This window comes from Dendropsophus ebraccatus, chromosome 15 (genome assembly GCF_027789765.1).
Source record: "Dendropsophus ebraccatus isolate aDenEbr1 chromosome 15, aDenEbr1.pat, whole genome shotgun sequence".
NCBI classification, from domain to species: Eukaryota; Metazoa; Chordata; class Amphibia; order Anura; family Hylidae; genus Dendropsophus; species Dendropsophus ebraccatus.
The window spans coordinates 37651596-37757078 of NC_091468.1; the positions used below are offsets into that span (position 1 = coordinate 37651596).

The 105483-nt window shown below is 43.0% G+C and overlaps 2 protein-coding genes across 5 annotated transcripts; one reads left to right on the forward strand and one right to left on the reverse strand.

The window, feature by feature from the left end:
* Positions 1 to 3055: 3055 nt before the first annotated feature.
* EIF4A3 (eukaryotic translation initiation factor 4A3) lies at positions 3056 to 9799 on the reverse strand. Its single transcript, XM_069954597.1, has 12 exons — positions 9514 to 9799; positions 8113 to 8185; positions 6328 to 6394; positions 6095 to 6157; positions 5826 to 5958; positions 5656 to 5736; positions 5083 to 5224; positions 4787 to 4925; positions 4589 to 4704; positions 4299 to 4406; positions 4025 to 4152; positions 3056 to 3281 (listed from the first exon to the last, which is right to left on the reverse strand). Exons 1-12 carry the CDS (start codon positions 9692 to 9694, stop codon positions 3265 to 3267), a joined length of 1248 nt encoding a protein of 415 aa, XP_069810698.1. The 5' UTR covers positions 9695 to 9799; the 3' UTR covers positions 3056 to 3264.
* Positions 9800 to 18009: 8210 nt separating this feature from the next.
* NINL (ninein like) lies at positions 18010 to 98129 on the forward strand. 4 transcript variants are annotated; one of them, XM_069954397.1, is made up of 29 exons: positions 18010 to 18164; positions 43832 to 44025; positions 46951 to 47050; positions 47334 to 47500; positions 57783 to 57849; positions 59791 to 59981; positions 60305 to 60445; positions 61277 to 61441; positions 61683 to 61819; positions 62395 to 62535; positions 63097 to 63271; positions 63909 to 64019; positions 64112 to 64198; positions 66544 to 66694; positions 66777 to 66839; positions 67387 to 67490; positions 68792 to 69138; positions 73047 to 74411; positions 77857 to 77961; positions 79554 to 79623; positions 81906 to 82139; positions 82399 to 82683; positions 83973 to 84236; positions 85713 to 85787; positions 90227 to 90340; positions 90471 to 90584; positions 93343 to 93555; positions 93777 to 93890; positions 94946 to 98129. In XM_069954397.1, the coding sequence occupies exons 2-29, from the start codon at positions 43843 to 43845 to the stop codon at positions 95135 to 95137; spliced, it is 5475 nt and encodes a 1824-aa protein (XP_069810498.1). In that variant the 5' UTR covers positions 18010 to 18164; positions 43832 to 43842; the 3' UTR covers positions 95138 to 98129. The 4 variants fall into 4 exon arrangements, with proteins under 4 accessions (XP_069810498.1, XP_069810502.1, XP_069810499.1 ...); XM_069954398.1 differs by lacking the exon at positions 18010 to 18164 and adding an exon at positions 42701 to 42872; XM_069954401.1 differs by lacking the exon at positions 73047 to 74411.
* Positions 98130 to 105483: the final 7354 nt, after the last annotated feature.

Below are 105483 nucleotides of genomic sequence, written 5' to 3' on the forward strand. Positions count from 1 at the left end.
ATCTAAGCAGTTTGAGGCATCTTCATTAGTTGACAGTGTCCCTTTAAGAATGTTTACATTTTATCTGATTTACAGACAATAACTATTAAAATACACTATAAATATACTACACTGTATGTGAGAGAGATCTGGCTGCTTTACTTCCACCCAGTTATTAATATGGTGACAGATATTATTTTCCTTTACACATTTTCCACTTCTTAAGAAGGTGCACACTTGGTTATAGGGGCAGTCTAACGCTGACAACCCCTTTTTCACCTGCTAGAACCTCCAGATTACATCAAGAGTAGAGGAGTAAAGTAGACAAGCTAAAGGTCCTCTGGCTAATCCAAGATGGCAGTGATCCAGGCAGCAGGCCTTTATTTTATGGAACCTTTTTTTATGTATTTAGCGATTGTCCTTACAGCTCATGGTTGTCATAGTTACTACGGGTACCACAGTGATCTAAATGCTTTAGACTTTTACCTGTAGTAACCATGGCAACCGTGAACAGTGAGGACAATTGCCTATGTCATAAAGAATGTTCTATAAAGCGATGCACTGTGCCCTGATCAGTGCCATCTTGGATGCGCCAGAGGACCTTGAGATTGACTACTTTACTCTTCCTTTCTCTTGACGTAATTTAGAGGTTATAGCAGGGGAAAAGAGGTGGTCTGATTTAGACCTCCCCTTCAGTCGAGACAGATATTGCAGCCAGATTTCTCTCACATCCAGTTTATTATATTTATAGTATGGTATTACTCTCTAAGCCCAGGGAAGGGGCAACTCTCCAGCCATGGCTCCCTCGAGGTTTCCCCCACAGGGGTTTTTTCCTCGCCTGAATGCTGGAGGGTGACTCTTCCTGAGTCGGGGGTCTGCCATTTTCGGTGTCATGTTATTGTAAATAAAATTGTCAGTATTTTCGGAGCATAAAATAATGATTCCTTTGCAACCCATTAATTTCTATGGTGCTATTCATACATCCGGTAAATGTGGTGCGGACACTCCAACAGAAGTCTATGAGAAAGTGCAAAATTTGCAGAGAGCACATTGCAATCAGCAAAACCATCCTGAATTGTGGATCCGCATTTTTGTGACATCACCAAGATCATTTTTTGCCTTCCCATGTTTGTTTGTTTTTTAAGAACCTTTACACCTTTAATTTGCAGATCCGCACACAACGGAAGCACTACGGATGATTTTTTGCGGGTCACAAATTTCATCCCTAAAGATATACTGACGTGTGAATGTGGCCTTACTGTAAAGGTAATAAAGTTAATATATATTGGAAAGGTGTAGTTTATATTGTGGTTACAATTTTGCATATATACAGTATTAAAAGGTGTTACTCAGGCTTAGAAAAGTATTGCTGCTTTCTGCCAGGAACAGCACTGCTCTTCCTCAGTTCCATTTTAGTGAATGAAGGTCAATTGTATACCACACAAAGTCCGAGGACAGGAGTGGTGCTGTTTTTTTTTCCCCAAGTAAGTAGCTGTTTTCCCAATCCTGGATAACTCCTTTAATTCCTTGCCAAGTATGCAATCTTTGCCATAGGCTTTGAGGTACTAAGACTTACATCCTTATATTATTCATGATCAGAACAACAAAGTGCTGATATAGTTGTGCCATCTTGTTTATAGATGTTATGATATGGTAATATACACAGCAGCCTGTATACTTGTGATAACGGTTCTCTATATGTGGATAGGTACTATGTCTTGGCACTGTGGGTTCTAATTAATGACGAACAGCAAGCTTGTTCTATGGTAATATGGTAGTTATAAATGATGAACTACAAGCTGTTTGTTCTATGGTAATTGTTTATTTTTGGAGGGGGATATATAAACATATATGTACATGCTCATATTACTGCTAAAGATGAGCGAATTTACAGTACAAATGAAGCAAAGAGCTTTGTTAGCTCAGCAATCTGCTGACTTTGACGTCCGTGCCGCTTCACCCCGGGTGCGTGGAAAAGGAGGATCCAGTCCTGGAAAGCATCTTCCAGGACAGGATCCAGCTTTTCCAAACACTCAGAGCAGAGAGGCATGGACTTCAAAGGCAGCCAGCTAATGAAGCGCTTTGCTTCAATTGTACTGTAAATTCGCTCATCTGTAATTACTGCCATCACTCTTGAGTAAGCTGCTTTCAGGTGATAATACATGTAGAGTATTTTCCCCCTCAGTGGGATATTTTAACTCCTGACAGTGTTATTGTATAGCTGTGTAATATCCTTGACCTATAGCTATACCTTATTTGATTGAGGATTTAGAAGAAGCTACCAGTGAGTAGGGGTCCAGGAGCCATACCAGAGACTGGATAGCACCCATTTTGATCCTCGGGGGAATTTTTTAATTGATTATGAGTGGGCAGGATTTGAGAGGGGGGCTTAGCATGACAAGCATGTTTAAGAGTCTATTCTAGGTGTAACCTCCTGATTTGGTGTCCCTCCTTCTATTAAACCAAACTTACAGCATCATAGCGAGTGAGGTACAGCATACACCTAGATTTTGCTGCAGTACATCTAAACTCCTGGATGAATGTGTCAGGTTCGGTCCCCTGATTATTTCAATAGAAATGTTCAGGGGTGGGGGGAAAAATCATATGCAGACTAAATTTTATATAATATATAAATATATATATATTAGTCTACCTAAGCTGAGATTAAACAGTACCTCCCAACCCCTTGTAGATCAGGGGTAAACCTTCACCACCACCAAACATTTCATAAAACAGAGCAATGTATATTTCTCATACATAGTTTAAAGAAAAATCACCTCCCTTTAATCAGGCTTCGTTCCTGCTGCCCATAAAAGTCTATTAAAAGAACAGGGAAGTAATAGGAGAGCAAGAGGCAGGCAGATACACTGCAAATAGACCACAGGTTTGGGGACACATTTAAAAAGTGTAATTACATGAATGAAGAGAAATCAACTCAAGTTGATGTTATCTGCTCTGCCCCATACGGTTTTATTACTGAATGGTAACAGTCTGCCACAAAACACCACTCTCCCCTCTCACTAATACCTTTATCAAAGAGTATTGGCAAGACGTTGCTTACAATCATTTCTCCATGGAAGGGGGTTTGTATTTTTTTTTATTGAAAAGTCACCAAATGTATTTACAGTGGTTTACAGTGGGGTGCATGGTTCATTGTACTGAAGCATTAAATAAAAAGGTAAAAAGATGACAACGGTAAAATCTGCTCTACAATGAAATACAGCCAAAAATATAACATATTGGTCAATCGATCCATATAATCCTTCTATACAGAAAATTCACTCTTCAAATCAGGTCAGCAACTGTGGAAGGAAGGAAAAAAAAGACACTGTTACTGAAAAGAAAAACATTCAGAATCTCAACTTGTGGGTCATCTGTGAAATGTTCTTCCATCCCATAAAGGAGACACAAATAATTACTAGTTAATAGACTACACCAAGTATTGCTGAGTTCCAGAAAACAGATGCCTTTGCAGGTGAATCTACATTTTAAAGAAATACATTCTATTACCAGATCACCACTTTTATAAGTGGGGGAACTAGTAGCAAACAAGACTCCAAGGGAATCTGCCAGCTGCAATTCACATTCAAAACTGCTCATACTGTTACTTTTTCATACAACGGTCATTGCAGGATGTATAAAATGCTTCTATTACATAGTATAAAGAGTCAAATGGCTTTCCCAAGCTGCAGCAAGCTGTAATAACCCCTCCCTCTCGCTCCCAGACTCTGCATGGAAGCCAGCTTCCAGGTGTCAATCAAGCTGGAAAGGTGAGAGAGGGCATACAAGCTTGCAGCTATTCAGGAGCTTAGAAAAGCCTCTGACACCTTGTACCAGAGAATAAAAAGCATGTCTCTGAATGCTGGAAGCCCAGACAGATATATGAAAGGTGCCATGTGTCTGCTTGTTCTAACACCTATCTAACAGTCAACAGTTTGAAACAAGAATTACAGCTGACAGATTCACTTTAAATGCCATACCATAAGCCAGCACTAAAAGAACATGAGTAATGTGAGATTATTACTTTGCCTAGGAGGAAACATACCGTTCATGGGCATTTCATCAATCTGAGTAGAGTAGTACTGCTCAATGTCTCGTAAAATACGGATGTCATCATTCTTTACAAAGTTAATAGCAACACCTTTCCTTCCATAACGTCCTGAACGACCAATTCTGTGTTAAAGTAAAAAAAGAAAATGTTATGGCTTGTATGATTTTTTATGATAGATAGATAGATGTGGAATACCAGGGAGCAGGAAAGGGAATAACATTTCCGCTACCTAGAAAACCCCTTTAATGTAATAAAATGGCCAACATACCTGTGGATATACAATTCTCTGTTGTTAGGAAGATCGTAGTTAATGATCAGGGAGACCTGTGGGACATCCAAGCCTCTTGCCCAGACATCAGTGGAAATTAGTACTCGACTATAAAGAAAACAAAAAAATTGGCACAAGATTAATGGTTTATACTGTAGAACATCTATTCTGCAAGTTAAACTGCACAGATCATAATAAAGTTCTTCTAAAGTCATACAGCATGGACACAGCCTTGCCGTCTTATAGTAAACATCTGCAGCGACAATAAAGAAAGATATAGCCATACATACCTAGCACCAGATCGGAATTCCTTCATGATGGACTCTCGCTCTTTTTGGGGCATGTCACCATGCATTGAAGACACTGTAAAGTTAGCCTCCCTCATTTTCTCTGTCAACCAATCAACCTAAATAGAAGATGTACAGATATAGCCTAAAGTAGGAAAACGGAGTGAAATCTGAGCTATGTCATACTTTCATTAATGTTACCTTTCTTTTTGTGTTGCAGAAAATCACAGCTTGTGTAATGGTGAGTGTGTCATACAGATCACATAAAGTGTCAAACTTCCATTCTTCCCGCTCCACTGCTACAAAGAACTGCTTAATGCCTTCCAGCGTCAACTCATCACTGTGAGAATAGATATAACAATGAAACTGTAGATTATGCGGTAATAATGCACAGTTATAAGTGACCAGATACTAAACAGAAGCAAGCCAAATACACCAAGCTGATCAGAAATCAAAGCCCCTAAATATCAGGAGGAAAGGTTTAGCTGAACAATTACCGTTTCACCAGGATACGGATGGGATCGGTCATGAACTTATTGGTCATCTCCAGGATTTCATGGGGAAGTGTGGCACTGATGAGGCACACCTGTGTAGCAGGTGGTAGATACCTATATACATCATAAATCTGTTCTTTGAAACCTAAAATTAAAATGAATTACAAACTGTAATGAAACAGTATGAAAAGCCTTAAATGTACAAAGTATGCAAAGCTGTTACCCAGATCATATATAGTAATAGTAAGTCATCTGACATCTCTCTTATGACTCCAAAACAAGCTGTACAGGCCCTAATATACTGATGTGCCTGAGGCAGTCCATAAAATGTAATTTAGGCCGGAACACACAGCTGAAACTATATCCACATGCCTTGACCAAGGGCGCATAAAGTTGCTTATAATCTCAGCAACGTTGCAAGGCCACTGCCTATTGCATATGATAGGCACAACATGTGAGCCCATTAACGGAAAGATAGTGTAGGTGAGGGCAGCTGCCAGCCTGAGCCCATATGCAAATATTTTTCAGGGTTAGACAACCCTGTTATAGAGCTAAATTGTTCATTGGGAAACAAACCTTTATTAAGCATCTCATCAGCTTCATCCAGAACAAGCATTTTAATAGCCCGTGTTCTTAAGCTTCTGCGGCGGATCATATCTGTGTGTGGTAAAACAATTAGATGATGCTAAGTAAATTAAGCCAAGCAAATGGTGAAAACATACAGCATGTTACAAATATATACTTACCAAAGACTCTGCCTGGTGTCCCAGCAACAACATGCTGTCCATAATCCAGTTTTCTGATATCTTCTCCAACATTGGTTCCGCCAATACATGCATGACACTGCACATTCATGTAGTCCCCCAAAGCAAGAAGAACCTATAAATGCAGCCATTACAATAAGATTACTTAAAGTTCACCCACTGAGGAAAACAAAAAAAAAAAAAAAAAGTGCATCTCTAGCAGTGAAATGATTTTTTTTTTCTCAGAGATAAGAAACCAATTAGTTTTTTACCTTTTGAATCTGTCCTGCCAATTCTCTGGTTGGTGCTAAAATCAGCGCCTGTGTCTCCCGGACCTAAAAAAACAATAAAGTCATTTTTACAACTCACACCGTCTACACGTCACAAGCTACCCCTTAACAGTTACTAAATAACTGCAAAGTCACAGATCAGAATTCACTTAATCACCTAATGTTATTATATCATTACCAAAGTAAATATGTAAGACCAGATGGGAATACATTACCTGAATATCCAGACACTGAAGGACAGACACACAAAACGTAGCTGTTTTTCCTGTACCAGACTGCGATCTGCAAGGTAATAGAAAATACTTCAAGTCAAAAACAGCAATAATAACTCTAAATCAAACACAAACTACAAAAAGTGAAATGCACTAATGTGTTTCTCTCCTGACAGGCTCCCCTGTTCGGGAAGGGGGGTTCAGCAGTGACATCACTCTGCCAATCATCACTGCAGACCCGAATTAATATTAATTACAAGAGGCGGGCAGATCACTGTAGTAGTCCAAGCCGGAATGTACCAAACTGCCTAATTTTCCTAGTGAATAAAGTAAAGATTTCCCGAAAACAGCACTGAGGATCAACGTAAGGAGCACTATGGGAACATTACTGCAGGTCACAGACTTCTACACTGCTGTAAGTTTCCCTTTAAGATTCTCGAAACCAAGAGATGTTCAGGCAGGCTGCAGACAGCAATAAATCCTTTTCTAAATGTGAACAATAAATGGCCCTTCCACAAAGCGCAGGATTGGTAATGTTTCATACACAGGTCAGAAACATTGTCAAAGACAAAAGTGTATCTGATTTTTTGTCAGACTGTTAAATCTGAGCCAATGTCTTCAGGCCTGGTATAGTCTCACTTTACTAGGATTGTCAGCGGACTACTGGACAAAAGTAAATTCAGCACCCCCAGCGACCACATTAGTGTAGTATTGATGTCCACATGTTTTTATAAGATGCATGGACGTCATCTGTCTACTTTAGACAAACCCTTTAAGGTCTCTGGCATCAGCCCCGGCTAGTATTACTCAGTTTATCAAATGTGCAGTATAATGATTACCAGGCATAGTGTACATCCATCTGTCTTAAAGGGAACCAATCACGCCGAAAATGCCCCTAATGATAAGGAAACGTGCTGGTACATCACCCAACACGCTTCCCAAACATGCCCCTGTACCCTCCCCGTCCCCTCCTTGATTAGACCGTAATCTTACATTTATGAAGCCCCGCGCTGTATGGTAATTCCTGGCAAGTAGTCATGGTGGGCGTATGTAGTCACGGTGGGCAGCTGTACTCATGGTCCTGGGCTGTCGCGATCACTGTAATCACGCCCAGAGGGGCGTGATTGAAAGAGCTGCCCTCTGCTGACGTCACCTGGGGCCTGCGTTCAATGTGGGCAGAAGACACTGACATACGGCGCATGCGCTGCGTGCTAAAAACGTCAGCACGCCTCCGACGTTGAACGCAGGCCCCGGGTGACGTCAGCAGAGGGCAGCTCTTTCAATCACGCCCCTCTGAACGTGATTACAGTGATCGCGACAGCCCAGGACCATGACTACAGCTGCCCACCGTGACTACATACGCCCACCATGACTACTTGCCAAGAATTACCATACAGCGCGGGGCTTCATAAATGTAAGATTACGGTCTAATCAAGGAGGGGACGGAGGGTACAGGGGCATGTTTGGGAAGCGTGTTGGGTGATGTACCAGCACGTTTCCTTATCATTAGGGGCATTTTCGGCGTGATTGGTTCCCTTTAAAGTGACTGTACCACCAGGCCCAGGCTGAAGCACTGGAGGCGGGCCGACCCACCCTTAGTGGGAAGAAACCCGAGCCCCTCCATGACGTGACTCCATTAGAATCAATGGGACCCTATCATAGAGGAGCAGGGGTTTCCTCCCACTAAGGGTGGGTCGGCCCGCCTCCAGTGCTTCAGCCTGGGCCTGGTGGTACAGTCACTTTAAACACAGGACAGGGAAACAGTGTGCCCATGGCAGGATAACTTACTGTGCGATTACATCTCTTCCTTTAATGATCTGTTTGATCGCCCTCTGTTGGATAGCTGATGGCTTCTCAAACCCTAAAATCAAGGAAACACATTTACTGTAAGATCCAGGACATACAAAGCCTAATATACAAACTTCAACATTACTAATAATAGCAAATAATGTGCATGGCTGGACCACATCCCCGTTATATGAATATGGCAGGGTACTGAAAGCAGTGTAGCACCCCTGAGATGGTGACCGGGTATTCTTCCTTCTTTACATGGCTGATGCACACAGGTCTCCAGGCACCATGTATTATAGGCGGTCATGTATCAGAAAGTTACGTTTGAATAAAATCATGTGAAAATGTATAACTTACGGAAACAGTGTTTTTATAAATTGTGTTGTCTTCATTGTGTTTTTGTTGATGTAATTCTTAAAAACAAATATTAGGCCCGAAAAAAATCACGTTTGTCATCATCTTTTCAAAGAGCTACTAAAAGGTATCAACCAATGGTAACAGCAGTCAGATGGCCCAAAATCACTTATTCTCTAGTCAGAGGATGGGACATAACTTGTATTTACAGGAGTCAACTGGTAAAATAATCTACTAAAGACTGTGCTGGAAACACAGGGGGGATTTATCAAACATGGTGTAAAGTGAACCTGATCAGATTCCACCTATCATTTTCCAAAGAACCTGTGAGGCATGAAAGTTGGAATCTGATTGGTTGCTAGGGTGGAATCTTTACACCATGTTTGATAAATCTCCCCCAATGTATTTGGTCTTTCCTATGATAACTGCCGCTTTCTCCTTATGCTGATGGACAAATCTGCTGCTTAAAGTCTAAGGTGCGTGAGGCTCTCCCGAACAACCACCGACAGATTACATTGGTGGAAATAGGGGTTGGGCATTATGGATATTTACAGCAGAACCCTTTGTTCTGGGAGAGACAAGCCACAGTTGCAGCTTACTTCTCCCCATAGAGAACACAAGAAACACTCAGCTGTGCGAAACCTTCCTGTGTGTAGGCGGGGGAGAATAAGAGGTAGAACTTTTGTCTCTATACATTAAAGCAAATGTGAGGTTACAACAGACAGGGCGGCACAGGCTGGGGAATACTGCTCTATGGTATATGGAATGGCAAGAATACCAAGCATCAGGTGACCTGAGGCTAACACCTGTCGGCCAATCAGGTGGCAGCTTACATTTTCCATAACGGAAGTAGAATATGAAGTGAAATCTGATTGGTTAGAACAGAGCTCTCTTCCCCAACTGTAGGGACATGTTTACCCGTTAAGTGCCGGGCTGTAGGAGACTCTCTATCCCCTGTTTCTATAGGCAGCATGCTCAGCCTCCGCCCCCATTACCCGGCAGCAGCGTCCAGTATGGCGGGACCGATACGTCGCTCATACTCACCATACGCGTAGATGCCTCTCAGCAGATCCTCCCGCAGTCCCATGGTGTCGAACGTGGGGGTCACGTCCACCTCCTCGCTGGTCTCAAACTCCACTTTCGTCATGTCTTCCTCCCTCAGGAGCCGCTTACGGCTGGACTGACTGGTCACCCCACCGGCCGCCACGGTTGCTGCGCTCGCCATGATCCCGATAGACTGGAAACCGGAGCCGAGGAGATAGTAACACGCCGCGCCGCACACACTACAGCAGGCCTCCCAGAAAGCACCGCGCGAGAGCAGGCGGTTACTGCGCAGGAGTCGTCAGCACGCAGCGTGCGTAACGTAATTACGTCAGAGAAGAAAAAACTGGAAACCGCGAGAATTGTGTGAAGCGGTCGAGTAAATCCTGAGACTTGTGAAGTGTTATTCTATGCTGAGAGAAAGCCGCCATTTTGTCGAAGCCCTCTGCCCTATAAATAACGCAGTCTGTGATAGGGGATTAAAAACCATGTAAAGGATAACTGTGTTTTGTTGCCCATATCAACCAATGAGGCCCCAACTTTCATTTTACCACAGCACTATGGGATATAAAAGCTGAGGTCTGCGTGTTATGAGCCTCAGTAAGGATGTAAAATTTAAAGGGGTTATCCAGCGCTACAAAAACATGGCCACTTTCCCCCTACTGTTTTCTCCAGTTTGGGTGGGGTTTTGAAACTCAGTTCCATTGAAGTAAATGGAGCTTAATTGCAAACCACACCTGAACTGGAGACAACAGTAGGGGGAAAGTGGCCATGTTTTTAAAGCGCTGGATAACCCCTTTAAGGGTGTTTGACACCTGTAACTTAGGATATGATGGGAGTTGTAGTTCTTCAAAAGCTGGAGAACACCGAAGACATAAGACCCCCATCTAGTAATGTCTCCGCAGCATATAGTTATCGACTTCCGCAAAACGTTCCTTGTTTTATGCAGTATACTTGGAGTATGTACAATATGTCCATCTTACCCAGTGACTTGCATTGTATTCCTCCGCTTGATATGTAGTCCAAAGGTGAAAGGTTTAGATTGTACTGGGTCTCAGTCCTGAGGCTCACTCAAATGATAAGGCTGGGCCTACACGGCGACTCATTGTAGCTTGACCAGCAATCGCCATGTTGCACAGCCTGTCACCAGTGTTGAGTGAACTTGCAGAACTGTTTGGGTTCTGCAACATTCTCTGAACCTGAATACTCTGCCATAGGCTGTATCCAAGTTTTCCTGGCAGCCCTAGGGCGACATCCAACTTCTTCAGCCGCTAAGAGTGAAATGATGAGAATTCTTGTCCGGAGAACATTGCCAAAACCTGAACAGTTCAGCAAGTTTGCTCAAAACTATGTGGTCCTCTAGTCCAGTGATTTTCAACCTTTTTTGAGCCACGGCACACTTTTTATACTTAAAAAATCCCGGGGCACACCACCAACCAAAATGGCAATAAAAACAGTACATATTATACATATAGTTAATAATATAGATTCTAAATGTATTTATACTCACTCAGTGTGAAACCTGGGCCTGTTTTCTTCTCCCCCCTGTGCTTCTCGCCACCATACTTCTCCCCCCTACTTCTCCCCCTTGCTTCTCTCCTGTGCTTCTCCCCCCCATGCTTCTCCCCGGTGCTTCTCTCCCCCATCCCCAAGTTTCTCTCCCCCATTGTTTTCTCCTGTTTCACAGGGGCACCATAGTTTAGGGAACTTTCCCCGCGGCACACCCGACCATGTGTCGCGGCACACTAGTGTGCCCTGGCACACTGGTTGAAAATCACTGCTCTAGTCAACCAGAGAGCGACGTTTGCCGCAGTGTGCTTCACCTGGCTATAACCCCTTTAACTTGTCCTGAGTCTTACACCTTTTAGTGGAAGGCTACATTCACACTTCTGCACCTAGAACCCTTTAGATTAGAACTTCTTGGAGATTTCTACTTAAAGGGGAACCCCGGATAAGGGAAACTTGTTTTCTATTAAAAGTACATTAAAATTTATATAGATGTGTCTATATAATGTATTACTGTATCTGTACGGTTCTGCCACACTGGTAGCTGATAGAAATCCAGGAAGTGAAGAAAAATGGCCTCTGTGCCAATTCACATTGTCTCCTGCTCCCTCTGCTCTCCCCTCTTAGGAGACAAATCTTCCATGCCTCTGTCTCACATTGTGTGTGTTTGCTGAGATCAGGCTGATAATGCAGACAGGGGGCAGGGCGTGATTCACCATCTCTGACCAGCCAGAAGCAGTTGCTGCACTAATTTCCCTGAGTGTGCAGTGAAGTTAGGGCTGTGTTTACACATGGTGGAGTGTTATTGCAGTACTGTAGCGTATTCACAAAAATGATGCAGTAACACAAGTAAATGATGCTAAAAGGCAGAGAGGATTAGAGCCTTATTGTGGGGCTCAACTTCAAAGATAAAAGGTGCTTGATCATAATATGTGCGTAAAAATGAAAAGAAAAAATTATAGGTAGAGAATACAGTGTGCTGTGTGGTGTTACAGGTAGAGAATACAGCGTGCTGTGTGGTGTTACAGGTAAAGAATACAGTGTGGTGTGTGGTACAGGTAGAGAATACAGCGGGCTGTGTGGTGTTACAGGTAGAGAATACAGCGCTGTGTGGTGTTACAGGTAGAGAATACAGCGTGCTGTGTGGTGTTACATGTAGAGAATACAGCGTGTTGTGTGGTGTTACAGGTAGAGAATACAGCGTGCTGTGTGGTGTCACAGGTAGAGAATACAGTGTGCTGTGTGGTGTCACAGGTAGAGAATACAGCACGCTGTATTCTCTACCTGTAACAGCACACTGTATTCTCTACCTGTAACACCACACAGCACACTGTATTCTCTACCTGTGACACCACACAGCGTGCTGTGTGGGGTTACAGGTAGAGAATACCGCGTGCTGTGTGGTGTCACAGGTAGAGAATACAGTGCGCTGTGTGGTGTTACAGGTAGAGAATACAGCGTGCTGTGTGGTGTTACAGGTAGAGAATACAGCGTGCTGTGTGGTGTTACAGGTAGAGAATACAGCGTGCTGTGTGGTGTTACAGGTAGAGAATACAGCGTGCTGTGTGGTGTTACAGGTAGAGAATACAGCGTGCTGTGTGGTGTTACAGGTAGAGAATACAGCGTGCTGTGTGGTGTTACAGGTAGAGAATACAGCGTGCTGTGTGGTGTTACAGGTAGAGAATACAGCGTGCTGTGTGGTGTTACAGGTAGAGAATACAGCGGGCTGTGTGGGTGGGACAAAAATGAAATGATAAAGTAATGCAAATAATTCAGTAATGTGAACACAGCCTAGATGTTCTGTAATAGATTTGGTTGGGAAATGTGCAGGGTGGGGGACTGTGATGAACAGCTGAGGAAAAGTTGGTAGTTTCAAAACTGGATTAGATAGGTAAGCAATGCTTTATGCTTCTGCAGAAGTTTCATTTTTTTTTAACCTCTACCTGGAGTTCCCCTTTAATCAGTGATTCTCAACTCTAGCCCTCAAGTACCCCCAATAGGTTATGTATCGAGAATTTCCTTAGAGCCCTATTACACAGAGTAATAATCTGCCAAATCAGGCAGATTCAGTAGATATAGCACAGTGATCATCGGCTGATCGTGTTTTTTGGTCCTGACCTAAAATCATTGGCCACTGTTGGCTGATGACTGTAAAAAAAATAATAAAGTATATACATACCACTCCACACTCCCTGGTGTCTTCCTGGCTTCTCCCTGCAGCCACTGCAGCTTCAGAGACGGTCTTCGAAGTGACAGGCAGCTGAGCCTCTATGGGACCACTGCTGGCAGTGATTGGCTGAGCGGACTGTCAACTTAGAGACCGGCTCTGAATTAGCATTGGTGGCTGCGAGGAGAAGCCAAGAAGACATCAGGCAGCGTGGAGAAATAACGTATATACTTAACTATTTCCCACTCTTAAGGCAAGGGCTGCACGGACATATATACACAGCCCCTGCTGCACGATTATGTATTATGTAATAGGCTCAGGCAACGAGGGCCGATCTAGTAGAACAGCGCTTGTTTACATTACTTTGTATGGGATATCATCAATTATTGTCCTGATGGGGTTACTTGAGGACTGGAGTTAGGAAACACTGAGATCATTAGACTGGGACTGGAAAAATAGGTTTAAGCGCTATTTGTATACTGTACGTCTCATCAGGGAGCATACAGTGACTAAATGCCCATGGCAATGGGTGATTGCAAAAGGTGAGTTTAGAGGTTACAAAGACTGTATGGGTACATTTTTACCCACTACCATGTTTATCTGAAAAAAAACACCCCAAAAATGAGACCTAGCTTTTTTATACAGCCTATTTGGAGGCTTTAAATATAAGCTCTATTCAGTAGTGGATTATAACAGGGGCGTTTTGGGCGGCAGCCCGGGGCCCTGAGCTCCTGGGGGGCTCATGACCACCCAAAAAGACTTATACTTTCAATGGTGTACTGTCTCCTGGCTACACTTCCGCCATGATTTGCAAAAATCACAGGTTTTTTTGTAACAATTTTGCACAAATCAGGACATCATGACATTATCTGTCCTGTACTATGAACGCCAGGCTAGTGCTGCCATAGTTACAGTGGGGTGAACAGCTTGGTGAACAGCCTGGGGCCTATGGTAAAGTTAATCCGCCCCTGGCTCTATTCCAAATATAATCCCTAGTTAAAAGTTAGCTGATCAGATCCCTGACACTGGGTGGTTGAGCATCAGCCAATCAGTGCCAGACTTATTATGCTCCACCTCCACCTGCTCAACACAAGCTGCAGAGGAGGCAAGAGTGGTAAGAAGATGCGCAGTATGGGACATTGAATATGGTAGGACGGGGGTACGTGGGCCAACTACAGGGGGGGAGAGATATAAAGTATGGGGACTACCTGCAGAGAGGGATGTGTACAGTATAAAAGAACAACTACAGATAGGGAGGTAAACAGTATGGGTTGCTTACTGCAGAGAGGGATGTATATAATATAGGGGTAAAACTACAGGGGAGGTATTTAGTATGGAGGCCTTACTACAGGGGGTATAGGAACTTAACAACAGTGGGACATATAATATGGCAGCAAACTACCGTATAGAGTGGGGCTACATTGTAGGATCATACTGTGTTTCTCCGAAATAAGACATACCCTGAAAATCAGACCTAGCCTTTTTTTTTAGCCCAAAAGAAAAATAAATAAATTAAAAAAAATATATATATATATACACTCACCGACCACTTTATTAAGTACACCTGTCCAACTGCACGTTACCACTTAATTTCTAATCAGCCAATCACATGGCATTTAGGCATGTAGACATGGTCAAGACAATCTCCTGCAGTTCAAACCGAGCATCAGTATGGGGAAGAAAGGTGATTTGAGTGCCTTTGAACGTGGCATGGTTGTTGGTGCCAGAAGGGCTGGTCTGAGTATTTCAGAAACTGCTGATCTACTGGGATTTTCACGCACAACCATCTCTAGGGTTTACAGAGAATGGTCCGAAAAAGAAAAAACATCCAGTGAGTGGCAGTGCTGTGGGCGGAAATGCCATGTTGATGCCAGAGGTCAGAGGAGAATGGGCAGACTGGTTCGAGCTGATAGAAAGGCAACAGTGACTCAAATAGCCAACCGTTACAACCACGGTAGGCAGAAGAGCATCTCTGAACGCACAGTACCTCCAACTTTGAGGCAGATGGGCTACAGCAGCAGAAGACCACACCGGGTGCCACTCCTTTCAGCTAAGAACAGGAAACTGAGGCTACAATTTGCACAAGCTCATCGAAATTGGACAGTAGAAGATTGGAAAAACGTTGCCTGGTCTGATGAGTCTCGATTTCTGCTTGAACATGACAATGAGTTCACTGTATTCAAATAGCCTCCACAGTCACCAGATCTCAATCCAATAGAGCATCTTTGGGATGTGGTGGAACGGGAGATTCGCATCATGGATGTGCAGCCGACAAATCTGCGGCAACTGTGTGATGCCATCATGTCAATATGGACCAAAATCTCTGAGGAAGCTTCCAGCACCTTGTTGTATCTATGCCACGAAGAATTGAGGCAGTTCTGAAGGCAAAAGGGGGTCCAACCCGTTACTAGCATGGTGTACCTAATAAAGTGGCCGGTGAGTGTATATATATATATATATATATATATATATATATATATATATATATATATATTTATTTAATGATATATATACAATGCCCTATCTTATTTTTGTAGAAATATGGTAGTTCCTCTGCCCCAAAATCTGTCTGTAAGTGTGCAAACTATACATCATCATCAATTTTCACGGCTAAGGAGCCTAGAGTCTTTTTGTACCCCCTCCTTCTTGTGGAGACAGAAAGCTAGACATCTATTGGCAAGTATATAGACACCTATAACAGGACCTTTTCCCTACACATTGACATAAATACAACTACAGTGGTGACTTGTATTGCGAGCATAATTTGCTCCGGGACTGTGCTTGTAATTCAAATCCACTCTTAAACCAAAGCAAATTTTCCCATAAGAAATCATAGAAATGCAGACAATTGGTTCCAGGGTGCAGGGAGCATGAAGGAATGAGCAGGACAGATGTGAGCACAGTATAGCAGCTCTTTCTCTGGGGGGAGAGGGGTTATAGCTATAATGAGATTACCTCCACAGTCCTGTCCCCTGATGCAAGCCCCAGCCTGAAGTGGATCTGCTATGATTTGAAAGGTGAGGGAGACTTCCTGGGTCAGAATACAGTACTGTAGACCCCGCTATGCAGACCATGCCCCTCCTCCACTCCCCCTCATACCCAGTACAGGGAGCTCTCAAACCAAAGCAATGCTCTTAAACAAAGTCACAATTTTGAAAAACTCTGAGCTCTTAAACCAAGGTACCACTGCATCTGCTGACTTCTCAAGACCTCTGAAGGTGTCCTGTGGTATCCAGCTCCAAGATGGGAAGAGGAGATCCTTTAGGCACCTTGCATTTTGAGGTGGGGCCTCCAAGGATTGGACTCTCACAGATGCTCAATTTGATTCTGATCTGAGAGATTTGAAGGCCAAGTCAGCACCTTGAACTTATTTTTGTTTTTCTCAAATAATTTCTGGACAATTTTGCAGTGTGTCAGGGCTTATTAATACCAGCCACCGGTTTGTATTCTTCCCATAGTCCAAAGATACATAAATAAGAGGGTGGCCCCTCATGTAATATAAGCAGATAAAATAGCTGTTCAGATATAAGCAAGTAGATGCACTAATACTAATACTCTACTTCACCACCTGGCATTGCTCCTATAAGCTTTATATCAAGTATGGAAAAAAACTTGCTTCAAAAATGGCCAGGACAGCAGCCGTGTTGAAGATCCTCAGGATTGTGGTTCAGGTAGATCATGGGTTGCACCAAATGGATGTGGGTACTACAACCTTTAGTTCCTATCAGTACTCCACATACCGCTGAAGGTCTTATAACCAGGTCAATTGGCAACACCATGAAGCTCAAAGGTACCTGGCTGATAAGACACTGCTGAGCTAACAAAGCACTTCACTTTGTTATTACTGTAAATTCGCTTATTATTATTATTATTATTATTATTAATAATAATAATAATAATTTCAATTTAAAGTCCTTTTGTAGGACTAATAAAAAGTAAAGATTAACATTACGGAAAATATAATTTTATTATAATATTAAAAATATCCTAAAAATATCCCCAAAAAATACAACTACACAATTTTCCCTTACAAAATATTTTTTTAATAAAACAAAAAAAAATTGCTATAACTGCATCTGTAAGGACCTGAACTATAATTATTATATAATTCCCTCACATAGTGAATGCTATAAAAATAAATTATATCTATATAAATAATATATAAAAATAAATACAGACTTACTGTATTTTGTTAATTTGCTTCCAAAAAAAAGAAAAATAAAGCAATCAAAAAGTCTCGTGTACATAAAGAAGGTACCAATAAAATGTACAACTTGTCCCACAAAAAACAAGCCTTTATAATGATATGTGAACTAAAAAAATGAAAAAAGTAGTGGCACTTGGAAAGTGACAATGAAAAAGAATAAGAAAATTGCTCGGTTATTAAGGGGTTAATCACTAGTCGCATACATTTTATTAGCTGGGTTCTATTAAAAGCAGATGTAGTATTGCGTGCTTTTATGTGGAACTGAATGTGATTTTATGCAATGGCAAATGGTTGCAGCATACTTATCACATGTGATTGAAGTGTTATCTCCTAAGAGGAGTGCTCTCCAAGACATCATATTTAGGCAAATCAGGTTGTAAGGCAGGGACAGGTCAGTTGTCAGTGTTGTACCCTGAGCTAACAGCAGGGGGCAGGCTGGCTGTATGCAGAGCAGCAGGGGATGCAGCAGGAGGAGGAGGAGAAGGTGTCATATAACCCTTGTGTCCAGGCTCCTCTGCTAGGTGGGCTGGGGATGCTGGAGGAGGATGAGAAGGAGGAGGAGGGGAGGAGGAGTGTTCCTGCCTCCTCATTGCCTCCCCCTTCTCCTCTCCAGCGATCATCTGGAACTGTTGCTGCCTCTGGGAGGAGGAGGAGGAGGACAAACTGCAATAGAGCCTCTCAAGTCCCAACATAAAGTCCTATAGCAACTGTGCACCAAGTCTGCGGGATGAGGAGCTGCTCCAGGCTGAGCCCTGCACTATGAGAAGGAGCCAGGTACTGTACATCTCCCCCTGTGCTGTGCCCATCTCCTCTACAAGGCTGCCCTGATGGCAGGATGTAGAGACAGTGCCACCTGCACAATAGTTACTCATCTGATATGGGGGAGGAGGGGGCACTTACTTTTGAACAGGAAACCTTTTAAAGTGCATGTAACTTTTCATCAATGTATATATATATTTTCATTATTAACCCCTTATTTCTTCTGCAGTATAATAACAGTAATTAGACATGTGTGATAGACATAGGAGTAATATTTGGTAAATGGATACATAGGAGTAGAGTGGTAGCCAGCCATGACCTCCACTGTGATGGTTATATGCCATGGGGTCACTGGGGCAAAAGATCTGATCTCAAAGGATAGGAATTATGGTACTTTTACATGGAGCGATAATTCGCCCGATCGCACGATTAACGATTTTGAATGAACGATGTTTTTTTTTTATAACGATCAGTGTTTAGACGCAACGATACATCGTACGGAATAATCTTTTTGCGATCGCTTAAGCCTATCTCACGCATAGGGGAAATAGTTGAAAGACTGTTTACACTGAACGATCTGCGAATTTTTGGCGAACGATCAACGATGATTTAAGAACATGTTGAAAGATCAAAATGAACGATTTGTCGCTTGATCGTTCGCAGCGTTTACAAGGAACGATTATCGCTCAAATGCGATCGTTATCGTGCAAAAACGAAAGATAATCGTTCCGTGTAAAAGGACCATTATGTGACCTGACCCATGCAACAAGATTGTAGTACAGGACATCAGCCCAGAGGCGTGCTATGTGCCAGTGTATGGAGGCTCCAGAAGGCTTTGTTCCAGTTAGGTTTTCCTTGTACTCTCATGGTATATGTTGCTAACCTCAAATGGGGCTGATGTAAACTGCAGCTTACTTCTATTGGGCCCATGGGGTTAAGTGGACCAATGTAGTAGACTATGTTTCTTCCATTTTTCTGAACCTATAAGTTAGTTTTGCAGGACTCCAGATCATATTATAGCAGGTTAACAGTATTGAGCTCGGCAGAATTGTTGTATATGTTCATACTCACTAGTCCATTATGGTCCATTTAATGTACTCTGACGTATGTTTTGACAGGTTAAGACACGCAATGCAATGCTTTTAGGAGAGAATAACACCGTAATGGAATACATATTTTTTTTAATACTTCTCTCTGTGTGCCCCTGTACACACTTGGAGGTACTGTATGGACTGACTGCAGACTATAGGTACAATATGGATCCATAATAAAACTGTACATTGCTGCAGCATATGTACCACTATTTCTGGATGTATTACCACCTGCAGGCAGCAGCTTTCATGTTTTTTTTATTCACCGGTTTTCTCTTAGATTCTTAGAGTGCTCCATTTAGTAGTAAGAAGATGGAGACTTTACTGCGTCTGGAACTGTAAACATAAGCCCCGTTCTTCAGGCGTTTGAGCCATGTGTCATTGTTTCCACTGAGAAAAAGCACTGCCTTCTTGTCTGCAAGGCGGAGGATATGGTGCCTCGGAAATGAATGAGTTAAATGATAAATGCCAAAATGTCTCTCTCTACCCTAACAATAGCATGGTAAAAATAAATAAAAATAAATAAAAGGCTAGATCTACATGTAGGCTTCCTTTGTTGCATATTCTGTTTAGTCTGTTCAGAAGATGCACATATATGGTTAATAGTAGTAGTTTGGCCCTCGAGCCGTATACCCAGAATGTACATAAACGATTGGGAATGAGATGCAGAGCAGTTGTTCATAGCTAACACTCCCATCACTTCTTTTAAGTGCGCCTTAGGGTGTCTTGGCACCACTGTATTTTTTGTACTGGGTGTTGTCTGCATATTAGTTGCCAAAAACGGGTTATGGCACCGTATTATACAGAGCCATAATAAGGTTATTATAGAAGTTCATAGGGCCACGGTGCCCTTCAATGTGGCTGTCTTTTCAGCATTCATACTTACCTGCATACAGGTGGAGCCTATAGAGCAGTGCACACAGGCCAGACTGCCCCGTACACTGCTATACTAGCTCTATATAATTCTGTTTTTTTGTGGATGTGCTTGCGGTTTAGAATGCAGCATCAACCGACATAAACAGCCCACCGCACTTTGCATTAACCCTTTGAGGACCAGGCCCAAAATGACCCAGTGGATCGCGCAAATTTTGATCTTAGTGTTTTCGTTTTTCCCTCCTCCCCTTCTAAGAGCTCTAGCACTCTCAGTTTTCTATCTACAGGCCATGTAAGTGCTTGTTTTTTACAGGAATAGTTGTACTTTGTAATGGCGTCATTCATTTTACCATAACATGTACGATGGAATTCCAAATATATTATTTATGAAGATATAAATTGGTGAAATCGCAAAAAAGAATGCAATATGGTAACGTTTGGGGGGTTCCTGTGTCTACGTAATGCACTATATGGTAAAAGCGACATGATACCATTACTCTATAGGTCAGTACGAACACAACCATATGCAGGTTTACGCAGATTCTCTAATGTTATATATTTTTTTTAAATGAAATCCTTTTTTTTGGCAATTAATTATAAATAAAATGGGACTATTGTGACGCTTATAACGGTTTTATTTTTTCACCTACGGGGCTGTATGGGGTGTAATTTTTTCCGCCATGATCTCTAGTTTTTATTAATACCATATTTGTGAAGATCGGACGTTTTGATCACTTTTTATTAATTTTTTTATATATATAATGTAACATAAAATCGGTAATCCGCGCACTTTTTTCCCTCTTTTCGTGTACGCCGTTTACCGTTCGCAATGACGCTTGTTATATTTTAATAGATCGGACAATTACGCACGCTACGGTATATTATATGTTTATCTATTTATTTATTTTTATATGTTTTATTTATATAATGGGAAAGGGGGGTGATTTCAACTTTTATTGGGGGAGGGGTTTTGGGGTAGTGTGTTAGTGTTTTTAACTTTTTTTTTTTTTACACATTTGAAGTCCCTTTGGGGGGACTACTACTGTCACTTACACTTAAACGCGATCGCGATCGCGGCGTTTAAGGAGTTAATGACACGCGGCAGCGCGATCGCTGCAGCGTGTCATTGCCGGTGAGGTCCCGGCTGCTGATTGCAGCCGGCCCCCACCTGCTATGAAGCGCGCTCCGCTCCGGAGCGCGCTTCATAGCGGGAGAAACACCCAGGGCGTACAGTTACGCCCTAGGTCGTCTGGGGACAGACTTCCATGGCGTAACTATACGCCCTGGGTCGTCTAAGGGTTAAACAATCCAATTGTAGTCACACTAGTAGCCTAAGGCCACGTGACATGTACCTATGACATACTGACAAGATATCAATAGTCGCACAAGTTGTTTTAGAGATTTCTTAGCTTAAAGCCCTATTACACTGAACGATTATCAGCCGTATTTGGCCAATATCGTCCGTCATGGGCGATAATCTTTCTGTGTAATAGAAGGCAACAATCAGCCAACATGAACGATGTCGGCTGATCATTGCAGTCGTTTGTCTTTCAACATTTTTGAACGACAAATGACTCATACAGCAACAATCTGCTCCCGTCACTACATGGAATAGGAGCGGTGGCAGCAGACCGCTGCTATATGTTATGGGCTGCCCAGACCATCAAGTGATCACCCGGACAGCCACCCCCACCGCAGCTCCCCGCGGCGTCCCAGCTTGTAAAAGCGGCGGCAGCAAGCGGGGAACAAGAAACAAATGAGCGCCGACAGCGCTCGTTTCCTCCTGACAGTCTCCCCTTGTAGGAGGGGCTTTACTGTTTCTCATTTGATAAGATGTCTGACATGTAATAGAGTGATGGAGCATTTTGCTGGCTTTACAGTGTCTGTATGGTTTGATCCCTCTTGTGGAGCATTCTTGTTTAAAGGGGTTCTTCGGAGAAAAAATAGTTTTTAAATCAACTGATGTCAGAAAGTTATACGGATTAAAAAAAAAATCTCAAGTCTTCCAGTACTTATCAGCTCCTGTTTGTCCTGCAGGAAGTGGTGTATTCTATCCAGTCTGAAAAAGTGCTCTCTGCTGCCACCTCTGCCCATGACATGAACTTACCAGAAAAGGAACAAATCCCCATAGAAAACTTCTCCTGCTTTGGACAGTTCCTGTCACGGACAGAGGTGGCAGCAGAGAGCACTGTCTCAGACTGGAAAGAGTACACTACTTCCTGCAGGGCATACATAAGCTGATAAGTACCAGAAGGCCTGAGATTTTTTTAATAGAAGTAATTTACAAATCTCTATAACTTTCTGACACCAGTTGATTTAAGAAAAAAAAATTCTGGAGCGCTCCTTTAATGTAGAAATTGAGGCTGATAACTGTGACGGCCATGAGCAGGTATTCATATACGATGCCACCAACTGTATAATGTGTATGGCCGGACTTTCCATGTCCTACATCTCATGAGGACTGAGTGTACCAATGTGTTACATGCATATTCTTCTTCCTCCCAGGCAGGACCTTTGCTTTGTATTCCCGTTGATTTGGCCTACAGATCATCAGTCACCTATTGGGACATGTGTTCATGAATGTTCTTTTTTACTATTTATCTCAGTGTTATAAATTCTGTAAGGGTACTATTACACGGAACGATAATCGGCCCGATTCGGCTGATTATCGCTCCATGTAATAAATACAATGATCAGCCGATGACAACGATCATCGGCTGATCATTGATATAGGTTTGGATCTATTTTCGTCGACTGACGATATACATTACCTATCCACGTACCAGGGCTGCTGCTGCCGTCTTCTTCTCCCCGGGTCCCGCGCGCTCTAGCTTCAGAGTGGCCTGTCAGCTGACAGGCTGCCCGACGAATCACAGGCCGCGGCGGTCCCAGCCTGTGATTGGCTGAGCAACCACTCTGAAGCTAGAGCGCGCGGGACCCGGGGAGAAGAAGACGGCAGCAGCAGCCCTGGTACGTGGATAGGTAATGTATATGGTTAAGCAAGGGCTGCAAGGACATCGGTAACGATGTCCCTGCAGCCCTTGTTTAGCGATTATTGGGCCGTGTAATAGGCCCAGTAAACGAGCGACGATCTAGCTCGTTTACAGGTATTATCGGGCCCCCATCGGCCCGTGTAATACCACCCTATGAGTCATAATCTATTCTGTTGTTTATTTGTTATGTCACTGCAGTTTTGGCAAAAGTAAAGGGGAGATTTAAGAGCCCAGACAGTCTGGAGTGGATATCCTTTGTAATCCAATGCCATCTGGTCACCTGCCGTGACTCTGTATTACATCAACCAGCTGCTTATTAAAAGTGTAAGCAGCTAAGCTACTGTATGTGTCACTAAAAATTCTTAGTGAAGGATGTTGACTGTATTTTCCAGAACCTTTATACTGATTGCCTATCCTTATGCTGCGTTTACACAGAACGATTATCGTTCGAATTTTCGCATAAACGATCTCATTTGAGCGATAAATACCGTGTAAACACAGCAAACGATCAAACGACAAGCGAGAAATCGTTCATTTTGATCTTTCAACATGTTCTTAAATCGCCGTTCGTCATTCGCTGAAAATTCGCAGATCGTTCCGTGTAAACAGTCTTTCACCAATTTACCCTATGTAAAAGATGGGCTTAAGCGATCTTAAAAACGTTCGCAATAACGATTTTCCTTACGAATGTTCAAACGATTTTTCGAACGATTTATTCGTGTAAACGCTGATCGTTATAAAAAAAACTAATCGTTGCTTCAAAATCGTTAAACGAACGATTGGGCGAATTATCGCTCCGTGTAAACGTAGCATTAGAATTAGATGGGCCGACAGGTGCCTAATACAGTATCTTGTTGATTGGTGCTCATTTAATGAGCTTTTTGTGTAAATGGACCCTAATGCTACGTTTACACGGAATGATTATCGGGCGAATTTTCGCGATAAATTGAGCGATAATTGTTCCGTGTAAACGCAGCGAACGATCAAGCGATTAGCTAAAAATCGTTCATTTTGATCTTTGAACATGTTAATAAATCGTCGTTGATCGTTCACAAAAAATTCGCAGATCGTTCCGTGTAAACAGTCGTTCACTGATTTTACCTATGTGCGAGATAGGCTTAAGTGATCGCAAAACAAATTTTCTGTACGATATATCATTCCATCTAAACGCTGATCGTAATAAAAAAAAACAATTGTTACTTCTAAATCGTTAATCGTACGATCGGGCGAATTATCTTTCCGTGTAAGTGTAGCATTACACGGCTCAATCAATAATGTAAATGATTGATGATCTGCTAGATTGGCATTCATTTACTGACCCTACTACACAGCCCTATAATCGTGGAGCAAGGGCTGTATACAGTATATTGTTAGTGTTGTTCGTGCAGCCCTTTCCCTAGTGTAAAATGCCCACTCATCGGCTGATCATATCTTTTGTGCAGATGGTAAAATTCATCCCTATCGGCCGCAGGGGATGTGCGGCTGATAGCAATACATTTAAATGGCTGTACAAACAATACATAGGACCATGTAAAAAGACCCTAAGGCTAGGTTCACACTTACTCCAGGGCTCCATTCTCCTTTGTAAGTTCCAATTATTTTGCAGGATCTGAACGGACAAAAAAATACTGCAAGCTGTATTTTTTTTCTTTTTTTTGTCAACTCAAATCCTGTTGAATGGATTGACACTAGACTGAAACCTGACAGACCCCATTTAGTGGGATCTTTCATGTATCCCTCTTCCGTTAATGTAGCAGAAGTGTGAACCTGGCACCTATACTGTGACTTCCTCTTCTCATTACATTTTACCAGAAAAATATACATAACATAATTCTCCATTCTTCTATTATTTACCATCTGCGAGAGTTAATACTTCACCAGCTTGTTAACTTGCCTGTTGCTGCCAAATAGGAAAGTAACAATATGCTGGCGATTCGTGAGGAAGGTTTCTATGGTTCAGTAGTCTGGCAATGATAAAGTCTGCTCTCTATTGAATTTTAAATGTTATTACCTTTTGCGTAATATGAGTTGCCATGTACCCATGTCATTGTGCCAAGAAGGAGAAATTCAATATTTTGTAGCCACTTCTCTCCGAGTCATGGTATTCAGGCAAGCAAAATACTAGATATTGGTAACTTAAAGGGATGTTCCATCTTTTAAACTTATATCAGGTCATATCAGGTGTTTTATAAGCAGTTCTCTTGTGTCTATATTGCTAGGATTGTCATTTTTACTGATTCAAGCTTCTGGCTGCCAACAGATGGCAATTGCCACTTTTCTGGGGCATGGCAGCAGTAGGAGGTCAGTTGCAATGTGTTAATATTCCTTCTGCTCAAGCCAGAGAATTATGGCTGCCGTAAATGGGGCCTGTTCTGGGAATTTTTATTATTTCTGTAAATTCCCCTAACTACTGCTGCTCATAAGACTAGGCAACAAGGCAACATGATGGAACGGGCAAATGGCCGTAACATGGTGCGACACACCCTCAGTTAATTCCCTATGGGAATAAGTGTGACATGTGACCTTGTATCCATAAAGCCTTCTTGACCTATGCTTAGCATATACAAAAAAACTTCCAATGTATATGTTAAACATACCTATAGGGCTCTTTAAGCCCAATAGAGGCAAAGTTTTCACAAGAAATGTATTTACTACTGTATGTAACCATTCCATACATTAGTATATGATGGATATTGAGGCTCAGAATGTAAGGATGCTAACCAATTCTAGTAGTGGATGCTTATAATGCAGTCCCCTAACATATGGCTTTGAAGTGAAGAAACCACTGTTTTTATGGATCCATCTCCTGACACTGTAAGCAGCTTGTAATAAATCCTCATTATGCATTCATTCAGACATGGCCATTGTTGATGACATTTGCCGTGGCATATGGCTATGGTAAAGAACTAGGGCACTTGAGTTTTCTGCACCTGAACGATTTCGTTCCATAGATTATAAAATAATTCCTCATTTTTGAACACCTATTTTATGCCTCCATCCTTTGTAGGTGACATTACATAGGGCACCATATACCCGTGTTTCCCCGAAAATAAGACAGTGTCTTATATAAATTTTTGCTTTCAAATATGCGCTATCACTTATTTTCAGGGGATGTCTTATTTTTCCTTGAAGAAGAATCAACACTTGTTGAACAAGAATTGAGAACATTTATTATTTACTGTAGAGTAGCTGTCATCACAAACCAGCATAACTAGACATAACCAACCACCTCCGCCCTACCTGCCTCCCACTCCCCTTCCCTTTGCGGCATGGTGGCCGGGGTCTTACTTTTAGGGGATGCTTTATCTTAAAGTATGGCTGTCGTTATAACTTTCTAAATCTAAATCAGTAGATGTGATAGAAAGCAAGTTAGCACTATACATTCATTAATTTTTTGTTGTTATCATGCTGTAAAACAAAGCTGAACTTACCAGAAATCCAGGTCCAGTCTCCTGAAGGCAGATTTTCTGACGTGTGCTGGTGGAAAAAAAAACAGACTAAACACAGGAACACAGACTAAACACAGGCCAGTACAGAGTGTCATGGCCCAATGTGTCCATCAATCACATGACTACCTTCTCTGTGAGCGCTCAGATGACCTGAGAAACACGGGACTTCCTGTTTTCTGACTCTTTGAGAAAAAAAAAAACAGTCAGAAAACAGGAAATGCTGTGTTTTCAATGATAACTAAAAAAAAAATGTAAATTGCAAACTTGCTTTATATCACATCTACAGTTGATTTCCACTATGCCTTATTTTAGAGGATGTCTTATCTTTGGGGAAACAGGGTATTACCACTTGTTAAGTTTTGTTAACTGCGGGCATTGTGTATTTGAGGCGGCCCTGAGACATTTCCTCCATTCCCCATCGCCTTGTACCATTGTGATATAATTAGCTTTAATGTGATGTGACGGAGGTGTAGAGAAGTTGGTCTTGGATGACAGGCTGAAACCAGAAACCCTCCATACAATAGGAAGCCTAGTACTATTCAGTGTTCAGACTATGAAGGCAAAGGGCTTATGTATTAACAGCCGGGAAAGACAATGGCATCGACCTCCAGTCAACATCTTTTTGACTTGAAATTCCATGGCAACCACATGGGATAAAGGGTTATACAATGGGCTGAGTGAATGCAGAGTTTCTGGGGACCTTTTCTTAATTTACAATGACACATGCCTGGATGGTAAAATGTTATTCTCAAAGCCTCTTTCCTGGATTATCACGTGTCTATCTGATCACTATGGATCCTCAAAGGACTTGGACCTGAGCGTGCAACAGTAGTCACCGAAATGTGACTGGAGCTCTATGACCGGGGTCTGACACTTACGGAGTTCTTCTACTAGATATTGTTATCTGTATATTTCTGTACACTATCACGCCTTTATCTAGACCCTGAGGGCAGCGATTATCTCCCCCCCATCTCCTCCCATACTCTTGTCAGGAGATGCACCTGGCTCTCATTGTGAAACACACGCAAGAGCTCAGGAATTACCTTGAGAATGTCTCGCGAAAGCCATGAAGTCATATATTGTTTTGTTTGTGCCACTACGTGGACCTGAGAACAGCATAAATACTGTATAAGGCTGCGTTCACACTACGTATATTTCAGTCAGTATATGTATATTTCAGTCAGTATATTTCAGTCAGTATTGCAACCAAAACCAGAAGTGGATTAAAAACACAGAAAGGATCTGTTCACACAATGTTGAAATTGAGTGGATGGCCGCCATTTAATGGCAAATTTTGCTGTTATTTTAAAACAACGGCTGTTATATTGAAATAATGGCCGTTATTTACTGTTATATGGCGGCCATCCACTCGATTTCAACATTGTGTGAACAGATCCTTTCTGTGTTTTTAATCCACTCCTGGTTTTGGTTGCAATACTAACTGAAATATACTGACTGAAATATACATATACTGACTGAAATATACGTAGTGTGAACGCAGCCTTAAAGGAGTAAAATACGGACTTGTGGATGAGATAATAAAATGCATGGTGCCTATGGGCGACCTGACCTGGTATTACAAAGGGTTATAAACACTGGAGTGGCAGTGCATAATTGTGGTGGTGGCATGAAGTGGGATTAAAGGTATATATAGAGAGAGAGAGAGGGCACAGAAACACACAAAGAAACACAGGGAAAAAATGCAATGTGTAAATACAGCCACACGCTAAAACAAGAGGGGGGGAGCAGAGCCCCATCTGATGGAGTTTGTCTCTCTCTGGGGGATGGCCAGATGAATTACTCGCATGGACTTAATAGCAGCAAAATAGTATATTTTAATTAAGTTCCTTAATTTTAAATGAGGTCTATTGAGAATTTTTTTTTTCATTTTGCATTTTTCAAATTTACAATGTCTGTCTGGGCACATAAAATATTGGATTCACGGGTTATTAAGGTCAGTGCTTATCTGGAAGCTTGGTGAGAGAAGATTGCAGGATGTTGTGTTTTGCAGGGCTGCCTTTTCTCCTCTCTGTGCTTACTCACCCCCTCGATCCCTCCCCTCTCCATAGAGCATAATGGTCACATTTGAGGGGGGAGGTAGGAAAACAGCATTTTGAGTATAGAAAGAGTCTCTTTTGCTTAATAAAACCTATTGCAGAGTTTCTTAAAATCACTTGTACTATTGATATTTATTGATTTCTGAAAAATGACATTTAAATGACAGTTACACTTTAACTCTTGTATCTCTTGGTCAGTACTGACCTTGGCATAAAGGGAGTAAGAACCCTTTTACACAGCATGATCAATCAAGTGACCAGGCCGCACAAATCTCTATTTATCTTCCATAAATTATTTTTTTCTTCTTTTTTAACATATACATGATTTTTTATGGGTGCAACATGTATGCGTTTTCTCCCATTGACAGAGCAGGGGATTCATTGGTACCAAGGGCATGTGGCTGCTGTTGGAGTATGCGGTCTAGAGTTTTATGCTGCATACATTTTGTCTTTCTAATTGTATGTATCCACAAAGAATACAAACCCTGGCTGTGAGATGAGGGATTTCATAAGCCGACCAAAGGAATGTCACTGTTTACCCAAGTCTGTCCTAGGCCTTTGTCTGGCTGTCAGCTTCTTTAGATGATGACTCTAGTGGAGGCGGCGTGTAGGGATGTTGTGTTACTGTAACCGCAGGTATTCCACAGATTGTTCCCAGTCACTGTTTATGTCCCTATCAGCCTTTCATGATATCACAGGCTTGTACATGGATATACATGATGTTACACAACCTATACTATCATTGTGCTATAAAGAAGGAACATATTTGTGGTATCAGCAGGAACAGGGTGGTGGTGATTTTATCAGAGTATTGCTTAGGTTACATTCACACATACAGTCTTCTCAGCTGCTTGTCGTTCATGTTTCTGTCATAATAATAATCACAATGAGAGCCAGGTGCATCTCCTGACAAGAGCAAGGGAGGAGATGGAGGGAGATAATCGCTGCCCTCAGGGCCGAGATTAAGGGCCCTATTACACGGAGCAATAACCGGCCCGATTGAAACGCTCATCGGCTGATCGTTGCTTTAGGCCCAAACCTAAAATCATCGTCCGCCGACCACGCATCGCTTTGTGTTATAGTGATACATGGTCGGCAGCTAACGATTCTGCAAACAGTAGATATTACCTATCCATGCCCCAGGGTTCCTCTTGCTGTCTGCTTCTTCCTGGGTCCCACGTGCTGCAGCTTCAGAATGGCCTGTCTTAGAAGGCCGCTCAGCCAATCACTTGCCATGGCGGAAGCCAAAGCCAAGAATGGATTTAAGAAGAGGAGTAATCTCAGTTTTTCCTTTTTTATGACCTGTTCTCTGGTTAGTCTGTTCCTGGTTTTGGCTTCAAAAAGCTGTCCAATAAATCTGTCAGATAAAGGCTGTGATTTAAATTGCTTTAAAAATGTGATTTAAAATGCTTTAAACAGATCTGTGAAAAACACAGACACGAATGCAAACATAGATGGTTTTTCACGCATCACGGTAGCTAGCAGACTACATTCACGGACCAGGAAAAACACTGAACATGTGAATGCAGTCTTAGGCATTGTTTATACATCCTGACGACATCCTGACGTCCCGCTCAGATAATAAGTGGTTGCGGCGGGACAGCGCACTGATTGGCTGAGTGGGACGTCAGGGAGCCAGGAGCCCTAGGACTGTCATGTCAAACTCTGGCCTGTGGTGCCATTTTTTTGTAGCCTGCCATGCCTTTCCATTGCTGTGTTAAATCTGGCCCTCCTGACGTTGCAGCTGATTAAAATATGGGTGGTCCGGATGGCCTCTCAGACTGCCCATATTATAATCTCGTAGGCCACAGGCTACTATATAAGAGACTATTTTAGGGACTGGCTTCTATATAAGTCACTATTGGGGAGGGCTGGCTACTTTATAAGACTATTGGAGAGCGCTGGCCGCTATATAAAACTATTGGGGAGGGCTGGCTACTATATAAGAGACTATTTTAGGGACTGGCTTCTACATAAGAGACTATTGGGAGGGCTGGCTACTATATAAGAGACTATGGGAGAGGGCTGGCTACTATATAAGAGACTATAAGATATGGCTGGCTACTATATACAAGAGACTATGGGAGAGGGCTGGCTACTATATAAGACATTATTGGGAGGGCTGGCTACTATATTGGGCACTATTGGAAGTGCTGGATACTATATAAGACACTATTGGGAGGGCTGGCTACTATATGGGACACTATTGGGGGGGCTGGCTACAATATTGGGCACTATTAGGTGTGCTGGCTACTATATGGGTCACTATTGGGAGGGCTGTCTACTATGTGGGACACTATAGGGGGGGCTGGCTACAATATAGGGCACTATTAGGTGTGCTGGCTACTATATGGGTCACTATTGGGAGGGCTGGCTACTATGTGGGGCTCTAATAGTAGGCCTGGCTAGTATGTGGGGCACTATTGGGGGGGGGCTACTACATGGGGCACAATTATGGGATGACCTACTGCTTGAGGGATATAATGGGTAACTACCATGTGGGGACATTTACTTTAGGATAGGAAGTACCAGAAACGTCACATGTACTTTTCATTAAATATAAATATTGGCCCGCGACTTTGTCCAGTTTTTTTAATTTTGGCCCACTTGTATTTGAGTTTGACACCCCTGCCCTAGATACAAGCCACAGCACGGACTGGGTAATGTATGCACTGGGCCGCTGCTGTCAGTACGGGAAAAGCAGCGGATTTCGCTGTGAACTCGCAGCAGAAAATCTGCTGCCATTCCATTATGTGTGAAACCACCCTTCGATTGTATTCATATGTAATGATCATGTAACGTAACAGTTTATGCAATTTCACATAAACTGCTACCAAATTGGTGGAGGCAATAAAGTATAACTTTGTGTATCATGTAACGATTAGACAGGGCAGGTGACATGCAGTTGTATTAGCTCTCGCTCTAGCATTTTCCCCTCGTAGAATCTCTGTCAGCATCAATGACAGAATGTTCTACGGATTTCACCAGAGCAGCATATTCAGGGATTATAGATGATGAAACTTTCAGAAGTACCATTCCCTGTAGGCCAGAACATGTAATGAGGCACCAGTCATGCTGCCTTCTGTATCCTTGGATACAACCAACATCTGCTATCATGTACATTATGTGACAACATAATCTCAAGTTCTTATGGAACTGTATCAGACTGTGTGATCTTGGTGACAGCTATGATACAGCTGTGGCGATACTGATGCTATATTATGGTAGGCTTTTCAGTCCCAGTTTGTTTGTGCTATTGATTTCTGGAAAGTACACTTTAAAGGGGAACTCCGGCGAAAAAAATCTATTCAACTGGTTGCAGAAAGATATACAGATTTGAAAATTACTTCTAGTTAAAAATCTCAGACCTACCAGTACTGATCGGTTGCTGTATGTCCTGAAGGGAGTGGGGGTCTAACAAAGTGCTCTCTGCTGCCACTTCTGTCTGTGTTAGGAAGTGTCCAGAGCAGAGCATCCCCTAGAAAACCTCTCTTGCTCTGGACAATTCTTAAAGGGGAACTCCAGGTAGAGGTTAAAAAAAATGAAACTTCTGCAGAAGCATAAAGCATTACTTACCTATCTATTCCATTTTTGAAACTACCAAAAATCCATTTGTTTTGGGGTTTTTTGTTCTGTTTTGTGTTTCTGCACTTCCTGGTTTATCAGTTGTACACAGTACTACAGGTTCCAGAATGCAATGCTTTCCTTCAGCTGTTCATCACAGTCCTCCAGCCTGCCCATTCCCCGCCCAAATCTGTTGCAGAACATCTAGGCTGTGTTCACACATTTCAGTTTTTTTATTGTGTTACTGAATTATTTGCAGTAATTTATGATTTCATTGTGGTCCCATCCCCCACAGCACGCTGTATTCTCTACCTGTAACACCACACAGCACACTGTATTCTCTACCTGTAACAGCACGCTGTATTATTTACCTGTAACACCACACAGCCCGCTGTATTCTCTACCTGTAACACCACACAGCACGCTGTATTCTCTACCTGTAACACCACACAGCGCACTATATTCTCTACCTGTAACACCACACAGCACGCTATATTCTCTACCTGTAACACCACACAGCACACTGTATTCTCTACCTGTAACACCACACAGCACACTGTATTCTCTACCTGTAACACCACACAGCACGCTGTATTCTCTACCTGTAACACCACACAGCACGCTGTATTCTCTACCTGTAACACCACACAGCACGCTGTATTCTCTACCTGTAACACCACACAGCACGCTGTATTCTCTACCTGTAACACCACACAGCACACTGTATTCTCTACCTGTAACACCACACAGCATGCTGTATTCTCTACCTGTAACACCACACCACAGCACACTGTATTCTCTACCTGTAACACCACACAGCATGCTGTATTCTCTACCTGTAACACCACACCACAGCACGCTGTATTCTCTACCTGTAAAACCACACAGCACGCTGTATTCTCTACCTGTAACACCACACAGCACGCTGTATTCTCTACCTGTAACACCACACAGCACGCTGTATTCTCTACCTGTAACACCACACAGCACGCTGTATTCTCTACCTGTAACACCACACAGCACGCTATATTCTCTACCTGTAACACCACACAGCACACTGTATTCTCTACCTGTAACACCACACAGCACGCTGTATTCTCTACCTGTAACACCACACAGCACGCTGTATTCTCTACCTGTAACACCACACAGCACACTGTATTCTCTACCTGTAACACCACACAGCACACTGTATTCTCTACCTGTAACACCACACAGCACGCTGTATTCTCTACCTGTAACACCACACAGCACACTGTATTCTCTACCTGTAACACCACACAGCACGCTGTATTCTCTACCTGTAACACCACACCACAGCACGCTGTATTCTCTACCTGTAACACCACACAGCATGCTATATTCTCTACCTGTAACACCACACAGCACGCTGTATTCTCTACCTGTAACACCACACAGCGCTGTATTCTCTACCTGTAACACCACACAGCACGCTGTATTCTCTACCTGTAACACCACAAAGCACACTGTATTCCCTACCTGTAACACCACACAGCACGCTGTATCCTCTACCTGTAACACCGCACAGCACGCTGTATTTTCTACCTGTAACACCACACAGCACTCTGTATTCTCTACCTGTAACACCACACAGTACACTGTATTCTCTACCTGTAACACCACACAGCCCGCTGTATTCTGTACCTGTAACACCACACAGCCCGCTGTATTCTCTACCTGTAACACCACACAGCCCGCTGTATTCTGTACCTGTAACACCACACAGCACACTGTATTCTCTACCTGTAACACCACACAGCACACTGTATTCTCTACCTGTAACACAGCACGCTGTATTCTGTACCTGTAACACCACACAGCCCGCTGTATTCTCTACCTGTAACACCACACAGCGCTGTATTCTCTACCTGTAACACCACACAGCGCTGTATTCTCTACCTGTAACACCACACAGCACGCTGTATTCTCTACCTGTAACACCACACAGCACGCTGTATTCTCTACCTGTAACACCACACAGCACGCTGTATTCTCTACCTGTAACACTACACAGCACCCTGTATCCTCTACCTGTAACACCGCACAGCACGCTGTATTTTCTACCTGTAACACCACACAGCACGCTGTATTCTGTACCTGTAACACCACACAGCACGCTGTATTCTCTACCTGTAACACCACACAGCACGCTGTATTCTCTACCTGTAACACCACACAGCCTGCTGTATTCTGTACCTGTAACACCACACAGCACTCTGTATTCTCTACCTGTAACGCTGATATTGGAATAAAGTAAAGAACTTTTTTTTTTCTTTTCATTTCCACGCACATATTATGATCAAGCATCTGTTATCTTTGAAGTTGAGCCCCACAATAATGCTCTGATCCTCTCTGCCGTTTAGCATCATCTACTTGTGTTACTGCATCATTTTTGTAAATACGCTGCAGTACTGCAATGACACTCCAACATGTGTGAACACAGCCCTAATTTCACTTCACACTTCTGCACAATTAGAGAAATCAGTGCAACACCTGCTTCTGGCCAGTCAGAGATGGTGAATCACTCAGGGGATTGCGGGATCCAGCCACGCCTCCTGTGACATCACGCCCTGCCCCATGTCTGCATCATCAGCCTGATCTCAGCAAACAGAGACAGAGGCATGGAAGATTTGTCTCCTAAGGGGGGAGAGCAGAAGGAGCAGGAGGCAATGTGGATTGGCACAGAGGCCATTTTTCTTCACTTCCTGGATTTCTATCAGCTACCAGTGTGGCAGAACTGTACAGATATAGTAATACATTGTATAGACACATATATTTAACTTTTAATGTACTTTTAATAGAAAACAAGTTTTTCTTATCCGGAGTTCCCCTTTAACACAGACAGAGGTGGCAGCAGAGAGCAGCTTGTTAGACCCCACTTCCTGCAGGACATACAAAAGATCATAAGTACTGATAGGTTTCAGTTTTGTTTTTAATTGAAGTCATTTATAAATCTGCATAACTTTATGATACCAGTTAATAAAAAGAAAATCTCCAGAGTACCCGTTTTTAAAGGCATTATTATTTTTATTATTTATTTATAAAGCGCCCTTAATTCCAGAGCACTATAAAATATAAGAAAGGCTCCTCTCCCTTCTCATTGACCCCCCCCCCCACCATCACCACCACACACACACACACTCACACTTGATCATTCTCTCAAATTGTACAGATACTATACACTATACACGTGAGGAAGAGAAGATAGATTTTACTGAGAGATCAGTTACAGCTGCTGCACATAGTGTTCTATAGAGAGAGGGGAGGAGAACTAGTTTGGGAGAATGTAGCTTTTAACCCTTTTGTTGCCAGCAGAATGACTGCACAGTGAGCAACTAAACCCCCAATCTGTGGTTTCCAATAGAAAAATCTGCATGTCAGCCTTTTTACGGGAAGCGCTGGGCTTTGTTAAAACAGATAAGGCAGAAGCTGACAGATGTGTTGGTGGAAAGGAGTTTCTCTCTATACACTACATGAGATTCCGAGCTCAGTTGTCTCATTTATACACTGGGGAATGTTCCTTGAGTATGTGTAGTGCTAAGCCTGAGTAATAATGTAGATACAAGAGGACACCATGTTGCCATATATTTGGTTTTGAAAGTTAATGGACAGATATGTGGATACATTTGGAAATGTTACCATTTTATATGAATGGTGCGCCGCATATGTTGTGTAAACTTGCTGGAGGCGGATAGGTGCACTTGGGTTGGTTGTCCCATCCCCCAGTTCACCAACCCCCTATTAGCATAAAGATGAAACTCCTAATAGCACGGAAACTGCGCCGAGGATGAAGGTAAGAAACATACCTTCATCCTCCGTGCCTCAAATCCTAGCCCGAAATATTGTGTGTGAACGTAGCCTGATACCGTCTGCGCTGATTGGACAATGTAGGGACAACATAGTCAACCTGTTCATAAAATTCTAAAAGGAACAGTAATGGGAATGGTACAACACAGGATTCTAAAGTGTGTGTTTGTACCCTTAGGGTGCATTCACACATATCGTATCCCAGCGGATTTGATGGTGTGGATCCACAGCAGATCTGCAGCAGATTTAATCTAAATAACTGAGCACATCATTAAATCTGCATCTTAAAATCTGCTGTGGATCCTTTACGTGTAAACGCACCCTAAGGGTAAATGCACACTAGACTTAGGGTACTATTACACTGATCGATAATCGGCCGAATCGGCCTATTATTGCTACATGTAATAAATACAACGATCAGCCGATGACAACGATCATCGGCTGATCGTTGACATAGGTTCTGACCTATTTTCGTCAGGCGCCAACCGCGCATCGCTATGTGTAATAGTGGTGTGCGGCCGGCGACTGACGATATACATTACCTATCCACGTTCCAGGGCTGCTCCTGCGGTCTTCTCCCCGGGTCCCGCTCGCTCTAGCTTCAGAGCGGCCTGTCAGCTGACAGGCCACTCTGAAGCTAGAACGCACGGGACCTGTGAAGTAGCGGACCGCAGAAGCAGCCCTGGAGCGTGGATAGGTAATGTATGTAGTTTAAACAAGGGCTACAAGGACATCGGTAACGATGTCCTTGCAGCCCTTGTTAAACGATTATCGGGCCGTGTAATAGGCCAAGTAAACGAGCAAAGATCTAGCAGATCGCTGCTCATTTACAGGTATTATCGGCCCGTGTAATACCACCCTTAAAAGATGAGTCACTAATATGTGACTACACTAAAGGCCTTTTTACACCAAGTGATCGGCTGTATTTGGCCGATTATCAGCCGTTACAGCTTATAGTTGCTTGGTCTGCTGGCCAACACTCTGTGTAATAGGAGTGGTGACAGCAGACCGCCACTATTTCTTATGGGCTTCACAGCTGATCTAAAGATTGTCCATATAGCCTTTCCTGCAGTTTCCCATGCCCTGCTCCTCCTGATCAGCCCATGTAATAGGGCCTTAAGGGTGTCTTTACACAGAGAGATTTTTGAAAGATTTTTGAAGCCAAAGCCAGGAATGGATTTGAAAAGAGGAGAAATCTCAATCTTTCCTTTATGACCTGTTCCCTGTTTATAGTCTGTTCCTGGCTTAAAAAATCTGTCAGATAATCTGTCTGTGTAAAGGCACCCTAATATAGTGTGTGAGAATGAGACTTTATTGCTGGGACTTTGTTCTCACGTAGAGGTGATATTGCCACCCTTATATCAATACGGTTGGGTGAACACAGCCTCACTGTTGTCATATAACGTTCTTACATAATTTACCTTTATTTTTGGATGGAGTTTTTTGTGATTTGTTCTTACCGCAGGAGGGGAGCGGTTGGTTATATATAACAATGGTGGTTAAGAAAAAAAACACACACACTGAATTTTTGCATCCAAGCTAATATGCTTTTTAATATATCCTTCACAAACTGCAAAGTGACAGGGGGGAGGAACCATATGGAAGTTTAACAATAATATGAATAATATGAAGATTTTCTTTCCAAACAAATGGCTGGACATGTTGTAACCTGCTCCGTGCTCGGGCTGGAGGCCAACGTGATTGTTGTTTGATGAGCTGAATATTGACGAACATTACACTCATATATCCTGATAACCTTTCCTTGTGTTTGCATAACTGCGGCTGCATTCATCTGACCGTGTCACTGCTCAGCTATGAAATATTTCCCTTCAGTATACATGGTCAGGTGGTGTACTGGCTGCCGCTCACCGTCCTGGAAACTCTGGTGTTACTGGGCAAACATAATCTGTGTGCACCGATGCTTAAAGGGGTTGTTCAGCGAAAATCTGGGAAAACTTGAGATTTTTTCAAAAGAAGTAAATTACATATCTATATAACTTCTGACACCAGTTGAATTGAAAGAAAAAGATTTTCGCTGGACAACCCCTTTAATATCTCATATGGTCATGAGATCAGGCTAGGATTGATTTATAAAGAAAACACCTCTTCCCATGGAAGTCATAGTCTGAAGGTCTCCAGCTCAGAGCCACAGCTATAAGCTTGAACAGAGATCTACAGAGAAGGAGCTGTTCTTATGCTGACTAAGAGCCCTATTACATGTTCTGGCCAATAGTCATTTATTGTGATAGTTTATGTTCATGTGGGCAGCTCCCAGCACCCCATTGCCCACCCTGCGCTCAATGTCTGTGCGTGTAATAGCACTGACAGCGAGCGAGGAATGAGGAGGAAGCAATCGCTGACCTTACAGGTTGATGACGCTTCCTCCTCAATATTGGGCTGTGTAATAGGGCCTTAAGTTGAGCCGTCCATGTATTTCATGGACAACCATCTGAATGGGTTCCTGTTGACAGACCAAATCAGCAGTTTGCAGAAAGTGTCTTTTTTTTTTTTTTTTTTTTTTTTTTTTTAAAATGCCCACAGGCAGATGTTATCTGGAAGTCAATGGAATTTTATGATCTCCCTTACACACATGGCGTTTTACTCTCCTCTCTGGCTTTTTTGAGGCTCTTGGGCAGTTTTTCCAAAAGGCAGCATGTAAACTGTCTCCCATAGACTTCTACTCATCTCAAAAACACCATTGTTGTTTGGCAGTTTATGGCAGTATTTGTTTTTGTACCCTTTTTGTTCAGCAACTATGTCATGTGATAGCAGAGGAAAAGAAAGTTCAGCCATATTGGTGCATACAAAAATGTCTAAACACAAAAAAAAAAGATTGTTCACACAAAGCCAAAAATGTCAGAAAAAAACGCAATACACTCCGTTTCCGTGCCACCCACTAAATTAGTGTCTTAGGGGTGCCTTCACACGTACTGTATTGCAGCGGATTTCATGCTGCGAGTTTATCGCAGTGCAATCCGCTGCGATGATTACTATGTAACTCAATGGCAATGTATTTCCGCAGCAGCATATTATGTGCGTTTAGGTGTACCATGCGGGTTTTGTGCGGGAAATCCGCTGCGATACAGTACGTGTGAAGGCACCCTTAAAGTGTTTCCTGTTCAGTGGATGCTATAATGTCTCCAGTATAATATATAGTATATATTCTGCTATGTGCACTGTTCATCATGTGCATATCATAAAATACCATAGCAGAGAATAATCTGAATAAAATGTATATGAACTATGTATGAAAAACTTGTTTCCAGACTTCGAATAAAATCTTACAATTCCTACACAGCATTATGAACATTTATCTTTAAAAATTCCTATTTGAAGTTTTGGAATGTCCCGTTTTGTATGTGTAGTGGTAGAGAATATTTTTAAGCCTCCCTTAACCCCGACCTCTTTTCTGTAGAGTAAAATTCCATTAGGTTTGCGGTTTTTCTGCCACTTTGCCGTATTAATTATGGGTATTGCACTGCACAGAAATGTGCTGACACGGCACACAGAATGTGAAAATTCACTTGAAATAGAAGTTGAATCCTAATGAAAACATTCCCATTGCTTCATGCCACAGCCCCTGCTGCTTGTAAATCTCTACAACCTGACTAGCATTAGGTCACATGGTGGGTGGAAAATAATCCATATATATATATATATATATATATATATATATACTGTATTTAGCATGTGAAAAATCCACACAAATTTTAGTGCCTGCTTCCTTCTTACATAGAAAATGCCCCACCTGGCCTTAGGTTGTGTCTGCTATTGCTGCTCAGAGCCAGTTCAATGAATGAGATGCAATACCATAAACACCCTGGGGACAAGTGTGGTGCTGTTTTTGAAAGGAACCTCCATATCTTCCTCAGAAATCTAGTAAGTATTACCATCTCTAGTGTTTACAACTATATTGCCATAGTTTTCACATTTTAGATGACACTAGTCCGAATCTGCGCCTTCTCCCTGGCGTACACCCCAGCTGTAAGCTTCATAAATGTCCCCCATAGTTCATAAGGCTTAAAAAAGACAAGACACCCCCCCTTACTCTCTCTTCATTTAATTGGTTAACAGTGTCACCTAGGAGGGGCTTCATAGCAGTTGGGCCCCATCTCCTGGCTGGGAAAAGAGCCTAATTGCTGTGAAGCTCCGCCTAGGTGACACTGTCCACAGATCAAGTGAAGAGAGTAGAAAAAAGACATAGACAAGTTATATATAGGTACAGTATATATAGAATGTGCAGCATCCCTAGCTTGTGGATAGTGCGGATAACCACTCATAGAGTAAAGAGGCGACAATATCACTTTAATTGTAAGGTATAATAAGTTTTCTCTGTATTACATTTTCATCTTTTTAGACAGTTAAAATATTCGCAAATCGGCACTTTCCGCCGAGTACGCCAGGGGGCGGAAAGGGGGCGGAAAAGGGGCGGAGAGTGGGCGGAACGGAGGGCGCGGACTCAGAGTCCGCGCCATTTATCATCCGTTCCGCCAAAAAGTACGCCGAAAACCTACTCCAGTCCTCAGCTGGCGTAGGTTTTCGGCGGTGCGCAACGGCGCGCACGGGATTTATGTAGAGGCAGTCCGCCTCTACATAAATCTCCGTAGCGCCGGAGCTGCGGGGGCACTTTTACGTCCGGCGTAAAAAACGCCGGACTTAATAAATGCCTCCCTTAGTGTTTTGTGAACCATAAGAGAATTGTAAGTCAATAGGCGCAAGGGCCACCATAATGTCTGTTGTTGGCACAGGTTTTATGTCAGGATGAAGGCTGCTTATGGACACTACGGGGGACATTTATTAAAGAGTCAGTGTCGTATATTTTTTTTTTGCAGAAATCAATAGTCCAGGCGATTTTAAGAAACTTTGTAATTGGGTTTATTAGCCAAATCTGCCATTATCTGCATGTAAAAAGCCTTTTCCCAGGTCCCCCCCCTCCTTCCTCTTTTTCATCCACTCTGAAAAATCTGAAAATTGTGACTTGTTGCAGGAGACGTACCCAGTCTGCTCTAGGGAGAGGGGAGGGGGGAGGAGGAAGGAGGGAGTTAGCCGGCAGCAGAAAGCAGATAACAGAGGATTACAGGCACCGAGCTGGGTGACAGCTGTAATCTGAGGTCAGACAGGTCACTGGTGATGGTCCCAAGAGATATCAGGTGAGGGATTTGTAGATTAACTCTTTGTTGTCCTGTTTTGGTCTTTTCTTTAGCTCTCTCCATAGGAGAACAATGAAGACAGGGGGGAGAGCTTCAAACTGATTTTTCATGATAAAAATGCATTTTTCGGATAATAAACCCAATTACAAAGTTTCTTAAAATCGCCTGGACTATTGATTTCTGCAAAAAAAAATTTCACGACAGTGACACTTCAAGTCCGGCGTTTTTTAAGCCGGACTTATAAATGTCCCTGCATCTCCGGCGCTACAGAGATTTATGTAGAGGCGGACTGCCTCTACATAAATCCCATGCGCGTCAGTGCGCACAGCCGAAAACCTACGCCACCTGAAAGGTGTAGTAGGTTTTTCGGCGTATCTTTGCGCTGAAAAAATGATAAATTGCGCGGACTCTGAGTCCGCGCCCCCTGTAAACGCCCCCTCCCCGCCCCCGGTGTACTCGGCGTGAAGTGTCGATATGCGAATATTTTATTCGCAAATCGGCCATTTGCGAATAAAATCATTTGCATATCGGCACTTTACGCCGAAAATCATCAGTACGCTGGATGATGCATGTCCCCCTACATGTTTAGTCGTTGATCTTATTCATTATCCCTTGGTCAGCCTATTGATTCTAAGAATAAGTTATTTGGCACATATTTTGGTATATATTTCGTGCCTAAGAACGTGGACATTTCAGATATGTCAAAAATGCAGGCCATGGATTAGCCCCATTGAATAGGTCTAATCTGCATCCAAAACATGACAGAAACGCAGTCAAAACAGTCAAACTACACAGCAGAACTCCAATACTACACTCAGAATATCTCCAGAGAATTGTATGCCATCAGAAAAACACACCATGAGAATTGCTACCAGGACTAGTCATCCACCCATTGCATGTGGGTTTGGCATACACCCACCAGTTATACCATTGTAACTATTGACAGATAGAATAACATTGACTATATCATGACATGGAAAGATGGCCAAGAGTAAGTATGTAAGTGACTATGACAAGACGCAAATTGTGATGGCCAGATGACTGGGACAGAACACCCCCCAGAATGTAAGGTCTTATGGCGTGATCTCCTTATACAATGATTACTACCGTGTTAGGATAACTAAGGAACTATGGAAGAGAACTACTACATTGCTCTGCTGGGAAACCTTTGGGGCCTAACATTCATGTGGATGTTACTATGACATGTACTTCCTACCTGGAACAGACCAAGTAAATACTTTCATGATAATAGTATTCAGCAGGACAATGTGTCCTCTGTCATTGCAAATGGTTCATGAACAGTTTGAGGAACATGGAGTTCAAGGTGTTTACTTGGCCTCCAAGTGGCTTCTCAGTCTAAGTATCTGATCCATGGAGGCCATACCTCAGTACTTAAAGGTTTTCTGGAGAAAACAGAAATTTTGTCTATGGGTGGAGCATGGTGGAAAAATAATAAACATGCTATACTCACCCCCTCTGTTCTCCCATAGCTGCTGCTGCGCTAATGCTCCCAGTTCTCCACTGGTCTCGGTTTGTCCTGTGATCTGTGTCATCTCGACCCCACAGAAGCTGTCCATTCAGCTCACCTCAGCCATGGTGAAACACCTCTGCGGCTACTGATCGGTTGAGTAGACAGGCCCTGTAAGGACTGGCCAACGCAGGACCTGAAGGATGTGAGACTAGGAGCATCAGCGCAGCAGCTATGGGGGCCAGATGAGGTGAGTATAGCATGTTTAATATTTTTACATTATGCTGCGTTTACACGGATCGATAATTCGCCCGATCGTACGATTAACCAATCGTGAAAGAACAATGTTTTTCTTATAACGATCAGTGTTTAGACGGAACGATATATCGCACGGAAAAATCGTTTTGCGATCTCGCACATAGGTAAGATCGGTGAACAACTGTTTACACGGAACGATGTGCGAATTTTTTGCAAACGATGAACGACGATTTTAGAACATGTTGTAAGATCAAAATGAGCGATTTCTCGCTCATCGCTTGATCGTTCGCTGCGTTTACATGTACGATTATTGTTCGAATTCGATTGTTATCGAGCAAATTTGCACGATAATCGTTCCGTGTAAACGCAGCATTACCTTGGAGCAAACATTTCTTATCCCATTAAAGGATCTGCTGCTAACATCTTGATGCTGGATACTAGAGTTTTTTTGGGGGGGTCAATACTTAACGTGTCAAAGCTGTTTTGGTAGCACAATGAGGGCCTACACTACACTATATTAGGCAGGTGTACGCTTTGTTGTGGCCGATCAGTGTGAATAGTACACTAGGTAACTACATACTTCTACTTACTGGTGGATTATTTTACCCCACCTTTTTTCTTGCCTCATTTATTATTTTCAAAAGTATTTCCTTATCAAAGCCTAGGTTATATGGATGACTATAGGCCAGGATTAGCTCTCCTTACAGGTGCAAGAAGCTTGCCCGTACAAGTGAGCGACTGAGAGCATGAAAAGCGAACGCTTCTAAGCTATAGCCTGTGGTCTATAGAACAATGTGTAAATCTTAGGAAATAACTGGTGTTATATTGCACACACTGTTTGTAAGACTTAAAGATATTTAAATCACCCCCTTTTGTTACATTGTACTCACATAGGATATTACGTTTCTGCCGGAGAACATTGTAATCATTACAAATGGCGGTCTTTTACAGTTTGCTATGGGATGGACAAGGAAGAGGAGAACAAATATGTTTCCCAGCTTCAAGAAGTTTTCAACAGCTGCGACACAACCGGCACAGGATACCTGGACAAAGATGAGCTGACAGATCTGTGTCACAAGCTCCATCTAGACACACAACTCCCTCTACTTCTGCAAACCCTTTTAGGAAATGATCTGCTAGCCAGGGTAGGCTTCTTTCCAGAAATACACTTGTTATTCAAAAAAATAATAATAATAAAAAAAAAAAACTATATTTCTTTGCAGGGCCAACATTAGGGTGGTACTGACCTCAGCGGACCTGGTGCCAGAAAGTGCCAGAAATTAGTAATTGACGTTTATTAAAAAATGTAAAGTCTTCCAGTACTTATCAGCTGCTGTATGTACTGCAGGAAGTGGTGTATTCTTTCCAATCTAGAGACCAGAAGAGGGTTTTCTATAGGGATTTGCTCCTGCTTTGGACAGTTCCTGAGTTGGACAGAGGGGGCAGCAGAGAGAAAGTGTCAGACCGGAAAATATACACCACTTCCTGTAGCACATACAGCACCTGATGAGTATTGGAAGACAAGATTTTTTTTTTTTTAATAGAACTAAATTACAAATCTCTGCACTTTCTGGCATCAAATGTTTTGAAAGAAAAAAAGAAATTGCTGAACTACCCCTGTAAGTCTGTGTAACTTGTGGTGGCAGTTTGGTGGCATATTGAAGATTATTTTTTTCCAGAATGCCCAGTTAAATAACCATGCTGTTTCTTTTCTTGCTGTGTGGCTTTATTTCCCCCGTAAGGTCTAATTCTGGTCCTGATGCTTGGCCACATGACTGACGCGGTGTCTGTGTACTTCCTATAGGGACCTTGCGTGGACAGGAAGCACTTGACCTTTGCAATAATGACAATGTTTATTTAGCTATATTACCTAACAATATGTATACATTAGTGTCTGTGTGTTCATGTCAAATGTAACTATTTAGAAATATGCCTTGTATTGTGTATTGTTGTAGGTTCCTGTTTGATGTTACTGAGCGACTCTATTCTTTGGGAAAGCTTTTCTTTAAAGAGTTTGCCGAGCCAACATACAGTTACATTCCTCTATCTGATGTGGTCAATGCCGGCATGTCCAACACTTGTTTTTCTTTTTATTATTTCTTTACACACGTTGTATGTTCTTAAGATCAAATATTATGACGCCTTCAAACAGCCTTTAAAACACATGTGGATACAGGCGACCAGCATTCATAGGAGTATAAGGGTATAGCATTCATAGCAAGACTACTGTTAACAGTACATTGACCTTGCAAGGGGTGCTTTAAGGGGTTATCCAGCGCTACAAAAACATGCTTGCTTCCAGAGACAGCATCACTCTTGTCTCCAGTTTAGGTGCAGGTTTTGTAACTCAGTTCTGTTGAAATGAATGGAAGTTAAAGGGGTTATCCAGCGCTACAAAAACATGGCCACTTTTCCCCCTACTGTTGTCTCCAGGTCAGGTGCGGTTTGCAATTAGGCTCCATTTACTTCAATGGAACTGAGTTTCAAAACCCCACCCAAACTGGAGACAACAGTAGGGGGAAAGTGGCCATGTTTTTGTAGTGCTGGATAACCCCTTTAATTGCAAACCACACCTGAACTGGAGAAAAGAGTGGTGCTGTCTCTGGAAGCAAGCAGCCATGTTTTTGTAGTGCTGGATAACCTCTTTAAGCCTAAGGGGGACCCCACCTGGAAAATTCTATTTTGTTAGAGGTGTTCCTTGCAGATAGGTTTAGGGTATGTGCACACTGAGTAAATATGACGGAAAGTCTGTCGCGTAATCCGACGCTCGCAACCGCTTGTGGACAGCGGCGGGCGTGCGCTTCTCCGCCCGTGCCATAGACTCCTTTCTATGCACGGGCGGATTCCTACCCCCGCCTAAAGAATGACTGAGTTAATTCTTTGGGCGAAGAAAGGAAACCACCCGTGCATAGAATGAAGTCTATGGCACGGGCGGAGACGCGCGCGCTCGCCGCTGTCCTCGAATGGGTGCGAGCATCGGATTACGCGACGGACTTTCCGTCCTATTTACTCAGTGTGCACATACCCTTACTGCTGATGTTTTAAAGGGGTAGTGCGGCGCTAAACAATTATTCACTAAATAACACACATTACAAAGTTATACAACTTTGTAATGTATGTTATGTTAGTGAATGGCCCCCTTCCCCGTGCTTCCCCCCACCCACACCAGACCCAGAAGTGTAGTGTTGTATACATATACATACCTGCCTCTAGCCGACCCCCGTCCGCCATCTTGTGCCATGATGTCATGTTCGGCCGGCCAAACCGCTCCGACAGTCCCTAGTGCCGGCCACCCTCTGCCGCGTCATCATCTGCTCAGCCGCGATTGGCTGAGCATAACTGTGCTCAGCCGTGATTGGCTGAGCATAACTGTGCTCAGCCAATCGCGGCTGAGCAGCTGTTGACACGGCAGAGGGCGGCCGGTACTAGGGACAGTCGGAGCGGCTCGGCCGGCGGCCGAAGATGACATCATGGCACAAGATGGCGGACGGGGGTCGGCTAGAGGCAGGTATGTATAGAACACTACACTTCCGGGTCTGGTGTGGGTGGGGGAAGCACGGGGAAGGAGGCGATTCACTAACATAACATACATTACAAAGTTGTATAACTTTGTAATGTGTGTTGTTTAGTGAATAATTGTTTGGTGCCGCACTACCCCTTTAAGCACCCTTTCCATTTCCCTGTTTGCACAATTTCTATTGGAATTAATAGCTGTTCATTTAAAGATGAAACAGGGGCATTGCCTGGCAGCTTCTACCCATCCCTCCATCCTTAATAGAGCTCTCCATTTGGGTATAGTAAGAGATTTATCAATCAAGGCCGACAGTGCAGACGGGAGCCACCAAGAACCACTCCGATAAGGGGCTCAGTCAGCATGAAAATGATAGCTGGTTTTCTTTCATGCACAGACATGCTGGGTTCTTTAGAATGGGAGATGGTCTTTGTATCAGATATTCATTGGCTCATAGATGAGGTTCTATAAAAAAAGATGAGGTTCTCCTTTGATGCTCCAGTTTGAGGATTGGAAACCATAAGTAGCTTTAGAGATTATGTATACTTTTTTGTTCTAGGTCAATTTTGAGGAGTTTAAAGAGGGGTTTGTGGCTGTCCTGTCATCAACTATCGACATCACTATCTCTGATGATGATGAAAGTAGCTATCTAGAACCTGGTAAGACAAGGATTATGTTTTATTTCATTCTGCTGTATTATATAATGGGCCATTGTCTTCTGCTGTTTATAATGATGCAAAGTGCTTCCAGTTTCCCAGGACTGGATCCAGCTTCTCCAGGCACCTGGGGAGGAGCGGCAAGGCTGATAAGCTGACAAAGCGCTTTGCTTCGTTATTACTGTAAATTCGCTCACCTCTAGTTACAATGACTTTTGACTTGGAAAATTTTACATAAGCTGCAAAAAAAAGTTTCATTTTGATTTGGTTGTCTTAATTTCCTTAGTGATCCCCGAGGAGGTACAGCCTAAATTTGTGAAAGGGAACAAGAGATATGGCCGACGCACACATCCTGAGCTTGAAGCTGTTGAGAATGAAACCAACAAATACTTACATGACAAGGACCAGAGGAAAAGTCAGCTGAGACGGTCATCTTCATTGGAGAGCGTAGAGGTAGGAATGACTTATTGTAAAAAAAAAATAAAAAATCACCAACTCAAAATGCAGTTCTTATTTCAAGTTGCTGGCGACCTGACTGTGATTAAAGGGGCGGTGTCATGAAGAAAACTAGGTCTATACTGTTGCATTATGTTAAATAATAAATTTCAAATATACAAGCATTTTTTAAAATGTATAATTTCAGAGTAGGGATGGTCCGAACCCTCTGAGGTTCGGGTTCGTATGAACCCGAACGCTCCGCATCAGATTCCCGCTGTCTGCCTGCTCCGTGGAGGGGGCGGATCCAGCGGGAGGAACTCGGTTCGGACCATCCCTATTTCAGAGATATAGCCTCACTATCCCCCAATTTGCTGCTTTGTTTCATAACCTGTTGCCCTTGGTTAAGATCCGCCAGGCATCCACTATCTTAGGTCACTCATGCTAAATTCAATCCGAGTCACATGATCTGCCTGATTAGTACTGGCAGTTGGTTTTCATTTCACATGCAAGCAAAGGGAATTGTGGGAAAGTGTCTGTACTGTTGCATGGCAACAGCAGGGTCACAGTTTTTAGAGGAAACCAGGAAATAATCAGATGGGAAGAGAAATGGTACAGGGATGTAAGCTTCTTTACTAAAAACAGCACATTTGTACTTCTTTACATATATATATGTGATACACATCTGATCATACCTTCTTTGCTTCGTGACACTTCCCCTTTAACACACAGTCGGCCAGAGAAGCTGTTTACATGAACGTCCCTGAAGGGAGGTGGGAAGAGGTAGTTCAGAGCGGGATGGAGAGAACAGCTCAGACACAGTTTTCTGTGTCTTGAGCCAAAGGCAGTAGATTTACAACTGGGGAAGGAGACTGACAGTGTGATGGCCAGATGATAGAACAAAACCTGTTGGGATAAAGGCATCTTGTTGTTTCAAGTTTCTAATCTAGAAATTAAAAAATTAGCAGGTGTTGAGACAGATGGGTAGATTGATAAACAAACATCATAGATTGTGATTGTTTAAAAACTTGAATATCTTACCTAAATGGCGAATTCTAATCTTATCTGTGTGTGTGTGGGTAGAGGAAACTTGTAAACTACTAAAGCCCTGTGATCACAGCAGCCTGGCCCGGATGCACACAGGCAGCCACACTTTCTGCACTTCGAGAGAAGAAGTGTGATATCATCCTATCACTTCACAATCATAACCTGTATCATTTTCTTACACCAGTTGATTGGAAAATGTTTTTTTCCCTCCAGAATAACCCTTTACATTTTGAAGGGATTTTTTCTTTAAATATCTAAACAATTATTGTTGTAATTGTTGTGTGGCTAACCGGGATGAGGATCTAAAAAATGTTGAATTGTCTAAACTTGTAGTACATTCTTGGCCTCAGTTGACTGAATTCACAAGGGCCAGTTCACATTGAGTAAAACTGGTGGAATTCTGGCATTATGACATGGAGGCTGGCGGGAGAGTTCTGCCGTGGAATCCTGCCAGCCTTCGTGTCATACTGGCAGAATTGACATATTAATTCTTCCGTACGGAGAGAGGAGGCCCGGGTCCTCCCATAGACTGCCAGTATGACACTGAGGCTGGCGGGATTCCGTGGCGGAGAGTTCCGCAGTGGAATTCTGCCAGTTTTACTTCGTGTGAACTGGCCCTAATGGAGGTCTTGAGATTTTGCGTTTTTCTTGTACTGCATGGGCTTTCAGGCATATAGCAGGTTCCATTAAACAGATAACCCCCTTTTGTCATGTGTAAAGTTTAAGTGAAAGCAGATGCTCTGGATGATATTAATAACAGAAGCCTATAACTATTTTGTTATTTAGGAAAAAAAAAACAACTTGTAAAGGTGTCAGAAAACTCAGACCCTGACCCTTTTGACAAAACAAAAGTTGTTTTTTTTTTACTGGCAGGTTTGCTTTAAAGGTATGGCCACATGCAGCATTATAGTAGCAGCTTTTGAGTTAAAACGTAGAATAGGTAAAGAATTATAAAAGAAAGACTGATGATACTTCTTCCCTCTTTTGTATCCAATCATGTGTTTGGCTTAAAAAAAAAAAGTGCATAAAAAATCCCCTAAAAACTGCATGCGTGATTCCGGCCCAATGAGTCATTCTAAAGGCATGGTGCGTGCTAGGCAGTGGACCACATATGTGCTGGCAGCTGACCCCATAAAGGCCCTCTTGTTAGGGCCGCACATGGCTGCCGAGCCTGTATATTGCTTCATTTTTTTTCCCTTTAATACAATTGTGTTCCAAACCTATTGTCAAAAAACTTTGTAAGTTTTACAATCCTACCATAAGGTGGCAGCATAAGGTTTTCTGTCACCATAGAACTTCCTAAAGGGTGATGAGTATTTTAACTCCATGTTAACAAACTGAGGATTCTTAACAGAATCTGAAGCAGTTCTGCCAGCAATGCATGTTTAGGGTTAATGATCTATTCACATTGATGTCACTCAGACTAAAAACAGCGTGAAGAAGGAAAAAAATCTTAACCGATCCAATAGGTATAAGCTCTGTATACATGATTTTATAATATATAAGAAATTATTAAGGAGATGCAAGATGTCAGGGAGCGAAGTAACGTGGCTCTGGTAACGTGGCTGAAATGTATAAAGGGTTAATAGTCCATGACTCATCTTCATACTAAAAAAAAAAAAAAAAATCAAGAAAAGCCATAAATAGCTGCGAAAGAAATTTGCTGTGTTTCTACAACACAAAAATGTTTTCAATTTTTCTGTTTCCATCTGAGCCTGTTGGTGCTGCTGCTAATCTGTGCTTCTGGATGCAGGCAGAATTTGTCTCCTTCCCCCTCTGGCAGCTGACAGTATGGTCCCTTCTGACTTCCCCTGATGGGTCTTCTCAGCAATACCGCCATGTTACTGCAGTGGGACTAAAGAAATCTATTTCTCTTACTGCACTTCAGTATGCAGAGGCCAGACTGTGGGGAGAGTGGTTGATCATGTGTGTCCACCACCACTCAGCTCAGTAGGTGGACGTACACAATGCTATACACTCTGAACATCAGGTAGTGCAATACTGTGCAAGGCCGGGTTCACACTCTGTATGACACCGGCCGTTCTGTGTTAGTGAAGTTCATTCTGGCTGGTACAGCAGTATTGGCCAGATGAACTTCATTTCTTTTGAATTAGGATGCGGGCACATTCGGGTGTGCCTGCATTCCAATTACCCATAGCCGACAATGTAAAGTATATTGTCTGCTCTGTCAGTTTTGTGCGGCTGTTCAATGAAATATGTCAGTTTTTTGTGCGGCCACAAGGAATTCCGTCTGGAGTGTATACTCCGGCCGGGATTGGATTACAAACAATGCAATGTATTTTTTTTTATTAAATAACGGCTGGTGTTACAACGGCCGTTATGAAATGAAAAATGTGCTGTGTGAACTTAGCCTAATTACTTTTTATTGGATTACTTCACAAAGGTCAATACATTTATATGGAAAAATCACTTATTCCAATGAGACGTGTAATATGTTGATAGTCAGAATCAGAGATGAATCAGTCGCCCGTCTAAATGAAGTGAAGTGCTTCGTTTGATCGCCAAGTGGCTTATCAGCCTGCTGCCTTTCAACTCTGTTCCGCTCCCTGCTGCTCCTCCCCAGGTGCCGGGAAAAGCTGGATCCAGTCCTGGGAAAATGAATTGACAGCTGATTTATCAGGTTCAGGTTGGACAACTCTTACTGCAGATTCAGTCATCTCCATTGTACTTCTCTGGGTCATAGAGCCTGTCAGTGTTGGACTGGCCCACCAGAGGACAAGAGTATCATCTGGAGGGCCCCCAGCTTCAGAACCTATACTAACACTGATTAACATGTCATATCTCACTGGTCCTTCATTGATGGGCCCCAAGGGTGATTTCCTCTGGTGGGCCCCAAATACCCCAGTCCGACACTGGAACCTGTCACCACTTATACATTTTAGGATCACTCAGATCTGCTAAGATATCATCCTCCAAACAGTAATCCATGTTGTGTTTGTGTGTACATTTACCCTAAGGGTACTATAAGACGGGGCAATGAAGGCCTGACTAATATTGTAAACGAACACCGATCTGCTAGATCGGCACTCATTTACTGGGCCTATTACACAGCCGGACAATCGTTTAGCTAGGGCTGCACGGACATCATTAATACAACAGTTAATACATTATCTCTCCACGCTCCCGGTCTTCTCCTGCCCTCTGCATGCTTCCTGGTCCCATGGTTGCAGTTTCAGAGTGGCCTCTGAGCTGACAGGCCATTTAGCTAATCACAGGCCAGGGCCGCAGGAGCATGTGATTGGCCGAGAGGACTGTCAGCTCAAAGACTGGCTCTGAAGCTGTGGCCACGCTGCTGGAACCATGCAGGGTGCAGGAGAAGACTGGGAGCACAAAGAAGTAATGTATTAAAGGGGTAGTGCGGCGGTAAAGAATTATTCACAGAATAACACACATTACAAAAGTTATACAACTTTGTAATGTATGTTATGTCTGTGAATGTCCCCCTTCCCCGTGTCCCACCACCCCCACCCATTTACCCGGAAGTGTGGTGCGCTATACTCACCTGTCACGTGCCGACCCCCGTCTCCGATCTTCATTCAGTGACGTCTTCTTCGGCCGGCCGGCGAACAGCTCCGACTGTTCCGAATGCCGGCCGCCCTCTGCAGCGTCATCCGATGCTCAGCCGCGATTGGCTGAGTATAACTGTGCTTAGCCAGTCGCGGCTGAGCACAGTTGTGACGCGGCGGAGGGGGGACGGGCGGCAGCGACTCGGCCGTCCGTCCGAAGATGACGTTTTGCACAAAATGGCGGACGGCCCTCGACACGGATCAGGTAATGTATAATGCACCACACTTCCGGGTACACGGGTGGGGGTGGTGGGACACGGGGAAGGGGGCCATTCACAGACATAACATACATTACAAAGTTGTATAACTTTGTAATTTGTGTTATTCTGTGAATAATTTTTTAGCGCCGCACTACTCCTTTAATTGTTTTTTCAATGGTAAGCTGTCGGCCTCGCATCACTATTACACGTAGCTGTGCGCCTGATGATTTTAGGTCAGGGCCTAAAGAAACGATCAGCCAATGATCGTTTTATTGGCTGATTGTCGTCTCCGTCCGATTATGGCTCCGTGTAATTGGGCCCTAACCAAATACACACAAGTCTCTTTGGTTGTTACTTGTTACAGGTACTGTGAACAACAAGACACAAGCTTTAGCGCTTCCAATGCATTGTATGCAGCCTATCTTGTACACAGTTTATCTTGCCTGGGGAAGGAGCTTGTCCAACTCCAAAATGTGTTGTATTTGAATAAAAGTTTACTTTCCCTTCTCACCTGGATCTTTCTTGCCGCCCCGAACACATTACCAGAAAGGTGTGAGGCTTCAGCTACCACCACACAACTATACTGGGGTTGGATAAAATAACTAGAATGCCAAGTACAAATGAGACTTCTTATTGATAAGTAGTAGGACCCCCTTTGCACATAGTACAGCTGAACGGAAAGCATTACGCTTTTGTTTCACCCTTCATCTTGCTCCACACAGGTTCCATAATACCCAGTTCTTGCGACTAGGCGGCCAGAGTAGATGCTAAACTTCATTTTCATGTGGATAGAAACATTTCCATGCTGGAAGATTTTTCCAAAAAACTGCTGTGTATGATTTCAGCCTTCATTTTGGTGATCTCCAGATACACACGTGACCAAAAGCAGGAAAAACAGTGAAGCTGGGACTCAGGCCATATCACACGTTTCCATGCCTCCAATATCCATTGTGTCTGGTCTTTACTCCACTAAACAAGCTATTTGATGCTTTCTTGTGTCAACAAAGGTCTGGCTTTTGTTGCTCTGCCATGAATATCATTTATGCCGTGCACATCTGGGGGTCATCATGATACTGGTGCCCTTAAAGCGACTCTGTACCCACAATCTGCCCCCCCCCCAACCGCTTGTACCATCGTATAGCTGCTTTTAATCCAAGATCTTTCCTGGGGTCTGTTCAGCAGGTGATGCAAACTTGCCAAATTGACATGGCCTGGAGTGTCTATGCCCTAGGCCTGCACCGCCTCTCCGTCCTCTTCACCATTAGGAATGCCCCAGGTAGGGTTTCCCCGATTCACCACTTGTCTGAACACTGCACATGTGCTGGATCGAGCAATCATGGGAGGAGGGACGGAGAGGCGGTGCAACCCTAAAGCACAGACACTCTAGGCCACACCAATTTGACACAGGGCTGCAAGTTTAAAAGTTGTTTTTTAGGACAATAACTGCATCACCTGCTGAACGGACCCCAGGACAGATCTTGGATTAAAGGCAGCTGACAGTACAGGTGGTTTGGGGGGGGCAGATTATGGGTGCATAAGTCGCTTTAAACTTGCATTCAGTAATTTGAGAAACTGTTTAGAATTTAACAAAGTCCTCTTCTATGCCTAGCACAGGGATGGGGAACCTTCGGCCTCCAGCTGTCGAAAAACTACAATTCCCATCATGCCTGAACAGCCGAAGCTAAGGCTTTGGCTGTCCCGGCATGATGGGAATTGTAATTTTGCAACAGCTGGAGGACCAAAGGTTCCCCATCCCTTTGCTAGCAGCTAGCATCAAGCTCTGACTTTCAACCACATCTACTTCTGTCTGCAGATGTTGCAGGTGTTTACTGAATCATGAGCAAGGCAATGTAGCCATGTTTTCCTGGACTCTTTAGGGCTGCATCTAACTTCTTCAGCCACCCGTAATCAAATACAGAGCGAGCGGACTCAAGCACGCTAGAGTGACACTCATCTCTAGCACACATCAACGTATATCCATCAGCTCAGGTCATAGACGCCCCTACTAGAGTACCCCCAAAAATTCCCATTCAGCTATCTTGGTCAATAGGTTTCTCGTACATAAACTCATCACTTAATCACATTCTTCTTTCATTTATAATAATATATGCTTGGAAGACTTCACAATAGCACAGTTAACACAATAAACACATTGGCAGCTCATTTTTGGCAGTACCGGCCATCCATCTAATGTATATAGAGAGTCCAAAGTCTTTCCCTGGTGGCGATTGTTGGGAGAAAGACAGATTGCTATAGAATGGCTGTTAAATGAGTGGGTGGCCACCTTTTAACAAAGAATTTGACAAAAGGGTGGGGTGCATGAATGAGGACTAGTATACCCATCCAAATATGTATTCTGTTATTGTTCCTGTACAGAAGTTATGCTTTCAATTATCATTTTTTTTGTATGAAACCAGACAGTTTACTGAAAAAAATTAATCTAATCCAGCTTTTTTTTCTCCTAAGAAAGTGTTTTTTTGTAAGCCAAGGTTCTAATACATTGTTACATGATGCACTCACTTTAGAGAAACTGTGTGTGTCCCAGCTGCTTATATTAAAGGGGTACTCTAGAGAAAAAAAAAGTGTTTTAAATAACTGGTGTCAGAAAGTAAGATGTACATTGATTTAAGAATCTAGAGTCTAGTACTTAACTAGACTAGCTGTTTGTCGCTGAAATGTGGCAGCCAATGTCCACACAAGTTTTCTGGCATACTTCCAGTACTTATCAACTGCTATATGTCCTGCAGGAAGTGGGTTATTCTTTCCAGTATGACACAGTGCTCTCTGCTGCCACCCATGTCCATCTCAGGAACTGTCCAGAGCAGGAGAGGGTTCTTCTCTGGACAGTTCCTGACAAGGACAGAGGTGGCAGCAGAGAGCACTGTGTCAGACTGGAAAGAATAAATCACTTCCTGCAGGATATACAGCAACTGATAAGTACTGGAAGTATGCCAGCAAACTTGTTTGGTTATTGGCTGCCACATTTCAGTGACAAACACTCAGCTGTCAGCTTATCAGTCGCCTGCCTTTGAAGTCTGTGCCGCTCAACTTCGGGTGCTGGAAAACGCTGGATACAATCCTGGGAAACTGGGAGAAGTTTCCCAGGACTGGATCCAGTTTTCCAGGGACCTGGAGAGGAGCGGTACAGAGCAGCAAGGGCTTCAAAGGCAGACGACTGATAAGCTGACAGCTGAGCTAACGTAGTGATTCGCTTTGTTTTTACTGTAAATTTGCTCATCTCTACTCATGTGCTTTTTCCTTTACACATATGCTGTGAAGCCAAGGCCTTATAGGGCCTTATCTTGTGCCACTTTAAAGTGACTGTATCACCAGGCCCAGGCTGAAGCCGACCCAACCTTAGTGGGAGGAAACCCCAGCCCCTCTATGACGTGACTCCATTAGAATCAGTGGAACCCCATCATGGAGGGCGGTGGTTTCCTCCCACTAAGGGTGGGTCGGCCAGTGCGTCAGCCTGGGCCGGGTGGTACAGTCCCTTTAAAGGTAGCTTCACACGTACCGGATTCACACTGGATTTCACAGTGGATTTTGATTTCCTGGTACTGTGATCTTCAATTGAGTTGCGTATGTAACGCCAGCCCCTTTAACGTTACCTGCTCGGCGCTACGGCTGCATGTGAGGCTCCCGACTCCCGTAGGTCCCGCTCAGCCGATCAGTGCACAGCCCCACTGGGAACCTCAGATGCAGCCGCGGCGCCGAGCAGGTAACGTATGCTGCGAGCGGTGGGGGGTTAAAGGGGCCAGCGCTACATACTCGCAGCAGAATAAAAATTCAGCTGCGGGTATGTAACCCCATTGAAGATCATAGTACCACAATTCGCAGCGGATTTCGCTGCAAACTCGCAGCGTGCAATCCACTGCAAATTTGGTACGTGTGAAGCTACCCTAAGGCTATGTTCACACACACACACACCATGAAATAAAACAAAAAATACAGCCGTAATTTTGAGGTTAAAATATGGCTGTATTTTCAATATAATAATTTTCTCCACTGAAGTCTATGGGAAATCATCTATCAGTGCACACACAGTACAGAATCACTGCCGAACTGATTTTTTTTTTTAATCTTTCATTTACACGTTCAGGGATTCTTCAGACCTGCATATAGGTCCACTATTTTTATTCTGTGATCTGTGAAAAATAGTCATCCTTGGTGTATCCTCAAAAATGTTGAACTGGTAAAAAAAAAATCTAACCAGTTTCCTTGGATTTGATCGGTGTTTTTTTACAGAAGTCACAGGTGTGATATCTGTGAAGAACACGGATCCCATAGCTGTCTATTGGCTAATCCGTACAGCAACAACAATCTGCACTTGGACATATCCTATTTTTTTGCAGATCCGTAAAAAGTGCTATGTGTAAATAGCACAATAGAAATCAAAAGGCAATGTGTTAATCCATGATCACAGATCTGAAAGCATGAAGTGTGAATGCCCCCTTACTTTGCGTAAACCGGGCCTAGGAAAATAAGCGGCCACAATTTTTGATACATGTCTTGCTGCAGTTTATAGAGTCAAACCCATCCAGTCTACAGGAAAAGTGTTTTTTGTCATGTCCAGTGGAGGTTTTCCCGCATAGATACTTACACAGTTACTGAATCCTGCCCTATGGAATAGTGCAAAGGTTTGTGCTATTCCATCCAATGAAGGACAAGACTTTTCTGGCCTTGGTCGATTTCCTGACACATACAGTGAACTAACACCAGTGAGGTGTGAATAGTCCTTCCCTTATATATCTTATTTTTTAATCCTTTTGGCCCAAAAAATTGCAGTGGCATTTTTCCAGAAACTATTATACGTCTGCCCCCCACAATAAGTGAGGATCTGCAAACGGAAAAACTGTTTAGTTGCCATGTAACTAGAAATTCCATCCTCGCTACTTCATTCAAAAAATCTTTTTGGCAGGAAAAGCTCTTCAGATTATTTACACACGTGCAGACAATGGCTTAAGGAGATAGGCAGTGACATATTGGCGCATTCAGTACCTTATCCACTCTTTTTTAGTAATGTATGACTATTGACTATACTCAAACACTCACCTATAGCAGTGTCCTATGGATTGTAGTCAGATGAGGACGTCCAATGCTGTGAGCAGTGCGGAGACTGGCAGCCGGTCAGTGAATGTGTTAATGTGAACATAGCCAGCCCTGGAGCCGGTTTAATGTTTCACTTGGGCTGGTTGCAGAGGAAGCCTTTCTGGTTAATAGCAAGTTGGGGTTTAAGGATCCAGTTGAGATGAAACAGAGTGAAGTGAGCGAGTTGTAAGGTTTCATTTGTTTGCTTTGGCCTCGGGTTTAACTGGGAGGTTAATGCACATTCTTAAACCCGGTGAAGGATTATTTTTTTTCTCCCTCAGCCTTCCTGCTTAGTATAGTCTCTTGTCCCCCCCTCCTTCTATGCGTATTTCCATTTTATGCTGAAATCTGTCTCACATGTGCTCTTTTCTGCAGAGCCTCAAGTCAGATGAAGAAGCAGACATCGCCAAGGAGCCTCAGATTGAAAACTTTGAAGCTCAAGGTAAAGCAAGTAATTTTATTAAATCAAGTGAAATTTAGAGGACATTTGGTTTGCTGCTGCTGCTGACTTGGCGATTGTATATCAATCCTAAAAAGGATTATTTTTTAGGCTGTGTTCTCACATGTTGCAGTATCTTCACAGAAATGATACTGCTATGTCTGAACACAACCTTAGACTTGTCACTAGCTTTAATTGACTACATCTGCATATCAGTGTTCTGCGATCTGCAGCGCAGAGTTTGCAGTACTACATGTCCCATCATGTCATGACATTCAATCATTTTCAACCTGACGTGAGAGGGTGCTGGAAGTGTTTGCAGGTGGTGCGCACCATGTTTATCAAACAGCTGCAATAGTTTGAGTGTGTGGACAAATGTGGAAGTATAGCCAGCAGGGTGGAGACGTTTAATTTCTTCCTTTAGATTTCCCATTCCTATAGGCTATATTTCCACTTTAGGGTTTGTCTTAAACTGTATCAAAAAGTCCAGTGACATTTATTTTCCAAATGTTTTTCTCAAATGTTATTGTGATCCAATATTATGGATCTGCTGTGTTTCTGCACCAGTTGCATGATCATTGCAGATTCTCAACTTGCCATCAAAATCAATAGGGAAATTCTTGATTCACTTCTGGTTTTGGCTCAAAACCTGCAAATCCTTCCTTTAGCCATTTCTTGACCTTTCAAATTTTTACTTGCTTTTTTCTCAAGGGCATTTTTTTTACCATTTGATCTATTACAAAAAAAAAAAAAAAATTGGAAAAAAAAATGCAAACTTGTTAAGAAACTATATTTTCTGAGTGCACTACACTGTCAAAATGACATTAATTTTACTCTGTGGGTCAGTTGATTATTTGTTTTGACAGTTTTTTTTTTAAATGAAGGGGTTATCCAGGATTGGAAAATACACATCAACTTTCTTGCACCACCCCTGTACTCAGGTTGTGTGTGGTATTACAATTCAGCTCCATTCATTTCAATGGAACTGCGCTTTAGAACCACAACTACACCAAGAACAAGATGAGTGCTGCTTCTGGAAGAAAATGGCCATGTTTTTCGAAGCCTGGATTACCCTTTTAAATTAAAAGACAAACTTTGCATTGCCATGTTCTGACCTTTTATAACTTTATTTTTTCACCTGTGTAGGTGTCTGAGGGCTTATTTTTTGTGTATTATTTATTGGTACTATACTGGCATAGATTAGGGCTTTCTGATAACAGTCTTTATCAGTAGCTTAGTCAAGGAAGCCACTGAGGCCCAATAAAGCCTTTAGATTGTCATGACTAGAGATGAGCGAACCTGGAGCATGCTCGAATCGATCTGAACCCGAACTTTCGGCATTTGATTAGCGGTGGCTGCTGAACTTGGATAAAGCCCTAAGGCTATGTGGAAAACATGGATATAGTCATTGGCTGTATCCATGTTTTCCAGACAACCTTAGAGCTTTATCCAAGTTCAGCAGCCCCAGCTTATCAAATACCGAACGTTCGGGTTCAGATCGACTCGAACCCGAACCCGGTTCGCTCATCTCTAGTCATGACAACTTGAGGGCACCGAGTGATTACATTGTGGGGTGCTGATACGGCCTACTGAACACTAATGACAGGCCTCAAAACTGTTTAAAGTGACTGTACCACCAGGCCCAGGCTGAAGCACTGGAGGCGGGCTGACCCACCCTTAGTGGGAAGAAACCCCAGCCCCTCCATGACTTGACTCTATTAGAATCAATGGAACCCTATCATAGAGAGGCGGGGGTTTCCTCCCACTAAGGGTGGGTTGGCCCCCCTCCAGTGCTTCAGCCTGGGCCTGGTGGTACAGTCACTTTAAATGTGGCAATAGCTAAAGTTACAAAAAGTGGGCTCAACATTAATGGAAATATTTCACTTATGCTGTTTTCATGCAAAAAATTATACCAATGCTGTTACATGTCTAATCCTTTGTTAGGACAACTGAGGACATGGAATCCAGGAATATTTGAAAGTCCCCGAAGAATTTCCAATGCTCATAGTGATATGACTGAAAACCAGGTGCGGGACATCTGGGAGGAGTTGGGTGTAGGACACAATGGATACCTCAACAGGCAGGAGCTTACCACTGTGTGTAAGAACATTGGACTTGAAGATCTTTGCGAGGAGGTAAGTTCCATTTAAAAATACAATTTTCCTATTATGATTTGTTGTTACTTAGGCCACGTTCTCAAATACCTAGGAATGCAGGCCTATCAATCCTGGAAACATCACATGACTATTGGTGAATGCATGGGGGTGGTTTTGTATCTGCATGTGTTCCCAAGAGTGTAAACTCCTCCTACGGACTGGTCACATGGAGACGACAATCAGTGTGTATAATATACAATAAGATTTCGGCATACTATAGATTAAACCATGATCATTTTGTTAAGTAAATTAATAATTTTTGTTTTGTTACTGATGTTGGTTTGCTATTTTTGTTTTGTTAGGAACTTGAAGACTTATTCAATAAATTGGACAGAGATGGAGATGGCAGAGTGAGCTTCCAGGAGTTTCAGGTGGGGTTGTTCAGCCACGCGCCTCTGCCTTCTGCCTCCACCCCACTCAAGAAGAGACATGCATTTTACCAGGTGGGTGGCTACCTGCATTCTACTGAGCTGACAATGGTGCCCACTCAGTGACACTTCAGTGGAAAATGATTTCAACCTTCCAGTATAAACCTGGTGAGGGTAAAGTGCTGCCCTTCTCTCCCCTTTTACCATCTTATTCACACTGGGGTTTGTTTGTGAACTGGAGGTTACCTTTAGGTTCTGTTCACACTGAGACAGGCGGGATTCCGCCTTATTTACTTAGTGCCTAGTAAGAGATGCTTCTTCTGCTCTCTATGCTACCATTCTGCACCAAGAGTGGATTAAAAAGAAAGAGTGGAAGCAGCTTCTGTTATATTATCACATTTATCCACACCTTGTTCTGCTACTTCACATGCACGAAGATTTCACTGCCGCCTCTAGCTGAAGTCACCACTAAGGGGTGCCTTCTTATTCTTGAACAGAGGTGGTGAGAGGAGGAGAGGGGTCCGGGCAACCATAGCGGTACCTCCAATGCTTGAGAACCACCCACAGTGCGATGTGTTATTATAGCCCATTCTCATTTATTTCAATGAAGATGAAATACAAAGGAGACATGCAAACTGAGGACAAGTGTGGTGCTGTTTCTGTATAAGTTATGCTTTCTAATCCTGGATATCCCCTTTAAGTCATTTGTTGAGAATGATACCATAAGTAGTACATACATACATCAGGGGCAATTGCTGGTACACAGCTCAGTAAACCAGCCTACAACTGTAAAGGCGCATATGTAACATGAATTAGATTGAAGTAATAAGAAATGTTGAACCATGATAAGGTGTAAAGGAGTGTATTTCCAGCTACTGACCTTCCCTCCATATCTGTGCCATGCAGGTAGAAGAGAATAGCCATAACACTGCCTCCCAGTCTCTGCTGTCTGGGTATGGAGGCTTCCATCTTTTCTCCAGCATTGATGATGGGTCCGGCTTTGGAAACCCTGATCAGATCATGATCATATGGGAGGAGGAAGGGATTCAAGACAGCAAAGATATATTAATGGTAAGAAGCAAACTATTGGCTGTGGAACGCCGTTTGCACCTTTGTTGCATTTGGCATATGTTGTTTGTAGAAGCCTGAGATGTAGTTTGTATCATTATAGATCAGCTTGTGCCTTTTCTCTCTATTTGATGTTTTCTGTTGCTAAAGGATAGCTATTCTGCTATCCTTTATTTTGTCCTGTAGATATCCCTTTAATCTCATCTCAACCTCTCATGTAAGTGATATATTGTGTTCTCTGTAGAGCCTGGATTTTAATGTAGAAGAACATGTGAACCTGTTGGAGCTCACCACTGCTTTAGATAATGAGTTAATTGCAACCAAGAACAAAATCTATCTGGCTGCATTGGCTTCTTACAAGCATGAGCTACATCATCAGCAGTAAGTACCATCCTGTTGTCTGTGCTAGAAACCTGGACCCTGCTACTAACATGGTGCTCTTACACAATGCAGTACTGAATCAAAAATGCTTGCTGTTTTTAGTTACATAGTACAGCTAACAGGATTCAACCTGAAACTTTACTAACCAAAAGAGAGAAAGAAGAGTAGATTAAAGAGGCTATCTGTGGTTACAAAAACATGGCCTTCAAAACTGCACTGTGTAAGAGCACCTTTATGCCTGGTTTCCACATGTGTGTTCAGAATGTGATCCAGTTTCCTCCCAAATAGCTGGTGGATTTTGGAAATCATTCCAGCAACATTGCATAGCTATTGGGGAAGAACAGGTTGTGCGTTTTCCACCATGTTTCGAAGAACCTTGCCCTTAATGTGGTTTATTAAGGCAACCCTAGACTGTAGTCGGTTGACTGTGCAATATGAACCTTGTAGAGGTGGTTCCTCATTTAAGACTTTTATAAGCCAGAGCAAACAGACACTAGATCTTAAAGTTAGAAAATATAGAAGTCTATTCCTGCTGTACCTGGAAAGTTTGTCAATGTTAACCATGTCGTCTGCAGTAGCCAAATTGAACAGATCACTAAGGAGAGAGATAAAGTTAAACATGACCTGGACAGAGCGGAGAAGAGGAATCTACAGCTGGCCGATGAGGTGGATGACCACAACTCTGTGATGGAGAGTCTCAATGAGAGCAAGATCAAGTGAGTTCCACTGAGGAATTATCATTCCCTTCTATTTGCATGGATTAATTGGGCATGAATATGGTTGCAGCGTTTTTTTCCCTTTTTGCATATTTGCAGGGGAGCCTTGCTTTTACCCCTTATACATTTTGCCAGGGGAGGATTAAGGGTACAAACACACACAGCGTATACGCAGCAGATGTGCAGCAGATTTGATGGTGCAGATTTGATGCTCTGTTCAGTTATTTAGATCTAATCTGCTGCGTATCTGCTGCGTATTGCAGCAGTAAATACGCAGCGTATATGCCGTGTGTGTTTGTACTCTAAGGGTACGTGCGCCCTGGGCTGTTCAGAAATTGTGGGCCCCCTGGTAACCACACCCCCTTAGCCCTGCCCCCACCCATTTAACCCCACCCCAACTAACCCTGCCCACTAACTGCCTCCAGCTACACATGTGACAGCCCACAGGGCTTCTGAGTCCTTGCATTTGTTCATAGCCTGGACCACAAAAAATAAGACATGCATTTATATGGTGCAGATTGCAGTCCGGGCTTATAAACCTTACCTTCTGATGTTCTACAGAGATTTGGAGCAGGAGTACAAGCAGCGCCTTTCCGTAATGCGCACCGAGCTGGAAACCGAGAAAGATCTTTTTCTGCAACAGACCGAACAACAGAAGAAAAAGCTGGAGACAGATCTTGCTAATTTCCAGATGGAAGAAGCTTACCTGAGAGAAAAACTTAACTTATCAATAAAGGTGAGGAATACTTTACCCTTCTAAGCACCCAGGTAGCACCATTCAGTTTCTTTCTCTGTTCTGAGCAGTGGCTACAACGGCAGTTGTTTGATCTCAAAACAATGGCCATTGTTTAAGGTGCCAAATAACAGCTATTGTTTATACAGCGTGTGCATCAGGATCATGGTGGCAGGACAGCCTAAAGATGATAGTTACACTTTAAATATTGAGTGACAGCTGCTGTAGACTTCAGCTGTAGCTCCATACCTTTAAAAAACAGCAAATAATGTCTCTCTCCACATGGACATGTGACCACTACAGCAAACTACATCCTGAAATGTTTCTAGAAAAACAGTTTAAGGGGTTGGACAATCCCTTTAAATTAGCTGCTTTGTTTAGTAAATTCTCTTTACTATGTGGGTAATGGTGTGTGTATGTGTATGTGTGTGTGTGTGTGGGGGGCTTAGGCGGGGTTGGTTGGCGGACTATTGAATATTTTGTGACTAACATCGTATTTTCTACGTGTATATTTATATTATTGTCTTGCTATGAGATGATATATAGAGCTACAATATTTGTAATTTTCCATGTGGTTGATGAATGGAAAATTTTAATAAAACAAGATTAAAAAAAATCTCTTTACTATATTGTTTTACAGGAGAACAGCAGATTACAAAAGGAAATGGTCGAGATTGTTGGCAAACTTTCAGAATCTGAACAACAGGTGTTAACACTACAAACAAGCATAGATAATATACTGAAGGAAAAGGTAAGATGCAAAAGTAACCATCTTAGGAAACCACTGAGAATAGATGAGATGTATAATGATCTACCTAATATATAAATGTGTCTGTGTAACAGAAGCTGACTGATCCTCATGGTGCTGAGTTATTTACTCAGGAGGAGAAATTTGCAGAGATCATCAGGCAGTATGAAATCCAGTGCCGGGTGAGTACGGTTTAATTCTTCATGTTTTTTTTTATAATAATTTCCATATTATTTAAATGGAATTTCCAGTGTTAGCATTTCAATCAAGACAATTTTTTTACTGGCTGATCATCTATTCGCTGGTTTGAGCTCCATGTTTCATTACGTTACTACGGCATGCCATCACATTGTGACAAGAAAAAGTGATTGTCATTTTTTTTTTAAGTGTTCAGTAAGCCTTTGTCATTTTGCTTAAAAAAGTTTGTCTCTTCTTTTATTTATACACTCTCTAGTTTCCAGTCTCACCCAGTGCTCTCTGCTGCCACCTCTGTCTGTGACAGGAACTTTCCAGAGCAGCAGCGAATGCCTATTGAAAATCTTTTCTGCTCTGGACAGTTCCTGACATGGACAGAGGTGGCAGCAGAGAGCACTGTACCAGACTGGAAAAATACACCACTTCCTGCAGGACATACAGCAGCTGATAAATACTAGAAGGATTGAGATGTTTTAATAGAAGTAATTTACAAATCTGTAGAACTTTCTGACACCAGTTGATTTGAAAATATTTTTTCCTGCCGGAGTACCCCTAAATATAAAACCAACTGAATATAAAACTGCTGCAAGTAATGTATTATAAGATGTAAATGGTAGAAGCTATAACTAGATTATCTAGAACAGGTGTGTCAAACTCAAATACACAGTGGGCCAAAATTAAAAAATTGGACAAAGTTGCGGGCCAACCATGATAATTATTGAAGCGCAAATGCGGTGTTCCTGGCGCTGTCAGTGGTGTGCGTTTGTGCATAGTGCTGTGCACTATGATAAATGACATGATAAATTGCTATGATATGATTAAACCCAAACCTATGTAATAGCCAACCCCCCAATATTACCCCATGTAGTAGCCAACCCAACCAAAATTGCCCCACATATTAGCCAGCCCTCCCAATAGTGCCTAAATAGCAGCCAGCCCCCTCAAGTGTCCTATATAGTAGCGAGCCCCCTCAAGTGCTCTATATAGTAGCCAGCCCGCCTCAATAGTTTCATATAGTAGCCAGCCCTCCTCAATAGTTTCATATAGTAGCCAGCCCTCCCCCATAGTCTCATGTAGTAGGCAGCCCTCCCCCCATAGTCTCTTATATAGAAGCCAGCCCTCCCCATAGTCTCATGTAGTAGCCAGCCCTCCCTCATAGTCTCATGTAGTAGCCAGCCCTCCCAGTAGTCTCATATAGTAGCCAGGCCTCCCCCATAGTCTCATATATAGTAGCCAGCCCTCCCTCATAGTCTCTTATATAGTAGCCAGCCCTCCCCCATAGTCTCTTATATAGTAGGCAGCCCTCCCCCATAGTCTCTTATATAGTAGCCATGGCGGACCAGATGTAATTCAAACTCTGAACTGCCTGGCGGGCCAAAAATAATGGAGTTTGACATGACTGATCTAGATGGTAACTATTTATTACAATGGTAGTGCACAATAGTCCAAAAATTATGTATTTATGTTTTTTTTTTATATTTCTTTAACTCAAAATACCTGACCTGTGGACACCTAGCGGGTAAAGGTGAGCATGGGTCTGTGAGGACTGCTAAAGTTTAGTGATTATGCATGCTGAATTGCAGCAAAAGAAGTCTGCTGTGCTTGATGAAATACTGACATAATGCATGCCTTCAATTTTCATTTAGATCTATTCTCTGTGTTTTTACCAGTTTACCGAATTAAGGGCATAGAAACTTCCTAGCAAGAATCGGCAGATCCTTAAAGTGTCACTGTTGTTACAAAAAAAGTCTTTTGACATGTCTTAGAGACATATAAAAAGTTTTGATCGCAGTGTTCAGACCCTGACCGATAGTGAGAACAAGAGGACTGCTCTGTGTCAGTGAGAAAAGATGGCCTCATAGACTTTCATATTGATGTGACACAGAGTCGGGAAAGGACCATGCAGAGCGCGGCTTCTCCCGTCTTGTTCCCATGATCGTTCTCAGACACTGACTGATCCAAACCTTTAACATGTCTCTCGGACATGTCAAAAATTTTTGTAAGGACAATGACACCTTAAAAATGTCTTCATTCTATACACATCAGTTGCTTGTTATAGAGGTTCTGCTTGTAGGCATGTTCTGGGCACAAGATGGTGCGGGACATAACCACAGCACATGACCTTCCATCGTCAGCTGTGACTGTATGCCAATCTGCACAGGGATTCATCATGGCTGGTAACCCTTATTCTATTGACCACCAATCAGCCTATCGTAAACATAGAAAATAAATGTATATTTGCCAGTAGACGCTGGATTCTACTTACAGCCACTTTGTAGATTTTGTAATATACAGTCTTGACAATTTATTAAATGATATTTGTTTCCTGTAGGAATTACGGGATCGGAACGACGAGCTTCAGATTCAGTTGGAGACGCTCAGATCCCAGCTCAGTGAGAGCAGATATTCTCGCTTATTGGCCAAGATGCGAGACAACAAACTGTTACACCATAAGGCGAAGGATAAGATTGATGATGGCCATAGTAAGTCTGTGATACATATCCCTCTATACCTCTCTCCTCTCTCTGCCGCCATACAGTTACTTATTAAAATAATGTCCAACAGAAACTACAAAGAAGGGAATATCTTTGAAGCCCAGAAGAAGCGCCTCAGCTGTAGGGTCCTGTGGTAAGTGACAGCCATATTTTTTTCTAACTGGAATAGTGGAAGCTTTCCATAGGTAATATGTATTAGCTGGAGGTACCATGGATCAGACCATCACTCATTACAAGAGATGAGCAACTTCCCTGTTTTCTAGAACAAGAACGAAAGCAGAGGAAGGAAACAAAAGCAATACAGTCTTTATTGCCCTTCATTGGTTGCTTTTCGACTTTTGAGGCCCAATGTTTCCCTGTCTTACTTCCAGGACTCTTCTAGGAATGCTCAAACTATTCCTAAATCCTGGCACACCAGTAACTCTACTTTAAGGACTTTAGTATTATTGACAGTTCTCATTGGGTTTTGTTTGCTCATGTTTTTCAGAATTTTGTCATATTGTCCTCATACCTACGCAGAGCATTTACTTATTGACACACACACACTAAACACATGAAAACTACCATGTGCACTGAACTGTTCAAACCTGCTAAAATGGTTGATGTTTAGTTTTGAGGTAGTTGGTCAATTAAAACAATTTCTCTAAAGCATTTATACAGCTTTGTATGTTATATTTTAGTTCTTCCAGCTTCCACCATGAATATGGAAGTTGAGCTAACAAAGCATCAAGTAAAAGAACTGCAACAAGAAATCCAGGACCTCAAGATCCAGCTTGAGACAAAGGTGAGTGCAGAAGAGAGAACCATTTTAGACACTATGGGTAAAGTTTCCCTTTTCTCATTGAGTAAAGCATCAATTTGGATGAGATTTAAATAAGAAAGACTGGAGACACTCACCAATATCGTGAATGGTCATTCATTGCAACATAGCCAACAACGATGAACTGTGGCAAGTTAGGACAGCGGGTGGTATTGCAAAAAGCTGTTTGACATAGATACGCTTCTTCCGGCCTAGTGGTAGGAGTACCACAAAGCCGGAAGAAGTATATCTACTCGAAACTGCTTTTGCTTTAGTGGAACGCCACCTGCTGTCCTAACTTACCTCAGTTCATTTGTGTTGGCTATGTTGCAATAAAAGACCATTCACGATGTCTGTGAGTGTCTCTTGTCTTTCTTATCCACATCTCATCTATACATCCTACACCACTGGAAGCTGAACACCACCAGGGCCGCCTGTGATATTGTCCAGTGAAGCTGCTATACCCTGCCACAACTTCATCCAATATTACAGCCAGGACACTATTGTGAGTAGTGACGGTGTATATTTCTTTTAATTGTGCAAATGCATCAAAATTAGTTTTCAGGCAAAGTTTAAGACTTGCTCTACATCCCTCTCTTATTTAAGGTGTCACTGTCTCTTTTGACATGTCACACAGATATGCGAAAAGTTTTGATCAAGTTGACATGTCAAAAGTCTGCTGTAGACTGAGCCTTCATGGGAATAGGGACACAAGCTGCTGCCAGACACCTCTCCCTGAGAACAATAAGATTTCCCGTTATGGTACGTGCACACTACGGAATTACAACGGAAAACTGTTGCGGATTCCGCAGCTAGCACCCGCTCGCGGACTCTGGCAACCGCGCGCATTTCTTCCTGTACCATAGACTCCATTCTATGCTCAGACGGATTCTGCCGTGAGTCCAAAGAATCAACAGGTGGTGTGCACGTACCCTTATATATCGCACCAGGTCTCACTCCTGAGACTCACTGTGATTCTAAGATACAGCCGGTGGAGTGCATGACAGTGGGATATCCAGCTTGTTTGCACCTCTAATGCAACGAACAAGTCGGATTTGATTGATAGCTGGGGAGAGAAACACACTGCCTTGCACTTCCTCAGCTGTATCTTGGGATTGCAGCAGGTCTCAAGAGTGAGACCTGGTACAATCAGTAACTTTTTTGACTTGCCATTACTCCAAATGACAGCAAAGTATTAACCATACTTGCCATGTAAAGAATAACATGATATAAGATGATGTTTTTTTTGTTGTCTCTAGTTATTTAACGTGATCATATTCTTTTAGGTGAACTATTATGAGCGGGAGCTTGAACTCATGAAAGAAAACTTTGAAAAAGAAAGAAAAGACACTGAACAGAACTTCAAGTTAGAAATCAGTGAGTTGGAGGAGCAGAAGGCAGACCTCGAGGAACTCAATGCCAAATATCAAGAGGTCATAGACAGCCTGAGAGAACAACTCCCCAAATCTGGCCACATCCAAGAAATGGAGAAAAAGTTTGAAAGAGAGAGAGCTGAAATGGAAGAGTATTACGCCAAAGAAATTTCGGCACTGGCCCAGAGGCTGACCAAGGAGAAGGAACAGCTGGAGGAGGATCTAAAGAGGACACACCAGCATGAACTGCGTTCAGTGAGGTCTGATATCACCTATTTACTCTATGGTATTCTAGAATAGACACAGTACTCCAGGGTAGTCTGATTGCAGTGGTCCAGTGACTTCTCCCCTGGCCTTTTTTCTGCTGCTTGCTGGGGCCATCTTGTTTTCTGCTTCTGTATTGTATGCAGCTGGACTGCTATATAACAATGCATGCCGCCCTCAATGCATGGCTTTACTTTTCTTTTGTCTTTTTTTGTATTTGTTTTCTTGTTTTGTATATATGTTTATGTACATTGCAGGACTGTATGTAAATAACCACTTAAACTGCACTTAATGTATGAGAGGTTTTCATATATACCGCCTTTTGTATAATATGCATAGCTGTTCTACTGTCGGGGGAGGCAGTCCATACCACTATGTCTGCTTTCCTCGGTAAGGAGAATTTTGCTGTGCCTTACACTGGAGCTGGTCACTTGTCACAGGTTTTACTGAGATACTATCTATACTGACAAAGAACACCCTAATTTTGGCTGAGTATGTCATATATTTTATGCAGAAGAGCCATATAAATATTAAACATTTTTTTTACATTTGCTAACATCTTTGCTTCAGCTTCTTTTCATTCCCTTCAGTTTATTTACTCCCTTTTTACGCCCATAATTATAAAAACGTTTATTTTTTTATCTTGTGAACATCGCTGCAGAATATGTTGGTGATGAAGATGCGACCGGAAAATAATTGTTTACTGGCCACTATCCTAAACACCTTTCTGGAGCACTGTTTGGTGCACTGCCGCCTCATCCCTTCCAATGATAGTCAATTGAGGAGATGGGCTGGATGATGCGGCAGTACTTCTAATACTGCTCTGGAGCGGAGTTTACCCCGACTAGCAACACAGGACCGGTGCTGAGGAGGAAGGTAAGATGCATACCTTCCTCCTCAGCATCCCCGCTGCTATAGGGGGCTGTTAGCAGGTTAGATTTGTTTAAGCTGCTGATAGTTCCCCTTTAAGGGCTGGTAAATAAAACTCTGATTGTGGCCATGCGATGGAACCCCTTTATGGGATTGTATCAGCCACATCTTTTACTTTTCGAGCCAGGTACTAAACACTTACTTTTTTTTATCTGTTTCTACTCTCAGATTCTACATTTTTATTATTTTATTTTAGCAAATTATAATGGAGACAGCCATCTTTTCTGAGCTGCTTTTCATAGCATTTAAAGAGATTCTTTACAGCAAGCCCTCTGGATATTCCCTTTTACCTTCTGTGAGTGTATTTTCTTGGCATAGAGGTCAGTGTAGGAGGAGGCGGGAGGAGATGAGCTTTGACAGTTACCTATTGTAAACTTCCTGATCCCATCTTTTCTAAAAACTGGTGTTACCTTTTATCGTCACTGTGCCTGTGATAATAGTGAGCAGACTGCTGAAAAGCTTTCTCTACAGTAAACAAAAGTATAATAGTAAAGTGGAGAATAAGAAAAAAAATTCTAATTGGATATAAAATATAATATAATAATATAAATGACACATTCCCCTTTTTTTCCCTGTGGGGATAATGTGGTTATTGAGACCCCTTTGTTCAGAAAGAGATAAGCAACAGCAAGAGTGTTTTTACCATGACTTTCCCCGACCCACAGGAAACACAAGAATGCTTGGCCACACGGAATGCTCCTGTGTATAGGGTGGACAGGCAGCGGGTGGGAGAGATAACTGGTGGCGGAACGATTGTTTGGCAGGTGTATGGGGGCCTTTTAGAGATGCTGGTACATTTTACAGGGATAATCATGTAGATATGAAATTACATTCTGTTCAAAATAAATAGGGAAAAGTAAGGGTCTGTTCACACTATGGATTTTTGGAGAATTTCAAGCTGAATTCTTTGGGTGTATGGCGGAAAGCGCATGAGAGGTCCTATTGAATGAATGGGTCAGGCGGAACTTCAAGCAGGGTCCCTGCCCCAGACTCTGCTTGAAATTCTGTGAAAATTGTGTAGTGTGAATGGCACTCATTCACATGAGAAATTGAAGAGAAAAGATTTCTTCTTGAAATTTCTCGCCTATTCAGCTCTGGCAGAATTTAAGCACAATTCCAGCCCCATTGACTTCTATAGGATTCCTCTAGGAAAATTCTGCACAGAAATTCCGTCGTGTGAACAGCAGAGCGGAAATCCTACTGAACACAATAGGATAGTGCTCTGTTCAAATTTTATGGGCAAAATTTAGACAGGGATTCTGCCTGAAATGCCTTGCCTATTCCTCTGTGTGAACGGGCCCTAAGAGTAATCCATAACACAGCAGTCTCTCAGCAGCATATTAGAAAAAAATGGATAATGTGGGTGCACATAGTAAACAAACAGAAAAAATCCAAAAAACAAAATGGATACAGCAGTTTCAACAGCAATGCTTAGGGTTTATTACACACCTGTGCAACGCTTAGCCATTATAGCCTTTTTCAAGCTTGAAAAAGGCTACAATGCCAAAACGTTGCATGGGTTTGTAATAAACCCTAAGGGTCCGTTTACACAGACAGATTTATCTGACAGATTTTTGAAGCCAAAGCCAGGAACAGACTATAAACAGGGAACAGGTCATAAATAAAAGGCTGAGATTTCAAATCCGTTACTGGCTTTGGCTTCAAAAATCTGTCAGATACATCTGTGTAAACACACCATAAGGATTGCTGTTAGAAGTGCTGTAGTGTAGCCAGTAGATCTGGCCGTCCAATCACTGGTAGCCAGACACAAGCCTGGCATTCCTGTACAGGTGGACCAGGGTAAATGTTGTATAAGGTTCAGGGAGGATTGGCTATGCTTCTGCATGGACGTTATGCTAATGCCTCTTTAATGCTAAATGCTTAACCTGAATTACTAAAATCTGAGGCTTTGACTATACTGACTATACCTGAATGTTGTGCTTTTGCTACGTTCTGCACTTTTTTTTTTTTGGATGTTTCATCTGTCCCTATCTGATCTGGTTTTATTGCCACAGGATTGAAGTCAAAATAGCTGGAGGTACACTAGTGAGATTCACCTAGGAAATATACTAATAACATAAAAAAAAAACATTTATCCTTCTAGTTTTTGGCCCCATAGTAACTCTGTTAGGTGTTAATGCAAATGCTCCCCTAGATTGTCAGAACTTTAGACTTACAACTGTTAAAGGTCCCCCTTTGTCATTGTGAGCTATTGTCATTTGCCTTCAAACCTACAACAATCACAAGTGAGCACTTCTAGACCTCTACAGGCTATGAGAGAAATGGGGACACAACTTATTGTTGAGCCAAGAAGCCCACTTTACAGACTCCTTAAGTATCCACTTTAAAGCAACTTAATCTCCATTAGGAGTCCAGATGCTGAAACTCTTTGGATACAGTGGTTCTACGATAGCCACTCATTGTAGTGTCTCTTTATTTTGGGGAAAAGAAGTAAACCTTCCATCTATTGCCACTAAATTGCCCTTAGTAAAATATATATGTGTGGATGCTAAAAGTACTAGAAACAAGAATTGATGAAGTTATAATAGGAAAGTTGTGTGATACTGGATCCTTGTTCCTTACCACTAATTCTATGTTCCAGTAAGTAATGACATAGGGTAATAGTTAGAGATGAGCGAACCTGAGCATGCGACATTTGATTACCGGTGGCCGAAGATGTTGAATGCAGCCCTAAGGTTGCCTGGAAAACACGGCTACAGCTGTAGGTCTATGGCTGTATCCATGTTTTCCAGGACTCCCTAGAACTGCATCCAACGGTAATCAAATGTTGCACGCTCGGGTTCACTCATCTCCTGTAATAGTGCACAAATACTGACAACCTAGGCGATTGATTTTTCTGATGTGGTCAGTGCAAATCTGTAACTGCGTACATTGGAAACTTTCTTATAGGCAGGTTTCTATGAAATGCATGTATAACTCTGTTTAATTCAGGTGAACGTCCATTTATCTATAGGGAGGAGACAGAAGATGAGATTCTTGAGAAACTGGCACAAATTGAAGCGAAATACACACAACATTGCCAGGGCTTAATGCAGCAGCACCTCAATGAAAAAAATGAGCTGGTGAGAAAGCACGACATGGAGAAGAACACCTTAATCCAAGATCATATCCGTCAGATCAACCAGTGGGAAGACAGGGAGAAGACCTTGACCGCACAATGGAAAAAAGATCAACTAAGACTGGTGGAAAAACAAAATGAAGACCAAGTTGGTATCTGCAAGTTATTTGCTATTGAAAAAGAAAGGCTAGAAACCCACTATAGAGATCACATCAATGGACTCAACCAGGAGATTGAAGGCTTAAATGCCCTTTTGATAAAAGCAAAAAATTCTTGTGTCATCACAAGAAAGCAGCAGCAACAGCAGTCGTCGGTAGAGAAAGGAGATGGCGATCCTGGTGTCAAGGTGACTGTAGCCGAACTAAACCAGCAGGTGCATCCTCTGTTGTCTACGGATGATAAAGCGCATGAAGGACAAGTCATATGTGACGTACACCACCTTCAGGAAAATACGCCATTGATGCATGGCATGGATGAGGAACCTTCCCGTGAATGTGTCGTAGAAAGGCACAAGGGGTGTATCAATAGCCATAATGCTCAGGACTTGGTTGAAGGACCATCGACAAATAAAGCAGAGGAAAGCACATTGATAAAGCTGCAGGAGATGGAGGGCTTGGTAGCCTCTCGGAGAGCCCAGCTGCAAGAGCAGACAAAGACTCAACAGAACCCTATGAAAGAGCAAGAAAGATTTGACGAAGAAAAAGAACATCTAAGCAGCTTGTTGGAATCTAGGGCAGACACATGCCTGCTTTCTGAGGACATGGCAAAAGAATTAGTTTCTCAGTTGCAGGAAAGCCGAGGACGTGTGCAGAAGCTGGAATCAATGCTTGAAATGCTTGGTAGGGAGAAGGCCGATCTGGAGACACGAGTGGCAGTGTTATCTGGCAATGGGGACTTGGATCACACGATAAAAGGAGAGAAAGGAGTTATGGCGACCCAGCAAGATTTGGCTGGGGATGACATGCCTAAAAATTTGCATGAGTCCATGACTGGAGAGATCACCGTAGAGGATCTTGTGGCCAAAAATGCTATGTTATTCCAACAGCTGAGGAGCAATGAAGAGGAAATAAGCATCCTGCAGAGGCAGATAGGGGAAGCTACGAGTAAGTGCCAACTGATGGAAGAATGGGCAACCAAACAAGTGCAAGATGCCAGGGAAGAGCTGGACAGTGAGAAGGACTATGTGAAGGGCAGGCTGTTCGAGCTTGAAGACTTGGTACGAAGACTTGAACAACAGACTTCTGCTTGTCAGGATGACAGGTTAGATCAATGAAATGCTGAGGGAGCGCTTTACACTTACACTGTTACTAACTACAGCACTGACCCCATGATATCTGGAGACTTATTGCTTTGAGGCTGATTATGCTTGCTGAATAGTAACCCTATTGTAAGCGGGGGAGGGGATTCTGAATGCTGAATAACCAACTAGATGGAAAAACAAAGAGGCTTCAAAAGTCAAAATCTTTTGCCTCTTTATGTGTCGCAATTGAAAAAAAAATTCTTTTAGCTCAATTTGCAATGCAGTTCAATGTTTATTTTTTTATATGGCATTTTTCTTTGTGCATCCAACTTTTAATCTTACTAACAAACCGAATTTAATCAACCTTTAAAAAAATATATATTTTTTTTCATTAATACTTTATTTATTACAGTAATTTATGTGTAGATTATATACAGTAATTAACTGCCCTTTTCTTTCATGTAAATCTTTCTGTGCTTGCATCTATCAGACATCTATAGGTATACCCCATTAATGTTTATGGCAGGTTATCTATCTAAACTATTGGTAATTTATATGCAGTTAAAGGGATTCTTGGAGTTGTAAAAAATTCATGAGCTCAGTTCAAACAAGTTGTATCTGCTATATTAATTTGCTCTTCTTACATGTAGAGAATCTATGGATGGGGTATATGTACAAATAACATCTGTTCTAGGAATACATTTCTTACGAATTGGTGTTTTTTTGAAAAGCTATATCTATATTTCAGGTTCTCGTTATACTTTCAGGGTTTAGCATAAAGATGTTGCAAAAAAAAAAGAAAAGCACAATAAGGCTGTGTTCACACACTGTCAAAATGACGGCCATTTTAACGGACAGCTGTCATTTAACAGGAGATAACAGCCGTTATTTGTTGTGTTAAATGACAGCCCGTCCATCATTGTGACACTGAGTGAACATAGCCTAAAGTACTATCAAAGTACTAGTAGAGTACTATTCCTCTTCATCAGGTCTTGCCATACACATAACATAGCTGTCATTCAAACACTTGTTACTCCTACATCTGTCTCTCCTAGTGACCCCATGCATATAATTTCTTGGCTAAGAATGCATAGATCTGAGGCCCCTATACACATTAGATTGGAAAAAAACTGCTCTAAAATGTATTTATTTTTAAATTAGGTTCTTAGTAAACCATTTGATCAAATAGAGTGTACCATCTCATCACATTAAGGTGAACTTAAGAGGGATGGTTCCTAGCAAAGCCCTCAAAACTGGACATGCAGGACCCAAGTAATCTCTATTTAAAACACCCATGGGTGAAGTGCAAGCCACAAGGAGGTAGCTACACCTCTCACAAATAACACAATAAAAAAAATCTCCAGCACTCCAGTCCCAAGCTCCTGATTTTGAAGGCTGTAATACCTCCTCACTCCCCCTCCCATCCCTGACTCTGCTTTCTTGATTGACAGTTAGTAGCAATCTGAGCTCTAAGCGAGGTTAGGTATGGAGTAAGGAGGCATTACAGCACTGAGAAGATTAGGAGCTCGGGAAAGCCTCTCTGACACTTTGCACTGGAGAATAACATAGCATTACACAGAGCGATTATCTTCCAAATCGGACAGATATCTCGCTGTGTAATAGAGCCAGCGATAAACAGATGAAAAAGCAGCTTGTTGGCTGATCGCTCACTTAAAGGCTATGTTCACATCTTGTATTTTGGTCAGCATTTCTGTTGGTATTTGTAACCAAAATCAGGAGTGGCACTGACCGGACCAAATTATAATGGATAGGTTTGCACAGCTTCTGTGTTTTCTACCCACCCCTGGTTTTGGTTGAAAAAAATACTGACCAAAAGACTGACAGAAATGCTACGTGTGAACATAAACTTGCCCAAAAATACTCAGCAACCGCATCACCCACTGTACAATCATCAAAACTTTGTAAGTAAGGGCCCTATTCCACCGGACGATTATCGTTTGCATAATCGTAAACGATTAACGATCTCAAACGACCGCTTTTGCGAAAGACCTGAAAACGTTCACTCATTTCCATGGAACGATAATCGTTACTTATGATCGTAATTGCGATAGTTTTTCTTCACTATTTATTCGCTATTGCGTTCGTATCTATTGCGAACAACCGACCGATGTCTTATTCAATGCGAACGATTTGCAAACGTTTTGCGAACGAGCAACGATAAAAATAGGTCCAGGTCTTATAAAGCGATCAACAATTTCTCGTTCGGTCGTTAATCGTTAACTGCATTTCAACCAAACGATTATCGTTTAGATTCGAACGATTTAACGATAATCTGAAAGATAATCGTTCGGTGGAATAGGGCCCTAAGCGCCACTTGTATGTGACAGCCCCCTTAACCCCATGCCCCAAAGCATACTGCATAGCTGCTCCGGCTTGCTTGGGAGGTCGCTGCATCTGGACGTCCCGCTCAGCCAATCAGTGGCTGCGGTGGAGCAGGGAACGTATGGTCCAGCTGGCGGGGGGGTTAAAGGGGCTGTCGCATACATACTCGCAGTGGGATGTCCATCCCACTGCGAGTATGTATTCTCATTGAAAAAGACACTGGTTCCTATCCGCAGCGGATTTTGCTGCAAACTCGCAGAGTGAAATCCACTGCACATACGGTACATGTGAACCCACCCTTAAAGTACCGATCTGGGGTAAAACTGGGTTTGGAAGGTGATTCAAGGACTACCAGAGAAAAGGCAACAATCATGAAAATAGCAACTCCTTATGTCTGCACTAGACATAACCATAGTACATGTTTTGCCTGGACGGCCCTTCACGTTACATAGAGTAGAACTTGTAATGGCTTGTATACATGGTAAATTAAACAGACTAAATATCCGTGTGGAAATCTGAATCTGCAATCTGTGTGGATTTTGAAGCAGATCGGCAACAACGGCCAAGATTAATACAAAAATATACATGATGTTGCCGCCTATGGAAACCTGGCCGCAATGTATGCACATAGTATACACTCCGGCCAGGTTCCCTAGCGGCACCATGAGAAACTGACATGTCCGTTTTCTGCGGCCGCTATTCATTAAATAGCAGACGCAGAAAACCCTGTCAGTGCACACTGTGGAGCGAGCGGCTCCGGCCACACACTCCATAGCATGCAGCGGGGAGTTCTGATGCGGACGCGCACGGATGCGCCCGCATCAGAATTCAGCGGCGCTAAAGATCAACTGCAGAACCGGCCGGTATGATCTTTTCTGAGACCGGCCGTTCCGGGGCCCAGTCAGGTCACGGAACGTCCGATCTCTTACAAGGTCTGAACATGGCCTAAGCCAGGGATCGGGAACCGTCGGCCCTCCAGTTGTTGCAAAACTACAATTCCCATCAAGCATCTGTTAATACATACTATTTATGCCTTCTTTATTTTATAAAGTAAGAAATCCTTTGTTTTCATTACTTGATGTTAGGGTTATTGTTGGTCTTTCTTTCTTCCCTCTTATATAGGTTGGAGCTTGACAGATTGTCCGATGATAACATCTTCCTCAGGAGTAAAGTAGAGCGACTCCAGCAAGAAATCCTAAATCTGGACGACCTGAATAAGAAGTACAGGTAGTGATCTAAAGTGCACATAAGAGCTCTCCACAGTATAAATGTGATGGTGTAGTATACATCAGCTTCACTAGTGATTTTTTTTTATTCACAGGCATTTTAAACTAATTGGTTATTATGCAGAGAACAGTCACAATATTGAAGAGACAACATATGAGCGTGTCTTTTTTTTACGCTATAGTTTCCTTCTGTGTACTACAGTAGTATTAGGTGAAATATCATAGGGGGCTGCATTATATGTATTATGTAATTGTCTCCAGTTAGGCCTTTTGGAGCACTGCCCCCCCCCCCCTCAGGACGCCAGCCTGTCCCTTCTAATGATTATCGGTGGAGTGGGCCAATTATCGGTGTTCTGGGGACACTAGCCTAGCCCCAGTGCTCCTAACAGCCTTCTGGTCCGTTCACGCGAAGCGATAATTCGCCCAATTGATCGTTTAAAGAGTCACTGTCATATTTTTTTTTTTTGCAGAAATCAATAGTCCAGGCGATTTTAAGAAACTTTGTAATTGGGTTTATTAGCCAAATCTGCCATTATCTGCATGTAAAAAGCCTTTTCCCAGGTCCCCCCCTCCTTCCTCTTTTTCATCCACTCTGAAAAATTTGAAAATTGTGACTTGTTGCAGGAGACGTACCCTGTCTGTTCTAGGGAGAGGGGAGGGGGAGGAGGAAGGAGGGAGTTAGCCGGCAGCAGAAAGCAGATAACAGAGGATTACAGGCACGGAGCTGGGTGACAGCTGTAATCTGAGCTCAGACAGGTCACTGGTGATGGTCAGAAGAGATAACGGGTGAGGGATTTGTAGATTAACTCTTTGTTGTCCTGTTTTGGTCTTTTCTTTAGCTCTCTCCATAGGAGAACAATGAAGACAGGGGGGAGAGCTTCAAACTGCTTTTTCATGATAAAAATGCATTTTTCGGATAATAAACCCAATTACAAAGTTTCTTAAAATCGCCTGGACTATTGATTTCTGCAAAAAAAAAAATTCACGACAGTGACACTTTAACTATTTTGAAGCAACGGTTTGGTTTTTATAACAATCAGCATTTAGACAAATAAATCGTTAAAAAATTTGTTACAAAAAACTTTATTGCGATCGTTTTTAAGATCGCTTAAGCCCATCTCACACACAGAGTGAATCTTTGAAAGACTGATTACAGAAAGCGATCTGCGAATTTTTAGCCAACGACCAACAACTATTTGAGAACATGTTGAAAGATCGCAATGAACGATTTCTCGCTCGTCGCTTGATCGTTCCCTGTGTTAACATGAGCAGATTATCACTCAAATGATAAAATTCGAACGATAATCATTCAGTGTAAACGCCGCCTTACTAGAGACACAATTACATGTGATATGTCACTTCTTTGAGCGGAGAGCGGGGACAGCAGAGGAGCGCTCGCTCCCCCATAGATAGGCTATGGCACACTGAGACAGGCGGGATACTGTAGCAGAATTCCACCTGATTTACCTTATACACGAGATTAGTGTAACCTGCTGATAGTTTCTCTTTAACACAAGGACTGACCAGAAACAGCATGACCTCAGAATAGGTCACATAAAGTGATAATTTCCATATTTGTTTTCTATTCTACAGAATCCAGATTGAGGATTTCAATAAAGAAACCGATGAAGCCCATGGGAAACTGGAAGACCTAAACAAGCTGGTGAGAAATTTCTAATGGTTTTCAGTTTGATAACATTCATCTCTATTTCTCTCTCCTTTTATCCTTCCCGTTTCTTTGTATATGAGTATGTTCACACAGGACTGAAATGCAGCAGATTTATCCATTGTTCTGGATTCAAGTCATAACCTGCAGCAGATCTGTAGCATTTTATTCCTCTTTGAACATGCCTTATATGTATTCTATATTGATATTAATAATATCAAGTTGTTGAATTTATAGAATTGTTTTAAAATAATGTTTTTAGATATTTATTATAATTTTCACGTTTTTGCCATTTCAGTCTATGGGGGTTAAAGAAAGCATAGCGCCAAGATACTTCTGTCTCATCTGTTTTCCCTTAGGTAGAGTCCCAGAGGTGGATTTGTCATAAATATTTCAGGTAGAAATAACCCTTTAAAAGGGGTACTCCAGGGGCAAAAATTTTTGCTTTCAATATAATATATGGCTCTGCTTCCAGCATAGTGACTGGTGATAGCAATCACTGCTTACTGTACAGAGGCTGCCGGACTAAAACCATCATATCAGGCAGATTCTCCTTGTATACTGTATACAAGGATATACAGAAGAATGGGGCCCTGCTCTATACAGTACCAGATCATGGCAGGGGTTCGGGAACTGCAGGGCTTACAAACAACACAAACATGTGTTAGTGAACTTGTATGTAAAAAAAAAAAAGTATATATTACAAAGTAATATACAAACCTAATTATTTGTACCACATTGGGCATAAGTAATATGAACATGTGACATCAAGACCCCATAGAGCTGTCCGCCCAGCATTTTCTTTTTAATTTTACCCAGACATCCCCTCCTTGGTTGAACTTGATGGACGTGTGTCTTTTTTCAACCGTATTAACTATGTAACTATGTAACCCATATAACGTGTCCCTGTCATTAAAAAAGAGAAAAAAAAAACAACTTCCCATGTCACAGAGACATATGGAAAAAGTGTGAAGCTAAGCGTTTTACCCCACCGCTCGCTACAATCTTGGGGTTCTATTAGACAAAGCGATTTTTACGATTAACGATAAATGATCGCAAAATAGATTGCTTATCGTTAGCCTGAAATCGTTTGCCATATTACACAGAACGATAGTCGTTAGTTACAATCGATTACTATGATCATTTACTCCAGCAAAAGATTGAACAATGTGCAATTACACTGAACGATTAGTGAATGAATGTGGAATTACAGCGAACGATTAACTATGATTTTAGGGTCAGATCCAACTCAACAATCAACGATAAATTAACAATTTTTCAATCGTTACCTGCAATTACACAGGACGATTATCGTTTGAATACGAATGAAATAACGATTTTCCGTACAATAATTGTCCCGTGTATTGGTGCGTTTACACAGGCAGATTTATCTGACAGATTTTTGAAGCCAAAGCCAGGAACAGACTATAAACAGGGAAAAGGTCATAAAGGAAAGACTGAGATTTCTCCTCTTTTCCAATCCATTCCTGGCTTTGACTTCAAAAATCTGTCAGATAAATCTGCCTGTGTAAACACACTATTATGCTGGGTTTACACGGAACGATTATCGTGCGAATTTGCACGATCGTACGTGTAAACGCAGCGAGCGATCGCACGACGAGCGAGAAATCGTTCATTTTGATCTTTTGACATGGTCTTAAATCATCATTCGTCGCTCGCAAAAAATTCGCCAATCGTTCCGTGTAAACAGTCGTTCACTGATTTTACCTATGTGCGAGATAGGCTTAAGCGATCGCAAAACGATCGGAAAACGAATTTTCTGTACGATATATCGTTCCATCTAAACGCTGATCGTTATAAAAGAAAAATCGTTACTTAGAAATCGTTAATCGTACGATTGGGCGAATTATCGCTCCGAGTAAACCCAGCATTAGTCTATGAAGCTCATCTCCTGTAGCAAGATGGAAAAGACCAGGAAATGAGGTGCTAAACACCAAGACGCCAAGTGATCAAGTACCTGTGACGTGTTTTTTCTGTTCTTTGGAGCGACTGGGACACTGTAAAAAATCTATACAGCAGTCTCTCTGGATGTTCCACCTAGTCTTTAGTGTATGCCATCCATCCATATACAGGGCTGCGTAGACACGCGTAATTACACATGGAATGTCTGTATATAAAAACCAGATGGAGCCCCAGTTTTAGCACAGTCATATTATTGGGATGAGGGGAGGATGGGGGCAGGTTTATGGATAATCCACATCCCGGTGTAACACCAACTGTAATGGATATACTTCACTATGGAAACTTTCCTCTTCCAGAACCAGGAATACCAGGATGAGCTGTCCCGGATAAATACACAGCACCAGGAGGCAATCCATAAAATGAACATCAAGCTGCAAGAGATCACGGCACAAAAGGAAGAAGCAAACTCTGCTCTGGTTAAGCTGCAAGAAGCCATTAATGCCCTGGAGGAGGAAAAACTTCAACAAGAACTATCATGGCAAAAAGAAAGAGAACGCTTGGAACATGAACTGCAGATATCAAAGCAGGAGGTAATGGGGTATGGGGTTACACTACAACCAGGGGTGCAGCTATAGTACAGGTGGGGAAGCTATAGGGGTCTCTGTTCTTACCATCACATCGCCCCATTCTGGGACAGGAGGGCTGGACCATGTAAAGATGTTAGAAGAAAGTAAGATCCACATATCTGGGAATAAAGGGATGTTATAAGAACCATGTTATAAGAATGACTCGAGAAATGACAAGACACAATATGGTGCGGTGTGTGATTTTGAGTGACTTTTTATTTAGAATGAAAAGTACTGGGATGAGCTGTGCCAGCTGAATACTCAGAGCCTCCAGTTGACAAGCACTGTGTCCGACCTGAGCTGTCAGAGAGAGGTGACTTATGAGACCATCCAAGAACTCAACGCCAGACTGAGGGAGCTCACGGATGAAAAGCATGAGTCGGCCGCGCTCATAGAACAACTACAGGCAAAGCTTGGGGACCTGGAGAGAGAAAGCCATCATAGCCAGTCTGAATGGCAGAGAGAAAAGGGAAAGCTTGAGCAGGAGCTGCAGATATCCCAACGGGAGGTACGTACGGTGTATTTTTTATTTGATATTGTTTGTTGCCTGTTGTTTGATATTTGACTTTGAGTAAATCAACATTTAGGAAGAAAAAAAATGTCAGCGCCGTTTAACAAGGAGTTAAATGTTTATGCTATTAAGGTGTTTTGGTGTGCTGGGGGGAGGGACTACTGCCTCTAGTGCACCGATCCGGCCTCCTGGCTCTCCTGATATTCATTTAAAGGGTCGGATTGGTGCTCTAGGGTAGTCCTGCCCCCAGTGCACCAAAACATCTAATTAGCATAAAGAATAAAGTCCTAATAGCATGAAAATGGCGCTGAGGATGAAGGCAAAAAGCTTACCTTTATCTTCAGAGCCCTGTGTTCAGTTGGAATATATCAGCAGGTTAGATTCTTCTAACCTGCTGATAGTTTCCCCTTTAAACACCCTGTTAGTTAAGTTAGTTGCCTGTTTTTTTGAACTTTTCTCAGAGAAGCTTAGAATCATGTAAAATAATAAAATAATTCATACACACCTTACAAACACTTCTGTTTGGATGCTTCGCGTCCTCCTAAAGTATCTGGCTCATTTAGGTTGTGTTCATATTGCGTTTTTGCTGTCCGTTTTATGCACACAAAAAAAAAAGAAAAAAAAGTGCATTTATTTTGATCTGTTTTTCCATTGACTTCCATTATAAAAAAAATAAATCAAAAAATGGACCAAAACGCGTCCTTTTTGTTAACGTACACAAAAACATGGTTGACTATTTTTTTGTGTACACTAAGAAAGCCAATGTGTTTTGTTCATTTTTTTTAAAAAAGGAAGCCAATGGAAAAACGGATCAAAATAAATGCACACAAATGCACTGTTGTTTTGCATAAAACGGATGAAAAAAAAACGCACTGCAAAAATGCAGTGTGAACCCAGCCTTACCTGGTCCCTTTTGATATGGATGTGTAACTGCTGCAGCCAGTCACTTGCTGTAGTGTGTCACCATTGCACCCACTTGTTGGCTGTAGCAGTCACATAACTATATCGGGGGACCAGAAAGCAGAGCCTGGAGGGGGACCTGGGAAGCAAAGAATAAGGACGTCTTTATGGGCCGAGTCTGATATTGCAGACAGGTCACCTCCACAGAAGCCCAGACTATTTTACCTTCTGTGACCTGTGTACCACTTATGCCTTGAACATCCTGTAACCTGGAAAAGAACATGTCTGACAAAAGGAACTTTCCATTCTTTATAATAACAGTCTTATAATGTCACATTTATACTGCCCTATCTATTCAACTTGATTTGTGTTTTTATTCTTTCTAGACTGACAATACCCAAAATGAATTATTACAGCTGAATTGTACAGTATCCAGTGTAAAGGCGCAGAATGACGCTCACCAGAAGGCTCTCCAGCAGATGGATGGCAGGCTGAGAGAAATGACCCAGCAGAAGGAAGAGCTTACAGGAACTATAGAGAAGCTGCGGGACCAGCTGAGCTCTGTAGAGAGAGAGAAGCTCCAGCAGGAAGAGAACTGGCAACAGGTCCGAGAGAGACTGGAACATGACCTGCAAATATCTAAAAGCCAGGTAGGAGACTTAAAGGGTACCTGTTATGACCCCCCCCAGCAATTATATACTTAATGCCTGCCTTAGATACGCTGTTAGTTTTGATTTAAAGGAGAAGTCCAGCGGATTATAAAATCCGGCAGCTGGCAGGGGCAGGGGGGAAATTGATTACAAGTACTGTGCTAACTTACCTCTCCCTGAGACTGCAATGAATGGCAGGACTGACCATGGGACCCTTACCGGAAGGCATTTTCCCCTGATTGTGATGATGTCACGACTCGGGGGGGAGGGGGGCAGTCCATCAGCCAGGTCGTGACGGGTCAGCTCTGGAGCATGATGGGAGTCCTGAGGCCGGTCCTGCCACTCACCACGGACAAGGGGAGAGTTAAGTTAGCACTTATAATAAATTTCCCCCCTGCCTGCTGTAGGTTTTTATAATTTGCCGGTCTTCTCCTTTAATAGCGCAGCTCCTACGGTCCATTTAGTGGCCCATTATGCTGCTCATGCTTCTGCATTTCACGGTGGGCCCCATATTATAAATAATATTTGCCTTTGATCAGTGTGTACGGACACCAGCCAATCAGCAGTCATCTTCACGGGGCCAATCTGTGCAGAGCAGAGGGGCAACAGACATCACTACCTGCATTTGGTCTCTTTTTTAGCTTTTACCAAATGGCCTTAGGGTCCATTCACACTACCAAATTTGGCATCGAAATCCTGTGTTAAACCCCTGCGAATGGACTCGGCGCCGAATCCTGCCTGCTATCTGTTTGAATGGGAGGGCTTGCGTGCCTCTCCGTTCAAAGAATTGACACGTGACAATGCATGGAATTTTGGCAACGATTCTGTAGTGTGCACGAGCTCTTAGTGATGAAACCTTGACCGTAGTTTTCCAGTAAGAGAGACACCTAGTGGCCAATTTTATAACAATGTATTTCATATAGAAAACAGGCAAAAAAATAAAGTAAATTGAAAAAATTGCTGCTCATCTCACATTATTTAGTGCCCATTTCCAGTCATTTTGTTGCTCTAGCTGAAAAGTGAAATGGTGCCCTCTAATTTCCCAAAATGGAAATAGGAAAGTGCAGACATGGACTGGATGACTGCAAAAACACCACCTCCTACTGTCAAAAAAGCCTGTCAAAGAAGCCAAGACGCTGAGGATGAAGGTAAGTCTCTTACCTTCATCTTCAGCGCAGTTACCATGCACTTTGCAGTTAAATCCCACATTTGGTAAGGTAGTTTGGAGCACCGGGGGTGGAGTTACCATCCCCAGAGGACTCATCCACACCTGGCTGGCCCGTCCCTTCTAATGATTATTAGTGGAGCCCCGCCCCCAGTGCTCTAAATGGCCTTATTAGACACAGGATTAAACTGCAAAGTGCATAGAAGGTAACAAACTATCCTTCCTCAGTCTGCCTTGGTCTCCTGCGTGACGGGTTCCCTTTAAGATGCATATTGAATGTAAGAGCTATATTTTTTTCCCCACAAAAATAGATCGAAAATCTGATTTTCAAGCACAAGCTAGAAAAACAAGATCTTCTAAATGGGCTGGATGAAACAAACAAGCAGGTTAGTGTGTTTTTTTATTACCAGTCCTCATAGCTAAACTGAATTTCAGATTTGTAAGCTAGTAATAGCATTAAAGCGACTCCACAATTGTATCCACAATCTGAACCCCCCCAAACCGATTGTACCTTCAGATAGCTGCTTTTAATCCAAGATCTGTCCTGGGATCCATTTGGTAGGTGATGCAGTTATTGTCCTATAAAACAACTTTTTAACTTGCATCCCTGTGTCAAATTGGCGTGGCCTAGAGTGTGTGTGCCCAAACCTTGCACCGCCCCTCCTCCCCACCCTCCTCATCATTAGGAATGCCCCTGGGCAGGATTTCTCCTATTCATCACCTGTGTGAACTCATGGACAATAACTGCATTACCTGCCAAACGGACCCCAGGACAGATCTTGGATTAAAAGCAGCTATCTGACGGTACAAGCGGTTTGGGGGAGGGGGGGGGGGCAGATTGTGGGTACAGTCGCTTTGAAGGGGTTATCCAGCGTTAGAAAAACATGGCCACTTTTTGCAGAGACAGCACTGCTCTTGTCACCAGTTTGGGTGCAGGTTTTGCAGATCCGCTCAATTAAAGTGAATGGAGCTTAATTGCAGACGAACATATTTCCCACTGAAGAGATTCCCTTAATAAGCAAAGTCCATATATAATCAATCAAACCTATAACATAATAGCCTATCTCAGCCTCCAAATCCCTAATATGCAAAGTGCAAGTGTAGAATATATATATATATATATATATATATATATATATATATATATATATACATACACTCACCGGCCGCTTTATTAGGTACACCATGCTAGTAACGGGTTGGACCCCCTTTTGCCTTCAGAACTGCCTCAATTCTTGGTGGCATAGATACAACAAGGTGCTGGAAGCTTCCTCAGAGATTTTGGTCCATATTGACATGATGGCATCACACAGTTGCCGCAGATTTGTCGGCTGCACATCTATGATGCGAATCTCCCGTTCCACCACATCCCAAAAATGCTCTATTGGATTGAGATCTGGTGACTGTGGAGGCCATTTGAGTACAGTGAACTCATTGTCATGTTCAAGAAACCAGTCTGAGATGATTCTAGCTTTATGAAATGGCGCATTATCCTTTCAGTAGCCATCAGATGTTGGGTACATTGTGGTCATAAAGGGATGGACATGGTCAGCAACAATACTCAGGTAGGCTGTGGCGTTGCAACGATGCTCAATTGGTACCAAGGGGCCCAAAGAGTGCCAAGAAAATATTCCCCACACCATGACACCACCACCACCAGCCTGAACCGTTGATACAAGGCAGGATGGATCCATGCTTTCATGTTGTTGACGCCAAATTCTGACCCTACCATCCGAATGTCGCAGCAGAAATCGAGACTTATCAGACCAGGCAACGTTTTTCCAATCTTCTACTGTCCAATTTCGATGAGCTTGTGCAAATTGTAGCCTCAGTTTCCTGTTCTTAGCTGAAAGGAGTGGCACCCGGTGTGGTCTTCTGCTGCTGTAGCCCATCTGCCTCAAAGTTGGAGGTACTGTGCGTTCAGAGATGCTCTTCTGCCTACCTTGGTTGTAACGGTTGGCTATTTGAGTCACTGTTGCCTTTCTATCAGCTCGAACCAGTCTGCCCATTCTTCTCTGACCTCTGGCATCAACAAGGCATTTCCGCCCACAGAACTGCCGCTCACTGGATGTTTTTTCTTTTTTGGACCATTCTCTGTAAACCCTAGAGATGGTTGTGCGTGAAAATCCCAGTAGATCAGCAGTTTCTGAAATACTCAGACCAGCCCTTCTGGCACCAACAACCATGCCACGTTCAAAGGCACTCAAATCACCTTTCTTCCCCATACTGATGCTCGGTTTGAACTGCAGGAGATTGTCTTGACCATGTCTATATGCCTAAATGCCGCCATGTGATTGGCTGATTAGAAATTAAGTGGTAACGTGCAGTTGGACAGGTGTACCTAATAAAGTGGCCGGTGAGTGTATATATATATATATATATATATATATATATATACATACATACATACATACATATACATCTTGCGATCTTTACTGTAACATCTTCCAGGAATCTTGCACTGGGGCAGGGAGAGACAGGATGCTGTGCACATGGCTACAGACTGTTTCACGGTTGAAACTTCCCGCTTCCTCTGGCCAGCGTCCTATCTGTCTCTTCCTGCCCCAGTGCAATATTCCTGGAAGATATTACAATAAAGATCGCAAGATATTAATTTTGGTGAGTGCTACTTCTACATTTTTTTTTGTTTTTTCCAAATGGCTTGTGCGATTATCTGAAAAGACTGTATTCCTAATGCTGAGCACCACAATTTATTTAGCTACATCAGATAACATACTCAATGCTCCCTGTTACTGGCTGCACAGATAAGGCTCATACACATTAAGGCTGGGTTCACACTACGTATATTTAAGTCAATATTGTGGTCCTCATATTGCAACCAAAACCAGGAGTGGATTAAAAACACAGAAAGGCTCTGATCACACAATGGTGAAATTGAGTGGATGGCCGCCATTTAATGGCAAATATTTGCTGTTATTTTAGAACAACGGCTGTTATATTGAAATAATGGCAGTTATTTACTGTTATATGGCGGCCATCCACTCAATTTCACCATTGTGTGAACAGATCCTTTCTGTGTTTTTAATCCACTCCTGGTTTTGCTTGCAATATGAGCACCACAATACTGACTGAAATATTCGTAGTGTGAACCCAGCCTAAGGCTATGTTCACACTTCGTATGAGACCGGCCGTTCCGTGACCCCGGCCGGGTCACGGAACGGCCGGTCTCTGGCCGGGTGATCTCGGCCGGTACTTAAGTACTGGCCGCGTGATCTTTTTGGCCGCAGAGCTCTGATGCGGGGGCATCAGCATGCGCCCGCATCAGAGCTTACCATAGCACACAGTGAAGCGAGCGGCCGAAGCCGCGCGCCTCACTGTGTGAACTGACAGGTCTTTTATTTGCGGGGCCGCACAGATCCCAGCCGGAGCGTATACGGTGTGTGTATGCTCCGGCCGGGATCCCATTGTTTAATAGGCTGTGTTCCGCTGCACAAAATCTACGTCCGTTGTTGCTATCGGCAACAATGGCCGTGGTTTTACGTAGTGTGAACATAGCCTAAAACTTGCTTGATACTGATGAGAAGATTGTGCCGACTGATTGTTTCTCTGTTGCTTGTGAGTGAAATAATTGTTGTATTGTTGTAATTGTACTGATATGAGGAACATAGATGTCACTTTTACCATAAGGAGAATGAAAAACACCAGTTTCCAGTTTCACAGCATATTTTATGGAAAAATTTGTTCTGTCTTTGCAAAATACAACTGATGTCACAAAAAAGTAAGGGCCCGTGGGTCTGTAGGTGAAAAAATGCAAGTGCTATGGCTTTTTAAATACGAAGAGGAAAAAGCAAGAGCCCAAAACCAGAAATGTGCCTGGTCCTTGGTGCATACTGTATTTTTGTTCCTACAAAACCAGCAGCATAAAAGATATGAGGAATTTTTCATAACGCTTTGCATATTTCTAGTACAGAACATCTCTCCTTTGTTACCTTATATACTTTAAGTAAATTCTTGCAACCTCCTGCCACAACCATTGTGCAAATCTATACAGAGCCTCATGCTGCCAATAGCTTTGAGCTGTCCAGGCATGGATTCCTCAAGACCTCTGAAGGTGTCCTGTGGTATCCATACATTGGCAGCAGATCTCTTCAGTCCTGTAAGTTCTGCATTGCAGCCTCTATGGATTGGCCTTTTTTTATGCTCCCTCTACAGTTGCTCAGTTAGACTGAGAGTCCTGAAGACCTGCTGTTTTGGAGAACAAGTATAATGTAGACATGTCAAAAACTTTTATTGGTCAGGGTCAGGTTCAGACTCCTGACAATTTCTAGATAGAGCAGGGAGAAGTGCACAGCTGTACGCTCCTCATCTTGGCTCACTACCCTCACAATCTTGTTGTTTAAGACTCCATACACCTACAACTGAGCCCATTGTAAGAAGGCATCAGCGAACCGGCTGAGGTTTGGGTCCGTATGAACCTCAACTCTCTGCGTCGCATTCCCGCTGTCTGCCCGCTTCGTGGAGAGGGTGGATACAACCTTGAGGACTGCCTGGAAAACTGGGATAGAGCCATAGCCATAGGCTGTATCCCAGTTTTCTAGGCGGTCCTCAGGCTGTATCCACCCTCTTCACGGAGCAGGCAGACAGCGGGAATCAGAAGCCGAGAGTTCAGGTTCATACGAACCCAAACCTCAGCTGGTTCGCTCATCTCTAATTGTAAGCAGTGAGATGGAGAGAAGAGGAAGTGCTTAACCATGATTAATGTGCATTATTTGTCTATGTTGATTGAGTTGATGTAATATTTTCTATATCACTGTTTGACTATATCTGTAAAATATATTTAAAAAAATATCTGATCAATTTCCAGCTTTTGGTTATGGTGACCCTTCAAGATGAAATCTCATCATTAAAGCAAGTAAAGGAATCTTTGGAGGATCAGTGCCAGACTGTTTCCAAACTACTTAAAGAAACCACTGAGCAGGTGATACTGGATGCTTATACAGTTACATGCGCTCTTCTTGATAAAGCCATTAATAGCACGCCTATATATTACATTACCATGGTGCCTTCCAGATCTAGTTTGTATTAAATATTTTGTATGACTCTTTCAGGTGAGTCAAATAGAAGAGCTTAAGTGTGAACTAAAACAAGCCCAAGGGGAGTGCCACATGTGGAAGAGACGCCATGATGAGCTGAGATCGGAGCTGGATGATTCCCATGATGAGGTACTGGACTAATGAATAAAGCTTCATAAAAATGGAAGAAAGGGCAGAAGGAGGGATGGGCTACAATGGTGTGACACCCTGCCATAAGGGATGCCTGCAAGAGTTACCCACATAGCATGGAACCCGGCGGGCTTTGGGGTTGTAGATGAGGGTGAGAATGCAATAAATTCCTGTAACTTTCTATAAAACATGTAGCTTAATATATGGTAGAGTACCTGTCATTGAAAACAACTTATAACTGAATCTGCCTAGATCGGGAAGTAAATGAATTACCACATTCAGCCAGTGAGATTCTATTCTGCTTGATGTATTTAAAGGGGTTATCCAGTTTTAGAAAAACATAGCCACTTTCTTCCACAGACAGCACCACTCTTGTCTCCAGTTTGGGTGGGATTTTGACGCTCCGTTCCACTGAAGGAAATGGATCTTAATTGCAATCCACATCTGATGTGGAGACAAGAGTAGTGTTGTCTCTGGAAAAAAGTGGCCATGTTTTTCTAATGCGAAACCCACTTCACCTCTTCTATGTGTTATAAGGGGAATACGCAGTCTTTCAAATTCTGTCTTTTAGATGCGTTGAACCTGTGGTTTCATTGGTGATCACATCAGTTCCCACTCTCATTACCAGTCAGTGGTAATGACCACCACTCACCTACATCATTGGTTGGGTGGTCGGCATGTCTCAGCAGCATCTCTTGGAGGTGGTGGACTTTGGGTAGTGTAGCTAGAGAAGAAGGGATCTCCAGAGACCTGTTCACTTCAATGGCCTGGCACAGAGTGACATGGTCACATTATCGCTGCAGAAAATGCCAGTACAAATGTTTCTTTTATAAAAACCTTTTAGGCTTTAGCCACCAGTATTCCAATATGCTCCAACAATCTGGGTGTGTTATAACCCTTAGAATGATGACACTGTCTGCACACATCCCCCTATCAGACCTATACATGCGATTAGGAATAATCCCTAATGACATTACTATGTTCTTCAGTATCTGTGCATAGAAAGATTTATTATTTTACATAAAAAAAATAACACTTGGCACAATAATGTCCAGTTAATCAAATTATACGGAGAGATTGGCTATGGAATCTGTCGTGTGCTGAATAGACTAATTGGAAGAGCAAGTCACCGGCATGGTTCAGCTGGAAATGTCAATGTTCTGATCTTTAAAGGGAACCCTTCATTATGAGCATATTGTTTAATCTATTGGCATCATTCTATAAAGAAGCTGTTTAAATAGATATACATTTTAGTAAGAAAAGACTTAGTACAACTTGTACCTTTTTTTAATTGACATTCCAGCCATTTCTATCGTTAGGAGTCTGGTGGGCGGTCCCAAGCATTATTTCAACATGCATTCAGAGATAGCATTGCCCACTGGAATCTTATTCCCAAAAGTTACAGAGACTTTAGTGAATAAAACTTATACTGAATGTTTTCCCACAATGTATATATCGGTCTCCTTAATTCTTCTTCCTATATAACATAGTTACATAGCTAATACGGTTGAAAAAAGACACATGTCCATCAAGTTCAACCAAGGAGGGGATGGATACAGGGAAGGGGGAGGGATGATAAGTTCTAAACACATGCATTTATATTATTTTGGTCTAAGAACTTGTCTAGCCCTGTTTTGAAGCCCTCTACTGTTGTTGCTGTGACCAGATCCTGTGGTAGACTGTTCCACAGATTCACAGTTCTCATAGTAAAGAAGACTTGTCGGCTCCGGAGATTGAACCTTTTTTTCTCCAGGCGGAGGCAGTGCCCCCTTGTCCTTTGAGGGGGTTTTACCTGGAACATCTTTTCCCCATATTTCTTGTAGGGGCCATTTATATATTTAAATAAATTAATCATATCTCCCCTTAAACGTCTCTTCTCCAGACTAAAATTTAATTATTTCAGTCTTTCCTCATAACTAAGATGCTCCATTCCCCTTATTAGTTTAGTTGCCCGCCTTTGTACCCTCTCCAGCTCTAGGACATCCTTTTTATGCTGCTGGTAGATCAAAATTGCATATTCAACGTGGCCGATTCCCCAGACTTTAGATCAATATGTGACATTTGACATACACCTGTTCTCCTTACCTCTTTCACATTTATTTAGTTACAGTAGGAGGTTAAGGCTGTACTGCAATGTTGCACACACTGTTAGTGAATGGTGTTGGGTTGAGGTGTCTTTGATGGATATTTAGTCACAGGTCGCATAGTGGTCGTGCAATGTGTTGCAGCATTGTCCTTTTCAAGTGAACGGAACTATACAACCACTATGAAAAATATGGAGTAAAAACCAGCCTGAAGCTGATATACATTAAATAAGCTGCAGCTCTAACATAGCTGCTATGGCTTGAACAGCCGATTAGTGGGGGTGCAGGGTGCTAGGCCCTTACCAAGCAAACATTGAGATGCTTTACTTCTTAGGACTTTCATTTCTACACTTAAATTCTTCAATTTTATGTACATATTGAGATATTCCTTTAAATTTACTTAAAATCCATTTTCAGGTGAAAAAAAATAATTTTGTGAGTGGTCTTGACAAAACAATGATCTGCATATAAAAAACACTTAGTGCTGTCTACCTGCTCCAAAGCACCTGCTCTATAATAATAAATGTGACAAATGACCAATAGAGGAAACTGCAATAAGCAACCTAGGCTCTATATGTTCTTGGGTTATGATCGTTGTAATTTGTAATAATTGTATAATGCAGCTTTCCATGTAACACTCCACTTTACTATCTTATTGGATTTTCACACTACAGCTATTAGATACCAACAGCAAGCTGACTCTTGTGCAGTCTCAGCATATGCGAGAGGTCCAACAACTGAAGGAGAAGCTGTGCAGCGCTGCGCCCAAGGAGCAGCTGGCTGAATTACAGAACCGGCTCTTAGAAGAACAGCAGAAAGTCCAGCAGCTGCAGGAGCGGATGAGGTTTCACGCTGAGCAGACCAATCGCCAGCTGGCCATGCAACAGGTATCTTGCCATGATATAAAAATGTCCTAATGAATTCATAATAATATAAGCCCCGTCTTATTTTCTGAAAAAAAAAAAACCCCTGTTCTAGTTTTCAAAAATGGATGACGTTTCCAGCTCAAAATTCCATCTCTTACCTTACATGCACTTTTACAAGGGCACATCCAGAACAGAGACACCCAGTAGTCACTTACACAGTCCCATGTGTTGTGTTCATGCAGGAGGAACATGAAAAGCTCTTGCGTAGAATGGAAGAACGAATGCAAGATGTGGAAATGAATCTGAAAAATGTGCGCGTAATGTTACAAGAAAAAGTTGATCAACTGAATGAGCAGGTGAGTGTAGTTTCAGGGTCCTTTTAGGTTACTCCTCGAAAATGCCTTTACTACAGTGCAAGAAGGGCTACACAAACAATAGCTGGATTGTTCATGCGGCCCTTTCCTCCTATGATTCATTGACTGCACATCCTTTATTACTTGAGAAGATGTGTGGTCAATGAACAATGTTTTTTTTTTATCCTGCTAAAATAATGCAGTCGGCTTTGCATGCTTGTCAGCTGATGGCTGGGCCTTTTAAACAGGGCAAAATAATCATGTTTGGCCGATAAATGACCCATATTATAGGGCCCATAGTGCTGGTGGTGGTACACACACACACACACACACACACACACACACACACACACACACACCACACACACACCACACACACACCACACACACACACACCACACACCACACACACACACCACACACACACACCACACACACCACACACACACACCACACACACCACACACACACACCACACACACACACACACACCACACACACACACCACACACACACACCACACACACCACACACACACACACTATCCAGCAGTCGCCTTCACAACTATAGTGTACAATTGAAAGAACAGTAGTACTGGTCACATTTACATAAGTTTTACTAGTCCTGATTATTCCAATGTGGTTTCATTCAGCCATCCACTGTTAGAACCATTCCTCCTAAGGCTGGGTTCACACTGCATTTTTGCAATCCGTTTTTTTCATCCGTGTTTTGCAAAAAGTGGATGCATTTGTGTGCATCCGTTTTTCCATTGTAAAAAAAAACAGATCAAAACAGATCCGTTTTTTCTTAACGGACACAAAAGTAATGTCAGCTACGTTTTTGTGTCTGTCAAAAAAAAAGGATCCGTTTTGATCTGTTTTTTTTTACAATGGAAGTCAATGGAAAAACGGATCAAAACGGATGCACACAAATGCATCAGTTTGTACGTGGATATCTTTCTTGGATTCTACCATACACTGGCTATAGAATCATTCTCTATAAATGGAGTGATTATAAAGTATAAACCTTCTTTCATGTTCATTTGTATCTCTCAACAGCTGGAGAAGAACGCTAAATCGGATCTGCTTCTAAAAGATCTGTACGTGGAGAACGCTCAGCTGATGAAGGCTCTGCAAGTGACAGAACAGCGGCAGAAGAGCGCAGAGAAGAAGAACTACCTCCTGGAAGAGAAGATTGCCGCATTAAACAAAGTCATGAAGAAAATTGCCCCTGCCTCCCTGGCGGTGTGACACTATGTGCACTAGTGGACTGACATGGCTGACCATGCCTCACCATGGCTAGCAGGGCACTGATAATGTAGCATTTCTTCCTATGGGTTTTAAGCAATAAATAACAGCAATGGACATAATATAAAAACTGTACAAACAGGCATAAATCTGATAAAAGGGATTACAAGAGACAATCACACGGGTAAATACCAGAGCTCGGACTCTTCAGAATATAAATAAGGCTGGAGACTACAGGTACTGTGGCAGCCCTTACACTCTCCAGCAATGGCTGCTGTGCAGCCTCTTATAACACAAGGAACAGAGTACAGAGCAGGGCTCCTCTCATGTATATCCTGTGACAAAGAGGGTACTCTACTCTACAAACCAGAAATATGTGAGCGGGCGTCTACAATTCCTTGGAGAAGAACGCTAAATGGAATGGAAGATGGGGGCCTGTATCTCTGCCGGGATGTGGTTGGGATTATTTTATTCTGCACTATTTAGCGCTAAGAAAGTAGAGCAAAACACTACATCATTGTTTCTTCTATGGACAGATTGTCTGCTTTGACAGAAAGACGCCATAAGGCCTCATACACATGTCATCATTTCTAATAGAGCTGTAGTAAGACTCTATAAAGGGAGGTATTCCTTCCTTCATATTCTCTAGGGAGTTATATCTGTATACATATGGAATTTGACTAAGGCTATGTTCACACTACGTAAAAGTACTTTTTGCGGAGCGCAACATAACCTTATCTGATATGGGATCCTGGCCGGAGAGTACACACATCGTATACGCTAAGACCGGGATCCCATACGGGGCCGCAAATGACATGTCAGTTTTCTGCGGCCAGAATTCAGTGAATTCCGGCCGCAGAAAGACCAGTCAGTTCACACAGTGAAGCGAGCGGCTCCAGCCGCTCGCTTCACTGTGCGCTGTGGGAAGCTCTGATGCGGGCGCGCGCTGATGCGCGGGCACAGACCGCCCGTTCCGTGACCCGGCTGGGGTCACGGAATGGCCGGTCTGATACGTTGTGTGAACATAGCCTAAACCTGTAAAGCCTCCTTGTTGTACATGATCCCATTCACAAGATTTAAGTGAATAGCGAGGTCCTTCCTGAACATCAGCATCTCCATCATAGAAAATTCAGGGACTTACTACTTATGAAATATTCTGTTGCTGAAAGATCAGACCCTTACAATAGTGTCTGCTTTAACTGCAAATGCAACTTTGCAGGCAGAGCATGCTCATCGTTACAAAGTATGGACAGCTCCTCATAGTATGGAGATCCTGGATGTTCTCTTGAAGGAAATCTGTCCGCTCCAATTTTACGTTCCAAACTGCTGACACTGCGAGATAGCTGGTTGGGTCAGGAGACACATGGCACCTTTCATATATCTGTCTGTTCTTACAGGATATAGAATATATTCTGAAATAAAGAGTCAAAGAGGCGTTGCCGAGCTCCTGAAGTGCAGCACGCTGTAACATCTCCTTGCCCCCCCTCCTACCTGGCCATGCTTGGGACTCCGCTTTCAGGTGTCCATCAGTAAGGAAAAAGACTAGAGGAGACATTGCAGCCTGGAGTAGATCAGGAGATCGGAAAAGCCTCTGACTCTTTTTACCATAAAAGCATCTGTCTACATACTTGGAAGTACAGCTGAATATATGAAAGGTACCATGTGTCTCCATGACCTAACAGCATCTAACAGTGTCAGCAGTTTGGAGCATGAATTATAGCTGACATATTCCCTTTATATGCGATTTCTGAATGATTATTTCAACATTTTAATGTGTTATCTGGTCTTAGAAAAACATGGCTACCTTCTTCCAGAAACAGCAGTTCTCCTCTCCTCAGTTTGGGTGTTGGTTTTGTAGCTCAGTTCCATTGTAGTAAATGAAGCTGAATTGTACTACCACACAACCTGGGGAGAAGGGTGGTGCTGTTTTGTAAAAAAAAAAAGTAGCTGTGCTTTTTCTAATTCTGTATAACCCCTTTATACTATCTAGGTAGAATAAACATGCACCCACTTGCCACCAATGCCATTCTGATGGTGCTGGCCTGTGCGTCCGCTCTCTGTTCTGACACATAGGAAATGCCAGTCACTGGCTGAGGCAGGTCACTATTGCGACTAATGTTTAGCTGAGCAGGCAGCGTATGGCATTAGGTAAGTACAATTTTTTTTCTATCATAATATGGGTTCACACTATGGAATCCGCGCGGATAAGTTCCAGCAAATTCCGTCGTCCGCCGAAAGAAATTACGTCAATTCTTCTGGCGGACGGCGGAATCTGCCCGGCCATAGAATGGTGTCTTTGGCACAGGCGGATACGTGTGCCGCTGTGAGCGAGTGGCAGAATCCGCCGGAACTTATCTGCCCGGATTCCGTAGTGTAATCCCAACCCTGTGCACCGTTTAAATGAGTTTATATACATTTAAGTAAAAAAGTAAGGCCTTCTGCATACAAAACCCACTCATCCAGCCACACAATAGATTTCATCAGGTTTAATCTTTGGTTCCCTGGGAAACATGCTGCCGTACACCACTTATGCCCCTCTATGGCAGTACAGGTAGTTGGTATAACAAGTGTTAGGTTAAGGAAGTTAGGTATACAACAGAAAAGACATTTTGACAGACACAGTTAAAGTCCTTTTGTTACTTTGGTATAGTCCCCAATGCACCATACTATATACTGCTAATGTTGCACCTTTTTTACTTTTACATTCTTTGCTGCAGCTCACAAGTCCCTCTGATGCTATGTATGTCATTCTGAATCAGATCACATCAACTAGATGATGATTGGAGATCCAGAGAGGGTATGGAAAGGCTGTGTACATCATGTGGTGTATATATAGCTTCTAACTCTCCCCCATGTCATGTCTGTACATAACGTTTTCTACTCTTGGGCTGTTGTATACATTTTATATTTTATAAAACATGTACAGTTTTTTATGTGAAATGTGTGTGCATATTTATACCGCAGATACCCAAAATAAAAGGTGACCTAAATAAAATGTTACAAAATCCTGATGAGGAGCCTCCTTATTATCAAAGATGGGAATAAATATGAGCTTTGTAAGTTTGGGGTAATACAAGTATAACGCTTAATAAGATTGTCCAGGATTAGAAAAACATAGCACATAAAGAGGTGTACTTAATTTTTAAGGGGTAATATTTAAAGTGTCACTTTCAGTAATCAATAGTCCAGGCAATTTTAAGAAACTTTGTAATTGGGTTCATTAGGCCAATATGCCATTATCTGCATTCAAAGAGCCTTTCCCCAGATCCCCCCCCCCATATCCACTGCTCATTATCAGGAAATCTCGATTAGACAGGGCTCGACTTTACATCAGACGAGCCCTGTCAAATCTATAGGGAGGAGGGAGATTAGTCGCCAGCAGAGAACAAAGGATTACACAGCGGGAGCTGTGTGAAAGCCGGTATTCAGAGGTCAGTGCTGACTTCAAAGGAGATAGCCGGTAATGTAGCTGTAAATTAACTTTTGTTGCCCTGTTTTGGTGCTCCACCCCTCCCCTCTCCATAGAAAACCATGAAGACAGGGGGGAGAGCTTTTTTCATCTAATGGGTTCATTTTTCAGCTAATTAACCCAATTACAAAGTTTCTTAAAATCGCTTGTACTATTGATTTCTGTGAAAAAAATGAAAACAGTGACATTTTAAAGGGATTTTCCAGGCAAAATGGACTAACAAGCTGTGCTGTATATAGCTCATAAGTCACTGATCACAGTGAAGAGAGTGGATCTCCGTTCATTGTGTAGCGGTGGTAATGTGTAACTTCAGCTTTGATCCTGGTAACTTTAAATGGGACCTGAGCAGCAAGAGAAAACTCTTGTTCACTGTGTTGTGCAGGTGCCGAACATCTCATCGGCGTGGGTGTTGTCTCCCCGATGATCTTTCTCTTTCATCCAGAAAACCCCAGCGAAATATACTTTATGTGTCCCCCCCTCTCTTGCTGGACTTCTCCTTTAGGTAGGTGTTACATGTCACATCCAGGTTTGCACATTGCCCAGAACATTACACCGGCTTGCTTGTTTTCCATAGTATACATCCTGGCACCTTCTCGTCCATAGGTAAGACATACCTAGTCACCTCATGATCAGGATCAGAAAAGGCCACCCTGTTGTATTGTCTAGTCCTGATACTCACATATCCATTTTTTTTTTTTTCAAACTTATTTTTATTCATCCATGACAAATACACCAATCAGCATATAAAAAGCAGATTCAACAAACAGGAATTTGTCCAGACAAATTTTTGTTTTTCTGTCCCAACACACAAAAACCACCCCCCCCCTCCCCCAAACCCCCTCTTACCCCACCCCTCCTCCCCCTATCCCCTCTCCCACCCCCCACCCCCATCCTGCGAAGTGAGGCCCAAGATCCTAAATTTCGGGTCCACCGAACCCTAATCAGGGAGACGTAAAGCACCAAGGGAGCCCCCCAGGTCCGCTTGAAGATACCATCTCGTATTACGGAATGGACGAACCACCTCATATATTTCCTCCGGTTCCAGGAAAGATACAATAAATGTCCTCCATTTTCTAAAGAACGGTTTGGTTTTTGTTTCCCGTTGGGGTTCCGCGTCAATCCGATCTAATAACAGGTATCGTTTCACCTGCTGAAGGACCTGAGATACAGAGGGCATCTCTGGAACCAGCCATCGGGCCAGCAAGGACCTCTTGGCCACTAACAGGAACACGTGTATGAGATGGGAGATTGTAGATTCAGCCGGAGGGATATGTAATACTACCAGGTGTGGGTCCAGGGGCAAGGACACCTGGAGTTTGGCTTTTAACAAGTCTAGAAGGGCCTGCCAGAATATTTGTACCCTGGAGCAAGTAAAGAGCCCGTGATAGAGGTCAGTCAGTGGGTCCCCACAGTTAGGACACGCAGTAAGCCGTTCAGGGTGATCCGGGGTTCTCGGGACGTTAAACCCATATGTTGCGTGATGGATCAGTTTATAATATGTTTCCCGCCACTGTTCACAAATAACTGCCGCCCTAACGGCTGCCCAGCCCTTGAGTATTTGCTCAGATAGATTGGCTAGCGGTAGTTTCCCCTCCCAATATTTAAATAAAGACGGCTCTAGACCCTCTGTGGAGGCCTTCCTCATAGTGGCGTTTAGAGAAGACAAAGAATGTAATGGGGATGAAGTAGTGACATATATGGAAAGGTCATTAGAGGAGAGTTCTCCCCTCAAATCCCGTAATCTGGAGAGCAAGAAGCTTCTGATCTGACCGTAAGCCAGGAAGTGACCGGGGCCCAGTCCATAAGCAGTCTGGACCTCCTGGAAGGACATGTATCTAGACTCCTGCCGCACAATCAGATCAGAAGCAACCTTTATTCCCGCCCTCCTCCAGAGCTTAAAACTAGGGTGGGAGTCCGCTTGGACGAATTCTGGATGGTCCCAAAGGTCCATATGTACACTCATAAGCATGGGCAAACCTAATAGTTTGCGTCCATGTTGCCAACCTTTTATCGTATCCCTAAATAGCAAACTGTTTTTAACTATGGGGGGCAATTTTGCATATCTAGTATGGAGGAGACTATTTAGGGACCAGGGCGTCACCATTTGGGCTTCCAGCGCGTAGTTCGAGTAGATGCTGGACCCCCGCAGCCAATCCACACCATGGCGACATAAACACGCCAGGTTATAGCACCATATATCAGGAAGATTAAGCCCCCCCTTCACCAGTGGAAGAGTCAGCTTTTTCCTCGCTATCCTGGGGCGTTTGCCAGCCCATATAAATTTGATGAAAGCAGAAGTAAGAGAGGCTACATCTGAGTGCTTAAGTAGTAGAGGTATCGTCTGCATGGGGTACAGCAGCTTCCCGAAGCCCATCATTTTCAGAAGTGATACCCTTGCCAGCAGCGGGAGAGGGAGAGCAGACCATCTGGAGAGGTCAGACTGCAGCTTTCTAAACAGAGGAGGGAAATTCAGGGAGTACAGAGAGCCCGCTACCCTCCCCACCTTAATCCCTAAGTAAGTGATGTGGTCCGAGGCTAGCTTTATTGGTAATGGAGGGGGAACTCTCCTCCCCGGGAAACCCGGGGACGAGAGCAGAAGAAGCTCACTCTTGTCCTTGTTAACTTTGAAACCCGACTGGGAGCCAAAGGTATCCAGGTGCTGGAAAACCGCCTCCAGATCCCAGATCTGAATAGGGGTGTTCCAGAAATATGAGTAGGTCATCTGCGAAGAAGATGGCCTTGAGTTCTGTGTTTCCCACCTTTATTCCCCTGAAATCCTCCGCACTCTGCAATCTTCGGGAAAGAGGTTCTATAGCCAAATCAAACAGTAAAGGGGATAACGGACACCCCTGGCGCGTCCCTTTGCAAAGCGCAAATGTATGTGAGAGGAAGCCAGGGGTGTGAATCCGTGCCTGAGGAGAGGAGTAGAGACCCCTAAGAAATGATAAGAATGCCCCACTAAATCCCATTGCCCCCAATACCTGGAACATCCATCCCCAGCTCACACTGTCAAACGCTTTTTCAGCATCAATAGACAGGAGAGCTGGGGATGGATGGCCAAGGGGCCTCCTCCCGATCCCATCCAACACGGCCATCACCTTGCGAACATTGGGAACTGCCGAACGACCCTGAATAAATCCTACCTGGGCCGGAGACACCAGGCCCGGCATCAAACTCGCCAACCTGTCCGCCATGATTTTGGAGATGATCTTAAGGTCCAGGTTTATTAAGGATATAGGTCTGTATGAGTTAAGATTCAAAGGGTCTTTACCGGGTTTTAAAAGCACCTTAATGTAAGCCGTGTTGGATGAGGCCGGAACCGACCCTCCCTCCAGATAGAAGTTATACAGGGACAATAACGTAGGGGTGATATCATCACTGAGTATCTTGAAGAAATCCCCAGAAAAGCCATCCGGACCCGGGGCCTTATGGACATTGAGATTAGAGATCACCCGTTTAATGTCCTCAGCTGACACAGGCGCATTAAGCAAGGTTGTGTCTTCTTCGGAAATCTGTGGGAGATTCTGTAGCAAACTATGGGGGGTTGACGGGGAAATAATATTTGTGGAGTATAGATTATGGTAGAAAGATTGCAGAGTGTCAGTGATTATTTTGGGGTGATTTTGGATGGTACCCACCATATCCCTCAGTTGAGCAATATGTTGAACCGAGTGGGGGCCCCGTGCATATCTTGCCAGTATGCGCCCCGCCTTATTCCCGTGTCGGAACAAGAGGGAGTCATATCTGGTACGGCACATGTCCTCCTTCCTCCCCAACCATGCCTCATAGCTGGTGCGAGCCTGTTGCCACGCCTGCCGAGTAGTATCTGAAGGAAACGCAAGGAAATTGGTATATGCTTCCCGGAGGGCTGCACTATAGGCTGCCACAGCCGCGGCAATTTCTTTTTTTTTTAGAGGCCGTATATGCCATAATGCGCCCACGCAGGACTGCCTTTGCAGCTGCCCAAAACAGTTGGGGTTGGTCAGTGTGAGCCGCATTATCAAGGGAATACTCCATCCACCAGTGCTTGAGCAGCTCCTTAAAGCCGTCATCCTTTGCCAATCCCACCGGGAACTTCCACAGAAAGTCCGAGCCTCTAGGTAGATGAGAGGAAAAGGAACAGCGTAACGGAGAATGATCAGAAATTATCATATCTTCTATAGAGTGCGTCTGGAGTCTTGGTAACCAGGATTGAGAAGCTAGGACATAATCAATCCTGGACCAAGTATCGTGTGGGGCTGAATAGAAGGAGTACTCCCTTGCGTCAGGGTTGAGGTGTCTCCACGTATCGGTAAGGGGCACGCTATGACACATGGCAGAAAGAGGAGAAGAACGAGTACCTGCTCCTGACGTCCCAGGCACGTTATTGGTTCTATCTTCAGAAGGCAGCATCACATCATTGAAATCACCCGCCACAACCTTGTTGGGGCAAGCATCCGATAGCAGTTGGGACGTGAGCTGTGAGAAGAATGAAGAGTTATTACTATTAGGCCCATATATGTTATATATCATAACCTCCTCATTTAGCAAACGTATATGAAGCGTGCATATTCTACCCGCAGCATCATGAGAGGAACCCAGGACTTCCCCAGGAAAAGATCTATTTATGAGAATTAGGACCCCTGCCTTTCGCTCCACTGCAGGAGATCCATAGACCCCCCCGACCCATAATTTCTTCATTCTAAAGAAGTCAGTGGAGTCCAGATGGGTCTCCTGCAGCAGGGCCAGATCTGGCTTCAGCTTTTTGAGATGACGCAATACTGCTGTCCTCTTGTGTGGTGATCTAAGTCCCTTGACGTTCCACGTAATTAATTGAAACATCGTAAATCATAGAAAAGGGATTTGTGGCCGGAGGGACCCCGATCCAGAGCCCCACCTCGCAGGAATTCCCACCCTCCCCTCCCAGTCCCAACTAACTCCCCTCCCTCTAACATCCCGCCCCCCTCCAAACTAACAATCAAAATGAAGAATAACAATACTGAAAAAACCCTCCAACGACCAGTTGCCGGGAGGCTGCTGTCAGCGTCCCGTAACCTTGTCTCCGACTTCACTTTTTTCCATACAATAAAAGAACAACAAAGGAAAAAAGAAAAAGGAAAAGATAGAACCTTACAGTCCATCCCTAATACAGACCCAGCTTCCGTGTTAAGGCAGAGCATAACTGAAATCTAAAGCGAACATTATAGTAGCCGTCAGCGACAACCCCTTATTGCTAATCGTAAAGAATACTTATAAAAGACTTAGTGTCCCTCAGAGTCCCGCATCGGATAAGGAGGATCTGCGCTTCCTCTGTTCTCTCGGAGCAAGATACCAGTCCACCTCACGATGAGTCCCCCGCCGTGGTGTACGACTGCCTGCGCGGTCAGGTGGATCATGGCGATTGTTCATATCGTCGTCTCGAGGGGGCCAGACATCGTCGTCGAAGTATTCATGCAATCCTTCCTTAGCCTCGTCTGGCGTGCGGAACGTAGACATGGAACCATCAGGGTGGAATACTCGTAAAATAGCAGGGTGCAAGAGGGCGAAACGTATCTGTTTTTTGTACAGCATAGAACAAAGTGGGGAGAACAACTTGCGGCATCTCAGGGTTTCCGCAGAGTAATCGCCAAAAACCAGCAATTTGGCTTGTTGTAGGAAGAGATCAGAGGTTTTGCGTCTGAAGGCCCGCAAGATCTCGGTTTTGTCGACGTAGTCGAGATAACGCACAATCACCTGTCTCGGGCGAATTCGCGGCTGTAAAGCCGGGTGGGAGACTTCAGGGGCAGCGTCTCTTAGATCAGGGCCCAGGCGGTGCGCCCGCTCCACTTTGCACACCCGATTCAGGCCTAAGAGGTTAGGAATGGTTACCTCACATAAGGCCGCCAGGTCTCGCTGCTGAACAGACTCTGGGACTCCAATTACACGTAAGTTGTTCCGCCGGGAACGATCTTCCAGGTCCTGTAATTTGTCCCAGAGCCTGCGGTTCTCCCCCGCTAGATCAGTAAGCTTGGTGTTTGCAGAAGATGAGGATTCCTCCAGCGTAAGTATGCGAGACTCCGCTTCCTCAAGACGGCGGCCATGTTGGACGATCTCCGCTTGCAATTGTTGCAACGAGGAGGACACAGTGGCGACCAGGGTTTCCTGGATATCCGGAGCGATTCTTTTCGCCACTTCGATCGCCAGCTTCTTGTAGTCCAGGCGCACCGGGTCACTCTCATCATCGGAGTGGCAGGCAGAAGAATGAGCCGGGGAGCTAGCGCGCGAATCCGGGGCGGAGACTGACGACGCCATGTCAGTGCCGCGCGTCTTCTGCTTCCCTGCCTTGCCTTGGCCTTTACCTCGGGTTTTCTGGCCCATCGTTTGGACAAAGCGGTCCATCCAGTTCCCCACAGGTGAGGGGCCGATGATTTGCAGCTTTAGAGGTCAGTTGTGCGGTTCAATATGTAGAAAGTCTGCTGCCTCACACGGAGCTCCGGTCTAGCGTGGCTTTACTGCATGGCGCCGGAACCGGAAGTCCACATATCCATTTTATGAAATGTGAGAGGAGGGACAGGGCATTCTGATCAGGATATAGCTACAGAGCCCCTTACATTGTGTGCTGACCCCTATCTACTATAGGCAACAGTATCTTTTTCAGCAATTTGTACCACAGAAGCTTTTCTGTGGGATCGGAGCAGACCGATCAATCTTCAAACCACAAAGGTCATCATTAGACTACAGGTGGTAGGTACTAAGCACTGCATGTTGGGAACAGTCCGCGAGCAGTTTTGGAAATTCTGACCGAGTTGTCCATCACGCCAGTTGTCATTTGGGGGTGATGCCTGGTGGCTTCTGCCTCCCACTGGTCCTGATCGAGAGATCTCTCTGTATACCCAGACAGCCATCAACCAAGGCTGATGGA

What these genes read in the sequence shown, in the direction of transcription:
- EIF4A3 (XM_069954597.1), bottom strand. Translation starts at nt 9,694, where the DNA reads ATGGCGAGCGCAGCAACCGTGGCGGCCGGTGGGGTGACCAGTCAGTCC. An exon ending in ATCCGTATCCTGGTGAAACG is followed by an intron (nt 4,926 to 5,082) that starts GTAATTGTTCAG and finishes CTATTCTCACAG; the next exon opens with TGATGAGTTGACGCTGGAAG. An exon ending in TCTGCAACACAAAAAGAAAG is followed by an intron (nt 4,705 to 4,786) that starts GTAACATTAATG and finishes TCTTCTATTTAG; the next exon opens with GTTGATTGGTTGACAGAGAA.
- NINL (XM_069954397.1), top strand. Translation starts at nt 43,843, where the DNA reads ATGGACAAGGAAGAGGAGAACAAATATGTTTCCCAGCTTCAAGAAGTT. An exon ending in CTCAATGAGAGCAAGATCAA is followed by an intron (nt 62,536 to 63,096) that starts GTGAGTTCCACT and finishes GATGTTCTACAG; the next exon opens with AGATTTGGAGCAGGAGTACA. An exon ending in GACCTGAATAAGAAGTACAG is followed by an intron (nt 77,962 to 79,553) that starts GTAGTGATCTAA and finishes TCTATTCTACAG; the next exon opens with AATCCAGATTGAGGATTTCA.